We start from the raw sequence: 144,179 nt of genomic DNA on the forward strand, positions 1-144,179 counted from the left end.
GGAAAATAAAGGCATAAAAGATTGCTTACATTCTCATATTTTGAGGAATCCTGACACTTGCGCTAGAAATAATTCGATTCCTCCTCATCTTTGTTCTCTTAGTTCAGCAGTATATCAATATACCTCTTTAACTTTATTTTCATTATAGAGTAGGCATTTCAGGAACTAATTATACCATTAGGAAATATAACTACCTTGGGCCTCCCTGGTGGCCTAGTGGTTAAGTCTCAGCGCTATTACCACTATGGCCTGGGTTCAATCCCCAGCCAGGGAGCTAATCCACATGGCACAGCAGACCTCTCCTGTCTCACCCACTGCTCCCCCTAGCAGTGTATTTCAGTCAATCTGCCTGTTCCGCTCCCCACTCTGGCGATTCTCTCACTCCACCTCTCACCCCTGCACCTGTGCCCTACACCACAGTTCTATGCAAAAATTAAAAAAAAAAAAAAAGAAATATATATAACTACCTTATCCTTTGTAGCAGTAGCCATAATAAATCAGCAAATATCTACTAAACTCTAGGCATATATTCAACACTCGTATTGTTATAATCAATTACAAAAAAGTTTAGTCTACAAAAAAAGTCTAGTTTCCTGCCCCCAAAGAGCTCACTATCTTAGGAAATTGTATTAGCCTTTCTTTATTCATGCAAGAACATTTCTGGCTCTGTGCTAATAAGCATGGTATATAAAAAGACACCATAATATTATGATAAAGGCCAGATATGCTCCCTAGCCTTCAAAAAACCTGTAATCTATAAATTTGAAACTATTAGAAAATAATTTTTAAAAAATAATAAAATGATTATTTAGTGCACAATTAATGTGACATGCCCTGTTCCTCTCCTTACTCAATTGCCTATGCCTGTGTCAACATAAGCTTCAAAAAAATGTACTCAATATAACTTAAGAAATTTCAAAAGGTTTTTTTTAAATAGCAAATTCATTATTTTAAATGTATGAGTTTGTATAATGTATTTCTCTTGCTATCTTAAATTACACAAGCTTAGTTAAAACACAAATTTATTATCTTATAGTCTGTTGGTCAGAAGTCTAAAGTGGATTTCACTAGGCCAAAAAGGTGTCGGCAGGCCTCTGTTCCTGCTGCAGGCTTCAGGAAGAGTCCATTTCCTTCTGTTTCCCAGCTTCTAGAGACCACCTACATTCCTTGGCTTGTGACTCTTCCCCTATTTCAAAGCCAGCAGCATGAGATGGAGTCTTTCATGCTGCTACCTCTCTGGTTCTCTCTTCTGACAACTCTTCTGAGACTGGTGATTTACAATGGGCCCTCCTAGATAATCAAAAAACCTCCCTATATTAAGGTCACCTGGTTAGCAGCCTCAATTCCATCTGCAATCTTTTTTTTTTTTTTAAGTGATTGTGTGTGGATGAGTGTGTGTGTTTTATTTTTTTACTTTTTATTTTTTAATTTTTTTAAGATATATTTATTTATTTATAAAAGCACTGGGTACAGTCAGAAGCACAGGAGAGTGAGAGAATTCACCAGAGCCAGAGCGGGAAGCAGAACAGGCAGAAGGACTGAAGTACACTGCTGAGGGGAGCAGCAGGCACGGCAGGAGAGGTCTGTGTGCCATGTGGGACCCTTGCCTGTGGCCAGGGATCGAACCAGCGCTGCAGAGGCTGTGGGCAGCTTCACAGTCCAGCGCTCAACCACTGCGCCACTGGGGAGGCCCTCCATCTGCAATCTTAATTCCCTCTTGCCATGTATCAAAATAGTCACATCTTTGGGACTTATTGTTGGGGGATGGGGACACATTATTCTCCCTCTGACATATCTTAATATTTATAATTTTATAAAGTAGAATACTAATTTCTACACTTAAAAGTTCTATTTCTACATTTTGATAGAAAAATTAATAAATCCTTGGGATTACTTGAAAGCCCCTACAATAAATGAATATTTATAACTTGTATCCAAACAGATAATACTGTAATAGATACTAACTTATTAAGAAAAAGTACAATAATCACATTTGTGTATTCTGACTGGTTATTGATGTTTCTTTGTCTTCATCAACAATACAAATTTTGTTATCAGGCAGAGTAGAAACAGTCATCATAGCTTCATTTATTTCTGCATATTTCTGCATGCTTGTTGGCTGTCTTTCTTCTAACTTTTCTTCTTCCTTAGAGGAACCAGAAGCCTCTTCTCTTTTTTCTTTCTCTTTGGATGTAGCAAGTTTTTCCAGTGATTCAATGACTTCATTTTTCAACTCATCTTCAGATTCTTCAAAATTTCTGAAATAATAAATAGTAAATATGATATGCTTTATTCATATATTCCAGGGAGCATATCTGTCCTTTATCTATTATGATATCTTTTTATACACCATGCTTATTAACACAGAGCCAGAAATGTTCTTGAATGAATAAAGAAATGCTAATACAACTTCTTCATTAAAATAGTGAGGTCTTTGGGGCAGAAAACTAGACTTCATCTTTTGTTAATTGATTATAAAATCTCAGTGTTGAATATATGCCTGGAGCTTGTACTTTTTGCATATCATATTTACTTTATTACTTTATGATAACAGAAGAATACATATGAAAATTAGTTTCCACTCTCATTCTCCACCCCGCACTGGGTAATATGAAAGTTGCACATTCACCCAGGTAATAAATTATTTATTATATCAGTCTGGTTTTCCTAAGGATGATAAATAATGAATGTCGGCAGAATCAGTATTCTCATTAGTTTGACTTGTGTTCAACAACCTTTATTATATATATTAATACCCATCTACTCATGTTTAAAAGAAGAGGAAAAGAGAAGGAAAAAGAACAGAGAATGAAACAATAAAACAGAAGGAAAAAGAAAAGTGAATAGGTGCATTTCTGTATGACAGCCACAGCTCTAGAGTGTAAAGTTTACACATACCACACTTCATCTAATACTAATACATCTAACATTTTATGGTAAACATTATAATCCTCAATATATAAAGCTGAAGCTCGGAGAGATTTAAAAAACATGTCCAAGGTTTCAGTGCTACCAATTTAGGAATTGAAATTATGTCTAAGACTGCAACATCAATATTTGTAGAAGGGAAGAAGTCAGGAGACCAAGACAACCATCTCAAGTATTACTATTATTTAAGTGGCAAGTAAAAGAGACTGAGGATAACTGGTAAGAGCACAGAAATTTTGGGCCTCCCCTGGTGGCTCAGCGGTTGAGTGCAGGGCTGCGAAGCTCACAGCCTCTGCAGCGCAGGTTCGATCCCCAACCACCGGCGAGGGTCCCACATGGCGGGACAGACCTCTCCTGCCGCACCCACTGCTCTCCTCAGCAGTGTATTTCTTCATCAGTCTGCCTGTTCTGTTCCCCGCTCTGGCTCTGGTGAATTCTCTCACCCTCCCATGCTTCTGACTGTACCCAGTGCTTGTATAAATAAATAAATAAATCTTTAAAAAAAAAAAAAAAAAAAAAGAGCACAGAAATTTTTCCTCATGAAAACCAAGGGGGCAGAGAATTCCAGAAAGAGGAAGCAATCAATTAAGATCAGGACTGAGAAATGACAATCACATTTGGAAATTTCATGGTAATAGATGCCCTTTGCAAAAATATTTCAGAGTACTGTACAGCAGGAGCTATCACAGTGGATCAAGAAAGCAATGGAGGTAACAAAGTGGTGACAATAAGGAGTTTACAGCTCCGAGGGGAGCCTGGCTCTGAAAGGAACTGACGCAATGGTTTTTTGTTATTTACAAGATCGCAAAGGGGCCTCCCTGGTGGAGCAAGAGGTTAAGATACAACCTATGAAGCTGTCTGCAGCCACTGCAGCACGAGTTCACTCCCTGGCCAGGGAGGTGACCCACATGGCGCAGCAGACCTCTCCTGTCTCGCTTGCTGCTCCCCTCATCAGTGTATTTCAGTCAGTCTGCCTATTCTGTTGCCAACTCTGTCTCTGGTGAATCCTCTCACCCCCACCACTTCCCATCTCTAGCCTGTACTCCAGTTCTTGTATGCATAAATAAAAAAAAATCCTTTAAAAAAAAAAAAGATGGCAAAGATTTGGGAATATTTATATGCTGAGAGACAGTAAGCAGTAAGGAATCACTTAAAAATATAAAAGGAGGGCCTCCCTGGTGGTGCAGCGGTTGAGCACTGGGTTGCCAGGCTGCCCGCAGCCTCTGCAGCGCCGGTTTGATCCCCCCCCCCCTCCACTGCTCCCCGGCCACCAGAGGAGGGTCCCACATGGCGCGCAGACCTCTCCTGCCTCCCGCTGCTCCCCTCAGCAGTGTACTTCGGTCCTTCTGCCTGTTCTGCTCCCCGCTCTGGCTCTGGTGAATTCTCTCACCCTCCCGCGCTCCTGACTGTACCCAGTGCTTGTATAAATGAATAAATAAATCTTTAAAAATACATATATCTATATAAAAGGAAGAATAATTGATAGGAACAAAATCACTGAAAAGAGACTGGGATTTAGAGCACCTCTGCAAGGAGAGAGGCCAGTCTTCCTGTGAGAATGAAGAGACAGGATTGCCGGGATGGGCTGGGGACAAGCACTCGGATATAAAGATGTTAGAGAACTAAGCACTTACAAACCACATACTCTCTTTTTGAAGTAGGAAGCACGATCAATGAGAGTGGGTGAATGGGGACGAGCTCACAAGAAAGGGTTTGGAAAGAAGCTGAGGTGGCAGAGGATTGCTGAATATTGCAGAGACCCTACTAAATTAAAGGTCATAAATTTGAGGTTAACCAACAATGACAGCTCCCATTTGTTAAGCCACCGTCACAAAGGTACGAGTTTACAAAACATCTTCCCTTGTCCTCACTTCTCTATCATTTAAAAAATGATGTGTCTTGGTATGAATTTTGTTTCATTGCTCAATTATTGTTTTATTTCCCAAATATCATGGTTCATGGCTCTTAGTAATAACAAAGTGTTTACCGTGATAACTGCATTGAATACTTCTTTTCTACTGGTCTCTTCTCCTAGAACTCCTTCTAGATATGTGATGAACCCTCATGCCTTTTAGCGCCTCTTTCACATTTCCATCCTTTTTTCCTAAGATCTATGTTCCAGCTATTCATTCTTTCATTAGTTGTAATCTAGTCTATTTTTTAAACTATCAAGCAAATTTTAATTTCTATTAGTTTTTTTTAACTTCCATAAGTTCTATTTGGTTAATTATCAAATCTTCCTATTACCTTTTGATACATTTTTTTTTCATGTTTTGATGTTTTATTTTATTTTATTTTTTTTTATACAGGCATGTTTTATTTATTTATTTGTTTGTTTGTTTGTTTGTTTTTGTTTATACATGCACTGGGTACAGTCAGAAGCGCGGGAGGGTGAGAGAATTCACCAGAGCCAGAGCGGGAAGCAGAGCAGGCAGAAGGACTGAAGTACACTGCTGAGGGGAGCAGCGGGCGGCAGGAGAGGTCTGCGCGCCATGTGGGACCCTCCTCCGGTGGCCGGGGAGCAGCCAGGGATCGAACCGGAGCCGCAGAGGCCGCGGGCGGCTTCGCAACCCAGCGCTCAACCGCTGTGCCACCGGGGAGGCCCTTGATGTTTTATTTTAATTAAATAGTGTTAAGCATATAGTAGTCATTATAATGTAATTATTCAGTATAGGAATATAGTTATATATCTTAAGTTCTTTATGGTTTAATTCAGCTATTTGTTATGTATTCTATCTCTTTTAATGGATTCTATTTTTATTTTTAATTGTGAGGTCTTCTTCAGCATCACTTTAGTGAGAAATTCAATATAGTGTGAATTGAGGTAATATCTCACGAGAGTATTTTATTTACTCATACAGAAATTCCAAAAATTATCATCTCTTACATTAATTTTAATATTCATTTCTCAACACACATGTTTCCAGACCAAGCAACTGTTGAAAATGCAAACTCCAAACCCAAGACAAAGCCCATGGTTATAAATTTCTCAGGAAGAGGTTTTTTTTTTTTTCCCCAGAGATTGGGCCAAGACAGGCAAATCACATTAGTGGGATTTTTTTTTCATTTCTAGACCTCCCTTGCACTGAGGTGTAACTCTTCAAAGTTTCCAGCTGACAAGAATGGAAGGGAATCTAATAAAGAAAAATTAAAGACATATTCAATATGTAGAAGATACACAGAGAAAAGAAAGGGAAGAAAGAAAAAAAAATTAAATTCATTGCAGAACAAAAGGAGCCCACAACTAGAATTCTAAAACACAAGAATAAATCTAATGGTAAGAAAGATGAATAACAAAAAAAAAATTCTTTAAGGTAGGACTACAAACTAACTCCAGAGGAAATTATTTTTAGGGAGGATTTTGATACTATATTAAAGTAACTGCTCAAAAAAAAAAAGTATATTCATGTGAGAAATAAAGCATCTTACCTGAATTGCAGAGTTTTTTTATATGATAAATAAACCATTTGTGTCTCCAATATCAACAAATATAGCAATAAATTAAAGAGATGAAATTTCTGAAATGAGTTTAGAAAAATTTTAAAGAAGTCTTTAAAAAAATAATAATAATAATAATTGATTAAAAAAAGTATAACATCCATTTTTAAATATTTTTAAGTTATGGAAAATAATTATACAATAATAAAACATGAACATATAACATTCTTATATTAAGAAAAAACCATTATAAATCCTAGAGATGAAGTATATACTCATTCAAATTAAAAATTTAATAGATGATGCCCAAATAGGATTGGAAAACAGTATTTAAGATTTCCTCTACAAGCATAAAGAGAAGAATAAAAAGCATGAAGGAATACAGACAAATTGAGAAGCTCCAAAATATTTCTAATTGGAGAACCAAAGTAAAGGAATAAAAGCAGCAAAATAATAGGTTAAAACTTTCCAGAGCTAAAGAAATTCATGGGTTCTCAGAATAAGGTGAACCAAGCAAGATAAAAGGCAAATCTAGACCGAGACCTATCACAGTGAAACAGAGTATGAAGATAAAAAGGAAAGTATGAAAGTACTGAGTGGAAATAACCATAGAAATGCTGTCTCCAAAAGAAAACCCATTAGATCATAGCAGATTTCTCATCAACGATACCAGAGATCAAAAGAAAAATCACTGTCATCCTAAAATTGTATGTCCACCTAAATTATTGCTAAGTATTGCAGGCAAAATTTAAACTATCGGAGATATGTAAAACAAAGAATTTACCACCCAGTGATATAGCTCAAAGAATTACTAAAGGATATGTATCAATAAGAAGAAAATGAGACCAGAGGGAAAGTATGAACAAGAAAATACCATGGCAAGTTCAGAAAACAATAAACTACATTAGCCAACACTTTTCACTTTGAAAAGGTTTAATATTAACTTCCTCTCAAGTTCACTCAGCGTTTGGGTTCGTGGTACCCACGCGGGTTCAACATGCATATCGAGAAGTGTTATTTCTGTTCGGGGCCCATCTACCCCGGCCATGGCATGATGTTCGACCACAACGACTGCAAGGTATTCAGATTCTGTAAATTCAAGTGTCATAAAAACTTTAAAAAGAAGCGCAATCCTAGAAAAGTTAGGTGGACGAAAGCATTCCGGAAAGCAGCTGGTAAAGAGCTTACAGTGGATAATTCATTTGAATTTGAAAAACGTAGAAATGAACCTGTCAAATACCAGCGAGAGCTGTGGAATAAAACTATTGATGCAATGAAGAGAGTTGAAGAGATCAAACAGAAACGCCAAGCTAAATTTATAATGAACAGGTTAAAGAAAAATAAAGAACTACAGAAAGTTCAGGACATCAAAGAAGTCAAGCAAAACATCCATCTTATCCGAGCCCCTCTTGCAGGTAAAGGAAAGCAGCTGGAAGAAAAAATGGTGCAGAAATTACAAGAAGATGTGGACATGGAAGATGCTTCTTAAAAACCTTACTGAAGCATTTTTCAAAAGTGCATTTGAAAACCTCCTTTGGAGACTTAGAATTTCTAAATTATTGATTTATTTTTTATGGTCACTCAACTGAAAGGTGATTAAAAATACATCTACATTGCTATCTGGAAAACATCAGTTATGAATTCTATACTCATCTCACTGTTAATCCTTCTCTGATAAATATTCTCATGTAATTATGAAAATTCAGTTTGAGATTACAGAAGTGAATTGTGGGTGGACATGCCATTTGTATAACAGCACTAGCAGCATTTGTGTAATAATTGATGACAGAAATTTCATGGCTAGTGATGTGCAAAAATAAAATTTTCTTGGCAGTTAAAAAAAAAAAGGTTTAATATTAGATAAAATAATTTCATGTCTAATACTTAGAATGTTGCAAACTTATGAAAATGATTGTATGAGGGGTGTTGGGGGATAGTAGGGACAAAGGAAAACAATGCTGGTTTGTAGTTCAAGCTGGAGGATAGATACAGGAGGGTTCCTTGCTCTATTCTGCTTTTACTCTGAGTAAAGCTTTCCATAATAAAAAAAGGGTTGTAAGTAAAATTGTAACTCTAGATAACAAAATCAGGGTGGATGGATTTTAGTGGTTACTTAAACTATGCTTGCCATATTTGGGAGGAAAAAGGAACACTGAACTTGTTGGATCAATTTTTAGGTAGTTCATAAAACCTATTAAAAGAATAGAAATATAATGTGTATCTTCAAAAGTAGTATAGAGAAAAAAGAATAGAAAAGTTTTTCAAACTAACAAAAGACTGGAAAAGGTGAAAAAGGAAATGAAACATGATGATAAACAGAAAACACAGTATCAAGCCTGAACACAGGAAAGCCCAAATATGAAAATAATAATAATAATTAATATTATTAAACTAAAAGACATTATCACATGACAAGGAGCACTTCAACCAGTTACATCAGATATATATTGTAAGAAACCACACAGAAATGATGAAATTAAAAGAAAAAATCAAAAATACTAAAAAATAAAATTAAAACTTGAAATAGCAATATTGTTATCAGATAAAATAGAATTTAAGGCAGATAGCATTAATAGGGGCAAAAAGTGACAACACAAAATGTAAAAACAGGGAAAACCTAACCAAACTGATACAATGATCATAAATTGGACCATGTCTTCTGCATATTTAAAATCTCTTGGAAAAGAGATAGACCAAGATCCCTGATAAATATAGAAGCAAAAATCCTCAGCAAAATCTTAGCAAACCGAATTCGATAACACAAAAATATATAAAATTTAAAAAATAATAAATAAAAATGAAAAAGAGTATCCTACATCATGACCAAGAGGAGTGTATTCTAGGGACACAAGGATGGTTCAACATCTGAAATTCAAGCTCTGTAATTCATCACATCAACAAAAAGATAAAAATCATATAACCATATAAATAGATACAGAAAAGCATTTAATAAGATTCAACAAACATTTGTAATAAAAACCCTCAAAAAAATGGGAATAGATGGAACATACCTCAACATAATAAGGGCCATTTACAAAATTGCACAGACAACATCATACTCAATGGTGAAAGACTGAAAGCATTTCCTCTAAGATATGGTACAAGACTAGGATGTTCACTATATAGGATTATGTTGGAAGTCTTAGATAGAGCATTCAGGCAAGAGGAAGATATAAAAGAAGTTCAAGCTGTACGGTGTAAGTTCAAGTTCAAGCTGTAAGTTCAAGTTCTATGTACGGTGCATCATTCAGACATCTGGATATGACTGACTTACGTGTCATCGTCGTCGTCGTCATCATCCGATGATCTTGGTTCTAATTGTTCCTCATCCGCCTCAGTGCCAGAAGCCATTTCCATCATCCTCTCATCTTCTTTAGGAAGCCATTTTTTAACAGTTCCCACTATTAAGAAATTGACAGAGAAAAATTAAAGCACCTCTGTCTAGATACCTGAGGAGGGACATATACCAAAATCTTATAGTGCAGCAAACACAATGCTAAAAATTGATAAAAATAAATAAATTCATGAGACAATCGAGGGATTCTGAATTACTTTTTGAGTCACTGATGTCTGTTATTTTTTATGTGGTAAAAACATGTAACAAACTTACCTTTTTAACAATTTTTAGGTGGACAGGATAGTATTAACTACATGCACACTAGATTTCTAAAACTTTTTTCCTGTTGTATGACTGAAACTCTACCCCCATTGAACAATTCCCCTTTACTCTTCCCATCTGCTCCTGGAAACCACCATTCTACTTTCTGGTTTTGGGTCTGACTGCTTTAGATATTCATATCTAAATTTGTGGACTTGGGCCTCCCTGGTGGCACAAGAGGTTAAGCACAGCACTGTGAAGCTATCCACAGCCTCTCCAGCATGAGTTTGATCCCCTGGCCTGCCAAGGAGCTACCCACATGGTGCAGCAGACCTCTCCTGTCTCGCCTGCTGCTCCCCTCAGCAGTGTGTTTCGTCAGTCTGCCTGTTCTGTTCCCCACCCTGTCTCTGGTGAATCCTCTCACTGCCCCACACCTCTGGCCTGTATCCCAGTTCTTGTATACATAAATAAATCTGTTTAAAAATAAGAAATTATTTTAACAAGGAGGCTTAGAAAGAGGTGTTTTCCTCCAAAGGTAGAATGAAAAGCCAAGGGTGGCTTTCTTTTTGAAAACTGTTACATGATGGTTGGTATATACACCTACACACAGAAATTTCACCACACTGTAATGAAATATTTACCCATTTCTAACCACTATGTTTCATCCTAAACCATATTATTTCCTAAAATGCATTATAAATAAACCAGTAAGAGTGACATCTCTCATATATGACGTGGTTTGGCTAACTAAAAGCAACTTTAGTGCTCCATGTGGTGTGGGAATCTGATTGTTTTTGCTTTCCCCTTTTTTTTTAAGATTTATTTTTTATTTATACAAGAGCTGGGATACAGGCCAGGCGCGCGAGAGGGTGAAAGGATTCACCAGAGACAGAGCAGGGAACAGAACAGGCAGACTAACCAAAATACACTGCTGAGGGGAGCAGCAGGCGAGACAGGAGAGGTCTGCTGCACCATGTGGGATTCTTGGCAGCTGGCCAGGATCAAACCCATGCTGCAGAGGCTGCGGACAGCTTCACAGTGGGCGCTCAACCAGGGAGGCCCTGCTTTCCCATTTTAAGAAGAAAATATTCGGAGGCTCTTATTTTTGTTTAACAGGATAGGAGAAAAAAATGAATGGCTAACTATAGAAATGTAAATCAGCTGTTACTGGGATGTGCAACTATGATGTTACCAAGGCAACCATGTGACCTGAAAACATATATAAGAAAAATGGGGGTTATCTTCCCACCAAGGATTCCCTTGGAGTAGTTAAACCATCACAAAATCACTGACCCGAATTAATTATACTCAGGAAACAAAAAAACACTTGTCCTCATTTAGAGTGTAGCTTCTACTAGTAAGTTTCATTAAAAAGAATTTTATAAAGTCTTGCTATGTAAAACTTTTAAAATCAGGACAAATTAAACATGTACTTGATAAAGCCTCAATTTTTAATGGAATTTAGAGCTGGAAACATCAATGCAATTTATCACCAAGGAGTTAGAGATTTAAGCTAAAGACTAATGAAGGATGTATAAATGCTAATGTATAATAAGTGTCCTTCAAAAGCCTTTATAAATTATGTCTGTAATACCTGTAGTCAAATTATTAAAATTTATAGATGTAGTAGGTCTTTATGAAGTCTCTATACAGGTGTGAGAATTATTTTTAAGTCTAATTTCCCTATCCAACTTGATACTACACAAATATTAGCAATCACAGCCCCTGTACAAAGTAACAGAAAAAAATGTGCTATGGCCACATGCTTATTCACAGGCTGTAGCCACTTCGTAAGTTTCAGACCTCTGCCAAGCACAGTGATCAAGACCTAAGCTTATAGCCTAGTGAGGAACAATATAAATCAAGAAATTAAAGTGAAATTTATCTTTATGGTTAGAAAATTATAGTATCTTTGTATGATATTAAGCAGGGAAGCCACAGTAGAGGAATACAAAGGAAACACACCAAGATGTTTGCTCAGTCATCTAAAATAGTGGCTCCCTAACAGTGGTACACAGGCATTAAGTGGTTTGAGATCCAGGTTTTTCATAACCTTCACAAAAATTCACAATAAACACACTACTGCATCCTTTTTATCACTGGAATTTAACTGATAAATATAAAAATGAAACTTTTTCATTTCACAAATGAACAATTTTATTTAACAAATATCTCTCTGGTAGTTTAGAGGGAAAGTAGGGGCAGAAGAATAACTGCCAGTAAACCATAGTGACAGAGAGTGAAATCGTATTACCAAAATAAGTTGATCTTATTTTGGTATAAGGAGGGAGGCAAGCATTCTAAGCCAGAGGAGGAGACAAGCCAGCCTCTGTGGTGTTGGGATGGACCAGGTTGGGAGGGGCATCTGACCTTTAAGGTGCTTAAAGGCAGCCAAGAGTCTGCATTTTATCCTGAAGGTAAGGGGGGAATCTTTTGCAGAATTTTAAGATGAGAAGAGAATCAATTCATTCTAGGAGGATTATCAGGCAAGGAGTTGTAGGGAGGAGCTGAAGAAGAAAAGATGACCAGGGTTAGGGTGTCAGGGTTGCTGCAGGGAGGGGAAAGAGGCAGTGAAGCCAACAACAGTTAGAGACTGAAAGAGCTGAGAGAGGCTGGAGTGGGAGGAGAAAGCAGTGCCCACAGCAAAAGAAAGTATCTGCACTTTGTTTTGAATGCCATCTTTAGCGGCAAGTTCTATTTCTTTCTCACTTGTTAAATAAACTGCACAGACATGCTTAATGTGAAACTGTCCAGGTGAAAATATAGTAAGCTTATGAAGTAATTAATTTAACATAATATGTCAAAAGAAGATTTTCTATGAATCCAAGAATCACAGGTACAAATGCAAGAAAAGACAGGACCACCAGTCTCCACCTTGGTGTCGTGAAAGGTGGATGCCATCCCTCCTATGTGGCCTGGGTCCTAGCCCTTGGCTTCCAGGTCAAACCAGACTTCCCCAACCTTCTCCTGCAGCCTCCAGCCCCATTCTTAGAGACAGTGCTTTTAGTCCAGAATAGAAGAAAAGGGAGCAGACAGTTCCACTGCAGCTTGTGGTCTGAAGGTACCAGAAAGAGAGCCTCAAAGGCAATTTTCCCTCCCTGCACTCCATGCTCCCTCCTACTTCCTTGTCTCCTTGTGCTCACTCTCTCTTTCTTTCCCAACCCCCTTAAGTTTTAAACAATAGTCTGTCCAGTGTCCAGTAATAATACCAAGGACTTCACATATTCAAGAACGACTTCTAGATTTTAGTCAAACTCGTTTCTCCATCTCCAACACAAGCCTGTATGTCGGAAAGTCCTTCCCACCTGAAATGTTCTTTCTTCTTGTATCAACAAAATCTTGTACATTCTTTAAGACTCACCTTCACAATATTTCACAAAGACTGTGAAGTCTGGGCTTCCATAACTGGCAGACCTGGTCTTACCCAGGAACCACTCTAGCATACTCCTTTAGCGTTATATATAGATTCGTATTGTTCTTTAATTTTGTAAGCATTTTTTCAGCCTCTATTAATAACTAGATTGTATCTATGTCTCTTTGTACCCTCAACCTCTCATTGCTGCAACATTAGGTCCCTACCCTCACACCTGTCCAGGTAACCTGCCTGCTATGGTGGCTGTTCTTGTAGCAGTTCACACCTGTGTACCTGATCCATCGATCACATAACAATAACAAAATAGCCACTGTGAAATGAATTCCTTCAAATGTAAAACACGATGCTTGTTTTCCATTCCACTAAAGTAAGCACAATCTTACTAAACATTAATCTCGCTTTAAAAATGGAGACAAAAAAAGAAAACTATATTATGATGTATTTTTTGTCCATAAGATAGTGATTTGAGTCTAATGAACGGCTCTCAGAAGTAAACTGACTGTCCAATAGAACTAAGCAATACTAGTTCATTATCTACAAAGCCACTAGTGTTACTTCACTTTTCATCAGCTGTCAAGTGGCCACATTAATGGAAATTACGCGCCCCCTTCTCTGAAGTTGAAATCTTGTTAATGGCATTTTGGAATAGACTACATTTCCAATGTTCTCTCAAGGCCAAAGATACTGTTATCCCATTTCTGCATTTACAAATCTTAGACAAAATTCCCTGGGGGCGGGGGGTGGTAATTTTTTTAAAAATAAACTACATACCAAATTCTCCTTGGTTGGCAGAAAATGAACTAGTTGTTAGATGTGCTGCAGCCAAAACACTCATTAAGGTTTCTGGTGCTTCATGCCGCCACTGTTTCCTATTTTCTGGAACGCCTCCGATCACTATCACTTGGCCATCTGAAAAGGAGAGTGTTACCAAAAAGAAAAGCCTACTTCATTTGGGATTTTATAAAATCACAGAATGTTAGAACTTTGGAAGTAACCTAATCACTTAATTTATTAGTCAGGAAATACATATACAACGTTTATTGAGTTTCCATGTAATTAATGGGCAGGAGAGTCATTTTTTTGCTTTATAAAGCAAAACTAATTGTTTTTGATATGTTAAAATTTCTGTTCTGTTTGATAATTTAAGATTAGGCTTCTCCTCTTATTCTATTATTGGCTTAGAATGGATTAAACTTCATTACTTTTGCAAGTCCTTCCTTGTGTATTTGGTAACCTCAGTATTTTATAATTGTATAAATACAATTCACACACTTATAATTACTAGATTTGAGATATACTTACATATTTCAATTTAAAACACAGTATAAATGTTAGCTATCCCCTAGTCCCATGTTATCAAGAGGAGCACAGGAATTAAGTAATAAAAATCTTCACCACTAGGCCTCCCCTGGTGGCGCAGTGGTTGAGCGCTGGGCTGCGAAGCTGTCTGCAGCCTCTGCAGCGCCGGTTCAATCCCCAGCCACCGGCGAGGGTCCCACATGGAGCACAGACCCCTCCTGCTGCGCCCGCTGTTCCCCTCAGCAGTGTACTTCATCGGTATGCCTGTCCTGTTCCCCACTCTGGCTATGGTGAATTCTCTCAACCTCCCGAGCTTCTGACTGTACCCAGTGCTTGTATAAATAAATAAAAAATAATAAAATAAATAAAGCAAAGAAATTTAAAAACAAAAATCTTCACCACTTCTAACACTCAGTGGTCGCTGTGAATCTCTTCTAAGAGGAGAAGCTATGCCTGAAGCTCAAATGTAAACAAAGGAATTTAGTTTGAAAATATCACATCCTAACCATTCCTAATATTTAAATAGCGCACTGGTTTACGAAGTAATTTTATATGCATTTTGCGCTGTTAGCACTCTAAATCTTGTGGGATAGCTGTTATTTTATTTATGTATACAAGAACTGGGGTATAGGACACAGGTGTGGGAGGTGAGAGGATTCACCAGAGACAGAGTGGGGAGAAGAACAGGAGGATTTACTGAAATACACTGCTGAGAGGTGCAGCAGGCAAGACAGGAGAGGTCTGCTGTGCCTTGTGGGTTAGCTCCCTGGCGGGGATCAAACTCCTGCTGCAGTGGTGATAGCACTGAGACTTAGCCCCTAGGACACCAGGGAGGCCCGGGATAACTGTTATTTTAATTTCAATTTTATTGGGGAAAAAAATCCTTCAAGAAATTTCAGGAAGTTAGTGTGCTAGCATGGGAAGGCAAATCAAGTTGACTGCCCTTCCTTGGACCCTTTGCCCTCACTTAGAGGAAAGAAGGATTCTGGATCTTTCCTCCTGTGCTTTCCCATAGCTGGGGTGCTCAGTTTTCTGGGATAATTAGTGGGCCTTCTCTGGAGGTAGGGGAGAAATGAAAACAATGCCTGATATTTGATAGCAAGTCCCTAGAGAGAGTCCTGAAAAGTGATACAACACAGCTGCATTGACGGCCCTTGCTGAGGACCGTTTTGATGCGGACTCACCCTCAGGCTTGGTGGTGCAGGTGGAAGTGACTTCAGACTCTGCCATCATCCGCAGCAGAGTCTGAGGAGCTCTGGCTTCCCACTGTCTTCTGTTTTCTGCAGCTGCAGCCTCCTGAATGAACAATTCTGTAAGAAAATAACGTAAGAAAAATAACTTAAGTGTGACTAGCTACACTAAACAGTTTCTTAGGAAACTTCACAGGCAGTCCATCACTGGCCCATTCACAACCAGAGAAGTCACCACCCTCATACTAACATAGATTGCACCACAGGGAGGTGAAGGGAAAGAAAAAATGAAGAGAATAGCATTTATTAAACATCTAATATGGTCAAGTACTTTCTATATCAAATTTAACCTTAGTTCTCGTAATAATCCTGTGTGGTTGTTCCTCAAAGGAAATTGAGATTCAGGGCATTTTTAGCCCATTGTGGAAGGTCACACAACCAGAAAGCGGAAGCACCAGGTGGGACTCAAGCCAAGTCTGTCTCCAAAGCCCACGCATATCCTATCACACCGCATCGCTGAGAGATGACAGAGCCCTAACCTAGTGGCAGAGGGAATGAAGGGGGAGGAAGTCTCTAGAGACATCCCAGAACAGAAACCACCTTGGGCAGGAACTGTCAGCCTGGTGATGTGTTGCCCAAATAAAGCATCACGTGGGAGGAGGTACTCGCAGGTTGGATTGTACATGTGCTAAGTTTGAAATGCTTTGGGTCTTGGCCATGTTGCTTTATAGAAGATAATGAGAAAACAGCTGGGTGTGGAGCTTGTGGCTGCAAGAAGCTGAAGCCGAGGGAGCTGGTGAAACTGCTCAAGGAGACAGTGTTGAGAAAGCAAGGAGGCTGGGTGCCAGGGAGTGCTGGCATCATGGCATGGGCACAGGGGGAGAGCAGAGAACTGGGTCCCCACCCAGCTCTGGGAGGCAGGGGGCACATGACAGTGGAGTATCAGGAGACGAGAGAGGATAGAGCATGAAACAATCTTGAACGACCTGCCTCATCTACAGATTTCAAGGGACACATACCTGCTTCTGGGCGACAGAGTTTTTCAAATGCTTTGTCTGTATAATCTTCATGGTCCTTAATACGTTTAGATTCCTTAAACTTCTTGCCATCCTCAAAGGTCAAAGTTTCATTTAGCATATCCACTGCCTAAGGCAATTCCACAATGTTTCATGAGAAAACGCCGTATTTTGAAAATAAATATTAAAAACAATGCAGTGTGTTCCCAGTAATGACTTTTACCAAGATACATGGTATATATTCAACATATATTAAATAAATTAATAGAGTTTAAAAACTAGAACTATGTTCAAACATGTTCTAAACTATGTTCAAGATAGAAACTATGTTCAAGATAGAAACAGTTTTCATTTCTTCTCCTTGCTCATCATAATGGCAATTTAATTTTATTCAGACTTCCCGTCTTCAGTATTATTGTACTTGAGTTCCATTCTGCAGAACTCTCAAGGTAATGTCATCCATAGCCTGTTTGAAGTATACAGCCTTCCTAAGTGGGCCCCTGAAACTGCTCCTAATGTCCCTTAAGCCATACTAAAAAAGATCACTCTGCTTCAAGCAAATCAAAGCACAGAATAATAAAGGATAACTACTCTGGTAGATAATTTTTTGATTCTATTCTTTTATTCTAGGAGGCCAGCTTCACTGATGCCCTATGGACACCCTGCTCCTCAGGGGTCGACACAGAAATGGGTCACCAAATTTGCTCCTTTCTAATGCAGCTCCAGGGGCTATTATCACTTTTCCCCATTTAATGAAGGAAGTCTTTATGCAGTAAGATGCTAGCAAAATCTGAAAGACAGGCAGAGCACAGGATTTGGGGGGGCAGTAAAAATACTCTGTATAGTACTGTAAAGATGGACACACATCATTATGCATTTGTCTAAACCGATAAAATGTACATCAGGAGTGAACTCTAAAGTACACTATGAGCCTGGCTGATATTGAGGTGTCAAATGTAGCAAATGTCCCACTCTGGTGGGGAGTGTTGATGGTGGAGAGGTTATCATGGTGGAGAGGTTATCACCTGTAGGAGCATGGCATATATGAGAAATCTCCATACTTTCCACTCAATCTCGGTATGAACCTAAAGCTGCTATCAAACATGCAGTCTATTAAAAAACACAACTAGTCATTCACCACACACATCAAAAGGATTGGAAAGAAATGATAACATTAAATTATTTTAAATTAATAAAGAATATAAAAGAAATTGAGTATTAGCTCTGATATAGAATATATACACATATATATACGTATATATACACACTCATACTTAGCTTTTGGTACTTTTAAAGGTAAACTCAGAGAAAGTGAAATGGAGACACAAATAGGCTCATTTTTGGTATTTGTTAGCAGGTCTGGAAAAAAGTGGGTAGAGAAAAGATGCCGAATTCAGTGATAAAATGAAGCTTGAGTGGACAGTGCTAGTGTGTTCACTGCTGTGTCAATGAGAGCCCAACTGCCTGAGATTTATGAAAGGCCAGTGCAAAGTTATAAATAAATAAAACCTAAAATTATAAAATATGCATAGTTTTAGGGAAACTGCTCCATTTTCTTAAATATGTATATTGGTTGCTGACTATTATGGTCTCCTATTTTAATTTGGCTATGGTAAAAAGTTATATTATGAGAAAAATAGTTCCTCATATAAAATAGTTTCTTATAAAAAAAAGTAAATCTGATTGGAATAGTCTATCTAAGGGACTAATTTCAAGTAAAAAACATAGAGTGGGAGCATTAAAAGTATTTTGGGAACACTCAGTTGAACACCAGAGATCCTTTTAAAATGTTTGAAGAAAACTCTCCTTAGCCCCTGTGCAAAAATTTCATGAAACAAGCTATTAAGACACTCATTTTTCTCATGCCACGTAATGGAAATATATACTTAATGGCATACCTTTTCCTCTTGGATGGTGTTTTCATCAGAAATGCAGTTGTCTAAATTAATTTCAAACTTTACCCCTCTCTTGAAGAAATCAAGAAAAAAGTCTTAGTTTAGCAATCCAATTAATTTACAACCCCCTATTTGACATTACAGATACTGAAAGTCACCAGTTTAACATTAACAAAATAAGGCAATTCCATAAAATAGTAGGGAGGAAAGTCCTATAGGTAACCCAGATTGTAAGGTGGGGACTACCAGCCAAGCTTTTAATATGAAACCAAAAGACAAAAATGTTTATTACCTTAGCTTTATATTTCTGTTCTGGAATTACACTTTCCTTTATGTTCTGAAGTCTAATCTGTTTCAAGTCTCTTTCAATATCCTGAAAGTTTAGAGAAAAATGAAAATCTATCATCTAATATTGATCAATCAGACTGTTATATTTTAACAACCCCTGGATCAAATAATGTTTGACTTCTGGATTGAATGCATGATTACTTTGAGAATAAAAATGTGCCTTTGTAAAGGATAGCCAACGATAATTCACTGAAATCTTGGGCACAGTGTCCATTAACTTAAAATAGTAATACATTTAACACTGAGATCACAATGGGTAAAAGTTTATAATGTAACAGCACTTATCACTCAATATAACCTAATCTAATTCAAGAATGTGATTCTGACTACAGGATCATTCCCTTAAAGAATGAGGAACACAGAAAAAGTGCACAGCTCTTGAGAACATAAAGGAAGGCGTGGACTTTAAAAATTGATGGGCAATTGAGGAAGAAAAGGCTGTAAATGCAGATGACATGTGTGGAAGGAATTGTGAAGAGGTGAACTTCAGTGCTGAGCTTACTCAGGTGTCAGTCCTGGGCCCCCTGTCTCCACTTCCTCAATAGAAGGTGGTCTCAGTCATCGCTACAGATTTAAATGCCATCTTCATGCAATGACTCTTAACCATGTACCTTCAGGCTTGCTCTCTCCCCCTCTGCGGTGAGACACAATATATATTCAACTGCCTACTTGGCATCATCTTCACTTTAATATTCATTCCACAAACTCATATTGAGCAGCCACTGATGGCCAGATGCTGTCCTACAAGTGTACTCACACTGTGATTGTGACCAAAAGGTCCCTGCTGACATGGAACTTCTATTTACTTCTATTTACAATACCTTCCACACATGTCATCTGCATTTAGGTAACAACAGAGTTGAACGAATGACATAATTTCAGAAAGTGCTAAGTGCTATGAAAGAAATAAAATAGGACAATAGCATGGAAAATGATAGAAGTTGAGAGTAATACAGATTTATTTGGCATTTGACTTAAGCCCTGCAATGATGTGGACCTTGGCAGAGCCAGTTGGGAAAAGAGTGTTCCACACAGTGGCTGCAGCAGGAGGAAGGCCCAAAAGCAGGTAAGTAATCGCTCAGATTTTCTTTAACTCAACATGTCCAACGTGGAACTCTGAATTGTTCCTCCTCTGAATTTTGCTCCCCACTCTTCTCCCATCCTCTATACCACATCTAAGTAAATGGCATTTTCATCCCTCTCAAGCCAGAAATTTAGGAGTCTCCTTAATAGACGCAGCTATAGATAGAGGATTCCCTCATATCCAAAGTAGAGTATTCCTATTTGGTATGATTTGGTAAGTGGTTTGGGGTCTGGGAATGCTCAAAAATGATTCCGTAGAAATAATTATGAGACAGGAAGGGTCCCAGGACAAGAACAGGACAGGATTCAGGGAAAAGAATTTTGCTGTTCCATGGGTTGGTAAACAAGAGATTAAAAAACCTTATGACTCCAGGTCCAGACACCTGCTGCATCAATTTCCTTGGCTCATTGTTGCTTTTTACCATTTCTGAGCTACCATTCTAGAGCTTATCAAGTTGGCAGCTATGGGAAGAAAAGGGTGCTACAAATCCGAAGAAAAGAGACACAGACCTTGAGACCAGACTGGTTCACACTGGAGCTGCTGGGGGCACCCAGCCCCCACAGATGGTCATCGTAGAGATGGTTACCAGCCCTGCACAACCCCCACGCTGCTGCTGCTGGGGCCCACCGCTAGCAACAATAAGTGGACTTTAGCCAAGTCTACTCTCCTTGCCTTCTCAGCCAAGAACATTTAATTCCTTTGTTCTCAAACCCCATTCCTAAAACCTATGTAGATCCCAAGCCCCGGTAACTCACAGAGCCACTCATGCTGAGAAAGGTCTCCCCAGAACTCTCTGTCTTGCTCTTTTGCTGATGTCACCCTCACTCTTTGCCTCACCTATGCCTGTGGAGACCTCTTTTCAGCCTGGACCAGAAGGTCTCAAGAGCTCTTTCCTCAGTTTGGGAGAAGGACCCTTAGTTCCATTCCTCTGACTCCTGGCAGGTGGGCCGTGGACAGCGGCTGGTTCACTCCCAGCTTATCTGCCTGTGTTGTCAGTGGGATCAGATTGAGTGCCCCTGGGCCTGCTCCCAGGGCAGGGGACAATAACAATGTTCCCAAACCCCAAAAATAACCTACCAAATCATACTATAGGAGCACTCTACTTTCAAGTAGCAGAAGAAACCTATATGGAGATAGAGGAAGAGATAGACATCAATATTGTGTGGAGATGTGTGTGTGTGTGTGTGTGTGTGTGTGTATATATATATATATACACACACAATTTCCTTGGCTCATTGTTTCTTTTTACCATTTCTGAGCTGCCTTTCCACAGCTTATCAAGTTGGCAGCTACAGGAAGAAAAGGGTGCTATACACCAGACAAGAAGAGGCACAGACCTGAGACCAGACGGGTCTGGTCACACACACATATATTTTTGTAATGCTTTCTTCTCTCCACCATCTTATATTAGGTCACTATCATCTCCCCCTTAGAATTAATTACTGCCTCTTCTGTAGTACCACAATCTCTGGATGTTCTTCACATATGGCACATGTCAGTTTGAATCATTATTAGTTCTTTGCCCTGCAACCTTGGGAAGGGTGTTTTTCTTTCTTGCAATATTATGAACTCTGAAACAAGATTGTGACTTATGTCTCACTTATATTTGTGAGGCTAGTTGTGTACTCTGGTTGTTACAATTGTAGAAGAAGTGTCATATTGCTTTTTTGTTCTTAAAATGACATGCACATCAAAGACATCTTTACAGACACATCACCCAAAGCAGTGATAGTGAAGGCAAAGATAAACAGCTGGGACTACATCAAATTAAAGAGCTTCTGCACAGCAAAAGAGACAATAACAAAAACAAAGAGAAACCCCACCAACTGGGAGAACATTTTTGCACACAACACTAATGATAAAGGACTGATCACAAAAATCTACAAGAGCTGATGAGACTCAACAAAAACAAAGAAAATAATCCATTCAAAAAATAGGCAGAAGAGCTAAAAAGAAACTTCTCTGACGAGGAAATGCAAATGGCCAACAGGCATATGAAAAAATGTTCAACATCACTTGTAATCAGGGAAATGCAAATCAAAACTATAATGAGATACCATCTTACAGCAGTGAGAATGGCACATATTTAAAAAACTAGCAACAACAAATGTTGCTGAGGTTGTGGAGAAAAAGGAACTCTTCTGCACTGCTGGTGGGAGTGCAAACTGGTCCAACCACTATGCAGAGCTGTGTGGAGATTTCTTGACCTACTAAACATAGAGCTTCCATATGACCAGCAATTCCACTCCTAGGTATTTACCCAAAGGACAGAAACAGTAATTCCAAAGGGCACCTGCATGCCTATGTTTATAGCAGCACTATTTACAATAGCTAAGATATGGAAACAACCCAAATGCCCAAAAATAGATGACTGGATCAAGAAGATGTGGTACATATACACCATGGAATATTACTCAGCAATCAAAAAAGATAAACACATGCAGTTTGCAGCAACATGGAAGGAGCTAGAAGGGATCATGCTCAGTGAAATAAGTCAGAAAGAAAAAGAAAAATACCGGATGGTCTTACTCATAGCAGGAATTTAGAAAACCTAAATGAGAGACCAGGAAAAAGACTAATCAATGCAAAGTAATAATCAAAATCAACAAGCAACTATAAACCAGAGACACACTGGGGGGTGGGAAGATTAGGGAGTGGCGAGGAGAGGAAGAACTAGAGTCAAAATAAGGGGGGTTGCAATTGTATGGGTAATATAACCAAAATGAAAATGCATACATTGTACAAAGATGAAAAATGATGTAAGAATTATATAAAATAAAATATTAAAAAAAAACAATTATCTTAAACTCCCAAGCCTCATCCTTCCCACTGGGTAGAAAATTCAACCTCCATCCACTGTGGAACTCCAGCATCAAATCCTGTGAAAGTCCTGGGGGATTTCACAAAGCAAATCATTCAGGGAGCCCTTTCAGCCTTAGCTTAGCCTGTGTTCCTCTCACCTGTCCTTAGGGAGTCCCTCTTGACACCTTGAAAATAAAGTTGACAGACATTCCGGAAGAAACAAACAAACAAACAAAAATAGTTCTTGAGAACCATTTGATTCAGTTCCCTACTCTCATCAAATATATAAGGCTGAGATGAAAGAGAAGTTTACTGTCAGATTTCTGAGCAATGTGTCTGAGACTTTGACTCAAACACCATCTGGAAAGCTGAACTTTCATACACTAATGTGAGCAGTTCTCAAACTTAGCAGCACACTAAATCACCTGGGCAGCTTCTGAAAACAGGATGCCTGGACACCCCCACACACACACATTTGGGGAAGATCCCAAAATACTTGAGGTTTTTTTCTTTACATTTCCTACATGACTGCACTGCACAGTGAGGAGTAAGTATCACCAGAGCATCTAACCATCACCTGCACAGGTGTGTCTTCCTCAGGTGCCTCTTGGTGGATGGGCAGGTTACTCTTCTTCACCAAGTAGGTTCTATGACTTACTTTTGAGTCCTCCTTTAAGACAAATTATACACAGTCAACAAGTTTGATTCTGTGTCAGTTCTGAAGGTTATTTTATGAACCTCATCCAGGGCTTGAACGGGATCTAGCAAAGAATGCATTCCCTCCTGTTGGCTTAGGGGAGATCATGGGAGCGACTGGAAGAGTCTTTTTTTGACCCCTTCTCATATGGCTGACTTGCTGTTCCCAGGGCTTTTCCACAGTCTCCCAGGAAATGGCTACTCTCCATCTTTCCTAGGCACAGGCTTCCCACCTTAAAAATAAGGCTGATGAGGGCACAAGCTCCTCACCACTAACCAGGCCCTCTGTGCTGGGGAAAACCATCCTCATCCTGCCCTCCTGGTGCCCAATCCTCTGTGTGAACCTATGCCTGGCGCTGCCTCTCTAAATTCCACTCATCTTCTCAAACACGGTTTATGATCCACCTCTTCTCTCCTTCCATAAACACGCTTCTTCTGCTCATCCTGCTCATCTTTATTCCTCTGCATCTCCAGAGCTTGACCTTATTCAGTCTTATTCGATCACTACTACATGTGTGTGTGTGTGTCTTATTTTTCCAGCTCTTTATGGACAGCAGCACATATGTGAGAAAGAATGGAGCTTTTTTGAATCAGGTATTTATTTAGCCTGCCTCATAATATCTAAATGACTTTGGATGAGTTACTTAACAGCTGTTAGGAAGACTACATGGGGTAAAATATGTGAAAACTCTAGTTCAGATACTGGTCCTTACCACTGAATTATGCCATATGTTCATTTCTCCTGTATTAACTCATCTATTTGCTCATCTCTATTGCTCAGGGCAGGGGGAGAGAGAGAAGGACCCATTTTGGAGTGTGGATGGTTCTACTCAATGAGTGTGTCACTCCAGTGTATCTGAAGTGAGAGGCCAGCTATGCCCTGGGCCAGTGTCATTGTCCACAAGCCTCTCATAGGAGGCACATTCCAGGCCTCTGGAGAAATTTCTTGTATTTAAATATCTATGTGTTTTTCACACAACATGGTCTCCAAATAACAGCTATTTCATCTGGATCTTCACTGATGAATCAGGGAGCTGAGAGATGGAAGAATGTGTGTCCAACATGGCACCTTTAATAGATTTTTAAGAATCATCTCGACTCAAAGTTTGCCTTATAGATTTTTGAAACTAACCCCTGTATTTAAGACTATTTCATTATAGCTGAATTCAATAAATGCTAGTCTTTCCTCCTATCTTATGGGTATGAACTTGCTCTTTCTACATCTAATTCAGTTCTGGTGCAAAGTAGCTGCTCACATGACTGAAACAAGGAAGACAATCAGCCATTCCTGGGAATCTCAGATAACTTTATTATCTTGAGTGGTCTCAGGTCAACCCAAATAATAAAGCTTCAATTCGATCTAACAACTTTTCTATCAAAAAAAGTTCATCAGATAAAATTTAATTTTTCCTATGAGATCAATGTTATTAATATCTGCTCAGCTTAGTTATCTCTAAAGCAATAAGACAATGTTTCCTTTAGAAGAATGAATTTATTTACCTCCAGTTCATTCCCCATCCTCTTTCGGATTTCCTTTATATCTTTGTGATACTGCTGGCGGATTTCCTCTAACTGCTTCCAATATTCCTAGAAAGCAATCCCAACACAAGCATTTTTAATTTTTTGGTGAACTGAACAAAATAATGTCTTCATTGCCTATGATTTTTAAAATATGTGATAAACAGCAGGAATCAAAAAACATATTGCTCCTGAGGTTGACAATCTGCCTTATATTTTGGCTGTGATCATTCATCCCTGAGAGGGATATGGTAGCTTATGGTGACCACACTTACATATAAAACCCCAAATGTGTTTATGAATTGATAGAGTCCCCTTTTTATATATAGTCCTGTAATTGATGGAATTTTGACCCTTCAAAAAACATATGTTGGAGTCCTAACCTCTAGTATCTTCGAATGTGAACTTATTTGGAGATAATGATATTGCAGATGCAATTAGTTGGAGTATAAAAGTCCCTAATCCAGTATGATGGGTGTCCCTTTAAGAAGACAGCTGTGTGAAGAGAGAGAGATAGGGAGAAGGCCATGGCAGAGAATGCAGCCAGACAGCTGCCAGCCCAGGAATGCCATTTTGCCTACAAAGCTAGAAAGAGGCAGGGAAGGGATTCCCCTACAGGTTTCAGAAAGAGCACAGCCCTGTTAACACTTTGATTTTGGACTTACAGCTGCCAGAACTGTGAAACAAGAAATTTCTGTTGTTTTAAACCACCTAGTTTGTTGTAACTTGCTAAGGCAGCCCCAGGGAATGACTACAACTTTCAAAAATGTTAATGATGGACCTTATCAACCCAAGATAAAAGCCTATGAGCTACATTGCATTCTCTAAGAGGGTAAGATACATGGCTCTGTATCCCCTGGAAGTGCCAACATGAGTATGTCCATCAAGTATTTGTGCAACCAAGGTCTCAGGCACAAAGTAGAAAATAAATGTCACACTATATTATGGTACAAAAGACAACAGAGGTACAGTGACAGCCATGGACTGATGTTGTTAACCTGTTCCTTCCTTTCATTTCTCCTGAGCTGCAGCTCCTGGAATCTAGGCTCGTCTTTATTACTTCTCCGGTTGTGACATGGCTCAGCAGAAGATGGACGAAGACCCTATTATTTGAATAAGATAATTTATAAAGCATACTTGCATTTTGGAAACATCTCACTTGACCTTGTCTTTTTCCTTTATTTTTTTATTATTTTAAATTTTTTTATTTTAATTTTTGGGATTACATGTTTGCTCTTCCATATGAATAACTTCCACTCACCCTCCACCAAACCACCAGTGTTCATAGAATTTTTCATGTCAACAAGAATTATATCACCAATCAAACTCCGTATTTTTGTAATGAGTCATAGTTTTCTTAATTTAAGTATTAAAAGAGAAAGAGAATTACTAAAACTAATTGTGTTTATCCCAAGCAATCAATATACTATCATGAAAGATACTAGATTCATTTTCTGAACTGGTAAATTATAATTGCGAAATTAAAGGTCTAGAGGCCTCCCTGGTGGTGCAGGTGGTTGAGCGCAGCACTGTGAGGCTGTCTGCAGCCTCTGCAGTGCCGGTTCGATCCCTGCCAGCCGCAGAGCAACCCACATGGCGCGCCAGACCTCTCCTGTCTTGCCCGCTACTCCCCTCAGCAATGTATTTCAGTCATTCTGCTTGTTCTGTTCCCCACTCTGTCTCTGGTGAATCCTCTCACCCTCCTGCACCTCTGGCCTGTACCCTGGTTCTTGCATAAATAAAATAAAAATAAATCTTTTAAAAAAAGAAATTAAAGTTCTATAAAGGTTTGGCAACCCCTGAAGTATAAGATTAGGTAGGGAAATAGAACTGGAGCTTTTGAGTAGTTCAAAATATGACACAAATGGGATACACACCTAATCTCCCTCAGCCAAAAAAGTTTTCCTACCCCCATTCAAAAATTTCAACTCTGTACTTAAAGGTAAGTATAACTTTCATTTCTAATCAAGTGTAATAATCTCTTTTTTTAAAAAAAAATGTGTAGAATTCTAATAAAATAGAATCAAAGAACTGCAAGGACCTCGAAACTCACCTACTGCAAAACCGTCATTTATCAAAATGAAATTGAGGCTTAGAAAGTTTGCAAGGTCTGCTTAAGGCCACACAGTGAATGACAGTAGCCCCATACTTCCCAGACTCTGATTCAAGCCTATTCCCATTATTCTCTTTTAGCTTAAAAATTGGGGAAATGCAAGGGCCTCCCTGGTGGTCTAGGGGTTAAGTCTCAGCACTATCACCACTATGACCTGAGTTTGAGCCCCTGCCAGGGAGCTAACCTACTGCCAAGGAGCTAACCTACAGCAGACCTCTCCCATCCACTGCTCCCCTTAGAGTGTATTTCAGTAAATCCACCTGTTCTGCTTCCCACTCCACCTCTGGTAAATTCTTCAATGCCCCACACCGCTGGCCTACACCCCAGTTCTATGCAAAATAAGTAAGTGTTTAAAAAATGGGGAAATGTGCAGGGCAGTTTTGATCTTCCATGAAGGATAACCTTAGCTGTACAGATCCATGAGTATTGGTGAACAGAGAGACAATTAGAAAATTCCTGATTGTCTCCCATCTTTGGTATTTTACTTACCAGCTGTTTTTCCACTTTCAACTTATATTGCTGAGCTTCAAATTTCCTATGAAGATATTCAGCAGGCCTTAAGAAATAAAAATATTCAGCCTGAGTAGAAATTTTAAGTAGTCTGAGGCACTGGTTTCGCAAGTAAATTTTCAGCTTAGTATACGTGGCTTGAAGTTGTAAATCTGAGTAGTTCAGAGTTACACAATGTGTACCGTGGAAAAGAAAATCTTTAGGATCGAGAAGAAAAGGAGACAAAGAGAACAGTAATGACAGGAAATACAGGAGACTATAAAACAGGAAAATATTCTGATCCAAGATTTTCTAGGTTATGTTGAAGGGAGAAAACAAGCCCACGCCAGGATCTTCTCATACTTTGGTGGGTACCTAATCCACAGCTTCGTCATCCCAAGACTGGAGGGTGCTTGTCTGTCTCCTGCATCACACACTGAGCAACTTGAGCTGATGACCCATCCCTTCACCTCTACTCCTTATGCTGCTCCAAATGTTTAGTGAATCAAGAGCTGAGGACTTAACTGTCTCTCATAATGTTTAAGGCATTTCTCCAGCATAATTCTGGTCAAAGTATTTTCAGGTTTATAGATATGTTCCACATAGTTATCTTTTTTGCAGCATTTCCTACAAAGAATTTCTGTAATTTCTGATGGCTAAATAATAGCAACCACATTTTACATCACAGCATGTACAGTGATAAAGTTCTGTGGAATCACAGTACCTTCTAGGGCTCCAGAGACAAAACTATCACTTCAGAAGTTACTCCTACAAGAGCAACAAGATGAGTAGACCCCAGTTTTTGAAGAGTCAAGTTGATAAGTCAGTCGTTTAGAAATATGATGAAATGACAAACTAGTTATAGTCTCTGGGCCTTCCTTCCTCATCTATAAAACAGGCACAATACCTCACAGAGGTTGATGTGAGGATTAGATCAGATTAGGTCTGTGATTACAGACTTACTATTGATTAGTACTAATATGAAAAACCTCTTTGGAAAATGATACATATATAACTATTTTCATCACTCCCACAGAATGGAATGTACTAGAAGAATGAAAAATATTAAAAATTGATGAGTTTGAATCTGTGTCCACAATTACATGGTTGCATAAATTAGAAGAAAAACTACATCAGACCTGAAATAGAAAGGGGTCAAGGGAACCATGAATCAAGTAATTACAATAAAGATTTTGGAAGTTCTTCTTGGATTATTGTTCTGTTGTATTATTGTTGAAAGGATTTCAGAATGAATGAAGACATAGAAAGACATTTTCAGAAAAACAAAGTTGAAGTTAGAGGATGACATTACCATTGACATGGTGATGGGGTGTGACTCTCTTCCTGATTATAATTCTCCTCAGATCCAGCATCTTTTTGAGGAACAAAGCAGTGCCTTGGTGCTTGGGCTCTCTGCCTCAATAGGTCAAGTTGAGCATAATAATAATCATAATGTCCACACACTGCAGCAAGTTTGGGTCTTTCCACCATTTTTATCTGGAGGATTCAAAAAAAGAGAGGAGGTTTTTAAAATTCATATGCTAGAGTTTATTTGGATATTGGAACACACAAAATGGAGGCCTCCCAAAACACTCATCCCATACCACAGATATGAGTCGGCTTGCACTTACCAGAGATGCCTCATTGTCAAGGAAACCTAGAAAACACCAATCCTAATCCTCCACCTCAGATTTGATCAGTTTACCTTAGCCTAGAAAATAGGAGCTGCTGTCCTTTTAAGAGACTCCCTGATCATTATCCCGTTTCCAAGTGGCTTCTTCGTATATCCTATAAAACTTGCCCTTGCCCCAAATCCCTCGAGAACAGTGTTGCACTGCTTGGGAGACACTGGCCTCCCCCAATGCATGGATTGACATCAAGCTTACTACTAATTTGTTTTAGTTTTGTCATTTGACATATAATACAAATCTCTCATTGACAGCTTGATAATGACCTTATCTAAGATAGAGTATTAAAGGCATATTATTGGTTTTGCTCCAGATTTGATTTTGAGTAAAATCATCTTAGAAACAGCAAATCCTAGAGCAGAAAAGAGTTTAGAAGCCTAGGGTGTGTAGTATTTTACTGATTATGAATAACGTGTTTTTCATGCCAGTGTATCAAAAATACTGACTAGTGATCGTGCCTGGCCATCTCAACCTGAAAGACTCTCAGTATTATTGTTTTTGTAATTTTCATGAACTTAATTTACACCTTAAAGGAGAATTCACACCTTTATAGGAGAATAAATGCTGTGCAACTCACAAATTTGGGAATTTGCAACATGTTTATATTCTAATAAATTGAATACAAAATGGCATCAAGCTTGAAAAAAAATAAAAGATTATGAGCCAGTTAAGAGTTATTCTTCTGGAGTAAAATCAGACAGATTGCCATCCCAAGGTACACATACACCCAACCAGAACACAATTAGAGGAGAACCAGAAACAACTGTTTATTTTAGAGCTGAGTAAAGACCACTGAGTTAGAAGGCGAGAATGGCCAAATTAACATAGGAAAGCCAGTCAAAATTCTGCAGAATTTAAAAAGTAATCCTGCAGAATTTAACTATAATTCTGCAAAATAGTCCTGCAGAATTTAACTCTAATCCTGACAACTCTGCCATCATAACAGTTGATAGATAACAAAAGGGGGAAAGATCAAGTCATTGGAAAGACCTCAAAGTTGAAATATGAATAATCAAACAAAAGGTTAAAATGGAAATTTCCTCACTGTAGAGAAGTAACATGCTATATTCTTTGTCCTTTTTAATGCTACCAGGGTCAAAATATATGTAATTGTAGCGATTTGGCCATTTTTAACTTACAAAAATGGCATTTTTAATACAGATCTATTTAAATATTAAAGTGACTCTATGAAATTTGGTTGGTTAGTCTAAACATAAAATATATAATTGTGTTTTTAAATATTTTAAAGTGTGAAAACTAAGTTTTTCTTAGTTTCATAATTTTACTTTAAACTATCCAAACATTAGAAGGGACTACTAATTACTTGTTGAAAACAGAGAGTAGTTTCAGAAGGAAACAAATAGCTTCTTTCAGATTTTATTTTTTTTTTTATAAATTTTATTGTTATATTCCCCATACAATTGCAGCCCCCCCATTCTGACCCCAATCCCTCCCCTCCCGCCCCCGCCCCCCTAAAAGTGTCTCTGGTTCATAGTTTTTTGTTGATTTTGATTTTCACTTTCTTATATTCATTTTCCTGGTCCCTTATTTAAGTTTTCTAGATTCCTGCTATGAGTGAGACCATCCGGTATTTTTCTTTTTCTTTTTGGCTTATTTCGCTGAGCATGATCCCTTCCAGCGCCATCCATGTTGCTGCAAATTGCATGTGTTTATCTTTTTTGAATGCTGAGTAATATTCCATGGTATATATGTACCACATCTTCTTGATCCAGTCATCTATTTTTGGGCATTTGGGTTGTTTCCAAAGCTTAGCTATTGTAAACAGTGCTGCTATAAACATAGGGGTGCAGGTGTTCTTTGGAATTGATGTTTCTGTGTCCTTTGGGTAAATACCTAGGAGTGGAATTGCTGGATCATATGGAAGCTCTATGTTTAGTAGGTCCAGAAATCTCCACACAGCTTTCCACAGTGGTTGGACCAGTTTGCACTCCCACCAACAGTGCAGAAGAGTTCCTTTTTCTCCACACCCTCGCCAACATTTGTTGTTGCTAGTTTTTTTAATATGTGCCATTCTCACTGGTGTAAGATGGTATCTCATGGTAGTTTTGATTTGCATTTCCCTGATGACAAGTGATGTTGAACATTTTTTCATATGCCTGTTGGCCATTTGCATTTCCTCTTCAGAGAAGTTTCTTTTTAGCTCTTCTGCCCATTTTTTGACTGGATTATTTTCTTTGTTGTTGTTGAGTCTCATCAGCTCTTTGCAGATTTTTGTGATCAGTCCTTTATCATTAGTGTTGGGTGCAAAAATGTTCTCCCAGTCGGTGGGGTTTCTCTTTGTTTTTGTTATTGTCTCTTTTGCTGTGCAAAAGCTCTTTAATTTGATGTAGTCCCAGCTGTTTATCTTTGCCTTCACTATCACTGCTTTGGGTGATGTGTCTGTAAAGATGTCTTTGATGTGCAAATCACGTAGTGTTTTGCCTATATTTCCTTCTATATATTTTATGGTTTCAGGTCTTATGTCTAGTTCTTTAATCCATTTTGAGTTGATTTTTGTGTATGGTGTGAGGTAGTGGTCAAGCTTCATTCTTTTGCATGTAGCGACCCAGTTTTCCCAGCACCATTTATTGAACAAACTTTCTTTGCTCCAATGCATATTCTTTGCTCCTTTGTCAAAGATTAGTTGACCATAAATCTGTGGGTTTATTTCTGGATTTTCTATTCGATTCCATTGGTCTGTATGTCTGTTCTTGTTCCAATACCATGCAGTTTTGATGATTATGGCTTTGTAGTATAGTTTGAAGTCTGGGAGTGTGATGCCTCCATTCCCTTCTTTTTTTTTCAGGAGAGCTTTGGCTATTCAGGGTTTTTTGTGATTCCATATGAATTTCATCAATAATTATTCTATTTCTTTGAAGAATGACATTGAAATTTTGATTGGAATAGCATTGAATCTGTATATTGCTTTTGGAAGGATGGCCATTATAATAATGTTTATTCTTCCAATCCATGAGCAGGGGATGTCTCTCCATTTCTTTGTGTCTTCTTCTATTTCTTTTAACAGTGTTTTATAGTTTTCTTTGTATAGGTCCTTTACCTCTTTTGTTAGATTTATTCCCAAATATTTGATTTTTTTTGTTTCAATAACAAAAGGGATGGTCTTTTTGATTTCTTCTTCTTCAGATTTATTGTTTGTGTATAGGAAGGCTACTGACTTTTGCGTGTTGATTTTGTATCCTGCCACTTTACTGAACTGATTGATGAGTTGAATTAGCTTTTCTGTGGAGTTTTTGGGGTTCTCTATGTATAATATCATATCGTCTGCAAATAGTGATAGTTTGACTTCTTCTTTTCCTATTTGGATTCCTTGGATGTCTTTCTCTTGTCTTATTGCCCTGGCTAGGACTTCCAGTATTATATTGAAAAGCAGTGGTGAGAGTGGACATCCTTGTCTTGTTCCAGATCTTAATGGAATTGCTTTCAGCTTTTCACCATTGAGAATGATACTGGCTGTTGGCTTGTCATAGATGGCCTTTATGATGTTGAGGTATGTTCCTTGTATCCCAAGAATTTCAAGGGCTTTTATCATGAATGGGTGTTGCACTTTGTCGAAAGCTTTCTCAGCATCTATTGATATTATCATATGGTTTTTATATTTCTTTTTGTTGATGTGTTGGATAACGTTGATTGATTTTCGGATGTTAAACCATCCTTGTGTCCCTGGAATGAATCCTACTTGGTCGTGGTGAATTATCTTATGGATACATTGTTGGATTCTGATAGCTAAAATTTTATTGAGGATTTTTGCATCAGTGTTCATTAAGGAGATTGGCCTGTAGTTTTCCTTTTTTGTGTTGTCCTTGTTCGGTTTTGGTATTAGTGTAATGTTGGCTTCATAAAACGTGTTTGGTATTGTCCCATCCTTCTCAATTTTTTGGAAGAGTTTGTGAAGGATAGGCACTAATTCGTCTCTGAATGTTTGGTAGAATTCATTTGTAAATCCATCAGGTCCTGGGCTTTTGTTTTTGGGGAGGTTTTTGATTACCATTTCAATTTCGCTAATTGTAATTGGTCTGTTTAGGTGTTCTATTTCTTCTTTATCTAGCTTTGGGTGATTGTAGAGTTGTAGGAATTTGTCCATCTCCTCTAGATTGTTAAACTTGTTTCCATATAACTGTTCATAGTAGTTACTGATTATTCTTTTGATTTCTGCTGTGTCCGTTGTGATTTCTCCTCTTTCATTGATGATCCTGTTTATTTGTGCTTTCTCCCTTTTTTCCTTTGTGAGCCTGGCTAGGGGTTTGTCTATTTTATTGATTTTTTTCAAAGAACCAGCTCTTGGTTTCATTGATCTTTTGGATTGTTTTTTTAGTTTCAATTTCATTTATTTCTCCCTTGGTTTTTATTATTTCTTTTCTTCTACTGGTTTTGGGGTTTTTTTGTTGTTCTTTTTCTAGATCTTTGAGCTTCGAGATTAGGTTGTTTCTTTGCGTTCTTTCTTGTTTCTTGATGTGAGCTTCTATTGCTATATATTTTCCTCTTATTACTGCTTTTGCTGCATCCCATACATTTAGGATATTGGTGTCCTCCTTGTCGTTCAATTCAAAAAATTTTTTAATTTCTTCTTTGATCTCCTCATTAGTTCAATGGTCTTCCAGTAGTGTGGTTTTTAATCTCCATGAGGTAGGAAAGTTCCTTGCCTTCTTTTTATGGTTTATTTCTAGTTTGATGCCTTCATGGTCAGAAAAGATGGTTGATATGATTTCAATCTTGGTGTATCTGTTGATGTTTGTCTTGTGCCCCAGTATGTGATCGATCCTGGAGAATGATCCGTGTGTGCTTGAGAAAAATGTGTACTCTGTTTTTTTGGGGTTTAGTGTTCTATAGATGTCTGTTAAGCCCAATTGCTCTAGGTCCTTATTTAGAGCTTTGGTTTCTTTACTTATTTTTTGTCTTGTTGATCTATCCATTGTTGATAGTGGTGTGGTGAAGTCTCCCACTACGTATGTGTTTTCTCTGATGTCTGTTTTCAGAGAGGACAACAGTTGTCTGATATATTTTGGTGCTCCTTCGTTTGGTGAGTATATGTTAATGAGTGTTATTTCTTCTTGAAGTATTGTCCCCTTGATCATAATGTAGTGACCATTGGGGTCTCTTTTTATCTTTTTGAGTTTGAAATCTGTTTTATCTGATATAAGTATAGCTGTTCCTGCTTTCTTTTTTGGTCCATTTGCTTGTAGGATTGTTTTCCATCCTTTAACTTTGAGCCTATTTTTATCTTCTGTAGCTAAATGTGTTTCCTGGAGACAGCAAAAGGTTGGGTTTTGTTTCTTAATCCAGCCTGCAACTCTGTGTCTTTTTATTGAAGAGTTTAGTCCATTTACATTTAGAGTTAATATTGATATGTTAACATCTGTATTTGCCATTGTGTTTGTCTTTCCTTTGATTTTATTTATTTATTCTTTTAATAACTTTTTTTTTTTTTTGGCCTTCTTTCATTGTTATTCGTCCCTCTGAGGTTCTGGCTTTAGGACTCCTTGTAGTATTTTTTGGAGTGGGGGTTTACTTGCAATGAAATTCCGGAGTTTCTGTTTGTCTGGGAAGGTCCATATTCTTTCTTCAAAGAGGAAGGAGAGCTTTGCGGGATAGAGTATTCTTGGTTGGCATCTGTTTTCTTGGAGTCTGTTGACTATGTCCCTCCACTCTCTCCTTGCCCGTAGTGTTTCTTCGAAGAAGTCTGATATCAGCCTGATTGGTTTTCCTTTGAATGTTATCTGTTTCTTCCCTCTTGCCAGCTTCATTATTTTTTCCTTGTCCTGGATTCTTGGGAGCTTTACTATTATGTGTCTTGCTGTATTTTTCCTTTCGTCGTGGAAGTTTGGTGTTCTTCTTGCTTCTTGTATATCAATTTTCAGCTCCTTCTTCACATTTGGGAAGTTCTCTTCAATTATCTCTTTGAATATTTTCTCTGTTCCTACATCTCTCTCCTCTCCTTCTGGTATTCCTATAACTCTTATATTTCCTTTCCTCATGGAGTCAGATAGTTCCCGAAGTCTTTCCTCGTTCTTTTTCCTTCGTACTTCTCTTTCCTTTTCTGTTTTGGTTCTTTTTATTTCTGTGTCTTCAAGATTACTTATTCGTTCTTCCATTTCATCTATTCTGCTTTCATTGCTTTTCCCAGAATTCTTTAGTTCTTCCATTAATTCTTTGATCTCCTGCATTTCTTTTACTTCCCTCTTTAGGGACTCAATTTCTTTCCTCTGACCATTGTTTTCCCTCTCTAGGGACTCAATTGCATTCTTCTGATCGTTGATTATTTTTCCCTTATCATTGTTTTCCTTTATGACTTCTGTCAGTTTTTTAATCACGGCAATTTTAAATTCTCTTTCTGGAAGGCTCAGAAATTCTTCCAAGTTATTGTCGTTGCAATCTGGGGGCTGGTTTTCTTTTTGTGGTGTGCTTTTTCTCTGGAGAGTTGCTAGGTTGCATGTGGTTCTTCTCCTCCCTACTGTCTGTTTTCTAATTTGCCGTATGCGTTGGGACACTGTGTTGTTGGGACTGGCCGGCATCTTGGGTGGGCTTCTCTGCTCCCCTCTGGTTCCTCCAGGAGTCATCTGTCAGTTTCAAGCAGTCTTTACTGGAGAAAGGTTCCTGTTCTAAAATGCCAATGTGGGGACACACTCCCCTGTGCGCCTGGTCTGCCCCGGCGGTGGGTTCCTGCTCCCCCTCTGGGCTTGGACTGCAGGCCAGAGGGGGTCTGGTGTGGGCGAACTTCCCCCCGCTCACCTCTGGCTCCTGAGGAAGCCTTCTGCAGGTAGTCTTTACTGAAGAAATGTCCCTGTTCTAAAATGCTGATGTGGGACACACTCCCTGCGCGTCTGGTCTCAGGCACACTCTTCTGCGCACCTGGTCTGCCCCGGCTGTGGGTGCTCGCTCTCCCTGTGGGCTCAGACTACTTGTTCGGAAGGGGCCCGGTGTGGGCTAACTCCCCAGCTGGCCACTAGCTCCTTCAGGAGCCTGTGCTGGCTTCAAGTCGCTAGGTGGCACCAGAGATCTCTCCTAGAGCCCTTGGGGAGCTGATTTTCCACCCCGTGGGACAGGGAGCAGAGCGGGGATGGTAGGGTACACCTCAACGGCTTTGGGGTGCTGTGTCTGCCTTGTGCCCCACCGTCGTGGGGAACACGCCTCTAATTTCGTGCCCCGGGTCTCAGTTCCAAAGCCCTCAGTTCCAGGACGCGGGCTGTAGCCCAGATCAGTGGCGCGGGAATGGCGCCTTTTGAATCCCGCTCCCCTGCCTGGGCACCTTGTTCCTGCTCACTCAGGGAGGGCCTCCTTGGTTTCCCCGCAAGCCTAGGTCGCAGGCGCGGGGACCTGGGCAGCTGCGATCCGATCTGGATCAGCGTGCCGCTTTCCGCGCAAGCTTACCAGGCGGCCGGGGCTGTGTGCTGGTGCTGGTCTCCTCCTGGGGGGCGGGGCTCTCTTTAATGGCGCCTGGAGCTCACCTCCGCGGCGGATCCTGCAGGGTTCTCCACAGCTCCCGTTCACGGGGTGTGGTGGCTGAAATAGTTCCTTTCCACTCACAGTCCCACTTGCTGCGTCCGTTTTTCTTGTTGGCCGTTTTGGTTTGTTGTTTCCCTCCTCTCTGCCGGTCGGAGAGTGCTGACTTTGTGGGCGGGGGAGGGGAGCAGGGTTCTGCGCTTCCCTCCCTTCTGGTCCTCTTTTATGGCAACTTTCTTCTTTGGGCAGTTTGCTGGAGTCGTCCGTTTATCTTCCGTGTCCCAGTTCTCACTGGGACCTGCCGCTTTTCCTCCCTATTAACTTTTTTTAATGGGAGATCTTACTCGCAGCGTCTCCTCGCCGCCATGTTGCTCCGCAAGGTCTTGTTTATTTCTTTCAGATTTTAAAATCCCAAATGGTAATGAGAACATTAGAGGTGGTTCCTATGAAAATGTTACTGAGACAGGGGGGCTTCCCTGTTGGCTCAAGGGGTTAAGATGCAACCTGTGAAGCTATTCGCAGCCACTGCAGCACGAGTTCGATCCCTGGGCAAGGAGTTACCCACATGGCACAGCAGATCTCTCCTGTCTCACCCGCTGCTCCCCTCAGCAGTGCATTTCAGTACATCTGCCTGTTCTGCTCCCCACTCTGTCTCTGGTGAATCCTCTCACCTCCCATACATCTGGCCTGTACCCCAGTTCTTGTATGAATAAATAAATAAATCTTTTTAAAAAAGAAAATGTTGCCGAGACATCTCCCTAAAAGGGGAAGGGTAACATGTTTCCCAACCCCACTGAATGAGGGGAGAGGCCTGGTGAAGCTATTTAACAGGGAAGGCAGGTGGGCTCATAAAAGAGGGGAGGGCTCTTGTTACTATGCCTTAGTAGTGCTGAAAGGAGAGATGGAAGTAGACACATGGAGGAGAAACATGTAGAGACACTTGAAAGAGCCATTCTCTTGGTTTGTTCTCTGATTTTGCTCCTTTCACCCCAGCCTTGACAGGACCCTTGTGCCTCCTTCCTCTGGGTCCCCACCAGAAGGTGTCATGGACTAGTGGCAAGGTTTTGGGTCTCAGCAGTTCTGCTTCAGAACCACCTTGTTTGGCTAGTTATTTACCCGTGAGGGGATGTATAATTTCATATGTCTTATTAGGAAGAATATACTTTATTCTCTTCTCTCTCTATGCACACTAATTCTACCTAAAATCTTTCACACTAAAATTGTCCTTTGCCTTTGTGCGCATGTATGGCCAGATCCTTTTAGAACTTGCAAGCTCGGGGGTCCCAGAGTGACCCTTGGTCATGCTGTAACAAGAGAGCTAATTTAAAAAAAGACAACCCATTCAAAAAATGGGACAAAATTCCTAAATAGTACTTTCTAAAGAAGACATTCAGATGGCCTACAGGCACATTAAAAAATATTCAACATCTGGGCCTCCCTGGTGGCACAGCGGGTTGAGCGCAGCGCTGTGAGGCTGTCCGCAGACTCTGCGTCTCCAGTTCGATTCCTGGCCAGCCAGGGAGATTCCCACATGGTTCAGCAGACCTCTCCTATCTCACCCGCTGCTCCCCTCAGCAGTGTATTTCGGTCCTTCTGCCTATTCTGCTCCCTGATCTGTATCTGGTGGATTCTCTCACCCTCCCACACCTCTGGCCTGAACCCCAGGCTTGCATAAATAAATCAATCTTTAAAAAAAAACTATTTAGAAAAAAAAGTTCAACATAATGTATTACAAGGAAAATGAAGCAAAACCACAATGAGATATCACCTCACCCCTGTGAGAATGGCCAATATAAAAAAGACTAGAAACAACAAATGCTGTGAAGAATGTGAAGAACAAAGTCATCCACTGTTGGTGGAAATGCAATCTGGTGCATTCTTTATGGAAAATGGTGTGCAGACACCTTTAAAAAAATGACAATGGACATCCCAGTGATCTAGCACTACCTCTACATCTATCCAAAGAATATGAAAACACTAATAGAAAAGGATTTATGAACTCCTGCATTCATAGCAGCACTTCCACAACTGCCAAGTCATGAAACCAACTTAAGAATTGAACAACGGATGACTAGATTAAGAAATTGTGGAATATATATTCAATGGAATACTACTGAGCTACTTAAAAAGATGAAATATTACCTTATGGGACAAAATTAATGGACTTGGAGGTGATTATGCTAATGATATAAATCAGAGACTGAAAGACAGTTATTGATGGTTTCACTCATCTGTGAAATATGAATAACCGAAAGACATACACTGGCAAAGCAGAGCAAAAACAGTTATTAGACTCTGTGAAAAATATACTGGTTACCAGAGTAACTGGGGGGAGGAGGAAAGGAAATAGAGGAAGGATGGGGTAGTGCATTGGCATAGGAGGTTTGGTGGAGGGTGAGTGAAGCATGTGCACTTATGTAGAAGTAAAAATGTAACCCCAAAGTTATACAGAGATGAAAAGGACTAATTTTTAAGAAATACAATTCTTCCATTAAAAAAATCCATGCTATTATATATATTATCAGAGCATTTTACTTGCATGAACTAAAAGATTTAGCACTCTGCTAAAATGGATTCAAATAACTCAGCAGAAAGATTTTTCTAGGAAAAAAATCAATGATTATATAATAAAAATTTCCCACGTTTTCTGCTACTATGCTATAAAGTTCTCCTATATAGAAAAATCTTCTTCAGCTAAAGAAATTGGAAGAATTTGATTATAAAACTAAAACTCTGGCATAACATACTTGCAAGAAAATACAGCACTGCTTTTAAAAATATAATGAGAAGTTGTCCAACAAAATACCACTTTAATGCTCATTACAGAATGATTTTAAGTACAAAATGAGTGGATTCCAGAGTCATGAGCTTATAGCCATGAACATGTGAGCGCAGGTCTGTGGAAGACACTAGCAGCTTATAAACAAGAGGGAGGGTTTCATCCAACTTACAAATACGGGTTTCTGAGCGCCAGTGGGTGGTCTCCATTCCTTTCTATGTAATATATCCTTCCTTTGAACTGGTACAGATATCCTTGATCTTGGTAGGCACTTTCCCTGGAATCTCACCTTCTGTTTATTAGAATCTTATTTAACCAAAATAAAACAATGTAAGTTTTAAGAAATTTCCACAACTTTACACTGCAAAATTACGCATTTTCTTTGAATGGAGACAACCTTTTACTGCAAAGTTCCTTTGTATATGTCTAGTAATACATAACACTACTTTAAAATAATTTTAGTAATTAGCATTAATTTCAACAGAAACAACATAATTAGGGAAATTAAATGTAATAATCAGGGCTTGAGTAATCAGGCCACACCATTCACATCACATTATTGCTTGAAATGTATGAGTGGGTCTTCTAAGATGTTTGTTTTTGTCACCATCAAAATTTGTTTTTGTTTTCCAATCTTTCCTATGTTTGAAATGTGGATGGTGCACTTTCTCTCATCCTTTATTTTTATCTATTTTATCTATTTTCTAAACACACCCAACCTAGAATAATATACAATAATGCCAAATCAAATTAAACATGGCAAAAAGGCTCATTTATTTTCCTTTTGTAACTTTCCTTAATTTTAATTCTCTATCACAGTGGATAATATTTCTCTAGCACTGATTTCTTGGAGAGATTTTCTACTCTTCCTCATCCTTTATGTTCAGACATTTGGTTATAACTAAATTCTGCTCTTACATTCACAACATCCACTGAATTAGTAATTTTCTCTTTAATCCCTCTCTCTCTCTCTCTTTCACACACACACACACACACACACATACACACAGAGAGAGAGAGAGAGAGAGAGAGAGAGAGAGAGAGCACTTCATCAGCTGATTCCTGACACTAAAGTTGCTTCTCTAGCATCACCATACTATTTGTCATTACCATACAGTAAATATCATCATCACCTTTCTTGCTTTGGAGGTAACATAGTAATGGTTCTCAAATTGTAAAAAAAAATTAGGTCCAAAATTCTAACTTTGGTTCCAATAGGTCTCTAGAGAAGAATTTTAAATTGCCAGTTCATTTTCTCTATTTCAAAAAAATAAGACTCATCTCATCAACCCATGTCTATAAACCTTCTTTTCTCACAATCCCTCCTCTACACAAAAGTTAATTTTGTATTCTACCTCTTCAAGCATCTGTTTAATTGGTAAACCCACTGTTTCGTGGTTTTCCTGATAATAGGAAGAAAAAGAAGAATCCTCCAGGTCAAATATGAGCTCCATAGACAGCATCTCAGGCATGCCCACTAGATTTTTTTTTATAATGCTCATATTTTTTAACACCCATATTCAAACCTCTTTGGTGCAATTTCTTCCCTAAAGTCATTAGCCACATGTAACTCACTATATGAGCACATGATATAAGTGGTTTTGGAATGATGAACTCATTCTTTTTTTTAAAAAAAAAAAGATTTATTTATTTATACAAGCACTGGGTACAGTCAGAAGTGCGGGAGGGTGAGATAATTCACCAGAGCCAGAGGGGAGAGCAGAGCAGGCAGACTGATGAGGTACACTGCTGAGGGAAGCAGCGGGCAGCAGGAGAGGTCTGCGTGCCATGTGGGACCCTCCTCCGGTGGCCTGGGAGCAGCCGGGGATTGAACCGGCCCTGCAGAGGCTGCGGGCAGCTTCGCAACCCAGCGCTCAACCACTACGCCACCGGGGAGGCCCATGTACTCATTCTTACCTGGAACCACCTTCCTAGCATGTCGAGAAGCTGATGGTCTTGCTCCCCTTAGGAGGGTATGATTGAATTCTTCCTGAATGACCTAAAACCAAACATGTGTCAAGGACTTACTAATCAAAATCTGTCAAAATCCAAACAAGATTTGCCCCAAAACTCACCTCAGGAGTCAAATACTTGGCAATAAGTTTCTCTAAAAAGGGCCTTTTCAAAATGGAATTAATAGATGGACGATCTCTGGGGGATACTTTAAAAAGCTGAGATATCAAGGACCGAAGGTCATGGGAGAACCTTGGAGATATTGGGGCAAAATGGGCTTGACAAATCTTTAGAACTAGCTGGTGTAAGTTGTCACCTGCAAACTGAAAGGACAAGGAATAATGATATTAGGTCAGAGGAAAAGTCAATTTAAAGTAAGAGCAAGAAGCAAATGATGTTTTCAACTTCAGTTAGCAGTACTATGTCCACCCTAACTTGTTTTCATCAACTAAAATTTCATAAATAGCTATTGTAGGCAGCTTCTCACCCAGATACCAGGTTATTAAAACAAGTTTTTTGTTTTAATTGTTTCTTATTATCAAATAATATTTAATTATTATAAGACATAGAAAGTTATAAACAGACAGGAAAAATACATATAATTTCATCACCCAGAGAGATATTTCCTTCTAGTCTTTTTCAAAATAATGTTTAAAGAGTTGTAGACATAATGATGTGAAATCCAATGCCTTGATTTTTTAATTAACATAAAAACATTTCTTTAAAAATTCTTTATATCTCAGGAAATTTTCCATGGTGTGAAATCATCAGTTATTTACATATAATAGTAATGTTCAGCAGGAGAGTGTGGCAGTAGAGATACAGGTTTTAGTTAGAAAATTACTAGTTGAGTGACATTTGATGATGATGACGATGACAACGATGATGATAATGATGATGATCTAACAGCTGTGTAGACACAGCTAAGATGCTATCCTTGGAAAGCCCTGCTACAATATTGGTCTTTTGCTGACATCTGGGAACTTAAATTTCAGGGGTGATCCCACCAGTTGCCAAATTCCCAGGGTGGCTCAGTGTGCTTAAATTGTGAGAACAATATAGTCTCTGCTTCCCAGGAGTCTGGGGGTTTTCTACATGCTAGTAGTGGGTGCCTACCTCACCAACCCTAGTTGAAGCCCTGGGCACTGGGTCTTTAATAAGCCTCCCTAGCAGGTAACACTTCACATGGACTGTCACAACTTTTTGCTTAAGGAATCGGTACATTCTGTGGGATGACACAGATGGAGGCTTTGGGAAGCTCTTGCCTGACTTCCAATAGATTTCCACACACTTTTTTCTTTGCTAATTATATACATTTACAATTTATTTTGAAGGAAAATATGCTATGCATACTTTCTCCAACTTGGAGTTTTTATTTTATATAAGCACGAACACATTTTTGTGTCAGTATATACAATTCTATTATTATCCTAATAGCTTGCCCATATAATTTTTAACAATCTAATAAAACCAACAGTAACCATTGTCTCTCAGGAGTTAATTTCATCTATATATTTCCAATAAGTCAAGATCAATCTGACGTTGAACGTACTTACAGGATGCTTGAGTGTGCAGAGCTCATATAAGACACAGCCAAGAGACCAAATATCCCTGAGGAAGATAAGGGTTTACATGCCAAGAAAATCTCCATAATTCTCAATAAAAGCCTTTATCCTTACAGCACCTTATATTTGTGTAGATTTACAACTTTATATAGGTTGACCTCTGTTTTCAGATATTTTATCAGATACAAATCAAAAACATTTTCAGATACATTATCAATTCTTACTAAGATTGCAGGTAAATGCAACTTGTAGTTTGTCAGAATCCTAGCAGAGAAAAAGTATGCTGACTTTGCCACAATCTGACAACTCAATATTTACTTCAGCTTCATGTGCTCAAAGCAAACTGGAATGTGCATGGAACTTTTTGAGCAATTTGGAGGAAGGAGGCAAGACAAAAGCAGTTTTGATTTGATTCAAAAGGTAAAATTTGGTTGATTTTAAAATGTATATTCTACTCAAGGCTCTTGACAGAACTAAAGTTACATTAAGTGATGAGCACTGTATTTGGTATTCAACAAACACCTGAGAATGGTGCTTATCATCTAGACCTGGAGACTAGCTTGCTCTTTAGTACTTAATAGTCATATGTGATTGGCTTAATAAGGAGTTATCTTACAGAACAAAAAAGCATAATCACATACAAAATAACAAAGAAAATACAATGAGAGGTCAAGGAGATAAGAAGATGGTCAAAGAAGAACCAAGTTTGGGGCTTTCCCTGGTGGTGCAGCGGTTGAGCGTTGGGCTGCGAAGCTGCCCACAGACTCTGCAGCTCCGGTTCGGTCCCCGGCCACCGGCGAGGGTCCCACATGGCGCAACAGACCTCTCCTGCCGCGCCCGCTGCTCCCCTCAGCAGTGTATTTCGGTCAGTCTGCCTGTTCTGTTCCCCGCTCTGGCTCTGGTGAATTCTCTTACCCTCCCGCACTTCTGACTGTACCCAGTGCTTGTATAAATAAATAAATAAATCTTTAAAAAAAAAAAAAAAAAGAACCAAGTTTGGTGAGGTAAATGCCGCCACTATTTAGCAACACTTCTACTGAGGATGAAGAAACTTCTAAGTGGTTTCTAAAGTTTTTAGAAACTTACTGACTGTGATCCCATCAGAATCTGTCCTTACTATCATTTCTCTTCATGGAAACTCCTCTTCAACCCCAGATAGCCCACTGCAGCCAGTGTGGTAAGGCCACACGCCTACAGTGCTCCCCAGGAATGAAACCACTAGTGGCCAAGTGGGGAGCATTTGCACATCGTGACCCCCTCTGTGTGGTAAACTAGAGACCTGGTTGAGTTTCTTGTCTAAAGGGGGCAACAGCTACCCAACTGATAATTTCAATTATCAGAAGTACCAAATCAGCATATTTAAATGTTGTCTCTAATTCTTACAAAGCAGTACAAGGAAACTAGGCAAAGCTGCTGACCTAGGTTCTCAGCCTACTGCAGCTCTACTCTATTGGCCCAGCCATCCCTCCTTCACCCAGTGCTACACTGCCACTTTCCTGTTCATCCTAAAGTCAAATACTCTCTGGGAGCTAAGGAATATCTCAAAAAAAAAAAATACTGTTTTTTCATTATGCAGAGAAATATTTACTATTATTTTTATAAATCTCTACCACTAGGCTTTGCCTTTTCTTGTCATGCAGTTAAATATCCCTTCTGAGTTTTCCTTAACACATGGACAATCAATTCCCGAAAGGAACTCAGTTTTACTGCTAGACCAACTGTTTCAACTGGCCCCCACTTTTGAAAATGAAATGCTTTTCTCCTTCTTAAATGTGTTCACCAAATTAACAAATAAGTGGTGCCTTCTCCAAGGTCTCAACTAAGAGGCACAAGCCAAGAGTTAAGACAGCCAGATGGTCTTGTGAAGAAGTAGCATCAAAAACGACAACCAAAAAAAAAAACACTGTTGCATCTGAATAAATAGGAACTTCAAAGACAGACATTAAGGTTTATGGCACTGCTAAAACTCACAGTCCCCAAAAAAGGATAGGGTAAATTTTAACAACCCTCTTTGTTTTTCTTAGTGCATAAGCAACATTAGATAGAGACATTAACTGGATTTTCCTTGCAAGAATCCTTACAAACTATATGTAATCCTCACTGAGAGATTCAGAATTGGGGCAGTTTTCCCAGAGGCATCTGGAGGTTCAAGTACTTATCTTAATTGTTTAATAAACTCACTTTTATTTGCCTCAATTTTTTTAAGTCAACACATTTATTTAAGTCACAATTTATTTAAGTCAACACATAGAAGTAAAACACATAGAAGTAAAAACTACCTCATTTTTGGTGAAGGACCTATATAAAGAAAATTATCAAACACTGTTAAAAGAAATAGAAGACACAAAGAAATGGAAAGACATCCCCTGCTCATGGATTGGAAGAATTAACATTATTAAAATGGCCATCCTGCCAAAACCAATGTACAGATTCAATGCTATTCCAATAAAAATCTCAATGACATTCTTCAAAGAAACAGAACAAATACTGATGAAATTCATATGGAACTACAAAAAAACACAAATAACCAAAGCCCTACTGATGAAAACAAAGGAGAAAGGAGGTATCACACTTCCTAACTTCAAACTATACTACAAAGCCATAATAATTAAAAGTTTGGTATTGGAACAAAAACAGACAACAGACCAATGAAACTGAATAGAGAGCCCAGAAATAAAGCCACACTTATACAGACAACTAATCTTTGACAAAGGAGCAAAGAATATGCAATGGAACATGGACAGTTTGTTTAATAAATGGTGCTAGGAAAATTGGACCACCACATGCCAAAAAATGAAACTAGACCACTACCTCTCACCGTGCACAAAAATCAACTCAAAATGGATAAAAGAACTGGACATAAGACCTGAAATCATAAAATACATAAAAGAAAATATAGGTAAAACACTATAAGACATACAGCTCAGTAATATATTTAAAGACTCATCACCCAAAGCAAAAAAAGTCAAGGAAAAGATAAATACCTGGGATTATATCAAACTGAAAAGCTTCTGTATACTATTAGCCAAAACAGAGAGACACCCCACTGACTGGGAAAAAATTTTTGCACTCCATACAACTGATAAGGGACTGATCACAAAGATATACAAAGAAGTCACAGGACTCAACAACAACAAAGTAAACAATCCAATGGTCTTGTGATGAAGTTGCATCAAAAACAACAACCAAAAAAACCTGTTGCATCTAAACAAATAGGAACTTCAAAGACAGACATTAAGGTTTATGGCACTGCTAAAACTCACAGTCCCCAAAAAAGGATAGGGTAAATTTTAACAACCCTCTTTGTTTTTCTCAGTGCATATACAACATCAGATAGAGACGAGAAATGGGCAGAAGAACTTAAAAAACATTTCTCCAAAGAGGAAATACAAACAGCCAACAGGCATATGAAAAAATGTTCAACATCCCTTATATTCAGGGAAATGCAAATCAAAACCACATTGAGATACCGCCTTACACCAGTAAGAATGGCATATACACAATGGGGTGTTCCTCGGCTATCAAAGAGGATAAACTCATGCAGTTTGCAGCAGCATGGATGTAGCTGGAGGGGATCGTGCTCAGCAAAGTAGGCCAGAAGGAGACAGAAAGATATTGGATGGAATCACTCATAGCAGGAATTTAGAAAATCTAAATAAGGGACCAGGAAAAATACTAATTATAATAAAGTAAAAATCAAAATGAACAAGCAACTGTAAACCAGAGACATACTGCGGGGGGGGGGGGGGCGCAGTTTGGGAAGGGGAGAAGGGAGTAGGATCAAAACAAGGTGGGTGGGAATTGTATGGGGACTATAACCAAGATGAAAATGCATATTTTGAACTATGCATACATAGTGCAAAAATGAAAAGTAATGTAAAAAAATATATAAAATAAAATAAATAAAATTTAAAAAAAGAATGGCACATATCAAAAAAACTAGCAACAACAAGTGTTGGTGAGGATGTGGTGAAAAAGGAACTCTCCTACATTGCTGGTGGGAGTGCAAACTGGTCCAACCACTTTGGAAAGCTGTCTGGAGGTTCCTCAGTCTACTAAAAATGGAGCTACCATATGACCCGGCAATTCCACTGCTAGGGATCTACCCAAAGGACACAAAAACATTGTTTCAAAAGAACACCTGTACACCTGTGTTTACTGCAGCACTATTTACAATAGGTAAAACCTGGAAACAATCCAAATGCCCAAAAATAGATGACTGGATCAAGAAGATGTGGCATATATACACAATGCAATATTATTCAGCAATCAAAAAAGATAAACTCATGCCATTCACAGCAAAGTGGATGGAGCTAGAAGAAATTATGCTCAGTGAAATAAGCCAGAAGGAAAAAGAAAAATATTGGATGGTTTCACTTATAGCAGGAATACAAATAAGAAATCAGTGTAAAAAATAGTAACAGTACAAAACACAACAAAGCAAAAACAGACAATTATAAATCAGAGACATCCTGCAGGGGAGGAAGAGGGAGAGTAATCAGAGGGAGGGAGGGAGGAGCACAGGGGACTGAGGTGATGGTGCACGGGTGCATTGGTGAAGGAAACTCTATGGGGACCACACCTGAGGGGGTGGGGGGAAGCAAATACTGTTTAAAAATGAACAATGATGTAAAAAATTTAAAAAAATTACTTATTAAAAAACAAACAGTGAAAGCAAAAAAAAAAAAAAAACCTACCTCATTTTCACTTCCTATCACTGTGTATATTACTATTACTCTGAGAACCAGAATCTGGCGTCACATACACAAAAATTAGTTGGTTTTAAAGCAACATGATGCCTTAATGATTATCTGGCCAACACTCTCATTGTTACAGATGCAGGGGCTGGGCCCACAGAGGTCATCTGGCCTGGTCCAAGTGATAACTGAGCCAAGAGTAGGGTTTGTTGAAAGATAAACTGAAGCATATTTAAAAATGTTTAAAGTTTATATGAGCAAAAATAGATTTGAATCGTGATGTCAAACCAGAAACGGTTAAATGTTCTCTGTCACCAGAAGCATAGGAAAACGAACAGAGGAGGTGCAGAAGCAAGATAGGAAATTATCTGATCAGCTTAAGTTCAAAGCCCGGTTGGCAGTTTGCGATTGGTTGTCCTTAAATGTTTTTTATTTCTTAATCTTCGAGGCATTTGCAGGCTTGGATTTTGGTTTGGGCCACCTCCATATTAGTCTTACTCAGCCTAATGGCTTCTTGTTTAATGAAATTAACAAGCTCCTAGCTCCTAATCTAGTGCTCAGTCACCAGACCAGACTGCCTCCTACCTCACTCACCCATAACATTTTTCTGCAAAGGACGAAACAGTGCTTACAGATAGGAAAGTCATACATAAGATGGACATCATAGCACTGCAATATTTAGTGTATTCTTTCAATGACATATCTTTAAATGAGGAGAAATGTCTTTCTTCTAAATAAGTTCAAAACTTCAGGGAACAATAAAGTGGTCAGAGACAGTCATTGGGATGCCTATGTCACACATGAAGAAAATGGAATTATGAGAGTGCCATAAGAAGAAGAAAATTCTTCAGATTTTACTGAGAATTTCAAACTTATAGTAACTCACGTTTTATTGTTGTAGGGTTTATTTTGACAGATCTCTGGGGACAGGTAGTAAGGTGTGCCGACACAAGTTCTAGCAAGTTCCATAGAACTAGGGAATGATATTAAATAATTAAATGACATGGTTAATTATTGGAGTAAGTAAAGGCTTAAAACACGGCCATGCTAGGTATTAAATATAGCTAACATAATTTGAGGCAAGCATATACAAAAATAAAGTAAAACAGACTGTATATTAATAATAAAGCAATAAAACTATTTTCCAAACTTACAACTCATCTCAAAATCTTCACATAAAAACTTTTTTCTTATGATTTAAAGACTCCACAGAGGTACAACTGATACATTATAAAACTTTCATATTTAAAAAGAGTTCCCTCTTTCCACTTATCAAAGTAATATGATCTCAAGATTTAAAATTAGGAAAATATGAAAGTGAATAAAGGAAAATTACCCATCGTCTTACTACCTGAAAAACTACTGCTTAAAATTCTAATATATTTATCTTTTTTCCAAGCTTACTTTTCACATAGGTAAGATCATAGTGCCTTTGAAATTCAGAATTCCTTTTTTTAAGTTCTTTATTGGTGCCTCTTCTAATCTTACTTTTTTATTTATACATATATATGTATATATATGTTACATCATTATTCATTTGTGTACAGTTTGCTTTCAGAATTCCGTTTTTTTAATTTATTATTTTTTCATTTTTTTCAATTTAATATAACATATTTTCTCATATTACCAAGAAGTTCTCAAAATCGTAGCTATTAGTGGCTATCTATATAATATTCGGGTACATATCTGTGCCAAATTTTATTAAATTTAACCATTTCCTAAATCACTAGACATTTAAATTATTCCAAATTTCAAATTATAAAATCTCTTGATAATTATTACCACCAAATTGTCCTCTAAAACAGTTGGCGCCAATATATTCAAGAGTGAGTTTACCCACTTCACTAAATTCCCACTTGTTCATGCATATTACATTCACACCTCACGATGTTATCACCATCATTCATCATGCTAAGATTTAGCTTGGGAATTTGAGTCTCAAAGTACCATCTGAATAATTTGATGCATTTATACAAAGTTATCTAAAATTATTTGGAGACCAAGCTTTTAATATTTTCTTAATTCACAATACCCAAAAATACATTTTTTGACAGTCATTTATAGAAAGAAAAATGACATTTAAAAGTACTTACTTGTTTAGGACTCTTGCTATACCAAAGTCCCCAAGCTTTGCAACCATTCCATTCTTGCTAAGAAATATGTTCTATAAATGGAGAAAACACTGTATTGTTGGAGACAGTTAAAGAAAGCAAAAGAACAGTTCTGTCTTGATCTTCTCTCTGAATTGTTACCTGTGCTTTTATATCCCTGTGTAAGATCTTCCTGTCATGAATATGTTTTAGTCCTAGAGAAATCTGTACAAACCAACTCAGAATCTGTGGAGGGAACAAAAAACAAAATTAGTGAGCAGTCTGCAAACACTGAAATGTTTTCATGACAACATACAGAGAGAGAGAAATAATACATATATTTTGTGTGTGTGTGTTTTCATAGGAATGAGCTCATAGATATATGATCTTATATAATATTCTTTTGACAGAAAAATGAGGGGGCAGAAAGGCAATAGAGGTGTGTTGGCATCAAAGGAAACTCCACTTACAAGAAAAATACAAACAAAAGCGAGGGAGAGGAAAAGGCAATTCATTATTTTCTTTTTTCTTATTCAATACTAGGTTGCAAACTGTATCAGGATAGGAGAGTAGTAGTCTTGTTTCCTGACAACCCTGGTGCCCCTGGGTTTCCTATTCAGGGGAAGGGGGTAGCAAAGCCAGGGAGAGAAAGAAAAAGCAGAGAATCTATGACTTTTTAAATTTTTTCATGGAATATTAATATATATTCATATAACATAAAAGATATTTAAAGTTTAATTTATTTCTTAGTTATGATTTTATTTTATCTTAACTGGCCTAAGACTCTTTATAACATGAGCACTATGTCTACAGAGTTTTATTAAAAGTAGTCTAAAATTTCACTGACTTTTTGTTTTTTCTTTTGTTTTTTTAAAGTTAATGTGTTTTAGACTTTTTTTTTTTAAAGATTTATTTATTTATTTATACAAGCACTGGGTACAGTCAGAAGTGCAGGAGGGTGAGAGAATTCACCAGAGCCAGAGCAGAGAATAGAACAGGCAGACTGATGAAATACACTGCTGAGGGGAGCAGCGGGCGGCAGAAGAGGTCTTCCACCCATGTGGGACCCTCACCCAGTGGCCAGGGATTGAACAGGCGCTGCAGAGGCTGCAGGTGGCTTCGCAGCCCAGCGCTCAACTGCTTCGCCACAGGGTAGGCCCTCACTGACTTTTTGGACACCAAGTTATACAGAAAGAGGAAAACAAAAGGGGAAAAGCTGCATTTTAATATACTAAAATTCAGTTATAATTTTAGTTCTTTCCCAACAAATGGAAAAGTAATTCAAAATTTTGTCGAGGAAAGTATTTCTATTAAATATGGCAAAATAACACCCAGATAGGAAGAAAAGAGGGTATCTATTAAGTATGGAGTTTAATATATAATGGAAATGAAACACAGAAAGCGCATTAATTAAATTTACAGAGGCTAGAGATAATCTTCATTCATTCATACATTCAAAAGCATACATACATTTAAAATATTCAGTTTTTTAAAAATATCCAGTTTTTTATGAGGAAATTATATGGGCATGAATACTCTTAAATGTAAAAATAGGGCTGCCCTGGTGGCCTATGGGTTAAGTCTCAACCCTATCACCATAACGGCCTGAGTTCTGTGCCACATATGGCACAGCAGACCTCTCCTGTCTTGCCCGCTGCTTCCTTCAGCAGTGTATTTCAGTAAATGTGCCTGTGATAAGGGCTAGGGAGGGGGAGAACATCAAGTGAGACACTAAGCTGGCATGGTAGGAAAACTGCACACACATATTGTTTTTGGCCTGTCTGCTCTGAGTTAATTTTCCAGCCAAGGACACGTCTGGAGACGTGCAGGGAGCCAGCGCTGTCTGAAGACCAGCCTCACCACAGTGGGACAAGCCTGAGACCAGTTGTCCAGGAGGGCGATTAGGAGCTCTGGGCACTGGACATCACTATCTCCTGGCAGTAGTGAAGGACTGCTTACTGCTGAACTCTCTTTGTTCAGCTCACGATAAAAAGGCAGCTGGAGGGGGGCCTCCCCTGGTGGCGCAGCGGTTGAGCGCTGGGCTGCGAGGCTGCCCGCAGCCTCTGCAGTGCCAGTACATTCCCTGGCCACCAGGCAAGGGTCCCACAAAGAAAAAAAAAAAAAAAAAAGGCAGCTGGAAATGAAATGTTAAGGTATTTTCTTTAGGTTGTTAACTCCCCGTCTTCCAGATTGCTGCCTGTCTGATTAAAATGCACTTTAAAGATTCAACGCCTGTCTCTACTTTATTGGCACTCGGTGGTGACAGGTGGCCCAAACTCTGACCTTCCAGTTACACTTGCTCTGCTCCCCACTCTGTCTCTGGTGAATCATCTCAGCCCCCACACCTATGGCTTACACCCCAGTTCTTCTATGTAAAAATAAATAAATAAAATCTTTTCCAAAAAATGTGAAAATAGCACAAAGAAACCAAAGGCAGCCTTGGGGTGAGCCTTTCCCAGCAAGCAGCCAGGCCCTGATTGTGAGTCCTCTCTACACATGCACCCCCATCTCCTTCATGAATACAATCCCCAAGAGGATCCTAACAGCGGCTCAGCATATAGAAGAAATATGTTTTTGTGCAAAAAGAAAATGGGAATTGAGGCCATTATTCTTCACCTTTTTTCTCCTCTCTCTTAATAAGCAATGAAACCGAAAAGCTATTGCTAAGAAGAGCTTCCATCCTCCACAGCAAAGTGGATAGCTATTTTAAAATAGAGTGCCAAATTGTAAAAGGAAGAAGAGAGCTACAAATATGTCATGTTTAAAATGGCTAAGGAACATCCACATTCAGATGTTTTTTAGTCATGAATATTGATCTCAGAGGCTTTCCATATGAAATGGTGCAAAAATCAGATATTGTCTTTTCTCAAACAAACTTCACTATTTCTCAAAAAGAAATTCAACTTAATTTCAATTGCAAGTATGTTCTGGAGTAAGGACAGATCCACTATTTTATGGTTTGAATTTCTCTACCAGAAAGCAGGCTTCATCAAATATGGTCTGCTACTTATAGAATTATAAATTTTACTCTCCCCACTGAAATTACAAGGAAAATTAGAAGTGCTTTTACCTGGTCTTCACCAAATAGCACTCCTCGTTGTCTACTGATCCTCTTCATAAGGTCCCCTCCATCACAGTACTCCATCACAATAAACAGCCTGTTGTTCTCTGTAAGGAAAAGCATCATTCAGTCCTGGAAGGGTTTCAGATAATCATTTGCCTTTCAATCTCCAGAGAGTGGAGAATATAATTAAAAAATGCAGCATCTAATAATTAAAAATTGTGGCTGTGGAGTCAAGATGGACTGGGTTCCAATCCCATCTCATCACATACATTTCTTAGCTCTGTGACTCTAGGTAAGTTATTTTAATTTCTCTCTACCTCATTAACCTCATATACAAAATGGAGATAGTAATATAGAAACTCCCACTAGTATTGTTGTAAAGATTAAATGAGTTCATTCATGTCAAATACTTTAGAACAAAGACTGTACATGAGCTTGATAAATGTTAATTATTGTTAATAATACATTCTTTTAAAATATTAGAAATGTGCCATAAAGCAGCAACAACAAATCTTCCCCACCACCCCAGGAAGAATTAATACACCATTCTTGAATTTGACTATAAACTTTTATTTATGTGGCCCTTATTCAACTATGTTGTTGAGTACAATAGATGTTCTTCTAATTGACCTCACACTGACCTACTCACAAGATTCCTTACATTGTCCATTTAAGGTTACCACTGAGGGTTACTAGATTCTTAATGAGGTCACAGTGTACATTCCCAAATATGTTTATGGCAATTATACTTGTTATTAAAATTATTAAAGTGAAAATGTATGAGTGGAAAAAGAAGAGGGGTTATTTCTAAAAAAACTATGTTAAATGCTTGGAGAGACTCTGTAAAGTGAGTAGCTTAATAAAAATGTCTGTGACCTAAGTGTTGGATGAAACAAGTGAAAAATAATTGGAAAAGTTTTGAAAGGATTGTACCACAGAATAAATTCTTACTCCCTCTAAAAAAGAGAAATTGGAAATTATAAATTAGGGGCATAGTCTAAGTAGGAAAAACCATTCAACACTCCAATCAGTGAACTCATACTCTAAGATAAGGCCTTGGATTCATATCAAACACTTGCAAGTGATTATGCATTTATAGATTAATGTTTTATGATTTCTCAATTCACTAGGTTTTTTTCCTTAATCCACCAACTACTAATTGGGATCTTGTTAGAAAAAGGGCTCTAAGACTTCCCTGGTGGCACAAGGGGTTAAGCCTCAGCACTATGAAGCTATCCACAGCCACTGCAGCACGAGTTCGATTCCCGGCCAGGGAGGTAACCCACATGGCGCCGTTCCCTCAGCAGTGTATTTCAGTCAATACGCCTGTTCTGTTCCCCGCTCTGTCTCTGGTGAATCCTTTCATCGCCCCACACCTCTGGCCTTTACACCAGTTCTTGTATGCATAAATAAATAAATCTTTAAAAAAAAAAAAGAAAAAGGGCTTTACTAACTCATTTATTTTTTTTAAATAATAAATTTTATTTTTATATTCCCCATACAATTGCAACCCCCCCATTCTGACCCCAATCCCTCCCCTCCTGCCCCCCACTAACTCATTTATTTTTCCTACTAGTTTATGAAGACAGAGTCCTGAAGACAGAGTCCACACTTTGTTCTTTTGTGTTAGCTGTTGAGTGGTTTCATAAAAACATTAAGGAAAACAAAACTGCATGAAACCAGGCTTATTATAAGCAAGTGTTAGTTCTTCTAGTATTTTCCCCAGTAGTTACGGAATATTCACTAAATATAAATGTAAATGGCAGAATCTCTTGCCAAATATCTATCATTTGCTACCTTTTTCTTTCAAGTAGCTTAACCCAACTTTAAAGTGGTATCAACAACCTGAGAGCATCTGCCCTGGGTTGCTCCTAATTTGCAATGGAGTGGTTCCTCTTTCACATAATACTTCCAATTTTCCACCTTCTTAAAGGAGACAAAACCACCTATTCATCCACAAACATTTATTAAAGACAAGTTAAGGAATGCTGTAGTAGCAATAAATAACAAATAAACTATTAAGGAGTTGACAGTCTAGTGAGAACTGCTATAGTAAGAGTCTATACACTCCAGGGCAAAGAGAACAAGAGACAGTGAATGAGAGTCAGACTGGAGAATTCAAGGTTAAAGATGTATCCTGACATACCCTAATTATCTAGAGATGAATTCTGTTCAGAAATGTATTACGGGTAGAAGAATTAGGATATTTCTTTCAGCGCAGCCATTGAAGAGGCTGTTCCACAATGAAGGGATGGCAATGTCAGAACTATGGGAAAATCAAAATAAGGAAACTTGGGGGAAAGGGTTCTGTCTCTATGCACAATAATTTATTAAAAATCTTTCACACTAAGAGTATGCTTCCTTTGCCTTTGTGTATGCAGATGGCAGAATCCCTTTAGAGCATGCTCCCCTTAACAGTTTTGGGTCCTTGGGTACCCCTCAGTTGTATATAAATGAGAACAGAGGTGAAAAAGACCACTTTAGGATTAGGGAGTATACTCTGTGTTTAGTCTTAAAAGCATGTATAATATTTGAGAATGCAGAAAGGAGGTAAAGATATCCTAAAAAGGAACTGCAAGCATGCCAGAGGGCAGTAGTTTCTGGAATTACAAAGCTTATGGGTCACTGACCCTTAAAAAATCTTGAGGGGCACTAACATTAGGGCTACAACCTAAATTTCATTTGTAAAATATCCAATGTTTAAAAGACAACTACTATAATTAATTCATTCTAAATAGCACTTCTGAAAATTCAGGATTGTGTTGTACAGACTTTGGCATCTTCCCATCTGTTGCTATAAACCCAGAAATCTTGATATTATTACTGCCTAAATAAATTTTATAATACTTGAATTAAATTTGCTCACTTTTTCTTCTTATTTATGCCCAAAAGTAATAAAAAATAACATTGTTAATTAAATCTAAAATAACTCAGCACATATAAAATAAAATGAAAAGGAAGCATTGTATCATGGTCTAATTGAAAATATTTTTCTTTTAAACTAGCACATAATGATGTATCTTATGACTAATGGCATGCAGATTTGAAGAAATGAGGTATTACCCAATATTACCATCATTCCATAAAAATAAAGACATTTTTATGCCAAAAATAGAAAAGGGATAGGGAATCAACACAACAAATGAAGATACTTCCTGATATCACCCTTTGTTTATTGTACTCTGTCCACACTGACTTCTATCAGGATTCTGTGACAGATCTGAGATTCTACCTACATCCAAACCTGTGCCTACTTCACGGCTGCTAGCAGAAGCCTGTGCCTACTTCATGAGACTTCCCGGACAAAGACAAAGGACTTTACTCTCTTTGCAAAAGTAGTAGACAGAGCTACATGCTTCTGCTGGTTCTCTGTGTCCCTCAAAGCCTAGATGGACATTTGCATAGGCAATGGCTTATCTTACAGGAGAGGAAAACTAAAATTGGGGAGTCAACCACTTTTATAATGAACAGTAAACAAGCCTGGTTTCTTGTCTTCAAGGAGATGTTACCACATCCTTCAAAGTTGTTCACTGCAAACACAATCCGGAGAAACAGCCTGGGTAGCTAGCAGCCAGGCTCTTGCCTCATGACATATCCAGCAAAAATATGCAGGATGCTCAGGGCTTATGGAGTTTTGCCTTTCCTAATGGTCTCCATTAACACATTAGGCCTGCTCTTGCCTCATGCCATAGCAGCAGGTATTCTTGCCTAGAATGCTCTCGTCCAGATACTAGCAACATTCTTCAAATCTTAGGTCAAATATTACCTTCACATGACCACCCTATTTAAAATTGCTCCCTCTACTCCTGCCTCACTGTATTTTATTTTCCCCATAGCACTTATCACATTCTAACATGCTATATAATGTACTTATTACTTATGCTTGCATTTATCATGTGTCCATCCCACCCTTTCCCCTAGAATGTAAAATTCACAGTTGTAGCAGGCAGATTCTGGGACTAGTGCGCACACCTTGTATAACTAACTCCTTTCCCCTGAGTATAGAACCCAGATACGACGGGATGTTATTTCCATGATTATGTTGTATGACATAGCAAAGGGGATTTTGCTGACACGATTAAGGTTACTAATCAGCTGACTCTGAATTTATAGAAAAGGAGATTATCCAAGAGGGTCTGACTAATCACATGAACCACTGAAATCTGGGCCTAGAGGTCAAAGACAGAGAAATGATAGATTTCAAGTGAGAAACAGAATTGAAGGAGCCTTATGGCATAGAAGGGAATTTGACTTCTAGAAGCAGAGAACTACCCCCAGTTAGCAACCAGCAAGAAAGCAGAAACCTGAGTCCTACAAGTGCAGCTAAATTAATTCTGCCAACACCCTGAATAAGCATGGAAGAGAACTGTGAGCACAGATGAGACATCAGGCCAGCTGATGCCTTGATCTGAGCAGATAATGCAGCTAAGTCAAGGCTACACATTTGACCTAGGAAGCTGGGAAAAGATAAAAAGATGTTGGTTTAAGCAACTGAACTTGAGGTCATCTGCTAAATGATGACCTCAGGAAAAAAACAAATACAACAGCATAGGGATCTTTGCCTATTTTGTTCACTGAGAGAGCCCCAAGACCTAGAACATGTCTAGCATTGGATAAACACTGATGGAAGGAATTTAAGTTCAATTATTTTAGCTGTAAGAAAATCTCACTAGTAAACTAGAGCACTTTAGCTCTTTGGTTTGGACATAAGTTGTTTGTATTTAAACAAAGGTTTTATCTGTACTGCCAGGTGCTACAAGGTCCTGAGGCTCTCAGGTAAGCTTGGTGTTTCAAGTCCCAACAATCTGTGAATTCAAAGCCATAACAATGACCCTAATTTTCCTAAACAAGGGTGTTTTACTTAAAACAAAATGCCACCCTAAGAAAGTTTACAATATAAATAATTTACTGCAAGTTATTTATAACAGTGTTCAGCATAAAGTGTTGTCAAATATCCATTTTCATTCTAATCAAGTAGTCTAATTCACACACTCATTCAGCCAATATGTGTTGAATACCGAATATGTGCTAGATGCTGATGATCAAGTGGTGAGCAAAAGAATTCATTAAGTTTACTATCTTAGGGGAGATAATAGTAAACCAATTGATAACTGTCCGTATAAATAGACATACACACACCAGTACAAAAGTACTGTGTTAAAGCAGTAAGGGCAGCTATAGTTTGAATTGTGATCTTACAAAAAGCCTGAGGATGAGTAGGACGTAACCAAACAGAGAGAGTCACAAAATAACACAAAAAAATTAAGAAAAGAAAGATCGCCTTATGGCATTGTTAGAAATCAATGTCCACGAATGTAACACACTAGTCAGTGCTTCTACTTAAAAGTTGTCCAATACTGTAAACATCTTGAAAAAGTTCTGGGAACCCCACCCCTCAGCCTGGCAGGCAGGAGACAAATCCTTCTCTCTGCTTAGGCTTATAAATAAGCAATGGCTTCCTGCTTGGTTCTGGGAAGCAAACAAACATGCTACCTGAGGGTAAACCAGCCTCTCTCTCTCTCGACCTTCTCTATTGTGTCAGGTAAAGATTTACATTTCGGGTATCCAGAAATCAGGGAAGTAATTAAGAGCTGGCATTTCCCGCCTCTACCCATTAATGTATCTTTAGGTCATTAACTTGAGAAATTAAAGATCTAATTCTCAATTAGAATTGAAAACCAGAAGCCCACTGCACTGGTAGGCAGTTAGAGCAAGGAGGGGTGATGCCTAAAGAAAATTAACGGCCAACATCCCCAGGACCCCAGAAACATTTGCCAGAGAAAATAAAGCCTGGAGAGAACCAAGAAACACCCAGAAGGGAGAAGGCAGCCTTCCACCCCAACCTACAGGCAAGCTGAAAAAGGATAAATTCCAAGGGATCAGAGTGAGAGAGGGAGGAGCACAGGGGACTGAGGTGATGGTGCACAGGTGCACTGGTGATGGAAACTCTATGGGGACTACACCTGGGGAGGGGGAGGAGAAAGCAAACATCTTTTAAAAATGAATATTGATGTAAAAAATATATAAATTTAAATAAATAAATAAAATATTTTTAAAAACAGGATAAATTCCAAGGAAGGCAAGAAACAGCAAAGGAGAAAGGCCCCCACGCCGACCTGTTGCCAGGGCTGATCAAACTATACTCCAGAAAAGGACAGAGTGAGCAGCCCCTTGCATCTCAATTTACCCAGGACACCCCCACCTTTCCTTGCAGTTGTTCTTCCATGGACTCTGCCTGTCCAGATCTCTTCCCAGTGTATTGACTCTAAATAAACATTGCTATGTTTGCTTAGAAATGGCTTTGAATTCTTTCATGGCCATAGCAAGGACCCAGCTACTCCAAGACTCAGACATCTAGGAATCCCAAAATCCAGAAAAAACACACCCTTCCCCTCAAGAATAATTACCTTTTTTTATGTCAATAAATCACTGTCCCTATCTATATAAATGAAACCCAAACCTTTGATTGTTGGAAAAGTTCTCAGCTTCCTGGGTTTGAATTCTCACTTTGATTATCTAATAAACTCTTGGACTAACCATTATTGAGAGTTTTATTTCAGTCAACAATACAATGCACTTCTCTGCCCACGTGTATTGCTCAGTTCCCAGAAAGATCAGACCTCAGAAGAGTCCTGAGAGCCCTTTTAAATCCCCTAGCTAGTCTGTTCTGTTCCCCACTCTGTCTCTGGTAAATCCTCTCACCCCTTACACCTCTGGCCTGTACCCCAGTTCCTGTATGCATAAATAAATAAATCTTTTTAAATAAATAAATAAACCCCCTAGCTAAAGAGGGCCCCTTAAAGAGAACTACTCAGCAGCTATTTTAACTTGGAGAGCCAGTGCCCTGCAGTGTGTAAGTTCATTTAATAGTGGCTGTTTATTTATTTACTAATTTTTACTGCTGCTGCCCTGCACCCCACCCAGTGGTGCTTAGAGATAGCTAGGTAGTAACACTTGTGCTCCATTAGCTGCTTATGATCCCATGAATTCAGGCACCCCCAGTGCTAGTTGCTGGGTTGGGGGGATGTCACATAGTGAACTGTGGGCATATGCTGGAGTCCCTTCCTATCTGAAAGTAGAGTATTCCTATCAGAAGGAATATGTGAAAATAGCATAAAATGAAGAAGCAGTGATCATTCATTTACATGGAAAAATTTTTGTGTGTTCCCAGACCCAAAAAATCACCTGTCAAAGCATACCAAATAATACATAATACTCCAATAACACTAATGCAGAGTAAAAGCAGGGATGACATGATACACACACAGCCTGGAAGCAGTGCCTGGGGATGGAGGCTGAGTGGTGCCCCTCTGCTGCTTTGGGGCAAGCGCTTGTCTGTACTAGGGCTGCTGCAAAACAGACACTGGATACTATTTTCACTTTTTGTCAGAAAAATGAAAATCCTCTTTAGATTTCTTTCAGTTAGTTAAAACAGGTACTAATGGAAGTATGTTGTAAAAACAAAATGGAATAGCTGAACCTTTTGTAAAGCAGGGGATACCTCTACAGCCCTGTCACAGCCGGATAAACACCTGCCATCTTGTGTAGATGTCTATTGTCTGTCTCTTCCCACTGGAAGGAGAGCACCACAAGGGCAGGAGTTTCTGCCCGTTTTGCTATATTCCTGGCACCCAAAAGAGTGCCAGGCATATACTAAGCACTTGATAAATAATTGCTAAATAACCAACACTCCTTTTATTTCATTTTTGTTCTTTTTCCTTTGGAGTAGATTGTCGAGGGAGGCAGAACAGATGTATTCAGGACCCAGCCAGGGTCCTGGCCAGTTTGATCCCTGGCCAGGGAGCTACCCACAAACAGGAAGGGGATATTTTCCTTCCGGTTTCCTCCATTTCAGCCATTAGCCAGGCCCTGCTGGCAGCTGTGCGCTGCCTCTCTGTAAGAGGATTACACAGTCCAGCCCTTGCCATGGCACCTGCAGGAACCCTCACAGGTAGAGTACAGCTCCCCTTCAACACCTGGTTGTCAAGAGTTGGCCACATGGCTGCTTTGAAAATGGACAGGAGCACAGGGAGAAAGTGCAAAACTCGGCCCGAGCTGGTGCAGGGGCAGTGTCTTGCACTTCTCTCTCACTCACAGGACAGCGGGGTCCTCTTTGGGCTGCTCCTTTCAGCCTGCATGGAATGTGAGACATGAATGTATGTTATTAGAGGCCACTGAATTGGGGAGGGTTTTACTGAAGTAAAGTCAGTACACCAATCATGACCTACTTGAGGCAGTGAGAATAAAGGAGAGTCAGGAAAACTTAGAAAAGCTGTCTACAAAATTCACAAAAGAAAAAAATAAAGAAGATGTCCCAATTTATAATAATTTAAGTAAATGAGAAAATGAGTACTTTTATAAAATTAATTTATACAATTTTCAGGAACACATCTTTTATAAATGTCTACATGCTATGTTTATTAAAATGTTTTAAGAATAATAGAAAGTCAAACCTTGGAATGAACTGAAGAAGGTTACAATGTTGGGATGCTTCATCTTTGCCAGAAGAATGACTTCTTTCCTTGAAGCTTCTTTTTCCTGGATGGGCATCTAAATTACATTAAGAGACAGAATAATCAGCAAAGATAATTTCCTTCTAGGAACATGCTTTCTGCTCACTCACCTAAAATTCTCCAGGATCTCAATGACTTTCAATGTCACTTCTAAAACTGATCTTTCAACAGCAGAAAACAAAATTGTCCTATATCTGGTCAATGACTTGTCAATGACAATCATAATCAAGAAAAAAATATTTTTCAGTGAAGTTCTGCTGTGTTTAAAGTTCAAATGTGATGGCACCATGCTTTAATTATCAAGACATCTGTAGGAAAGTTATTTTACTATTTATCTCTCAAATAGAAAAAGAGTGCTTATTAAAATGCAATGTTCAAGCAGCAATCACTGCTAAGAAAGAAAGAAATCTTAAAAAATGAAATTTATTTTACTAACTAGTGCAGCACACAGTAGGTAATAAAGGTTTGCTTAGAAAGATGAGAAATTTCTACTTTGGGGGGATAGAATTGTGGTAGCTAGCTTTCAAGATTGTCCTCAACGATTTACATTTTAATTCTTAACTCACAGAAAGTGTGAGATAATGAACATTTATTGCTTAAGTCCCTAAGTCTGACACCGCAATGGATTATTAACACAGATACCACTTGATATCCAGCTGTCAGATGAAATGTAGAGCTCTAGGGAAGATATCAGACCTGGAGAGGGTTTTATTAGTGATCTGCTAGGACCTTCCTGGTGGTGCAAGGGTTAAGTCTTAGTGCTATCAAGCTATCACCAGCCAATGTGGAATGAGTACATTCCCCATCCAGGGAGCTAACCCACCTGGCACAGCAGACCTTTCCTGTCTCACCCACTGCTACCCTCAGCAGTGTATTTCAGTGGCTCTGTCTGATCTGCTCCCCATTTTGTCTCTGGTGAATCCTCTCCCTGCCCCAGGCACCCCTGACTTAGACCCCAGTTCTTGTGTGCACAAATAAATAAAAAAAATCTTTAAAAAAAAATGAAAGTAGAAGAAAAAATTCGGTAAATAATATATAAAATGGAATACTCAAGTTGTACAGTATGAATGTACTTAATGTCACTAAATTATATGTATTAAAATAGTTTAACTTTCATGTTTAATATACTTTATCACAATAAAAAATTATTGTTTTATTTATTTATAAATAAAGATTCACCAGAGACAAAGTGAGGAGCAGAACAGGCAGATCTACTAAAATACACTGCTGTGTGTGGCTGGGGATCTAACTCAGGCCACACTGAGTGGCCTCATTTACTCTCATTTATAAATAAATACTTTAGCAGGCCACAACCAAGCAGATAAGCCTTAGGATTAATTTTAGCATACAATGGGTATTGTTATTATCACATATTTTGAAATGAACACATCACTAGGAGGTTAACATAAACACTGACGAAGGGGAATTTAGCAAAAAATGATTCATTTTTAAATAAATATATTTAGCTATTTTTCAAAAATCATTAGACTAACAGTAATATATGGTTTTTCTCCATTCACTCAATGCAGTCAATAAAAATTTTTCAGTACCTATTACTTACCTGGTATTATTCCTCATGCTGAGGGAGACACAATAAACAAGTGAAGAAATACATGAGCAAAGTTATTTCAGCTCTTAAGAAAGCTCTTAAGAAAATAAACAGTGTGGTATGATAACAAGTGTAGAGTCTCTAAAGTTATTAAAAATACATCTACTGGGCCTCCCTGGTGGTGTGAGGGGTTAACACACAACCTATGAAGCTGTCCGCGGCCACTGCAACACGAGTTTGATCCCCGGCCAGGGAGTTACCCACGTGGTGCAGCAGACCTCTCCTGACCCGCCCGCTGCTCCCCTCAGTATTTCTGTCAGTCTGCCTGTTCTGTTCCCCACTCTGCTCTGGTGAATCCTCTCACCCCCTCCATACCTCTGGCCTGTACCCCAGTTCTTGTATGCATAAATAAACCAATCTTTAAAAAAAATACATATATGATCCAACAATTCCACTCCTAAGAATGCAAGAACACTAATTTGAAGGGACATATCCATCTATTCCATTTTAAGAATGAACAAGATTTTGAACTTCTTGACTTTACCTTCGCAAAGTTGATCTCTTTTATGACACAGTGCTTGCCATCTGACTTCCCTTTGGCCAAGTATGCTTTCCCAAAGGCACCTTCCCCGATGGCCTTAACCACATCATACTTATCCATAGTCTCCAATGAACAGAGGCTCCTGGGATTAGAGCAATGGCATTTTATTAAACACTTTTCATAAAGACTAACAAATACAGAAAATTGATCACTAAAATGTAAAATAACTCACCTTGCTTAAACTTTCTCTCCGATCATGTCAAGATAGCGTCAAACTAACTTTACTGTGGCCACAACCAAAGTGACACACAGATAAGCTTTGGGTTGTAGCTGAACTTTGAAATACTGTAGTGTTGTGATCATTGGCAAGTCCTTAACCTTGCAAAACCATATTTTCCTAAATTCTAAATGTAAATAACAATACCTTTTGGGCCTCCCTAGTGGTGCAAGGGGTTAAGACGCAGCCTGTGAAGCTGTGCAGCGCGAGTTCGATCCCTGGCTGGCCAGAGAACAACCCACATGGCGCAGCAGACCTCTCCTGACTTGCCCGCTGCTTCCCTCAGCAGTGCACTTCGGTAGATCTGACTGTTTCGTCCCCCACTCTTTCTCTGGTGAATCCTCTCGTCCCCCACACCTCTGACCTGTACCCCAGCTCTTGTATACATACATAAATAAATCTTTTAAAAAAATACCTGTTGCTGCACGTTTGTTCTGGAAATAAAAGATATAATACACCCACTCTTGGCACCTCTATGAAGACCATAGCTGGTCCAACCTTTATAGCCTAACCTTTCTCAGTGGGGACGTGCTGCCCCCTAGGGGACACTTTGTAAATTCATTGAGTGTGTGTGTGTGTGTGTGTGTGTGTGTGTCCCAAAAGTGTGGTGGGACAAAGTTCAAAGTTCATTTGTAAAACGAACTCCCCCTCTCCCTACCCCCCCCCCAACACCACCACCAAAGTACAGGCAAAAAGGCTTTTAGAGGTGTTTGGGGTCTGGGATACTAAGGTTCTGCGATTTGATAGTCCCCCACAAGAAAGTATAGTCTCGTCCTGCAACCCTACAACTTTAGAAAGTCTCAGCATACAATGTGTGCTGGGAAAATCCTTTCATAATTTTCTGCGGTTAGGATGGGGTTTTTACATCTCAATGTAACCTATTTTTGCACAATTTTAACCAACAGTGAATTTCGGATGGATGCAACTACATGTAAATCAAGTCTTAAGCACTGTGTATTGTTTGGAACTTTCAGCATTTGTCTGCTTGTCTGTCTTTTTGTTTCTTTCTAAAGTCACGCCAGCACTAGCCAAACTGCTCTCTGTAGTTCAGACCTAATACTTCGGCATGGTCATGGTCTGGTGTCCACACCTGGCTACTTCACTACTTCTCTTAGTGTTAGTACCAAGCATTTCCAGATTGAAATATAGATTTTATTATAGATTGCTATCTTTGACCATCCCTTTTATGCAACAAGTAGGACACCAAACTGAGTGAGCAGACTGGTCAGGTTCTCGATATTTTACTCTAAGGGTTGGCGGTGGAGGCCAAGACTGGGGGGGATGGAGGTGCGAACCAGTTCCACCGCCGGAGAGGTTGCACTGGGGACTGTTTTGAGCGAAGTGGATGCACCAGCCTAGGAACTGAGGGACCGCGACCCTCCCGCCCAAGGGCACCAGAGGTGTGAAATTTAGGGGTGATTCCTTCTTCCTTAGGGACATTCCAGGAGGCTGCCGGCGGGTGGGCAGAGCCAGGGCCCTCCCGGGGAGCTGGGCGCGCGGCGCGTAGCCATGGAGAAAGACGCGGCCCGGGAGAGCCGGCGCCGCTGCTTCCAGCGTCTGCACCGAAGGGGGCTCAATTCCATTTCTTGCGGCTCCCGAAACACTGGGGGGGCAGCTCAGGGTAAGGACTATAGGTGACAGGCCTGCAGCGTACCTGCTCCGTCGGCTTCTCTGGACGCGAGTAGAGTCTGCAGGATCCGGGTCCCCGCAGCCGCCGCGCCCCTGGGCGGCCGGGGCGGAGCCGCGCGGGAAAAGGCGCACCCGACGTAAGGGCTCGAACAACTGGAGGACCAGTCCCCAGTTGGGACAATCCACCCCAAAGGGGTGGGAGGCTAGAGTTTTGGAGACCTGGTCGTGTCACCTCCGGTTGCCTTAGGTCGGAACTCCGGTGCGTGAGTGTCAATAAGCACACCTGGTACGGTGTACCAGATGCTTTGCAGACATTATCTCTGCTCTTTACAACAACTAGCAAAGTAGTAGTCTCTCCGTTTCACAAATGAACTGAAACAGGAAGAGTGTTTCTTGTGCAAGCTCCCAAATGTGAGGAGATGGAGACTGAAGGGAGTCCTCATTTGTTGGTCATGGCTGGCGGCCTCCATTGGGAGGTCCAATTACACAACCGGGGCTGCCCAGCAATCCTCATTCCCGACTGCACATCGGGTTGCTGTCTAAAGCGTTTCATTAAGTTTCTAAGTAGTTGAAAGGATGTACTCTCCAGCAATTATAAATATTGGCACAAGTAAAACATAGCCAATGGAATCTAAATACCACTATCATCTACTTGAAATCCGCTATCATCCATTTAAAAAAAAATAAAAAGTGAGCTCTTAAGAATCAGAAAGTTTGCGTCAATCCTTTCTCTCCTTGAATGCCTATTTCTGTATGTTTTTCATTCTTCAACCTTTTATTGGTCATCTTATCATACAAATGGAAATTATATATTCTGATTGTTAAACTATGATTATTAGTACAGCATTGACCAAAATAAAATATATCATGGCATTGATAAATATTTGTTAAATATAAAATGTAAAATTGTATTGGAAATTCACTTCTTGAAGATATGGAGTTTCTCACCCTCTTGTCAAAGTTCAGTTAGTAGCCATAGAATGTTAGCTTTTTCCTAGAACAATCAACTTTTCTCCTTTTCTTTCTTTTTTCAAAGCAGTAAATGCTGGGCCTTCCCGGTGGCGCAGCGGTTGAGCGCTGGGTTGCGAGGCTGCCCGTGGCCTCTGGGCGCCGGTTCGATCCCCGGCTGCTCCCCGGCCACCGGAGGAGGGTCCCGCATGGCGCGCAGACCTCTCCTGCCGCCCGCTGCTCCCCTCAGCAGTGTCCTTCGGTCCTTCTGCCTGCTCTGCTCCCCGCTCTGGCTCTGGTGAGTTCTCTCACCCTCCCGTGCTTCTGACTGTACCCAGTGCTTGTATAAACAAAAAACAAACAAATAAAATTAAAAAAAAAAAAAAAAGCAGTAAATGCTGACAAACCTCATTCGTAAATACAAGTTGGAAGTTGTGTTGTGAGTCTTTCAGTTCTTACCTATTTGTATGTTCTGAATCTTACAGTAATCTATCACTAAAACTGGTTTCTAAACATCCATCAGAGTCTTTTTGTTACAGGGCAACCCCAATGTGAAATGGGTTGCCCTGAGTGTGGGTCCTCACCTATGCGCTTAAAAGGGGACTTATAATGAGACTCAAATGCAGGCAAACACAAAACAGTTAATAAAGGGTTTATTTACAAACAGGGGAAATGAAGGAAAAAATCACTCAGGGAGAACAAGAGAGATAAATTGGTGAATGCGTCCTACCAGTTCCACTGAGCTGAGACCCCAATAGCACTGAAAGCCGGAGAAAAACCAAGGACTGCCAAGGCCCACAGTCTGGTAATATACCAAGCCTGGCTACCTAACTCCACCCTCAGTTCCCAGCAATCCTTCCTTCGCTGGTGATGACATTATGGTGAGACACAGGGCAAGTTAGGGTAATTAGGCACTTTTAGAGACACTGCAGGAGGGGACCTCAGAGAATTGAGGAAGGCTTCAGAGATAAGGGCAGCAAGAGGAATGTAACTAATTCCACCTGGGAAAACAAACATCCCAGGACCAAGGACAACATTGTTAACCCTGGCTTTGGTTTCCTTCGGGTGAAAAAGGGAGGCAGAGATTGGGGAAATGGAGAGTGGTTTAATTCACGGACAAATTAGAAGGACAGCTGTTTAACTTCAATGCAGAGATGCTCATCCAGAGGATTGGGCCGTAAAGATAAAGATGCAACAAATGGGGAAAGACAAACCTGTTAGATGGGTCATGTGAAGATCCCCCACTCAGTAAGCAAATTAAATCAAACAGCCAAGAACTAACCAATCACAAAGAGACTGGGGGAGCTTTAGAATAATGAGGGAAAGAAGGTATATATTCCCTGAGACACGACTCCACTTTGGCTTCCTTGCCTCTCCCAGGCCTGGTTTCATGGCCTGGGAATCCCACTTTATTTCTGCTCTTTTTCTCCTCAATAAACTTTTTCTTTCTCTAAACAAACCTGCCTCTTCTTGCTTGCTTGCCTGAGCATCTGCGAAGTTCCTGCTGCGGCTTCGTGAGACACCAGCCCATGGTGGTCTAGTGGCTGGGGCTCAGCGCTGCCCCTGCAGCCTGGGATCTGTTCCTGGTTGGGAGACTAGGCCTGACAATTCCGGTATCACAAAGATTTAAGATAATTAAGAATTAGATTTAAGATGATTGAAAGACTCACAACACAACTTCAGTATCTGTGGAGACTGTGTATCTGGAAATATCCTTAAAACGCCCCCTGCCTATCTTAACTTCTGAAAAGTCTTCAAGAAAGTTTTAGGGGAAAATGGGAGCTGACCTAAGCAGTTTTAGGAATGTGTTTTGACTGGAAACTGTAAGGCTAAAGACAATGGGGACAATATAAAAACTCTCGCCGGTGCACTTCTTTCTCATGAGGATACGGGTTAATTTGGAAACTGTTTACATGTACATTGAGATTAAGCAGATAAGTATGGTAGATGGAGCGAGTCTCAGAGAAGCTACAGAAAAGTGCGGGGAGGGGGACACATAGAATTGACCCTGAGGGCCTCCCTTGATGGCACAGCAGTTGAGTGCTGGGCTGCGAAGCTCTGCAGCGCCGGTTCCATCCCAGGCCACCAGCAAAGGTCCCACATAGCGCGCAGACCTCTCCTGCCGCCTGCTGCTCCCCTCACCAGTGTATTTCATCATTCTGCCTGTTCTGTTCCCCGCTCTGGCTCTGGTGAATTCTCTCACCCTCCCGCGCTTCTGACTGTACCCAATACTTGCATAAATGAATAAATAAATCTTTAAAAAATAATAATAATAAAGAATTGACCCTGGTACAAGATTAGAGCTCAGACATCAGTAGGAAGCCATGCTTATGCAGTTCCACATGCATACTGATGGAGAGGTACAGAAGTGACTGTGGATGTGTGCATAGGTAGGAAATTATTTCTGAGCTGTCAGATCAGAGGGCCTAGAAGCAGTGATACTCCAATAGCTGCAAGCACATCCAACATTCAGATCCTGGTTTCTAAACTAATGAAAGCAACGAGGGCTCCTTGGCGAAATGGCTGATTCTGGGGCTGGAACATAAAAGGTACATGATCAAGGGCTGCTGCCTCTGCTGCATGGGGTCTCACAGAGGCCAGGTGATGCTCCAGAATGTGAGACAAACCAATTTGGGACCAGTCTGGATCCAGCTCTATTCAACATTGCTACCAGTTATTTGATAATGAAAGAACCCAACAGGGGAAGGACAGCCATTCCAGGAAAATGCTGGCATTGTGAAGTGTTCTAGTTTTCCATTCCAGAAAACTAAACACTGCATCACAGCACAGGACCCTCAGCCCACAAGGGATAGCTGTATCATCAGCATCGTTGTGAGCCAGCTCAAGGCCGGTGAAGATTCCCTTGTGGGGTTTTTCCATATCTTCCTATCGTTAAGCGTGCTTGGTGCTTGGTTTTACACCAGTGACATGTTCAGGCTTGCCCTGCACAACTTATGTTGACCTCCCAGCCAGGCACCCTGCTGTTTCTTCCTTTCCTCAAGTTCCAGTACTACTCACACTTCTCCAGATGCTCCAAATATCACACACAAATGAGCAGAACTGCAGTTGAGAGTGGGCACAGTGCAGGGTGTAAGTGGGAGTAGGGGCTATGCATGATTTGGTCACTGGTAGTTGCCTCTGACAGATGTTTGTGTTGTAGCAGTGCATGCCTTGGAAAGATTTAAGTATTGTAAAAGGTTCTCTTTCTTTGAAATCTACTGGCAAGTGGCTGTAGTAAATAAAGAATAAAGGAAAAAGCAGCTGCCTCATGGTCCAGATTTTTTTTTTTTTGCATAGAAGAACTGGGGTGTAGGCCAGAAGTGGAGGGTGGGGGGGGTGGAAGAGGTGAGAGAATTCACCAGAGTGTGAGGAGTAAAATAGGCAGATTTACTGAAATACACTGCTAAGAGGAGCAGCGGGGGACACAGGAGAGGTCAGCTGTGCCATATGTGGGTTAGCTCCCTGACCAGGATCGAACTCAGGCCGTAGCAGGGATAGTGCTGAGATTTAACACCTAACTCCCATGAGGGAGGCCCCTCACAGTCCAGATATTGAGGTATTCAGATGTTTAAATAGGCCCGAACCATTTTCTTGTACCAGACGGTAAGGAGGTGCCCACAGATAGAAGGATGTCAGTGGGACAAAGAAACCAACCCAAAACCACCCCCAATGGCCAAAGCTAGAACTGAAGCAACAGGTTACTTGGCATTGAATTATACCCCCCACTAGGAAGTAGGTTGAACTCACTGACACTTGGAGTGAACAGAGCAAGGGACTGGATAATCAGAACCTGGCAAGGCACTGCTTTAACATAGCGAACAAGGTTAACAACAGCAGTAATAAATCATGATGAGATTGCATACACCCTGATCGGAAGTGACGGGAAGGTGCTTCTCTGTGGCATCCTTCTTCAAAACCCTTAAGCTCAGTCTCATCATGAGAAAACATCAGACAAACTCAAAATGAGGGACATTCTACAAAACACCTAAGCAGTACTCTTCAAAACTGTCAAGGTCCTGAAAACTCAGAAAAGATAAAGAGACTCTCAGTGACTACAGAAGACAAAGGATGACTAAGCGGGGAGGGTGAGAGTCTCTGCTGCAATTATATCTTAAGATTTAAAAAATTTAAAATACTTTAAAAAATTTAAATATTTCATATTTCAACAGATTCTTAGTTATGATTCTACTGTATTTTCACAACTATGTCCTCTATTCTTCACAGGAGTATTATTCCCTAAACAGGGGTAGGCTTGTACTGTTCCACACTTGGGATCCCCTAGTAGAAGCCTGTTTCTTCTTTAGCAAACTATTCTCACCTCACTAAAGTATCATAATATTGAATTACATGTGTCATGGTGATCCATAATTGTTAGGATCCCTCTACCCCCATTAGTTCCACAACACTCTAATTTCTGACACTTCGTACATTGACCCTGGGGCTTATTTCCTTCTGCCAGTTTCTGACAAGATCAGCACCCTCGCCATGGCCGATAATCCAACCTGGGTTCTTTTATGCATCCTGTGAGGGGTTGTATTTAAGAACAGCTGGTAGCTAGTGAAGACCACTGATCACTGATTACCCAGAAATGGGTCTTTTTAAAAATCTGTACACATCATTATGTTGTAATTAAGTATATTTAGATCTTCAAACCTTTAGGAAATGTTAAAGGAGTCATAGTAATCAACACAAATCATAACACAAATGACAGTATTATGCGCTGCTCTAATGGTTTATGATTAGCATCCTTGTGAGGCAGATATTATTGTCCTCATTTTATAGTTGAAGAGACTTGGGCTCAAAGAGATTAAGTAATTTCCCACAATCACACAAACAGTAAGTGGTAGCATCCAGTTTTTCTATCTGACTGCAAAACCCACAACTCATACCCACTAACCCATACCTTCTTTTGAGGTCAAAAACTCACAGGAACTCTAGATTTTTCAGCCTCATGATAATCAGGAACAATTTTAAATATGCAAAGATTCCCCCTCTTCATTCTGTTCCCAAAAGAAAATACACATCCCTTGGGCTGATTACTATCCAAATATTAATTCCTCATTTTTTGCAGTGTGACTAAGGAACATTTCTGTGGGCATTATCCATCAGACACTTCTTGCCAGCCAGTTCGCTCTTTTAGTTCTGACACCCAATCTGAGTTGTCATCTTCTTCCTCAAAGTCCCTGAGAAAAAACAATTTGGATAGTTAGCATTCATATTAGGATAGTAAGCCCCAATACTGATGGGTTCTAGCCATAATATTTACAATTTAAAAAAGACAATTCAATAGAAAAAAAATCTGTTAGCTCTTCCAAAAGATCACATCATTCACTGTTTCTATAACTCTTTCAATGTGTGATCTAGTATTTTAAAAAAATAATAAATCCAAGATGAATGATTTTAAATATAGGGCTTATCAGGAATTCTGCAATAATACTTTAGCACATTAACCATTCCACATGAAAGATCAAGACATAAATACTCATTTATGATATAAAGTAATATAACCAGTTTCTACTAAACTTGACATCACTAAAGTATTTAAATCACACACACAACTAAAATTTTCTAGGTATATCACAACATACGTGTCCTCCTCATCCAATCTAGGTTCGAGTCTCTCTGGATCCAAAATGACAGACTCATGACCTCCGTCAACACTGTCTGATGCTTCTGTGTCTTCAGACAAAGGGCCTTTCAAGAAGCCTTCTGAGCCTTCAGAGAAATATTAACAGAAATTATGTCATTTTAAACAGTATTCACTTATTCCGTGAACTAAAATCCTTCAAAAGTATGCTGATGAACTGAGGACAATGGTCATGTTCTAGATTTCTTGTGAAGGACCTCCTCCACGATACCTAACATGAGTTCCTGCATAATACAGGCCCAGTAAGCATCAGTGTGCATATTAAATTTTAAGATAGCCCTTTCTTCAAAAGAATACAGAAAAGTATTATCAAAACTCTTAAACATAAGAATCTATATTAAAGCATTAAGTTATTTTTTTGATAGTTGGATTACTATTAATTTCCTTTGAGCTTCCTCCTTCCCCACGTTTTCCCAGTGGAAGGGACTATGGTTAGGAAATTTTTTCAAAAAGCATATTCATGCAAGGGAGGTGGGGGGCCTCCCTGGTGGTGCAGGCAGTTGAGCGCAGTGTTATGAAGCTGTCCGCAGCCTCTGCAGCGCGGTTTGATCCGGGCCAGCCAGCGAGGGTCCCATATGGCGCGGCAGACCTCTCCTGTTTCGTCCGCTGCTCCCCTCAGCAGTGCCTTTCGGTCAGTCTATGTGTTCTGTTCCCTGCTCTGTCTCTGGTGAATCCTCTCACCCTCCCACACATCTGGCCTGTACCCCGGTTCTTGCAAAACTAAATAAATCTTTAAAAAAAAAACACACACAGGCAAGATTTGCCATACCTTTACATGCCCTACTTGGTATATTTGACTTCAAATCTTAGTCTAGCAAAGTGGCTTTAGTAACTGAATTATCAAAATTGTACACACTCTTATCTTAATGTAGTTGTTTGTTCTAAATACTTAAGAAGAGTATCATAGGGGGCCTCCTTGGTGTCGGAGGGGTTAAAAACACAGTGTTATCAAGCTATCAGCAGCCTCTGTGGCACGAGTTCAATGCCTGGCCAGCCAAGGAGCTTCCCACACGGTGCAGCAGACCTCTCCTGTCTTGCCTACTGCTCCCCTCAGCAGTGTATTTCAGTAGATCTGCCTGTTCTGCCCCCCACTCTGTCTCTGGTGAATCTGCTCACCCACCCCCGCACCTCTGGCCTACACCCCAGTTTTTGTATGCATCAATAAATAAATCTTTTTTAAAAAGAGTATCATAAAAGTCATTTTGTACAATTTTACAGAAGTGAGAATGTCCACAGAAATTAAAAAAAAATCAAATCTTAATTGTTCATCTATTTTGACTTCCATTCAATATAGCAAAAGGAATGTTAAAGTCCCTCAAAGTTTACTATGATGAAGTCTGGACTATAAATTCACTAAAGCAATGGCATACAGCATGGTGAAAATAGACAGCCTCTCAAAGAAAACAGTCATGTGATTATTAAAGCACACAAAGAAATGAACAGATGGAAGTTACTAATTTAACATGATTGGCTAGAAAAGATTCAAGAAAATCTAAAAATGTAATGTTACAAATGATTTTATAACTTGAAAATTACAGGACTTCTGGGATGGAGAGTAGGGAGATTTATTTCATGGGGATAGAGTTTCTGGTTTAGAAGATGGGACAGAAGGCTGCAAAAAGATACGAATGTACTTAATGATTCTAAACTATAACCTAAAAATGGCTAAACTGATAAATTATATGTTATGTATATTTTATCTCAATTTCTTAAAAGTCAAAGGGTGTCCATGGTTAAGTAATAGACACAAATCACCTGGTCTATATATTGTGTATGTTTCAAATGCCAAGCTGAGATCAGCATTCTTAAGGATGTTCAACAAGGTTTCAGGAGTCTCTCTGAGCCACTGCTTACGGGTGTTATTTTCACCGTATTTTATCACAGAACCACCTAGTTGTGAAAAGATAAAAATTAGTGCTAATTAAAAAAGATTTTCAGCAAATATCCAAATCATTTCAGGCAAAGTTAATTCTATTTTACCTTCTACTAAAATATCTCACTCTCTTGCACAAGGACTGTTCTGGTGTGGGATTCCAAAAATCCTTCAAGGAATGACATTTAAAGAAATCTCTAGTCCATGAGACACTAGTAGAAAATGTTCTAGAATAAAATGATAGTGTTCAATACGACTACTAACCTTTGTCGTCCCCTGCTGTTAAACTGGAGCTAAGTATGGGTGCATTTTCCAAAGCTGAAAGAGCTGTATGGGATACATTTTTTCCCCATTGTCGTCTGAGAGGACTTGGTGAGCTGGCTTTCCTTGAATGGACTGATTTCTTATCTGGTTTTAAAATGTAAAATAGGATTGTTGAACATATTCTCTTGTTTGTTCATCTATAACTACACACATTCTGAGAATAATATGGAAGTATTTCTATTCTTTTTCAAATTCAGATCTAACAATAATGTTCCTTCAAGTCTAAGTAGCAAAGGAAATGGAAAAAATACAAATGAAGGTAAAACTAACAATTGGAGGGATTTTTTTAAAAATACTATGTATTTACTTACATATTATACCACCATAACAAGAATGAAACACCAAGAGGACTCACATACACTTTGTAGGCCATGCCTTTTATGGTGCAGAGCACCAAAATCACTATTTTTTTCCTAAAGGCACTTACTAATAAGTACTATTCTCTCTTTTTTATGAGTAAACAATGTATTTCTGTAACAGTCAATAAATTATTAGACAAGCAAACAAAATCTGCTTGTCCACCTACTTATGACACCTAAGACTTAGTAAGGTAGAAATTGACACCTCTCCCATCTTCCCCAACCCCCTAATACAATGATTAGAATTTGAACAACTCACCTTTCTTTTCTCTGTTTATTCTCTTCAATGCGCTTTCAGCCAAATTCTTATTAATGCTTTCTAAATCACTGTGGCTACACTTTCTACCTTGTTCTTCCTCTTGCTTTAAAAGATTTGAAATACAGATTAAAAATGCTGGAATGATTACAAAAAAAAGGTAAAAAAAAGAGTGTAAAGGCAGTTAACTTCATTTTAAATAGAATGATTAAAAGACATTAGTAACTACAAAAATGTATACATACGTATAGATTAGCAGTCATGGATATGTATGTGCATATTTAAAACAATAATATACATATGTATATTAATATTCATATAAACATTCACAAATATAAACACTGCAGTTATGAAGAGGCTATACAAAAATAACAGAGATATTTGAGCTCTATAGAGAGAAAATAAATAATGAAAAATTTCAACATAGTTTGAAATCCTGGGATTTTCATGCTAGAAATATCAAAATGAGATATTTTATAAAGTTGCTATTTATGATTAAAATATTTCCACTTAATTCAGTAATTTTCCAAATTATCTAAATTCGATTTCATGAAGTGTAGCAACACACTGTTCTTTACTAACTCTGCATCTATTTTGAGAAGGAATATATTACACAAGCTCCTAGACAGTCTCCAGCATAAAGGTTCTCAATCTGTTGAATGAACGAAGAGTGGGCTGTGGCTGGCACCTGCTGTCTAATTTCTACTGGCGGTTCTCAAATTTCTCTCCCTTTACATTTAGGGACCATAATTTCAAAGAATCCTCCCACAAACAAAGGCAACAGAATCTTGGAGGGATAGTGATGTTGAGTAGATCATTAAAACCCCTCAGCATCTCCCCCACTGAGAGTCACTGCTCTGAGACAGCAGCTCTGACACCTCCCAGCTCAGGACCCAGGCTCTGCCTCCAAACCCTGGAACTTTGCTGGCCTGGCCAGGACTCTCTTCCTACCTCAACTCTTCTGTTACCTGACTTGCTTTTTTTAAATTATTATTTATTTATTTATTTATACAAGCACTGGGTACAGTCAGAAGCGCAGGAGGGTGAGAGAATTCACCAGAGCCAGAGCAGGGAGCAGAACAGGCAGACTAATGAAGTACACTGCTGAGGGGAGCAGTGGGCACGGAAGGAGAGGTCTGCACACCATGTGGGACCCTCACCAGGGGCCAGGATTAAACTGGCGCTGCAGAGACTGTGGGCAGCTTCGCAGCCCAGTGCTCAACCGCTGCACCACCAGGGAGGCCCTGACTTGCTTTTTGATTCTTTCTCCATTCTGTTTATACATTACCCTCTTCATTCTACATAAACACATTGATGTGTCCACTACAGGTGGTATAACAATTACAGTGGTGGCTGCCTGGGACCAGAGTCAGGATCGCCTGCACAGGCCACGAGGAAACTTTTAGGAGACTGGAAATTCTACATCTTGATTGTGGCAGTAGTTATATGGCTGTATGAAATTACCAAAATTCAACAAACTGTACACTAAAAATGGGTACATTTTATTAGACGTGAATTATGCCTCAAGAGAGTTGGGAAAAAATAGACATAAGCATGCGAAGAAAGCAAAGTACACAGGCAGGAGATATTCCACTTGTGGCAACATAACGGTAGGGAGTTGCTACTCACAACCTGAAGTTCATTCTAAAATATAAAAGTTTAATTATTAGTACTCCCCATAAATAGAATATATTGTTAGTACATCTCACCAGGACTCCATCTTTGAGTTAAAACGATTAAAATACCGAAGAGTGCCTCCCTGGTGGCATGGCGCAGCGGATTGAGAACAGCGTTGTGATGCTGGACAGAATCTGCAGTGCGGGTTCGATTCTCAGCTGGCCAGGGAGATACCCACATGGCGCGGCAGACCTCTCCTCACTCGCCCACTGCTCCCCTCAGCAGTGCTTTCAGTCCGTCCTCCTGTTCTGCTCCCTGCTCTGTCTCTGGTGAATCCTCTCACCCTCCCATGCCTCTGACCTATACCGTAGCTCTTATATAAATAAAAATAAATCTTAAAAAAATATTGAAGAAAAAAATCAATAAGGCATGATTTACTGAGGTGGGTGTGACAACGCTGGGAAGTGGGTTGGCTGCTCCTAGTCCTGATTCTCTTGCTGCTTTAGTGTGAGAGAGCTCCCAGCACACCAGGCGAAGCAAGGTGAATGGGACTTTGAATGCCAGGCTGAAAAATGTTGACTTGATTCATGGGATAATACGGAGTTACTGAATGTTTTTAAACAGAAAAATGTTAAGATCAAAATAGCTATTTAAATATGATTTAGACAGAAACAAGAAATCTGTAACATGGATGAACCTTGAAAATATTATGGCATGTGAAAGAAGTTAATCACAAAAGAACAAATATTGTATGATTCTAATTATATGATATACCTAGAATAGGCAAATTCATAGAGAGAGAAGGCAGAAGAGAGACATCAGAGGTTGGGTGAGAGAGGAATGTGGAGTCAGTTTAGTGGTTCCAGTTACTGCTTGTGGAGCTGGTTACACAAAACCATGCATGATTCAATTCGATGCTTAAGGATGGTAAATTTTGTTAAGCATATAGAACAATTTTATAAAAAAGCCAGGCTAAAACAAGATTTTCATGACTGCAGGGCACAGGTCTCTCAGATCTGTGTTGAAACCATCTGTCATCAATAATTAAAAATGAAAAAGCAAACAAAATAAATGGTGATCTAAAGCAGCTCAGCTAGCAGCGGAGGACAACAGCAGCGCCAATTATGACACAGTCAAAGAAGGAAAACTAGCGAAATGGTGGGACCTGGTCAGTCTTCCAAATATCTCACAGCACCTAATGGTACCAGGCACCTGGGAGGTGGCCACTACATGAATATAATTTTAAAGCACTTACCATTCTGCTGCCTTCATTTTCCAAAACTATGCTGATTCTGCTGGGGTCTGCTTCAAAGGAAAAGGGAAGGTAAAAGATAATGCATGTAAAGGCCCACTTTTCTAAGCTCCTAATGTGATATACAAAAAGCTTGAGAGACAAATGAAGTTTTTAAAGTCAAAGAACCAAAGCATTAGCCTGAATAGTAGTATCAAGCTTTAGTTGCCTCAAAATACACCTCAGCTACTCAAAGACACAATTTCTGCTATTTTATTCCTAATATTAACATCTCAAAGTTAATACACCTCTATTCACTGATGTACTTGGAGGAAAGCTACCCTGCATATTTGAAGGTCAGCATCACCTTCTGCACAAGTGAGCTCCAAGAGTCAGGAGCACTGCTTTTCCTGCCAGTCGCAGCAGGTGGAAGAGGTATCCCTTATAAGTGAGCTGTTTATTCCCTCCCAAGTCAGCAGGGAAAACTGGCCAACAGTCAGAGGGGAACTCTGCTCCTTTGGTCAGGATGGCTCCTGCCTGATTCTCCTCTGGCAGAGTCCTGCCTTCTGCCATCCTTATTCATTCCACATTTAAAAAACTGCTACGGGACATCGAGGATGAAGACACTGGGACTCAACAGAGAGCAAATGAGGCAAGATGTCTGCCCTTTCATAGCTGTCCTTGCTCTGGCCTCGTTGTGTGCAGACACACTGTGAAGATGACGGCGCTTCTCCAGTTCACTCCTCTCTTTGTAGAAATTGTAAAACTACATTTTTCTAGACTATCTTCAAATTTCTCTTAGAAGGTTTTGATTGCTGTTGCTCAGCATTCTAAAATGAATTTCCTACTACTCTGGGATAGCAACCAAAGCTACAGAATAGTACCTACAGTTAAATTAATGCTAAAACAAATGGAACTGGTTATTGCTTAAGATATGGGAAAAAATTTGAATTATAAGACAAATGGGTTTATACATCATTAGAAGCATTTATATTCTTACAAAAAGAACATTAGAATTTAACTTTAAGAAGACAGTACAAGTTTCTAAATGTCTCCTTTGTAGTATATAGCACTAAGACAGTAAGCAGGGCCTCCCCGGTGGCGCGGCGGTTGAGCGCTGGGTTGCGAAGCTGCCCGCGGCCTCTGGAGAGCTGGTTCGATCCCCGGCTGCTCCCCGGCCACCGGAGGAGGGTCCCACGTGGCGCACGGACCTCTCCTGCCGCCCGCTGCTCCCCTCAGCAGTGTACTTCGGTCCTTCTGCCTGCTCTGCTCCCCGCTCTGGCTCTGGTGAATTCTCTCACCCTCCCGCGCTTCTGACTGTACCCAGTGCTTGTGTAAATAAAGAAAAAATAAATAAATAATCTTAAAAAAAAAAAGACAGTAAGCACCAACTAAGGGCAGCTTAGCAACACATCCCAATAGTGGATGATCTATGGTTCTTAGCTCTTTTCTCTTATTCTGGTTACATCTACTATCTTTTTCCGATCTCTTCAAAAGGAAGATCTGGTGACAAATGAAAAGAACAAAAATAGTTAAAAAAAAAAAAACAAACAACTAAGAAGTGACAACCTCCACAGAGACAATAAGTTACTTTTGAAATGTGCTCAGGATAGATTATAAATGTATGAAAATTGTGTGTAGTTATTATGTGGACAATTCCCAACTTTTGAAGACTGTTTTTAAACATTTGTTTACAAGATGTTTCTTCAGAAACATGAGAATATAATTTCCTATAAGAATAACATTGTATTTTCATGGTCAGATTCCTAAGCCAGTCCACAGGTGTCTTCTCCCTAATCCATGACAAACCAGAATAAATATGGTATTGACAATGATACAGATAACAACCTTTATGTCACTAAAATCTCCAAATGAGGATTTTTTTATTCCTGGCAAACTAAATGTATACGACTCAGAATACAATTACATATGAAGTAAGAAAATGAAAATTTTAATTTGAGGAGTGTCTCTGAAAATCATCCCTAATAATTTGAAAAATATTTTTCCTTTTTCTGTTATACCACATTGTAAAGTAATTAACCAAAGAAGCTCCCCCCAATTCTTACCCTTCTTACTTGGTGTACTATGCTTAGATTTTTTTGTTTCTTCTAATATCTGCTCTCCATATTCTGTGATGATCTGAAAATATTAAGTAGAGAATTTAAAGACATGAAATGCACTTTTCCTTAGACACTGCCATAATGTTGTTTAATGATCAACATTCTTCCCCACAATGATATTTAAAGTCGTAAAGTAAAAATGCCATTTTAAAAAATATTCATGTGAAAAATAAATAAATAAATAAATAAATAAATAAATAAATCTGTGTCGTTTAGACAGACTTTTATATGTGTCTAGAAAAGATCTGGAAGGCTATGCAAGCTCCACCTGTGATTATACTTGGGGAACAGCACTGTACAAAGAAGAAGAGGAGGAAAAGAAAGTTTTAACTTTTATAAAATATACTTTTCATTATTTGAATTTTTACAAGCATGCATAATATGTGATTGTATTTAAAAGACAACAAACCAGGGCCTCCCCGGTGGCGCAGCGGTTGAGCGCTGGGTTGCGAAGCTGCCGGCGACCTCTGCGGCGCAGCGGTTCGATCCCCAGCTGCTCCCCGGCCACCGGAGGAGGGTCCCACATGGCGTGCAGACCTCTCCTGCCGCCCACTGCTCCCCTCAGCAGTGTACTTCGGTCCTTCTGCCTGCTCTGCTCCCCGCTCTGGCTCTGGTGAAAATTCTCTCACCCTCCCGCGCTTCTGACTGTACCCAGTGCATGTATAAACAAAACAAACAAACAAATAAATAAATAAATAAAAACATGCCTCTATAAATTAAAAAAAAAAAATAAAAATAAAAAAAAAATAAATAAATAAAAGACAACAAACCAGCCCTCCCCTGGTGGCACAGCGGTTGAGCGCTGGGCTGCAAAGCTGCCCACAGCTTCTGCAGCACCGGTTCGATCCCCAGCCTCTGGCGAGGGTCCCACATGGCGCGCAGACCTCTCCTGCTGCGCCTGCTGCTCCCCTCAGCAGTGTATTTCGTCAGTCTGCCTGTTCTGTTCCCTGCTCTGGCTCTGGTGAATTCTCTCACCCTCCCACGCTTCTGACTGTACCCAGTGCTAGTATAAATAAATAAATAAATCTTAAAAAAAAAAAAAAATTCTGCTTAAAAAAAAAAAAAGCTATCAAACCATTTAACTATTACTTGAAAACTGTTCAACCCAAACATCATACCTCAGGGGATAAGCACTTTTGGATAAGCCGAGCTAACGTGCCTCTGGAGAGAAGAGTTGTAGCCGAAGGGCGCTGGGAAGGATTCTTTTTAAACATCTGCTTGATCAGATACTGAAGCTCGTAGGAATAATGAGAAGGCAGCGGGCGCATGGACCCCTGACAGATTTTGAGGATAAGACTTTTCCAACTATTTGCCTGAAACTAAAAAGTAAAATTTATTGTTAAACATAGAGCTTCCATATGATCCAGCAATTCCACTCCTAGGTATTTACCCAAAGGACACAGAAACATCAATTCCAAAGAGCACCTGCACCCCTATATTTATAGCAGCACTGTTTACAATAGCTAAGCTTTGGAAACAACCCAAATGCCCAAAAATAGATGACTGGATCAAGAAGATGTGTTACATATACACCATGGATTATTACTCAGCATTCAAAAAAGATAAACACATGCAATTTGTAGCAACATGGATGGCGCTGGAAGGGATCATGCTCAGCGAAATAAGCCAGAAAGAAAAAGAAAAATACCGGATGGTCTCACTCATAGCAGGAATCTAGAAAACTTAAATAAGGGACCAGGAAAAAGAATAACTATAAGAAAGTAAAAATCAAAATCAACAAACAACTATGAACCAGACACACTCTATGGGGGGTGGGTGGTGGGGAGGGGAGGGATTGGGGTCAAAATAAGGGGGTCGCAATTGTATGGGGAAATATAAAAATAAAAAAAATTTATATAAAAAAGCAAATATGAAGAACGAATGTGTAAATAATACTGGCTAAAATAAAGTCATATGAATATTTTAATTTTATAAATATATCTTCTGCCTGCTCATTTTCCTTCCTGGAAGTATCCTTCAGATATTTTTCTAAAATTTCATAAGGGCGGGGGGCAAGGTAATCATCACTAGTGAAAAACTTCTGCATCTAGAGAGTCTGATCTACCATCAGTGCTTTGGGTACTTTATTAGTCACAGGCTGGTTTTGCAGATACACATTTTAATATATTTTAAAAATCAAAGTAACACATACATCTGGCTTTAAGAAGTCAAATAATATTAAAAGGCTCTAAAGTATAACTTTCATTTCTTCACTCCTCCAAGAAATCTCCAGGCCTGTTGCCCAGCAATGCACTTGAGATCTTCCCAATATTAAACTTCTGCTTTTTACTATCATGTCATCGAAGTATTTGATGACTATTAAAGCTATTAAAATTTGACAAGTTATAGAGTGGGATATAAAATGACATACCAGAATAACATTAAAACATGTTCATTGTTTTTTAAAAGATTTCTTTATTTATGCATACAAGAACTGGGGTATAAGCCAGAGGTGGGGTGGGGGGGTGAGAGGATTCACTAGAGACAGCAGGGAGCACACCAGGCAGATCTACTGAAATACACTGCTGAGGGGAGCAGCTGGCAAGACAGGAGAGTTCTGCTGTGCCATGTGGGTTAGCTCCCTGGCCGATGGGGATCGAAGTCATGCTGCAGTGGCAGGCAATAACTTGATAGTGCTGTGCCTTTAACCCCTTTGCCACCAGGAAAGCCCAAAACATTTTCATTGTTCAATGAAAACAATGGAATTAACATTAGACGCCAGCCTTGGTGTTACTTGTGTAAGAACATGTTGGCATTCTGCCTTGGAAGCATATTACCTGTTAGTGTTAGTGTATTAGCTATTAGTGATGATATGAAAAAGGAAAAGTCAACAAAGGCAATAGTCAGGTAATGAAAAATAAGATTGAAATTGCTTTGCCTCAGACTTTTTAACCATTATACTGAGTTCCTGCACATCCTAAACATTTGAGAATTACTTTTGCCTTCAAGCAGATCAAAGATCGTGTGGCAAATGTTCAGGGCTCTATACTTCTTAATATTCTCAAGAGGACAAATAAGATCATGTTTAAAATTAGTTTATGAAAAAGATCAAATCAGGAAACTAAAGGATAAAATCATAAGTAAGATATTGGGATTTTAAAAATAATTTTATTTGTATACAATGGTATCCATTTGGGCTGCATAGTACAATCACATGTTTCAAAAACATGAATTCCCAGGACACCCTCAAATATTTTAATTCAATTAGTTTGGCATGGACCTAGACATCAGCATTTTGTTAAGTTTCCCAAGTTGCTCAAAATTATTCAGCTGGTATTATAAGTCATTTACAGTCAAGGAAGATGAGTTCTTATTTACAGTGCATATTTTCAGGTTGAGTTATTTTTCCCTAGAGGTGGCAAAGGATTTTCCCTAATCAATCATTCTCACAAGCTTTACATACTCTCAACCACATTTGTAAAAATACTTACTGCATTCAAAGAACAGAATTTGCCTCTATGCAAAGCTAATACCTAATAGGGATTCAGGGCTATGACTGTTATTTCTGTGTAATAAACAATGGTGAACAAGCGGGGCAAGTTATTTAACCATTAACCTCTTATTGGTTAAATTATTTCTTAAAATATCTTGAAAAATATATAATACAATAGGGCAAAGTCTATTTTTTCATATTTCAGTTAGAGGAGAAACTCACATGACAAGCAAAAAGCTAAGTATAAAAATGGTGCAACCACTCTGAAACACAGCTTGGGCTTCTTCAATGTGATGTCACCTCACCCCTGTGAGAATGGCTTATATCAAAAGACTGGAGACAACAAAAGTTGGTGGGGATGTAGAGAGAAAAGAACACTCATCCACTGTTTTAACATGCAACACTGGTGGGAATGTCATTTGGTGCAGCCTCTAAGAAAAATGCTGTAAAGATTGCTTAAAAAAAAAAATCCAATATGATCCAGCAATGGCACTGCTAGATATTTACCAGAGAATATGAAAACACTAATGTGAAAAGATTTATGTTCTCCTCTACTCATAGCAGCATTATCCCAATAAAATCATGGCACCAACCTAAATGCCCACTGACAAGTCAACTGGGGTAAAGAAGCTGTAGAATGCACATTCAATGGAATACTATTAAGCTATTTAAGAAGATGAAACAGTGCCTTTTAAGACAAAATGGATGGATTCTGAGGTGATTATGACTGGATGGTTTCACTCATTTGCAGAATATAAATAACCAAAGGAAAACCGGCAACACAACAAAATAATTCTTAGACTCTGAAAAATACATTGATTGCCAGAGGGGAAGGGTGTGGAGAGGAGGGGGCAGGGGACCGATGGGACAGGGCATTGGCACCAGAGCTTTGGTGGAGGGTGAGAGAAGTATGTGCACACAGGGAGGTGGAAAGTTGTACTCCAAATTACAGTTACATAAACAATTGCCAAATGAATAAAATTTGAGAAAAAAATTAGAGAAGTTTAAAAAAGTGAGGTGTTTCTCACAAAACAAAACATAAAATTACCATATCTTAGGTATAAGACTTGAAAACAGGAATTCTCACAGATACTTGTTCACCATGTTTATAATGTCATTATGCACAACAGCCAAAAGGTGGAAACAATCTAAATGTTCATCAACAGATGAGTGGGTAAAGAAGACATGGTATAAACTATAAAATGGGATATTATTCAGTCATAATAAGGGATGAAATCCTGACACACATTATAACATGGATTAACCTTGAAAATGTTTTGCTATGTCAAAAAAGTCAGACACAAAAGAAAATTTATTGTATAATTCCACATATATGAAATATGTAGAATGTGCAAATTCACAGGGAAAGAAAGTGGATTAGAGGTTACTGAGACTCAGAGTGAGGGAAGTGGCAAATTAGTGTTCAATGGGCACAGGGTTTCTGTTTAGGATGATGGAAAAGTTTTGCAAATAAGAGAGTGGTGATGGTTATACAATGCGATAAAATAATTAACACCACTGAACTATATACTTAAAAACGATTAAAATGGAAAGATGTATGCTATATATACATATATATTTTACAAAAATAAAAATAATTAAGGATAGCAAAAAAAAAAGAAGGTAACGAAGACAGAGAGAGAGAGAAAAAGGAAGGAAGGAAGGCAAATATAGAACTACAAAAACAAAATAATGGAAGTTTCTTATTAGTATATGTTACAAAAGTGGCTTAAGGCAAAGATGATAAACATAAAAACACATGAATACTTTCATAATGAATTCATTCTAGGGAAGCAAACTGATGATTAGAATTTAGCATATGATTTAGGATGTAGCCAACTATGAGGAGAAGTGGTCTCTTTCATTTTGCTCACCATACTTACTGGATGCTTAAGGGTACAGAGTTCATACAGAATGCATCCCAAGGACCAGATGTCACTGGAACCATAAAGAAGTAATGCAATGACAAATGGGTTATGAATTATCATATGAAAATAGATGTCTTTTCTAATACAAAAAAAAATTAATCTTTAATAATAGAGATCACAAGTAATTCCTAGTTATTGAAATATATGGTAACTTTGGCCTAACACTTAGAGGCATACTAACAAAGGTTTACAATAAAACTGCCTGCTCCCCAATCCCTAGTCCTCCAAACCAGGGAGATTCAGCTATCACTTCAATAGTGTCTGGGTGTAACACGAACCATCTATGAACTCAGGGGATCGTGGTTAAGACTGAGGAGGTTACCCAGTGCAGCAAGCACTGAGGAAAAATCATCACACCTCCTGGTGGAGACCTCTCCACTTCAGGCACAATCTGTGCCTCTGCTGGATAGCTTTTAGAGATAGTGTTCTTCCTTAGCATAAAGCAAAACCTGTTCCTGGAACTCTCCACTCCCTGTGTTAGCACTACATTCCAAAACAAAGAGGACAAGACTACTCATTCTTCCACCAAAGAGCTCTTCAAAAATCCTAAGAGTTCTACAGTTTGCCTTCTACACCTACCCTTCTTCATACTAAGCATCTCCAGTTTCCTCAATGATTCTCATCACCTGCTTGTCACCCTCCAGACTTTTGCGACAGGATATACTTTTTATTTTAACTAATGGTTTTGGCAACTGTTTCCCCCAACTTTTTTTTTTAATTTGAACCCTACAGATAAGTTGAAAATGCCCATACTTGCTATGTTTGCATGCTGTTTACCTCTGTATATACACATGTATATTTGTAAGAACCTCTTGATAAAAAGATAACAGACATCAAACACTTCAGCCCCGAACACATCATCCAGTAGTATTGTCCAGTATCTTCTCCAAACTCAAATATCCCTAGTCGTCCCCAATTCGGTCAATTTACTCTTAAAGAAACCTGTTTAGTCTGGATTAGACCCTTTACAGAAAGCATCTTGGCAGAAGGTAACAAGAACCCTTGATTGTTTCTGCCCCTAGGCATCCTCTCCAAGAATGTGTTACAAAATAATGACACATTTATGTACAAAAGGTGTATTAATCACAGAACTGTTTATGCTACTGAAAACTGGAGACATATCATAAGGCCAACATCAGTGGAGTGCTAAATATATTTTGGTGGAATAGGTGAAATATTATGCAACCATTAACAATATTTATGAAGAGTTTAAGTATGTGATGAAGTGAATAAGATATAAAGTGAAAAAAGCAGAATATGTAAACTAGGTTTAGGGGGGAAAGTGAATACATGGGAAAAATAACAAAATGTTACTAGTCTCTATGATTAAGTGGGTAATTGCCATTTCCTTTCTTGTATATCTCTGCATTTTTAATCCTCCCCTTCCCACCCACTCCATCAACAGGTACATATTACTTATATTTGGAAAAAAAATATGTTTTAAATCATAAAATTTCCATCTATCAGCCAAGTGCTTATTTTCTAATCCTATAAACATTAGCTCAATAACATAATCCAGTGGTCCCCAAGTTTTGAGGCACATTGGAATCACTTGACAATATTACTGAATTATCAGTGACCCTGATAATTCCTGATACTGATTACCCAGCCCCAGACACTCTGATTTAACTGTATGGCTACAACATGGGCTTTAGGATTTTAAAAGCAGGAGCAGAAAAGTTTGAGAACCAGCAATACAATTTCTGATTACTCATTTAACTGTTCCTGGAAATGACTAGCCTTTCACCATATTTTACATGTAGCTCTACTTGGCTCTGATTAAAACAATTAGAAAACTATGACCTCCACCTAGAAGCCTAGGAATTTAGATTCTACACTGCTTCCAAATATATTTTTTAAAAACCAAGGTTAATTACCAAACAGTCACCCTGGCCAAATAAGTACATCACTTACCTTTTATTGTTGTAAGGCAAGTTTTCCCAAATTTCTGGGGGCACATAATAAGGTGTTCCCACATATGTACAAGCAAACGCCATGGGACTAAAACCATAAAAAGGTAGAGAATGAATATAGGGCATTCCAGAACAAAGATGTTTGGATTACTGTTACTGCTGTCAAACAGACACATACCTGGAAAGAAGACGAGCAGATCCAAAATCTCCCAGTTTTATTTTTCCATTTTGGGTGAGGAAGACATTCTGTATTAAAAAAAGAATTCACATTAAGTCTCCATCATTCAAAAAGAACACAGAGGTCTCCAGAGAAGCTGTCTTTTGAAGCCAAATGATGATGGAGATTAAGGTTAGAAATGCTAACAGCTAAGTCTCAAGGTGAACACAAAAAGACAAGATACCCTCTTGACAGCTACACATTCCCCTGCCTGCTTGGGAATTCAGGATGACTACTTAGAAATCTACCAAGCAGGCCCTCCCTGGTGGCACAAGAGGTTGACACTACAGAGAGGGGAAAAAGGAATAGGATAAAAACAAGGGTGGTGGGAATTGTATGGGGACTATAACCAAGATGAAAATGAATACATTGTGCAAAAATGAAAAATGATGTAAAAAATATATAAAATAAAGAAAAAGAGGTTAAGACGCAGCCTATGAGGGTGTCCACAGCCTCTGCAGCGTGAGTTCAAGCCCCTGCTGACCAGGGAGCAACCGACATGGTGCAGCAGACCTCTCCTGACTTGCCCGCTGCTCCCCTTAGCAGTGTACTTCGGTTGATACACCTGTTCTGTTCCCCACTCTGTCTCTGGTGAATCCTCTCACCCTCCACAGCTCTGGACTGTACCCCAGTTCTTGTATGCATAAATAAATAAATCTTTTTAAAAAAATAAAAGAAATCTACCAAGCAATCTTCAGATTGTATCAGCAGACCCTGATGGCCAGACTGGAAACCTGTGTGAGCCCCAAGTCTCAACCATTATCCATCTGATAACAGGGAGTTAGGGGGTCATTGAGAAAGCTTGGAACATGTTAGCATATACTATTAAAGGGATTTAATGACCTTTTTCTCAGGTACCTTATTTGCCTAATTAAATTAATATGTCAATAAATATCTCTAAACTAAATAAAAATGTCCCAAACAGAAATACAATAACAGAAAGAAAAAAAAAAAAAGACTGAAAGAGATTGCTTTGTTTTGTTTGGCCTAAAAATGTATTCCACTTACCTTGGACTTGATATCTCTGTGTAACACACGTTTCTTGTGAATGTGATTTATTCCAAGACACATTTGAGTAAACCAATTAAGTACCTATAAGGAAAAAGCACACAAATCTTCAGGAATGCCATAACTGATTCATGGCAACTTAAAATTCTAAAGCATTGGCTCTACACACCTTAGTTTATCTGGTTTTTATGTCAGTACAGAACTCCTACAAATAACATAGTTCAACTAAGTGTTCAGTGTTCCCCAGAGAAACTCAAAAAAGCTTTGAATCCAACATATGCTCTTATGTATGATCCAAATAGCAAATTATTTTTAATAAAACTACTATATTTTTCTTTTAGTCAATCAAATAAGCCGCAGCACTATGAAGCTATTGGTAGCCACTGTAGCACGAGTTCAATCCTAACTCACATGGCGCAGCAGACCTCTCCTATCTCGCCTGCTGTTCTCCTCAGCAGTGTATTTCAGTCAATTCCCATGCTCTGCTCCCCACTCTGTCTCTGGTGAATCCTCTCACCCCCTGCACCTCTGGCCTGTACTCCAGTTCTTATATGCATAAATAAACAAAATCTTTTTTAAAAAAAGAAATGAATATGCTACAACATTTTTTTAGGATAAACATTATATCAAATCTTCATTTACTTTTTCAGAGTATTCATATGTTAACATTTAAGACATTGGTGGCATAGTGGTGAGCATATGTTAACATAAAAACATTTCACTATATTGTTAACAATCTTTTGAAGCCAACATTTTCTGCTTATAAATCCCCAGTTAATAGTACTCAGAATTTCCAGGTAACAAGAGAACCTATGGTTAAATGTCAAACAGACTTTTTTTTTGCTACAAAGATTCAAAGTTGAAACCAAGGTTAACCTCCTTCTATGGAACCCAAATTTTTAAGAACAAAACTTCTAAATGAAAAATATTTATATAGTACATTTTCACAACATCTTACACCCTAAGTCAAATCAAGCCTCATACAAGTGGCTTATTTAAATGTTTTCCTTGGTTAACTCATTCCAATAATATTTAGCACATAATCTTCCATTAACAAGACAGTAAGTCCTAAATGTAAGGGAATATGGTAAACTTAGGTTTTCTAAAGAAACAGAAAAGCAAGTTTCATTCTTCTAAAGATGTATTGCTAAATACAAAATAGACCCATCTGCCTTCCAACATTTCAATACAACAAATATCAAGATTTTTAATATCTAGGATAAAATATGATGAATAATTCCTTCTATACATGAACATTTTATTCCTTAATATTTCATTTAGTTCATCTATTTTACTTCCTAAAAACATCTCAGGTAGCAACATCCTGATGATATCAAGCAGTAGCACTGACAGAGCAATGAGTCATTTCTGACTAGCATATTAGTAAATAATAAACCCCAACATTTTTAATTTAACTTATACAAATGTCATAAGAAAAGCTACTACTAAATCCTGTGGGAGGGCCTCCCCTGGTGGCGCAGGCGGTTGAGCGCTGCACTGTGAAGCTGTCTGCAGCCTCTGCAGCACTGGTTCAATCCCAGCCTGCCGGCGAGGGTCCCACATGGCGTGGCAGACCTCTCCTGTCTCGCCCACTGCTCCCCTCTGCAATGAATTTCATCAGTCTGCCTGTTCTGTTTCCCGCTCTGTTTCTGGTGAATTCTCTCACCTTCCTGCGCATCTGGCCTGTACCCCGGTTCTTGTATAAATAAATAAATAAATAAATAAATCTTTTTAAAAGTAAATAAATAAATCTTGAGGGAAACTAAGTTGGTCTCTTACCATATCTTCAGGAAACAACTTTCCTTTCTGATGTTTAATCTTTTGCATCAGATCTCCTCCATCACAATATTCCATCACAATATACAAATGCCCTTCAGCTAGAACAAATGTAAAGCTCTTTAGCAAAGTTATAGAGGTCATGAGTCAAATTCAGAAATGCACTTATTTGGGGGAATTCATATTTACCTTCAAATGATTCTTTAAAGGCAACAATATTGGGGTGTTTCATTTTGGCTAAAAGAACCGCCTCCTTCCTGGAATTCTGTATATCAGTGGAAGACTAGAAAAAGATTTTAAAAAGAAAATATAACAAATGAGAGATCAAACTAAAAAGCTTCTGCACGGTGAAAAAATGATCATTATAACAAAAAGACAACCTACCAAATGGGAGAAAATATCTACACATCATATATCTGACAAGGGGCTAATGTCAAAGATCTACAATGAACTCATACAACTCAACAAAAAGAAAACAAAGAATCCAATCAAAAAATGAGCTGAAGAGCTAAATAAACACTTCTCCAAAGAAGACATTCAGATGACCAATTAGGACATGAAAACGTGCTCATCATCACCTCTCACCAGGGAAATGCAAATCAAAACTACAATGAGATAGCATCTCACACCAGTGAGAATGGCCCATATCAAAATGTCCACAAACAAGTGTTGGCAAGATGTGGAGAAATGGGAACCCTCTTACACTGTTGGGGGGAATGTGGACTGTTCCAGTCTCCTATGGAAAACAGCATGGAGGTTTCTCAAAATATTAAAAATAGATCTACCATATCATCCAGCAATTCTACTCCTAGATATCTACCCCAAGAATGCAAAAACACTAATAGAAATTGATGTACACGTTCCTACATTCATTGCAGCACCATTTACAATAGCCAAGTTATGGAAACAACCTAAGTACCCAAGTACAGAGGAATGGATTAAGACGATGTGATGGATATACGCAATAATAATAAAAGATGAACTCTTGCCATTTGCAACAACATGGATGGAACAGGAGGGGATAATGCTAAGTGAAATAAGTCAGAAAGAGAAAGACAAATATCAGAATGTCTCACTTATATATGGACTGTAGAGAAACAAAAAAAAAAGGGGGGGGTGAGTCCAAATAAATATAAAACAAACCCTAGAAATCTGACTGTAAAACTGAAGCTCCAGAAGCGGAAGAGGTAGAGGGACAGCACATTGACTATGGGTGTCTTGGTAGTGGGTGTGGTGTGGTAGCATATTCTGGAAAGGTATCCCACGGGATACTATATTTCTGAAGAATATAGTGTTGCAAACCAATATTATCTTAACAAAATAATAAAATATGCATAAATACACATCTTCTAAAATAGATAAACTTTAGCTCTTTGGTATTGGCCACAGAAGCAAGATGACAAAGGGAGCACCATTGTAGGGTAAATGATTTTCAGGCTTTTCTGCCCTCCTGCCATTAGGATTGCTGCCTGATATGGGCACCTATATTTGTTACATTGTAATAAGTTATGTTGTTTACCTCTGTGGGTCATAGCAGCAGTATTGATATATACTCCCCAAGAGACCCAGAGGCAGGAGAGGGGCAGGAGAGAGACGGGAGAAAGGAGAGAGAAGCCCAGACACGAAACACTACCAGCACTTTTCTAATGAGACACCTAAAAACTGTATACCACAGATTCAGGCATGGATTCTAGGAAGGAACACAACTAAACCCAAGAGGGCAGCTGTTGCAGCATCCTGTTCATCTTAAGGATTTCAACAATTAGTCACGCAATAAATGTCTGGTTTAAAAAAAATACAGATAACTTTACAATAATACAGTATAGTTTTATGATACTCCAATACTAGATGTATTTTAGGTAGGCCTTTGCTCTTCATTGTATTTTTTAATGATTTTTCATTATCATTGCACCTGAGTTGCTTTTGATAGAGACCCCTATATCCTTAGGTATATGAAATTAGAGACGATTACAAATTTTTCTCATTGAGATAAAACAAACAACAATTGCCACCTAAACACTGATTATTTTTCTCCCTTTTCAATATCCTAAGAGCCACATAAGATAGATCATGACCTTGTAAAGCAATGAAAAAGCCCCTTACATCTTTTACACCAAGCAGCAACTCTTTGTTAAAGCTCAAGAGCTTACTCTCTTATACACATTGCACACTCTGTGCACTTTCACATGAGCATTAGCTTAGCAGTGAGTGACCTTGGGAAGCCTGATCTCCTTCATGGCAAACATCTGACGACTGCTCTCCTGCTGAACCAATAGGGCTCTGCCGAAGGAGCCCTCCCCAATCACTATCAGGACTGTGTAGTCATCCATGCTGGGGCATCCACACAGCCCAGCTCCACTCATGAAGTCACCACGGGCTCTCCCAAACTCTATTAAAAACAGAAATATTTGAAAATTAATTTTTAAAAGGCAGAATTAATCAAAGTAGCTGTAATCGTCATAAAACAGAACATCAGCAACTTATTCGTTTATTCATCCAATAGGTAGATACTGAGCAAATGCTGAACAAATATCTCATTCTCCCTGCCCTCACCAACACCCAGTGTAGACTGCATCTCAGATCTCTACAAGTCTTGCCAAAAGAACCTTGCTAGCATATAGTAGAAATATCCAAGGGAGTTAGAAAATTATATTTAAGCTGAAGCCTATAAGATGAACAGAAGTTGGTGCAGCAAAGAGAAGGAATAGAATGACCCAGGAAGATTCACATATTTAAAAGCAAAAGAGATTTGTGTTCAGTTCAAGAAATTGAAAGTGAATTTTAACAGGCTGGTAAAGCGGAGCCTTATCTGAAGGCCATTGTAAGCCAAGTTTAGGTTGCTGGATTTAGGTTAATGATGGCTATCTCCGAAAGATTTACACAAAAGAGCAATGTAATCATATCTGCATATTAAAGAAATCTGCCTGTGATTGAGCTGGATGGGGAATGGGCAAGAGAGCCAGAGAGAAGACTCCGAGAGTAGAAAAGGCCGAACGGATGGGATGGAAAAGAATGGTACCAATGAAGAAAATGGGAAGGAAGTATGTATCAGCAAGATTTTTGGTTATAATATTTATGGGGGACAAATAAGAAGGGGGCAAGGTAAACTCCCAGTTTTCTGGTGGAAACTAGGTGAATGGTGATAGCAGTCCAAGAAGACAGGTTTTTTGTTTGATTTTTCTGGAGAGAGGAGAGTGGCAGAGGTAGAAAATGCAGGAAGAAAGCCTACCTCATGGCACAGTGGTTAAAGCCTCAACACTGTCAGGTTATTGCCCGCCACTACAGCACAAGTTCGAACTCCGGTCAGGGAGATACCCACATGGCGCAGCAGATCTCTCCTGTCTCACCTGCTGCTCCCTTCAGCAGTGTATTTCAGTAGATCCACCTGTTCTGCTCTCTGCTCTGTCTCTGGTGAATCCTCTCACCCCCTGCACCTCTGGCCTACACCCCAGATCTTATATGCATAAATAAAATAAAAAGAAATCTTAAAAAAAAAAAAGAAATGTACGAAGAAAAGGAAGACAAGTTTCTTTTGGGACATTTTGAGTTGAAGGTGTCTGGGACTTCTGTATTTCCAGGATGAAGTGGTTAGATGGATTGCTTAATACATAAGAAAGTTGAATATAAATTTTCTAAAACTTTGCCTGATGTACAGGAGGCCTGCAATAAATAGCAGCTTTTTCCATTATAGTAATAATTTGATAACTGGAAAGCTTACTTGGTGTTATTTTTTGTTTTGTTTTGTCTTGTTTAATCATACCACATAGAATTACAAGGCACAAATGGCAGGTAAAGCAAAAATCACAAACCCAAACCAGCAATACTGCCATCCATCATACGTACTTGTATTATAGAATTACTTACTTGTATCATAGAATTAGCAGGAGACCCTAGAAATAATTTCCCCATATAGCCAAATCAGACGCACTGATTTGAAAAATAATTCAAGAATATTAGGTCTTTCTGTATATTTAGGGAGCCGGAAGAAAAGTTATTTGTCACTAAATCACTGCTAGTATTATATGATTTCACAAGGATGCCATTTTTCTTTTTTCATATTTTATTCTTTCTTTTCCTTTTGGAGTCCTCACTTTATGTAATGGACAAGCAACCACTGACTTTTCTCCCCTGAAAACCACTTTTGGTCCTTTCTGTTCACATTTCCCGCTGTTATTTAAAATTACACCTATAAGATCATTAAAATACACTCTGAATGTGGTAAAAGTGTCCCTTTACACGTCTATGCCAACCCAAACTAAGGAAGTGACATGCAAATACCCAGAAGTGGGATTACAGGTGAGACACAGGCTAAGTTTGGAATATGCGCTCGGGATGTCCATACTACAGGGGAGACCACTCCACCAGATCACCGGGCTCAGCCTTGGAAGCCCCAACCTGCGCTCACCTGCGAAGCACAAGTTCGATCCCCGGGCAGGGAGATACCCACATGGCGCAGCAGACCTCTCCTGTCTCACCTGCTGCTCCCTTCAGCAGTGTATTTCAGTAGATCCACCTGTTCTGCTCTCCACTCTGTCTCTGGTGAATCCTCTCACCCCCTGCACCTCTGGCCTACACCCCAGATCTTGTATGGAACACCGCGGCAGCGGGGGGGCTGCCCGCGCAAGGCGAGCCGTCCAGGCCCTGGGTGAAGCTGGGGCCCGGAGCCCCGAGCGCCAGAAGCACGTCTTCCCCTCGCCCCACCCAGGGCAGGCACTGCCTGCCCCAACGCCGCACGCCGCGATCACCCGCTGCACCCCTTCCTGCAGAGGCGGCGGGCCGCTGGGACTCCGCTCTCCGTCTCCCGGGCGATCACAGTCCGCTCGCACCCCGGGTCCTGGCGCGCTTCCGCCGGGCGGGGCCGCGAGTCGTCTCTAGGTTTCGTGCTCAGGAAGCCGCCTGGGTCTGGCGGGCGGCGCTGTTCTCGGAGTCGCCGGGCCTAGCAAGGGCGCGTTGTGAAACTGTACTACGCTGGTCTTAAACAAAGCCTTGGAGGGAGTGTGTCCCCCAGTAACATGAGTTCTGTCCCCAGATTCCCAGATTATAAATTTCACAGCGCAGCACTCAGTTTACTGTGTGACCTTGGGCGTGGGGGCGGGGGTGGGAGGGAGACGCAAAACAACATTTGTAACGTGTACAAAATGTTAGATTACTTGGCAAAGGCACTGGGGATTAGGATTAGGACCCCAACATAGCTTTTATGGTGGGAGGGGGAGGAGGGGGACACAATTCAACCCAAAACAATCTGCGAACATAGACTTGATGAGGATGGGATGGAGAACAGATGTGCCCTGCCCTTTTTCCTCGGCAGTTATTGCCAGCTGTGAGAGCTAGGGGAGCTTTTGAGCTGAGTAATGATTGAAAATAATAAAATATTATTATAGATAACATACACAAGTTACTAGGAGCTAGCACTGTTTTGATTAAGTTAATATATGTAAATACATGTAAAGACTCCATAATTGTTAGTTATGAATTCACTTAATCTTCAAAACAACCCTAAAGATAGATACCATTATTATGTAAGAGAAGAGCTCTTAACTTGCCTCAGGTCCCAAATTTCCTACTCATAATTAGAACCCAGTTGGTGTGGCTCCAGGATATGGCTCTTAACCACTGCATTGCAGTGTTGGGTGTCATTTAACAAGTTAAAACTAAGTCCCCACCCCTTGCCCAGCAGGAAGGTTTAGGAGGCTTGAATAGATAAAAGGGAATTGATAAGGTTGCTATGGAAACCAGGTCATAAGACAGATCACTTTGACCAAGAATGTGGAAGGAGGGCCAGGATACATTCTGTGTTAAGGTCAAGGCCCAAGACCAGCCATCCCAGCACTAACCACCCAAATCATCTCCCCAGTCATGAAAAGTCCTCGATACAGGTTAAAAAAGGAGCCTCAAGTCCTTCTTGCTGTGCAGACCTCTCCCATCTGGCCTGCTGCTTCTCTTAGCAGTGTATTTCAATAAATCTGTCTGTTCTAGTCTCCACTGTTTCACAGTCCTCTGGCCTATACCCTATTCTTTTCCACAACATGCAGTAATGCCAAAGAGATGGTGCAGTGGTAAATAGTGTCAAAGACGACCACGTTATAAAGTCTGAAGGGGCTCCACTGCATTTAGCAACGGAAGTCATGGGTAATTTTGAAGAGAGTTGTTTCAATGCTATGATGAGGGAAAAGCTAAATTGCTGTAATTGAGTTGGGTGGTCAGCAGAATCATGAAATGTAGGATACTTTCAAGAAAGTCATGTGAGAAAGAAATAAGCCTATGGTTGAAGCCCAAAGAATTGGTGGTCCAATCCTTTGCTTTCAGCGGATCTATGAATGAGTCCCCTTTGGTAGCTCTGGAGTGTCCCTGGACATAGCTCTTCATTTTGACTTGGAAGCAACAGGATTACCTTTCTTTTCCAAAGCATGTTTATCAATACAGCCCTTGGAAACTGGTCTGGGGAGTGGGGAGAAGGGGAAGAAAAATTCAGCTATAAAGGGAAGGAGAAAAAGTGAAAATTGAAAGTTCCATGCCAGGGGTTTCCCTCTCCCCAACCTATAAAAACCTGCCTTCCCCTGATAATGGTGGTGACTTCACTGACCCTCACCTTGGGTCTGTGAATCTCGCCTGGGGGGGGCAATAAATTTTCCCCTGCATGTGAGAAAATTGGCCTGGCTCTTCTTTTCTTTACTACGCGGAACCTTTCAATAATGAAGGGTAGAAGGGAGCACAAGATTATGAAAATATCTTATCCGTGAGGAAATTATAGTTATCTGTTGAGGGATAATAAAGCAATGAAAAGAAAGTAAGATGAAAATACTGAGGCAGGGAGACAAGGAAAGTCTCACTGAGACTGAAAGAATGGTTTTGGGGTCCAGAAAGAGGGTTAGTCTTGGACTAGAGGGAAGGCACATGGTCTTTTATTTGTTTGATTCTTCTGGTGCTGGGAGTGTGGCAGGAGACAGATGTGCTTCTGAGACCCAAGGAGATAAGGAGGTATATGGATGTTAGAGAAGGAAAGGGACTCTTCAGAATCTGAATTCTCTCTATGAAACAGAAAATGAAGGTGTACATGTGTTGGGGCAAAAATCTTGAAGCAGAAAGTTTATTTTTTTAATCAAAATGTACATGTATTAGTAATATGCAGTAAAATTCTGAGGAGTGAAGTTCTGATTATTGTTGTCAGAATATGAGAAGAAACAAATGTTGCTACAGAATGAAGCCAATAGTTGTATAATCATCTCTACACATCTCTCTGACATTATTGCCCTGGAGTGGTTTATAGTGAGACTCAGGAGCCACAGTAGTGAGGAGTCTGGCTTTATCCAAAATTGAGATTAAGCAGAGAAGCAAGACTGACGAACACTGGGATGAGAAAGTTAGGGTGCTAAGGTAAGGGTGTTGAAGTGACCCACCTTGGTATCTATACTGATACCCTGTGAAAGAAGTGAAGTTGGCTGGGCTTCCTCTGGTGGTGCAGGCAGTTGAGCGCAGCACTGTGAAGCTGTCCGCAGCCTCTGCAGCGCCGGTTTGATCCGTGCTGGCCAGCGAGGGTCCCACATGGCGCAGCAGACCTCTCCTGTCTCGCCCGCTGCTCCCCTCAGCAGTGTATTTCGTCAGTCTGCCTGTTCTGTTCCCCACTCTGTCTCTGGTGAATCCTCTCACCCTCCCACACATCTGGGTTGTACCCCAGTTCTTGTATAAATAAATAAATAAATCTTTAAAAAATAATTTTTAAAAAATTTAAAAAAGAAGTGAAGTTGGTATTGACACCAGCTAACATGTAGTCGCTACGTGTGTGGCTGTTGAGCAATGGAATAGTGACTAGTGTGAATCAAAATGTGCTGTCAGTATAAAGTACACACTAAGACTTCCTTCTCCTTAAAAAATAATTTTGTATATTATAATTATATGCTGAACAGATATTTGAAATAGATTGAGTTAAATAAAATATATTATGAAAAGGAATTGTACCTGTTTCTTTTTACCTTTAAACCATAGCTACTAGAATATTTTAAATTCCACTGGTAGCTTGCACTATATTACTGTTTCTAATTCTGGTGTAGACAGTCATGATGGGGGAAAGGGAGCATTTGAATAAAGTTCAAGAACTTGTATAGAGGTAGCAAAGGATAGGGGAAGCTGGTAGAAGAGCAGTTGTGAAGAGGAGAGCATAAAATCAAAATCTCAGGGGAGGAGCAGTTCTTGGCAACGCCAAAGTCCACACAGTGCCTGGGAATCAGCTGCTGAAGTTGAATGCAAAGTTTGTTGGAGTGAGAAGGGAGGGTAGTGACCAAGAAGCCATAACAAGGCATTAACTAGGAGAGTCTGTGATCCGGTGCAGGGTTTCTCAGCCTCAGCATGGTTGATAGTTTGGTCTGGATAATACTTAGTTTGAGAGGGGAGTGGTGGGTTGTGGAGTCTTCCTGTGCTTTGCAGGTTCTTTATTGCTATCTCTGACCTCTACCCACTAGGTATCAGCAGTCTCCCTTGTCCCCAGTCTTGAAAATCAAAACTGTCTCCAGACGTTAAAAATGTCCCTGAGATGGAGTGAGGAGAGATGGTACACAATTGTTGCTGTTTGTGAACCAATCTAGTTGAAGACTCAAAATCTCCAAAAAATAATGAGGGAGAGCTATAGTCTTTAGGTGATAATAACATGGTAGGCAGTTGCAGAAATTACCTCTCAGAACTGCAGTGTGTGTGTGAACCTGGTGCAGAAAGAAGGTAGGAACTGATTGCAGAGCCAAGTTTCTGTCCTGATAAGATATTGTAGATACAACAAATATTTTCAAATATTAAACTGGACCTCCCTGGTGGCACAGGGTTTAAGTCTCAGCACTATGAAACTATCCACAACCACTGCAGCATGAGTTTGATCCCCAATCAGGGAGCTAACCCACATGGCGCAGCAGATCTCTCCTGTCTCTCCTGCTGCTCCCCTTAGCAGTGTATTTCAGTAGATCTGCCTGTTCTGCTCCCCACTCTGTCTCTAGTAAATCCTCTCATCCCCCACATCTCTGGTTTGCACCTCACCTCTTGTATGCATAAATAAATAAAATAAATCTTAAAAAAAAAACCCAAAATATTAAACTGATGTGATGCTCAATGATCTTTGACTCTCAAAGTTAATTTTCCTGAAGTGCTATTAGTTGTTTCAAATTACAGGAATTGTTGATAGAGAAAAAAAAGATTGGTATAATTTAATAGTCCTTCAGTTTTTGAGTAAGTTAAGCCTTGTAGAGATCCACTAGAAACCATGTGTACAGACATCAGGGATGTGCTGAGGGCAGTTTCAAGCGGGCATGAAACTGCTCTGGCATATGAAACAGATAAAAAGGAGGAAAATAAGTCTTAACTGAGAATCTGTCCATTTAGCATCATCTGGGGCAACAGATGGAGACACCCAAGAAAATTAGGCCAGGAGTCCTGCTCTTTGTTCAAACAAGCAGGGGCGGATTGGGAAATATGCCACCAGTGTTTCCATCAGTATGTGAGGACACAGCGTCACTAAGTCTGACTAAGTCAGTTTCCATGAAATGGTCACCCAAGATAACTATTTTTGGAAAAAAAAAAAAAAAATCAACCTTAATTCAGCCTTTTTTTTTTTTTTTTTTAAATGTCCTTCACCGCTCTCCTGTTGAAATTATTGGAGTGTTTTCATTTTTTAAAACTTTTTTCTAAAAATATGGAATGTTTCATAATCTTCTGTGTCATTCTTATGCAGGGGCCATGCTAATCTTTTTTTTTTTTCTAATTTTTTATATGTGCTGCCAAAGGCTCATATTTTATAATTTACAATTATATAGACTTCCCTGTATTTTTTTTTTAATTTTCTTATGGTCTAGTTGACAATTTTTTCAATCTTACATTTACCTTTAGGAATATTTTCAGGTAAGTTCATGTGTGGTAAGCTGAATCTTTGCCGGTCTAAATTTTTGTTTTGTCCTCAAACTTGAATGACAGTTGGTCATAGAAATCTTGCTTCACAGTTCCTTTTCTTACAGAATTTTGAAGCTCTGAAGTGCAGAAACTGGTCTGGCCCTTGAATGTCTTGCCCTTTTACCCAAATAGGTGAAACTAGGTCCACAGCTACTATCTGCTGTGAACGTCTGTGCTTCACCAGCTTTTCCATCAGTATAAAAAGATTCATTTAGTGTCTGCTCAAGATTCATTTAGTGTTGCGAGCCAGCCGCAGCAGTCTGGGTGTCAGGGGTTCCTGAAGGATGGGAAGGCGTCGGCGCAATAGTAGAGAAAAATGGTAAGGGAAGAGGGAATGAGGAGACTCAGACACTTGATCAGGGTGCTGACATCATCCTACTGAAGGTCTCAGCAGTCCTTTATTTATACTAAGCAAATCGTGAGTACACAAGCATAAGGTAGGAAGATAACAATTATCACATGTCCCTTTTCAGGAGCCGCCAAGGGTCTGTTTGCCTTCCGGCAGAGGTGTAACATTTATTATTTTTTGTCTTAAAGAAGGCACAGTTGCTAAACAAATGTTTTAAAAATAGTTATTTACTTTAAACAATTTAACAGTTATTGTATTACTGGCAAAAAGTGTATGTGTCTACAATTAACATTTCTAAGTTTGCCATGGTGAACGATTAACTATGGGCTGAGGGAAACAAAGGGCAGGAAGTTACCTGGGGGAATGGAGACAAAGGAATTTTTTCTAACTAACCTACAAAGCTTAGACCAACATATAACTAATTGATTAAAGTAAAAAACAGAAGGCTTTTATTTAGAAATCATTATTTATATTGTTTTAGCTCGACCAGTCATAAAATTGCTGTTGACTTATTCTTGAATGCACACTCTAACAGCTACCATACCAGTTGTCACCTCCAGGGGAATCAGCCCTAAACAAACAGGGAGAATTTAGCAGGAGTTAGCTATGGCGCCTCCTGGCTCATCAGGAATGTTCTTACACTTGGAGCATGGATCACGTCTGCCACCCAACTGCTATCTTTAAAGTAATAGAATTTCCTTCTACAATTAGCTCTTGCCTCAAAAGACCACATCTCCATATTAAAGACTTGGCCAAGGGATGTTTACAGCCTTTTGTTCCCAGAAGTTTTTTTACTTGTTAATGTAAGGCCAAATGTTGACTGCCTTTTGGCAGAGAAAGACTAATTTTATAAAAAATGTAATAATTGTATTATGCAGTGCCATTTGCCATCAAATTGGTTATTGAGTAATTGATCAGTATTTGCAGTTTTACTTTTAAATGCGTATTTTTAGCAATGGTAGAAACTAGCCATAAACAAATGAGGAGAATCTTGGAGTCAGCTAACGAGATTCCTGATTTTTCAGAAATCTGCCCCAAGCCCGGACTTTTGTCAGACGACATGAGTAGCATGGCTCCCAATAATTTAGTGTCTTGCTTAAGAAAACCCTCTCTAAACTTGCCACTTGCCACAACATGGATGGGTTGAAGGGATTACACTAAGCAAAATAAGTCAGAAGGAGAAAGACAAGTACCAGGAGATATCACCCATATGTGTAACATAGAGGAACAAAACAAAGGTCTGAAAAAACTAACAAAAAAACCCACCCTTGGATTCAGACTACACAACTGAGGTTACCCAGAAGGGTAGGAGCAAAGGCAGAGAGGATCCAAAATGGATTCGGTGGAGGGTTATACTTTGGTGGTGGATGTGCAGCGTTTACATTTGAAGAGGTGTAAGCCTGTGCTCCTCAACATAAAGTTATGTAAATTAGTTACTTCAATTAAACTAAGTTTTAAAGAACCTCAAATATAAAATCCTCTCCCTGTTCTAAGGATAAACATTTTATACTTCCTGCTAATATACTTACTTAAATTTATTCCAACCACAATTTATTTTTGCAAGTGGTGTAGATTGAAATTTCTTGTTCCCTAAGTGGATTGCTGAGTCACAGCCATTCTTTTCTCTATAATTTTGAAATGTAACACTTAACATTTACAAATATGGCTTTAATGTAGTATTCATTTATGTCAACCAAAAGTTCCTTGTGAGCTTGTGAATTAGAAATAAAAGATGCAGGACCATACATGAATTATGGTGCCATCTACAACTAAAAAAGCAAAACTAAACTCACAAAACACATGTCTGTGAATGTGTATATGTGATTATATCTGTGCTAAATTTACAGAGATCATTGAAGATTACCATAATAGTATTAGTTACTAAGAGGGATAGTGAGCTTGTGAGAGGGCTTATATTTGTTATTTTTTTTTAAATATTTTATTTTTATAGAAGAACTGGGGTGTAGGCCAGAGGTGGAGGGGGGCGGTGAGTAGGTTCACCAGAGACAAAGTGGGGAGTAGAGCAGGCAGATTTACTGAACACTGCTAAGGGGAGCAGCTGGCAAGACAGGAGATACCTGCCATGCTTGCTCCATGACCAGGGATTGAGCTCACGCCTCCATGGTGACATTGGTGATAGCACTGAGACGCAATCCATAGGTGACCAGGGAGGCCCCTTCTATTTGTATTTAAAAAAATACATTAGGATATACAACTGAGGTATCTCTAAAAGCCCCCAGGCACTGGAGTCTCTCTGCTTTTCTTTGGATATTGACTAGTGACTTTTGCTCTCCAATACTCATAATCCGGTGCCTCATATATATATATATTTCAGGTCTGCTACATAGAAAAGAATAATTCTTAGTTGTGACTTCAGGTATCTCTGGAAAGGATAGTCAAGCTTCAACCAGGGGATCGTGCAGGTAACTTGGTACAAATAACCGGAGGGAACCCCATTTTACCATTCAGAAAGATGAGGTTCAACATAGCCTTTAAAGGAAGGTAAGGGCCTCCCTGGTGGCAGCAGGCAGTTGAGCGCCGCACTGTGAAGCTGTCCGCAGCCTCTGCAGCACCGGGCTCCATACGGGCCAGCGTGAGAGAATCCCACATGGCGAAGTAGACCTCTCCTGTCTCGCCCACTGCTTCCCTCAGCAGTGTATTTTGTCAGTCTGCCTGTTCTGTTCCCCACTGTCTCTGGTAAATCCTCTCTCCCTCCCACGCATCTGGCCTGTACCCTAGCTCTTGTATAACTAAATCAATCTTAAAAAATAAAAATAAAAAAAAAAGGAAGGTTAAGAACTGAGATCTTGAATGTAGGTTTGTTAGACTTCAAAGTTCACACACCTTATCACACCTTTGGAGATCACTTAGCTTGGAAAAAACTTAGGTAAGATACAATAGCTGTTCCTAGGCATCTGAAAAGATGATAGCTGTGAAGCATATGAAAAGTTAGACCTATGGTTGTAAACGTAAGCACTAGAACTATTTAGATTTTCCTTAAGTTGAGAAGAGAGGAAAAATATGCTATGAAAACTTGTCCAAACATAGAACAGTTTCTCTCTTGGTTATTTCAAGCCATTATGTTATACGGCCAAGTGAACCAGATAATGTGAATTGTATAAAGCTGACAGTATAGGCAAGCTTGAAGTTCATTTCAAAATGGCACATTTGGGGCCATTCATATAAATATGAAGGGAAAAAAGCATTAAGGGAAATTTTTAGGTAATTTCTCAAAAGGAAATATATACCATTAAGCATACATTTAAGTGTTGAAACCTCAAGTCAAATCACACCATATTTCAAAGGCAAGTTTCAAACTTATTAACTTTGATTAAACTGCATTTCCTATTTGTTGAAATGAATGTCACTGGAATATTGTTATGTAGATATTTTAATTTATTGTATACATATTAGACACACAACTAAAGAAAAAAATCCTTACAATATGAGAAGACAATAAATAGATGATAGGTACTGTTATACAAAAGGAATAAATGAGTATGACTGTAATTTTTCAACCACATTCATATTACAGTTTTAAAACATATCTTTTACACTGGTCAATTATTTATTTGAAGCTAGAGTTGAAGGAGAATGTATGACAGTTAAGTATTAGTTCAGGAACTTAGTCGACAATTTGGTTGTTAGTATTTATGTATGGGGAGAAGAAAACTGTTTACTGTATGTAACTATGTTTCAGGGTTAATGATTTGAATAGAAATTTTTTATTATGAAGAAGAAAGCAAGTTTAAATATTAGTTATTTTAGAAATACTACCTAAATTTCAATCATATTAAATATATCCTTCTCTAATTCCATTTTAATAATCTATAAACTGTCAGAATGTTAAACCATGAAGTAACAGAAGTTAAAATTTTAACTAAAATTTTAGATAGTCAAGTTATAAAGGAAACTAAAGAAATTCAGATTTAACATTTCAAATATCCACTAAGTTTGGCACCTTTCCCTTCTTACCACTAAGTATATTCTGTTTGAAATGGAGTATTTAGTTAACAGTACTTGGTAACCTTCGCTACAAACCAAGAGAGAAGCCAAGAGACCACAGATGCAGACTCATTAGCGTTGATGGAAAATGACAGCGAAGAACCCCAGGCAGGCTTGAGGGGTACAACAGTCAGTAGTCTGGGTAACAAGAGTCTGGTGAAAAAGCAAGCTGAATCTTCTGTCTTAATAATCAAAGAAAGTCACTCTACACATTATAATGGCTGACTCTCAAAGTGATCAACAATTAAGGAATGGCCAAAAACAAACAAAATCTGCATTCTGTTTAAAGGCAGGGATATGTATCATAAATTTTAAAAACATTTCCATGCAAAAATATTTTATCTAGAATATCTCATTCCTGAGAATGCATGCTGTACTTATATTTGATGACTTACAATTTTGGTGTAACTTGGGACTATTAAAAGTGAAAAGGGGGCTATGGTACGGGAGGACAGAACTGGTCATTTAGAGGTGAACTTAAAGTGGTATAAACACATGTTGACTCCCAATGATGCACACCTAAAACATACTTAGACTGCAGTGTTACTTCTTTTACCAAAATAAGTAAAAGAACCAAGCTAATACTGCAATGAAACATACATGTATTCAAGGAATACAGTAACTAGCTGACAAAATTTACCTATCTTAGGCAAAAACTTATTCCGTTGAGATAGACAAGGTAGGTTAGCATCGAGACACATGAGACAACTGCTATAAGACGAATGTTAAAAAAGTGCTTCCTGCTATGAATATTAGGAACTTGGCTATGTCCCGACCTAAGAGATATATAAAACCACAAAAATCAACCAGACAAAACACCCCAGGCAAAATAAAAACCCCATTCTTATCATAGTTTTATTTCTCTTCTATAGTTTCGGTCTCCAAGTACATCTGGCACAGTGCTGCATTAGGGCGGCAAACAAAAGCATCCGTTTCATTTCCCAATTCTGTTAACTGTTCCAGTGAAGACACACAAGGATAATGGTCTTTCAACATATCGGGCAATTCAGAAGTCTTCTCCTGAAGACGCCGAGAACGTCTAACTGGTGTTAGAAACTTCAGCTCTTTAACTGTAGAATTTGTTTCATCAAACTGCATCTTCTTTTTTAAGCTAAAAGCAGAAAAACAAATTTATTTTCAGAGTTACATAACAGGCTAACATTTTGACTTTGTATTTTTATGCTATTTATCACACTGTATAACTTCTATTTTACAACCACTATAATATGATTGTCTTAGAGAGAGAGCACTATAAGCTCCTTAAAGTAAGGAACTTATTCTTTTCTCTGTTTGTTGTTAAATTTTGTACACAACGAATACTTGAAAATCTATAGAACTGGGTAGCTGCTCTCTTCCAAAACATTGTTATCAACTAAACACAACAAGAGACTAAACAAAAATGATATAATTTTTTTTCTTTTTCAAAATGATTACAGTTAGGGAAAAGCAAATACAGTATTTAAAAGGTGAAATGAGCCAATGACATATTTGAAATCTATTAACATGGTAGTTTTCATCTGAATCTCTCTCTCAGTTTTTTAGAACCCTAAGAGTTACTCACATTTATGAACTTTAAGCATAAAAAGAAAAGTGCAGCACACTGCTTTTTAAAAGTTTACCTTTGCAAGTATGGTGTAGTAGACACATTATATTTAATTAAGCAACTCATCCTGGTTTCTGTATTAGGAGTTTTAGTATCACTGATCAGATCTTTTGTTTTGTCATCATGTGATTTTTCACAATCTTGAAATACCAAATTTTTATGATGTTTATTTTCAATTTCCGGTTTTCCTGAATCTAGACTAACACTTGTATCTTCAATGCTGACTTCTTGAATTTGTTCCTTGATTGCACAAGTTTCCTCAATCTTTTCCCCTATAGAAACATATTTATAGATTAAGCTTTTGGTCACATTTAAAGAATAAAATAAAAAAAAAAACATTAAAGTCATTCATTATTGGCCAAATTTTCAAAATAAAAGAACAAAACTGCATCTCCTACCCAGTAAATTTCCCAAACAAAAACTGCTACCAATTATTTAACAAGTATTTACTCTCTACTACACATCAGGGATTATAGTTACAAATACAAAAGTCCTTTAAGGGCATACTCCATGCAAGAGACATACTTGAAAGTAATTATAAAATGAGAAAGGTTCTGTAATTGAGGTAAGAACAAAGGTTATAAGACACTGTCCTTGTCATGGAGTTTATAGTTTAAAAGACAAGAGAAACAATGCCAGAAGCAATCTAGTACACCAGGTAGTGCAAAGGAATTGTGGGAGAGAAGAGGAAAGACTAGTATACCACAACCAAAAGGCAGAGAAAGGTTTAAGAATAACCCAATCCTTCATTAAATATAGCCAGTAAGGTCAGATTGCAGACATCTGTATGCTTCCCCAAGGTATATTAACAGTAAGCACAAACTGAAATATTCTTTGTTGAACTACACATACAGCCAAAGAAGCAAGAGCCCCTCACACATAGATAAGTCATAAACTAATTAATCCCATTAAATATTGTCTTTTTTCTTTTTTTTTGATATCACATGTAACTAAAACTGATATGTAACACAATTTAGAATATTAGTACATCGCTTCTCGGCCTTTTGGCTAAGATCAAGTGTAGAATATTAGTACAATTTTTTATTTTACTTCAAGTTAACTCATGATCTAGATCTCTACATTCTAAACTTATGTTGTGTACTGAGAATAAGAATACTTGTAACTAGCCTGGAAAGTAATTTAGCAGTATATATCAACAGTCTAAAAAAGTTCCGACACAAGCATAACTAGAAACTGCTCTAACAAAACTAGAAATTGCTCTAACCAAGGGAACAATTTAGTTTACATTTTTATGTAGTCATTTCTTTTCTTCCCAGCTAATGAACATTAACAATGGCTAAATATGTGCCAGAGAGTGATGTTTATATACATTATTTCATTCAGTAATTTCAATAATCTTGAGGAAAAGAATAACATTATCTACAGATAAGGATGGAGTTATATTTCTTGCAAAATGTCCAAGCATTTGACACAACCTAATATCTGAATCTAGAAAGCAATTATATTTTATATATATATATCTCACAGCAAATGAACCTACTTCATCTCTACCTACTATCCCTGGCAAAAGAGAATTCCTGAATGGGCATGGAACAGATGACACCATTTAGTAGGTGAAAGTCTTTAGAGATCATCTAATCAAACGACCTTTTTTTCCCCTCCCATTTTTCCCCTCCTTCCCCAAAGCCACCTTATTTTTAAGACAGGAAATTATAAGTCCACAGAGGTAAGTTAACTCACTTAGTAACACTCAATGACAAATCTGGGTTTGGAAACTGATCTCCTAATTAAAAATTCTTTAGATTACATAAAACTACTGACTATCAGAGGTAGGGCAACAGCAGTATGTGGAAAGAACAAAATAAAAATTTTAAAAGTCTGAAAGATAAAAGAAAAATAACTGAGCAAAGACATATAATAAAATCACAATTCAAGTGAAGGAAACAAAAGAAACTTACCAAATTTAACTTTTTCTTGGCTCTTCGTTGTTAGAATGTCTACAATTGTATGCCGCATCTCTTCAATAGGCTTAATTTTTTTTAATGAAGAAAGCAGACCAGGTAAGTTTTATGTTCTCAAACATTAACTAGGCTGTCCAAGTTGAAAATACTAAAACAGTGAAATATGAAAACCAAAATTTCCTATTTTAAAATCAGGCAGTGGTTCTTAGGCCATGCTTCTCAGAACACCTAGGGTGTTCAAGTTGAAAAACTACTCTTTTCCAATTTATAGAATAAAAATGAACTTAAGGGATAAAATTTTGATTTTAAATTTCTCCCCCATAAATTTTTAAGTTTTGGGTAATGATTACCGCTTACCTGATATGCACTAAATAAATGAACAAGCATCAAAACAATGTTATTAATATTTATTAAAGAAATTAGAGCCTGTTAAATAAGTTTACGTTTGATGTTTATATTGTTTTCTCCTTTTCTCTTATATTCAAGTTTATGATATTTTTGTTTCACATGCATCCATTAACAGTGTAGACTGATCAGCCTAATGTTTATCACAGATTTAAGAGTTCACTAAGTGTTCATTGTATGCAAGATATTATAAACATTTCCTATTTTCCATGATCTACAGTGACTACTAATGCAATATATTCAAGGAATTATATAAAAGGGAAAGAAAGCTCTGGCTCATAGTCTTAATTCAGAATTCAGTCCTGACCTACTCATTGAACTTGGTTTCATTTTGGGGGGACTAATTTTGATTTTTGTTTTCTAGTTTCTGCTCTGGTGTCACATCTTTCTCCTTACACTATTGCATTCTATGTGAAGCCTTGCATCCAGTTATGATTCCTAACTATACTGCCATAAACTGTCTTACGTAAAGTTTCCTCTGGTTCAGTGTAGTAGGACCTAATATTCTGTTCCATGTGGAAGTCTGTGAAATTAGTATCCTTCAGCAAAGTGTTTTATACCTAACAGTTTTATATCTAGCTGCTGAATATTTGATTTTTTTCCTTTTCTTTTTTTTTTTTTTAAGGGGAGAGCGCGAACACAATCCCCCACTACCACAAATTATGCAGTCGAGTTTCCCACATTTGGGGAAATCGTAGTGGTCAGCACATCCGGAGTGCAGTGCATAAGCCTCGCCCTGGGAAAACCACCTTTGTGATCATGGTATCTCCCCTGCCGGGTAAGTATTGAATATTTGATTTTTGATTCAAGTGAAGAGTCAAACAACATTTATTGGCTTTGCTGAGACTAAAGTGAATATATACTTCTTAAAGAAAATCTTAAAAACAATTTGTAAAAACTCTGTAAATAATCTCTAAATGTGTTCTTGCAAAACTTTATAAAAGGGAAATATACTTTAGGAACACTTACCCATAAATATAAAATAACAACTAAGCTAAAAAACGTCAAGATACAATTTTTACTATACCAGGGACTTTTGTTGCAACAGACTAGGAAGAGGTGAGAGGACTTCACTACAGTGCTAACAATGTTAGAAAAACTAATTCTTGGCATTTCTATGCATGAATAGGAAAAACAAATAGCATATAAATGTGAGTACATTAAGGCTCACTCCTAAAGTGAAAGTTATTTCACAAAGTCATCAGAACTTGCTAACAAGTTAACTTAATTCCATTTGCTCTGTATTCAACAAATTTTAATATTAAAAATTCAGTTTCCTGGAATTCTTAACCAGGAAATGCACACAATGGCAAGTGTACTAAAATAGTTTCATTAAGTGTATATTTCATCTTATGTCCATATGCTTATATCCGATTACCCGTAGTACACGAACAATTTTAGAATGCTGAGAAACAGCTTTTATAATCCAACACTTAGTCTTTAAATGATCATTACAATCACATACATGGCCACAATTCTATCAAGTTAAACTGTCAATGTGTTCCAAGATAATTCTGAATCATTTACACTTAAAACATTTAATAAAAAATTCCATGAGTCTTCATCTCACCTGAGCTCCTGCCAGAATGGCCTTCTCATAGATTGCAATAACATTTTCAATAGGACTTGTGATTGGTTCAATACGTGCAAGACATATCCAATACTTAACAAGTTTCTTGGCATCTGGAATATTTTTAATGAGGTCGTTCAGTATGACCAGTATTTCTTCTTTTGGGCATCCCTAAAATAGCAAGAAATAAAGTGAGTGATACCTTTCAGCCTATAAACTATATTAATAAATAAGCTTACTATAATCAAGATCAATGATAAGACTGGATAGAAAACTATTCATAAAAATATATTCACTATTATCCATTATTCTGCATGGCTAGCAAGAAGTGAATCAATCGGGAGTATAAGAGAGCAAAAAATGAAATTGTAGATGAGATATGACTCAAACATGACTAGTACTCTATTTGGTCTCAAAGTTTACCTTCTTATATTTTGTGGAAATAATCCACTTGTTAACATTTTATTTAGAATTTTTATACCTACCAAATGTTTTTATGAGAACTGCTTGCAGGTTATTTATTTTGTCTTTGTCAGGTTTTGACACAAGGGATCTGTTAAGTAAGAGCTACATATAGTTAAACAGTAAGGAAGGAAAATTCTATAATATCAACAAAAACCTCAGCAAAGCAAAAATAAGACTAGCATCAAGAGTTTCCCGAACTGCAATTTTTACTGGTTTTCAGAACAAAAAGAGGTTTATGAAGACTACAGCAGGGTTTGAAATCAAATCTATTTATTTAAATCTGAGATGCTAGTGGGTGACCAAAGCAAAATTAAAGAGCAATCAGGGAATAAAGAAAAATTCTGGAGTTGATTATTATACTCCATAGGATTTTGGTCCAAATTCAAGAACATGATTACATCAGTTTACATTAATGGGGTTCTGTCTGCAAATATTTTAGTTTTTTAATTTAATCTGTGATAACTACTACTTACTAATTTGTGTTGTTAGTCTTCAGTAAAATAAGTATAAGTGACAAAAATTATAAATATACTGAAAGAATGTAAACAGAAGTTTCATAGGTAAAAAATCCCACTCTCCTGCCACTGTATATTGATATCTGAGAGGAATACACTATTTACATCTGGAGTAAAAATTTCTAATTAAGCTTTTTTTTTTAAATTTATTTATTTATTTATACAAGCACTGGGTATAGTCAGAAGCGCAGGAGGGTGAGAGAATTCACCAGAGCCAGAGCAGGGAACGGAACAGGCAGACCAATGAGGTACACTGAAGAGGGGAGCAGCGGGTGGCAGGAGAGGTCTGCGTACCATGTGGGACCCTTGCCCAGCGGCCGGGGATCGAACCAGTGCTGCAGAGGCTGCGTGCAGCTTCGCAACCCAGCACTCAACCGCTGCGCAACCCAGTACTCAACCGCTGCACCACAAGGGGAGGCCCTTCTAATTAAGCCTTTGATATAGTTATATAAACTCAATGAAAATGCAATCCATTAAAGGTTAGAGGAATAATCTCACAATTAACATTAAATCAACATAATACCACCAATTGCTGGTTAAAAAGATTGACAGTATACTTTAATAAAATGTTTATGAAGGTAATTTGTAAACTATAAAATGCCATATAAATATAAAATAAAGATACCTCATTAATCAGGTTCAGGCATTCAGAAAATGTCTTGTTTACTTTTCCAGTAAATAATCTTTGTTCATCTTCCTCAGCCATGGTAGTCCAAAAGGATCCAACTGGTTTTTCATTTTGTGCTTCAGGCTCAGGCTGCGTAACTACTGAGGTTGGAGGCCTTTTTAGCATTCTTCCTTTGCCAGCCTTCCACTCATTCAGACGAGCTCTACAGTTAGAAGCAGTACATAAGCATTACTGTGACACTGATGATACACTGTCAAATATAAGTTAAAAAGTATTTCAGGTCTTTTAAGAGTAGTTCCATGTCAGTGGTACACGCATAGATCATAAGTTTAAAAAAAAATAGAATATATCAATATTATATGCTCAAAAACCCCAAGAATGTAGTTTTAAACAGAAAGGCTTAAAAATATTTCCCTATTTCATTAAGTATTTTAACTTAGATTATACAAAATAACCAAATGAAACATAAGCACAATGACTAAAGTCATACTATTATTGTCAGCACATGCTGGAGAATCCATATACAAAAAAATTCTAATACATTCTAAGAAATTATAAATCAAATTTACAAATTAAAAATCTGTAGATTTTTGGTGGCGATGGCAATATAGCATATATAAATGTTGAACTATAATGCTATAATGTAAGTCTGTATATAGTTATAAACCAGTTACATCAAAAAAAATTTAAGCTAATAAAATTCCATGTACTTACTTTCTCTCTTCTGCAGTTTCTTTGGGCCGAGTTGGTCTACTGTCAACAGTTGCTTTTGCTATAGTATGTCTGCGCTGATCAATGGTTTTTGAATTTTCTATCAGTTTGGTTTTAGAAGATGAAGCAGGCCAGACTACAGTTTCAGATGTCACACTTTTTGACAGTGCTTTATTTCTCTTTATATCCTGAGAAGAACTGACTTTGAAACTAGATACAACTGTATTTAATTGTGGTAATTCTTTGTCATGAGGCCCTTTCCGAACTGTGACATTGGCAGAGGTTCTACTGATGCTCTGTTTCATGATGCCTTGTTTCGTGGTGTCTTGCTTGTCCTGGTGACTTCTAATAGGAGGTCGCACAAGTTGTTTGTTCTGAGATGTAGAGCTCACAAATTTAGTTGTAGTGGTCATGTTTGAAGGTCGATCACTTCTCACTATTACACTGCTAGTGTTTACAGGCAGAGGCTTTGTAACTTTAGTGACAGTAGCTGAAAGTTTCCTTGTTGTAGAACTCTCATCTTTGATTTGTAGAGGTTTTCTAAATGAATTAACCTTAGACTGAACAATCTGGCCACGATAAGATCCAAGAACAGGTTTCTTGGGCATGGTAGCATCTTGCTTTGGTTTTTCTGTAGGTGTTTGTTTCTTTTTACTATTGTTTTTAAGGTGAAATGCTTGGCTTAACGTCATTGGTTGACTTTGGGGGTCATCTTTAATTGACAACTGCAGAGCTTGATTATTATCCTCCAAAGTATGTGAATCAATCGATATATTTGAATTGGTTAATTCACTAGAAGATTTTAAAGGCATACAATTTTTTTCCACCCTTATATTATGTTTGCTCCCTGTAGGTCTACCAGCGTTTTCTTTATCAGCCTAAAAGAATTATTTAAGACAAATCACTACTTCAGAACTCAATTTATTTTTTTAAAGATTTATTTATTTATGCATACAAGAGCTGGGGTACAGGCTAGAGATAAAGAGGGGGTAAGAGGATCCACCAGAGACAGAGTGGGGGAACAGAACAGGCAGACTAACCAAAATACACTGCTGAGGGGAGGAGCGGGCAAGACAGGACAAGTCTGCCTTGCCATGTGGGTTTCTCCCTGGCTGGCCCAGGGATAGAACTTGTGCTGCAGAGACTGCAAGTCACTTCATAGTGCAGTGCTTAACCCCTTGTGCCACCAGGGGGTCCTGAGAACTCTTTTTTTTTTTTTCAGGAAGAGTTTAGGAAAGGGAAAAGAGGAAAAGGAAAAGTTTATGGGGGCTATGTCCATAGCTTACCATTTTGGTATGAAGTTTCAGAACTTTTGTTTGTTCTTGAACCTGGGTCTCAGATGTCATCACTCTCTGGTCTTTCCTAATTAAAAATAACAAATTAACCCTGTACCAAGGAGGTTTCCTTTCTTGGAGGAGGGATGGAAGGATGTTAACAATTAACCGAATTCTTTAATTTAAATCGAGGCAGCAACTGAACTGAGACTTATATTGTGATTTAATAATATGAACAAGATGGCAAGAAAGTTAAAACTATTTCCTTCAATCTTAACATGCTACCCATAAATATTTTAAAAACAATTAAGAATCTATTCTAAATCATTTTTTCTAGTCAAACAAATCTTTAAAAAAATAAACAAACCAAAACCTTTTTAAAGTAACACTTCGCTCAGTTTTAAGTATAGGAACAAGTATTTAACTTTAAAAATTTTTAAACTAGCTCTCTCAAAAGAATCCTAAATTTACCACACATACACTCACAGCTTAATGTACTAAGAATATGAACTGGACAACCAAGACCGCATGGAAGGACAACCGTAACTGCGTGGAACTAGGAAAGGGCTGCCCCCACAGCCAGAGGTGAGCTGAAAAGCCCCCAAAAGCCAGGCCCATCTGGCCACTGCCAGTCGGAGCCCAGAGGGGAATCCAGCCACCGCCAGGGCAGACCTCAGGCACAGGGACTTCTGACTCGCCATTTTACAATAGGGATTTTTGCCACCAGAACCCACCAAGACTGTGTGGAATTGGGAAAGGGTTGCCCCCACAACCAGAGGTGAGCTGAAGGTCCCCACAAGCCAGGCCCTGCCTGGCAGGGAGTCAGAGCCCAGAGAGGGATCCAGCAATTTGGAGACTAGTGGGTGATCCAGCCACCCAACCTCCAGGGCAGTCTGTGGGACCTCAAGACACACCTTTGGAATTAAACAAATACAGAAAGAGGAGATATTCTGTGACCGCGACCATTAACATATTCATAGTACCACTGCCATACTGGACTTCTGGCATAACAGTATTTGACTAGATTGGACCACCAGTTTCCTACATCCCAGAAAGAGTATACCAAAAAGATGCCAGCCAGTACCAGCAACACAGTGTCCCAACGCATAGGACAAATTAGAAAACAAGCAGCAGGGAGAAGAAAAACTACAAGCAACCAAGCAAGTCCTCAGGGAAAAAACACACCACAAAAAGAAAAATCAACCACCAGAATGCAACAACAGTGACTTGGAAGAACTTCTGAGCCTTCCAGAAAGAGAATTTAAAATTGCCATGATTAAAAAACTGACAGAAGTCATAAAGGAAAACAATAATAAGGGAAAAATAATCAACAATCAGAAGAATGAAATTGAGTCCCTAAGAGGGAAGTGAAAGAAATGCAGGACATCAAAGGATTAATGGAGGAGCTAAAGAACTCTGTGAAAAACAGTGAAAGCAGAATAGATGAAATGGAAGAATGAATAAGCACTCTCGAAGACACAGAAATAAAAAGAACCAAAACCAAAAAGGAAAGAGAAGTACAAATGAAAAAGAATGAAGAAAGACTTCGGGAACTATCTGACTCCATGAGGAAAGGAAATATGAGTTATAGGAATCCTGGAAGGAGAGGCAAGAGATATAGAACAGAGAAAATATTTAAGGAAATAACTGAAGAGAACTTCCCAAACATGAAGAAGGAACTGAAAATAAACATACAAAAAGCAAGAAGAAAACCAAACTTCCATGATGAAAGGAAATATACAGCAAGACACATAATAGTAAAGCTCCCAAGAATCCAAGACAAGGAAAAAATAATGAAGCTGACAAGAGGGAAGAAACAGATAACATAAAGGAAAACCAATCAGGCTGACATCAAGCTTCTCCAAAGAAACACTACGGGTAAGGAGAGAGTGGAGGGACATAGTCAACAGCCTCCAAGAAAACAGATGCCAACCAAGAATACTCTATCCCGCAAAGCTTCCTTCCTCTATGAAGAAAGAGTAAGGACCTTCCCAGACAAACAGAAACTCTGGAATTTCTGTATGACTAAACCCCCATTCCAAAAAATACTACAAGGAGTCCTAAAGCCAGAACCAACAGAGGGATGAATAAGAATGAAACAAAACAAAAAAAGAAAAAGAAAAATCTAGGGCCTCCCCTGGTGGCACAGCGGTTGAGCGCTGGGCTGCAAGGCTGCCCGCAGCCTCTGCAGCACCGGTTCATTCCCCGGCCGCCGGCGTGGGTCCCACAAAATAAATAAATAAAACCAGAGAAAAGACAGACAAAATGGCAAATATAGATGCTAACATATCAATATTAACTCTAAATGTAAATGGATTAAATTCTTCAATAAAAAGACACAGAATTGCAGGCTGGATCAAGAAACAAGACCCAGGGCCTCCCCGGTGGCGCAGCGGTAGAGCGCTGGGTTGCGAAGCTGCCCGCGGCCTCTGCGGCGCCGGTTCGATCCCCGGCTGCTCCCCGGCTGCTCCCCGGCCACCGGAGGAGGGTCCCACATGGCGCGCAGACCTCTCCTGCCGCCCGCTGCTCCCCTCAGCAGTGTACTTCAGTCCTTCTGCCTGCTCTGCTCCCCTCTCTGGCTCTGGTGAATTCTCTCGCCCTCCCGATCTTCTGACTGTACCCAGTACATGTATAAACAAAACAAACAAACAAATAAAATAAAAACATGCCTCTATAAAAAAAAAAAAAATTAAAAAAAAAAAAAAAAAAGAAACAAGACCCAACCTTTTGCTGTCTCCAGGAAACTCACTTAACTACAAAAGATAAAAATAGACTGAAAGTAAAATGATGGAAAACAATCCTACAAGCAAATGGACCAAAAAAGAAGGCACGAACAACTATACTTACATCAGATAAAACAGACTTCAAACTCAAAAGGTAAAAAGAGACTCAGACGGTCACTACATTATGATCAAGGGGACAATACTTCAAGAAGAAATAACACTCTTAACATATACTCACCAAATGAAGCACCACCAAAATATATCAGACAACTATTATCATCTGAAAAAAGACATCAGAGAAAACACATATGTAGTGGGAGACTTCAACACACCACTATCAACAACGGATAGATCAATGAGACAAAAAAATAAGTAACGACTTTAAAGCTCTAAATAAGGATCTAGACCTCATGGACTTAACAGACATATAGAACACTAAACCCAAAAAAACCTGAGTACATATTTTTCTCAAGCGCACATAGATCATTCTCCAGGATCGATCACATACTGGGACACAAGACAAAAATCAAAAGATATACCAAGACTGAAATCATACCAACCATCTTCTCTGACCTTGAAGGCATCAAACTAGAAATATATCGTAATAAGAAGGCAAGGAACCCTCCCTGCTCATGGAGATTGAAACCCACACTACCGGAAGACCACTGGAGTAATGAGATCAAAGAAGAAATTAAAAAATACTTTGAGTTGAATGACAAAGAGGACACCAATTTCCTAAATGTATGGGACGCAGCAAAAGCAGTAATAAGAGGAAAATATATAGCAATATAGGCTCACATCAAGAAATAAGAACTCAAAGAAACAACCTAATCTCACATCTCAAAGAAGTAGAAAAAGAACAACAAAAACCTGAAACCAGTAGAAGGAAATAATAAAAATCAAAGCAGAAATAAATGAAATAGAAACTAAAAAAAAAAAAATCCAAAAGATCAACAAAACCAAAAGTTGGTTCTTCGAAAAAATAAACAAACCCCTAGCCAAGTTCACAAAGGAAAAACAGGAAAAAGCACAAATAAATAGGATCACAAATGAAAGAGGAGAAATCATAACAGACACAGCAGAAATCAAAAGAATAATCAGAAACTACTATGAACAGTTATATGCAAAAAAGCTCAATAATCTAGAACAGAAGGACAAATTCCTACAACTTTACAATCACCCAAAGCTAGATAAAGAAGAAATAGAGGGCCTCCCTGGTGGCGCAGCAGTTGAGCGCTGGGTTGCGAAGCTGCCCACAGCCTCTGCAGTGTCGGTTCAATCCCCGGCTGCTCCCCGGTCACAGGAGGAGGGTCCCACATGGCGCGCAGACCTCTTCTGCTACTCATTGCTCCCGTCAGCAGTGTACTTTGGTCCTTCTGCCTTGCTCTGCTCCCGCTCTGGCTCTGGTGAATTCTCTCACCCTCCCGCGCTTCTGACTGTACCCAGTGCTTGTATAAATAAATAAATAAAAATCTTAAAAAAAAAAAAGGAAATAGAACACCTAAACAGACCAATTACAAGCAGTGAAATTGAAATGATCATCAAAACCCTTCCCCAAACCAAAAGCCCAGGACCAGATGGATTTACAAATGAATTCTACCAAACATTCAGAAACGAATTAGTGCTTCATAAACTATTTCAAAAAACTGAGAAGGAAAGAATATACCAAACACGTTCTATGAAGCCAACATTACACTAATACCAAAACTGAACAAGGACAACTCAAAAAAAGAAAACTACAGGCCAATCTCTCTAATGAAGACTGATGCAAAAATCCTCAATAAAATTTTAGCTATCAGAATCCAACCATGTATCCATAAGATAATTCACCACGACCAAGAAGGATTTATTCCGGGGACAAAAGGATGGTTCAACATCCGAAAATCAATCAATGTAATCCAACACATCAACAAAAATAAATAGAAAAACCATATGATAATATCAATAGATGCTGAGAAAGCGTTCAACAAAGTACAACACCCATTTATGATAAAGGCCCTTGAAATTCTCGGGATACAAGGAACAAACTTCAACATCCTAAAGGCCATATATGACAAGCCCATAGCCAATATCATTCTCAATGGTGAAAAGTTGAAAGCATTTCCATTAAGGTCTGGAACAAGACAAGGATGTCCACTCTCACCACTGCTTTTCAATATAATACTGGAAGGCCTAGCCAGAGCAATAAGACAAGAGAAAGACATACAAGGAATCCAAATAGGGAAGCAAGAAGTCAAACTATCACTATTTGCAGATGATATGATAATATACATAGAGAACCCCAAAAACTCCACAGAAAAACTAATCAAACTAATCAACCAGCTTAGTAAAGTAGCAGGATACAAAATCAACACACAAAAATCAGTAGCCTTCCTATACACAAACAATAAATCTGAAGAAGAAATCAAGAAAACCATCCCTTTTATTATTGAAACAAAAAAAAATCAAAAACTCGGAAAGAAAACTATATAAAGAAAACTATAAAATACTGCTAAAAGAAATAGATGAAGACACAAAGAAATGGACAGACATCCCCTGCTCATGGATTGGAAGAATAAACATTATCAAAATGGCCATCCTACCAAAAACAATTTACAGATTCAATGCTATTCCAATAAAAATTTCAATGACATTCTTCAAAGAAATAGAACAAATATTGAATATTGATGAAATTCATATGGAGCCACCAAAAACCCCAAATTGGCCAAAGCTCTCTTAGAGAAAAAAAAAAAAAAGGGAATGGAGGCATCACACTCCCACACTTCAAACTATACTACAAAGCCATAATAATCAAAACTGCCTGGTATTGGAACAAGAACAGACACACAGACCAATGGAATTGAATAGAAAATCCAGAAATAAACCCAGATTTATGGTCAACTAATCGTTGACAAAGAAGAAAAGAATATGCACTGGAACAAAGAAATTTTGTTCAATAAATGGTGCTGGTAAAACTGGGTTGCTACATGCAAAAGAATGAAGTTTGACTACCACCTCACACCAAGCACAAAAACGAACTCAAAATGGATTAAAAAACTAGACATAAGACCTGAAACCATAAAATATATAAAAGGAAATATAGGCAAAACACTACATGACATACGCCTCAGTAATATCTTTAAAGACTCATCACCCAAAGCAGTGATAGGGAAGGCAAAGATAAATAGATGGGACTACATCAAATTAAAGAGCTTCTGCATAGCAAAAGAGATAGTAACCAAAACAAACAGACACCCCATTGATTGGGAGAAAATTTTTGCACACAACACTAATGATAAAGGACTGATCACAAAAATCTACAAAGAGCTTTAGAGTCTCAATGAAAACAAAGTAAATAATTCAGTCAAAATGCAAATGGCCAGCAGGCATATGAAAAAATATTCAGCATCACTGTAATCAGGGAAATGCAAATCAAAAGTACAATTAGATACCATCTTACACCAGTGAGAATGGCACATATTAAAAAAACTAGCAACAACAAATGTTGGTGAGGATGAAATGTTGGCAGAGAAATGTTGGCGAAGAAAAAGGAACTCTCCTGCACTGCAGGTGGGAGGGCAAACTGGTCCAACCACTGTGGAAAGTGTGTGGAGATTCCTCAACCTGCTAAAGATGGAGCTTCCATATGATCCAGCAATTCCACTCCTAGGTATTTACCCAAAGGACACAGAATTAATTAATTAATTAATTAATTAATTAATTCCAAAGGGCACCTGCATTCCTATGTTTACAGCAGCACTATTTACAGCAGCTAAGCTATGGAAACAACCCAAATGCCCAAAAATAGATGACTGGATCGGGCCTCCCAGGTGGCACAGCGGTTGAGCGCTGGGTTGCGAAGCTGCCCGCGGCCTCTGCGGCGCCGGTTCGATCCCCGGCTGCTCCCCGGCCACAGGAGGAGGGTCCCACATGGTGCGCAGACCTCTCCTGCCGCCCGCTGCTCCCCTCAGCAGTATACTTCAGTCCTTCTGCCTGCTCTACTCCCTGCTCTGGCTCTGGTGAATTCTCTCACCCTCCCGTGCTTCTGACTGTACCCAGTGCATGTATAAACAAAACAAACAAACAAATAAATAAAACATGCCTCTATAAATAAAAAAAAAAATAAAAAAAAATAGATGACTGGATCAAGAAGACATAGTACATATACACAATGGAATATTACTCAGCAATCAAAAAAGATAAACTCATGCAATTTGCATTAACATGGATGGAGCTGGAAGGGATCATGCTCAGCAAAATAAGCCAGAAACCTAAATAAGGGACCAGGAAAAAGACTAATTATAATAGGGTAAAAATCAAAATCAACAAGCAACTACAAACCAGACACACACACACACACACACACACACACACACACACACGGGGGGGGGTTTGTTGGAGGGATTAGGGTCAAAATAAGGAGGGTGGTGGGAATTGTATGGGGACTATAACCAAGATGAAAATGCATACATTGTGCAAAAGTGAAAACTGATGTAAAAAGTATATAAAATAAAGAATATGAACTTTAGTTTCTAGATAGCAATGCATTTAGAATACATGTCCAAAGAAAGTACTTCCTCTAGTATTTGACCTAAATGCTTTTACATTACAGATATAGATGGGTTACTACAGGATGTGAGGCTTTCTTAACCAGTAAACAGATTGATTTTCGCATACTATGATGAGATGAAAAGTTGACATGCCTGATCCTATGATAGGTTCCAAGTTCAGAGATGTTAGGGGAAAAAAATTTACATTTCAGAGATAACAAAATTTTGGTTACATTGCCTTTCATATATATTTGCTCATATGATGAGAAGGGGCACTTTGCCCTAGCTTACACTATGCATTTTGAATGATGAAAGAGGGCCCACTAAACAAGGTACCTTGATAGTTATCTTCTGAGTATATGTGCTTTCTCTTCCTCCCAGGTATTGCCAGTAGCTCAGAGCATAGCAGTCTCCCCAGTTTAAGCTCCTATATTTACTACCTGGGTGGTAGATACTCCTCACAGGATTCCCTGGCCTGTATGGTGTGGGTTGAGGCAATCAAAATGCAGTTTGCTCCCAAGAGGATATCTTAACTTATCAGGCACTCTATTGGGCCTACAGTATACTGTGATGTTATCTCACTGACAAAATTAAAAGCAATCTTAATAAGAATTAGCTTATCTTTCCTCCACCAAATACTACTAGCCTAATGGCCTCTATTTTCATGCATTCTGCCTTCTCTCCTGTCTCATGAAAGCTGGCATTATGCTGACTGGGAGTCAAACTCTCTGAAAGGTCCATGCAGGAAGCCAGAATGCAGGAGCCAACCAGGAAGCCCACCTGGGGGGCAGGAATGCGGATACCTGCCTGGAGGACTCAGACAATGAGCCTCCCCCCTCCCACTAAGAGTCTCATCTCAGACAAAGAACCTCTACCTGCCCTACAAACTTTTCCCGCCGTAGGAGCCCAACTACCCACCTGACCTCTCCTCACCCTATAAAACCCTGCTTCCCCCTGACAATGTGCGCGGCTTCACTGACCCCCACCTTGGGTGCGTGAGGTCCGCCCGGGGCGCAATAAACTTTCCCTCCCTTTGAGAAATGTAGCCTGGCTCTCCTTGTCTTTACCGCGCCGAACCTTTCACTCTCTATTTGTAGTCTCCCTTTTTCCTACTCAGGGAGGTTGTTCCTATGATTATGTGCTCATCCTCCTGTATTATGATGTTATGCAATATATACTATATATTAATAGATATTTATACATACATTAGGCAGACTAATAGAGTATACACTATATGTAATACTACAATATATACCAACATAAATTATACACTATAATATAAACCATAATATAGTATAGTATAACTCTCCCTCTAGCCCGTGATTAAAGGACAACTCTGATACATTTTCACAGAATTGAAATGAAATAAATTTAACCCCACCTGGATAATAGCTGATTGTCCTGTTTGTACGCAAAAAAAGTTTTTCTTTTTAACAGCTGTTCCTTGAGTTTTTGTCTTCTTTGCTCTAAATAACAAAAGGGCAACAAGCCAAACATTAGTTAAAACGTATCAAATAAACATTGCTTAAAGATTTTACTTCGAAAAAACAAACTACTTGACATATCTTGCATATGAAAAAAATTACCATGAAAGGTACCCACAACCACTCAGCATAAGAAACACACTCATCACCTGCAAATGAAAAAGGGGATAATACCGTCTTCAGGCGGCCACTGAACATCAAACTTCAAGAAACTAGAGTAAACGGTACAGAGGAGACACTAGACTCCAAGTTCTCTCTCATGTACCAGAACTGGATTGAGAATTTTTTTCCTTTAGCTTTTCCATGTGAAGGACAAAGAAACCGCAATCTTCCTTCTGAAGACCTAGCCAGCTCTCGATGTCCGTGAAGTCGAAGTGTAACAGGGTGGTCCCCAGGAAAGGGGGAGGTTCCCTGCCCCACCCAAGGGAGGGTGGAGCTGAGCAGGAAGAGGAGAAGCTGGAGAAGAGACTGAGGAAGGAAGCAGGATGGAGCCAGGAGACCTGGAGGAGGTGCATGGAGCCTAGAGACACGTGAAGAAACTGCGCTTGTCTTTTGGTCGTGGACTGGGTGACACAGATGTGGGTGAAACCCGTGGGGAGGTGACAATGGCAGCTTTTATCTTAATGTTGATTTTGCTCTTTTCCTTCCGGGCTTGTCCGGTTGTTTGTGACCCTTTTCTGTGGGTCCCCACTGGAAGATGCTTTAGACTTTTAGCAGGCTTTGGGGCCTTGTTCTGGGCCGATCCCATATGGATGGAGTTTTACCCACGAGGGGACGGGTAACTTTGGGTGCTTCATTTAGAAACTAGACTCTTTGCCTTTCCTGTATTGTTTCCTAGTTTTATTAAAGTTCCTTCCCCTTAAAGTCTACTATGTTTTCTGTTGATGCGGCGGATGGCAGAACCCATTTAAAATAGGCAGGTTTGCGGGGTTTGGGCTGCCCCTCTCCCTGTCCTATAACAGATGGCGCGACGATCGGGGCATCAGCACCACCCGCGCCCGCCGAACCCGCCGCCGACGCCCGCGGGGAACGTTCTGCGCAGGCGCAGTGGGCTCCCGGCAGGGAGGGGCCCCGCCCCCCGCGCAGCCCCGCAAACGCCGCTCGCCGAACGGACTCCGCCCGTGGGCCCGTCCACGCCGCCAGGGGCCACGCCCGGCCAGCCGCGACCGGAGGCGAGGCGCTCCTCCACACACCCACGCAGAGCGGGTACCACTCGGCTCGCCAAGGCCGCGGCCGCGGGCGCCGGGCCGCCGTTTGGGGCGCCCCCGCGCGGGCGGGGCGGCAGCTGGCCCCGCAGCCCCGGCTCCGACCGCCGAGCCCGGGCTCTCCGCACGCGCGGCCGTCCTCAGGCCCACGACCGCCCGCTGGCCCGCGGCCCTCACCTCTGAAGGCAGACGCGCCCCGCTGACTCGGGGGCAGCTGCAGGTCCCGGGGCACGGTCGGGGCGCTCATCACGCGCGGGGTCGGAAGCAGCGTCTCGGCACTCGGGGAGCCCGGGCCGCCGCGCTCTGACGCGGGGCGGGGACACGGCTTTAGACGGCGCGGCGGCCGCCGCCGCCCATTGGTGCACGGCGTGAATTGAACGGGCCAATGGGCGTGGAGGGGCGGGGCCTCGGCTGCGGTTACCGGGCCGGGCTTGAATGCCCGGGCTCGGTGGGAGCCGAGTCTGATTTTTTAAACCTAAACAAGGCTCTGCGTCCTGCACTTGCAGTGGGAGGAGGTGCCGGCCGGCTAAATCCCTGCTCTGCAATAACGGAAGGGACTAGTCGTTAGACGCTACAGTCCATTGAGGAAGGCAAAAAGGAAAAGTGTTTGGCTGCACTTCTTTTTATTTTTTTTTAAGATTTATTTTATTATTTTTATGCATACAAGAGCTGGGGTGCAGGCCAGAGGTGGGGGGCGGTTGAGAGAATTCACCAGAGACAGAGTGGGGAGCAGAACAGGCAGATCGACTCAAATGCACTGCTGAGGGGAGCAGCAGGCAAGTGAGGAGGGGTCTGTTGCGCCGTGTGGGTAGCTCCCTGACACTGGGAACTCCAAATCCCATCACCACCAAAGGGAAGGTGGCTGGGACCTGAGGGTGGGGTTAAGCAGCCAGGTTTGGTATAAAGCCAGACGTGTGGGCTTTGGAGAGGACCCCCCATTTTGACTCCCTGCCAGCTAGCAGCGTTAGGCCAGCTCTGAGAGTGCCTTTGGGTTTCCAGGTCGGTGGATCGGGTAGGATGCATTGAAGACTTTATTTCCCTATTTTCTCCCTGAGTTGTACATTTCCTTAATTCCCTTTCCCTTGTAAATAAAACCTTTTATTAACCTTTTTGTGTGTGCCCGTAGTGGAGTATTAATACGTCCCTTTTAAGCGCGCGGGTGAGGACCCACAGCCAGGCAACCCGTTTTATATCGGGGGTTGCCCCATAACAACGTGAGGGACTCCGAAGTTATTTGTCCACATTGCCCAGCTGGCAAAGGGGAAGTGAAGTGAGGGTATACTTTTCTTTGTACTACCCAATTATCAGATGTAAAAAAAGGGACATGAGGATGAGAAAAGGTTACAATTAGAATAAATTTGCCTATAATTTTATGATAAAATACCTCTTGTTGTAACCATCTCATGTGTCTGTATAAGGGTGCTGCCATAATCTTTCAGTTCTAATTTGAAAATAATCGCCTTCATTAAATTCCCCAGACCCCAATCCACAAGATAAAAAGAAATAAATCAGAGCTGCAAGGTTTAGGGGGTGGGAATGGGGTTGATGGAGGGAGTGCTGAAGGCTGCGCCTGTCTGGTTTTAAGCACTTGGTTCATTGTGTTTCTCCACTTAGCTCACTACAGTAAGGCTGGACTGGATGCTTCAGTCAGGTTTTAAGTAGGTCACAAATGAGACAGTGAGATTTCTATCTTCCCTGCCTAGGCTGACAGCCTTCACAGCTGGCATTCACCGGTGGTGAGTTTGTTTACAGGACAGGGAGAGGGGCACCCCAGAACCCCCAAACCTGCCCATTCTACATAGGTTATGCCATCCACTGTATCAAGATAAAACATACTCTAGTGCATAAGACCTTTAATGGAAAGGAACTTTAATACAATTAGTGTGCAACAAAGGAATGACAAAGAATAAAGTTTTCAAATCAAACACTCAGAAGTTACCCATCCCTTGTGGGTAAATGCACAGCCAAACAGGGCTAGCCCAAAGCAGGGCTGCTGAGGCCTGGAAGCCTGGCGCAGGTCTAAGGCACCTCCTGGTGGGGACCCATAGGAAAGGGGCAAAACAGGCCCAGCACCTCTGGGACAGAAGGAGCAAAATCAAAATCAAGATAAAAGCTGCCATTGTTAACCTGCCCACGGGTCTCTCACCCACATCTGCTTGAACCAGTCCAAGGCTGAGAAGCAAGAGCAATTTCTTCAAATGTTTCTCTGCTCCATGTGCCTCCTTCAGATCTCCTTTTTGTTCTCCATCCTTCCTCCTTCCTCCTTCCAGTCTCCTCTCCAGCTTCTCCTCTTCCCTGCTCAGCTCTGTCCTTTCTTGGGTGGGGCAGGGGAACTGGAACCTCCACCTTTCCTGGGGACCAACCTGTTACAAGTTTTTCCTATTTTTTTCTTCAGGAAGAATCTTATAGTAATATCTTGCTAATGAGAAAGTTAGTTTAGAGTATTCTGTAGATTTTTTCTGTGGATTTTTTTTCTTGATTTTCCCATTTTTAGTGTATGGTTAAGGCCAACCCTGGCAGAACCAGGACCTCACTATCCCTAAGACATCATTGCTGTCTATACTCCCATTACTATCAGTTATTTGCTAAAGTTTCATAAGGCAGGTTAAGTAATCAGGGATTCCCATTAAGAGATGAAGAAAAGTTTAACAAACTAGAACAATTAAAAAGTAATTCACAAATCTCCCAAGTATTATACTAACTTAAAGAAGTCAGCTGCAAAGGGTCACCATATGGTATTTCATTTATATGAAGTATTCAAATAAACAAGTCCATAGATATATAACACAGATTGGTGATAACACAGATTGGTGATTGCCAGGACAGGAGAAATGGGGGAGAGACCATTTCATAACTTTGCAGTGGTGGAAATGTTTTGAAGCTAGCTAGAGGTGGTGGTTCTACAAAGTTGTGAATGTATTGGTGTCACTGATCTGTTCTCTTTAAAATGGTTAATTTTAGGGCCTCCCCTGGTGGCTCAGCAGTTGAGCACTGGGCTGCAAAGCTGCCCGCAGCCTCTGCAGCACCGGTTCCATCCACGGCCACCGGCGAGGGTCCCACATGGCGCGCAGACCTCTCCTCTCTCGTCCGCTGCTCCCCTCAGCAGTGTACTTCGTCAGTCTGCCTGTTCTCCCCGCTCTGGCTCTGGTGAATTTTCTCACCCTCCTGCGCTTCTGACTGTACCCAGTACTTGTATAAATAAATCTTTAAAAAAAATAAAATGGTTAATTTTATGTTCTGTTAATTTCAGCCCACTATTTTAAAGTGGGCGTGGTAAAAAAAATGCCTAAGAATACCATGGAGATCTCAACAGGCTGGGATTGTGAGTAAAAAGACCTGCAAAACTGCTAGGTTTGCCACCATGACAATTCTTTCTAATCTCCACTCACTCACTCCAAAAAAATGGTATCTTTCTCAAGACATGTTTAAGATTATTATTGTCTCACAATTGCTGGAGGGAAGAGAGACTCTTCTAAAAGATCCAAAGAAAAGACCTCCCTCCAGAACATGTTTTTGCCAAAACACAAGCATGAAACTGCAGCCACCTGGTATATTAATAATCGAAATCAATTGTTCCTTCTTGGTCAGGTGAAGCAGGAAATCACCTGTGAGAAAACATGGGCTAACTCAAGGGACAGAGGATGATAAGGACAGGATGAGGGCACAGAGTCTAGGGAGGCTCAAGAAAGGAAATGGTCCACAGTGTTGGGAGTTGAAGAGATCTACTAGGACAGCGACCTACTAGAGACCATTGGATTCAGAAGCTGGGAGCTTCTGGCAAAGATGTTCTGTGGAAAAGGATAAACTATTGCTGAGTGAAATTGAAGAATAACTACCATAAACGAAGGGATGTAATATGCTTATGGATCAGAAGAAGCTATATTGTTAGAATGCCGATTCTCTCAGTCTCATCCCAGTCAAAATTGTGTAAATGACCAAACTGGATCTTTTGCTCTCACCCAGAAAGCCAAACTGAGCCACAAGAATGGCTTTGCACAATGGAGTTTATTATAAGAAGTGGCCTCCAAGGGAGTCAGCAATTGGGTTAGCACCCTAATGAAGCAAGGTCCATATGGCAGGGGTGCTATGACTATGTATGGAGGGAAGAAATGTGAGAAGGTAAGGGACACAAAGGGAGTGAGGGACTTGACAGGCTCAGAACCAGGGAAGGGTAGGCATCATGAGTTACAGTGTTTATCCTTCCCAGTACAGTGTTACTCTGGGCTAACAGTCCTTAAAGGCCGGCTGGCAGAGGCTTGTCCCTATGTACTGTTACCTCCAAAGGGGTACAGAAAATTCTATTGGAGAAGTAATACAATTAGTTCACAAAGTTCCAGGGAATGAAATCTTTAGCTCTTCAAAAGACACTTCAGAAAACTAAGAGGGATGCTAGAATAGAGGATATTTGCAAAACATTTGACAAAAGACTTTCCTCCAGAATATATGAGAACTCTCATGACACATTTTTAAAATGTGCAACAACAACAAATTGGACTTCCTAGAGACGATATTAGCAAAAGAAAATAAGCACAAGCAAAGATGCCAAACTGTTAAGTATCAGGGGAATTAAAATCACAATAGAATACCACTCAATGTGCAGTAAATGGCTAATATTTGAAGACAGATAATACCAAGGTTTAGTGGGGAATTAGAACTCTCATACAGTGCTGGTAACAATGCTAAATGGTATGGTTACCTAAGAATACAGTCTCTGTTTCTTATAAAGTTACACATACACTTTGCATATGATCTAGCCTTATTTTTCTAGGCATTTACTCAAGAGAAATAAATAAATATATACTCACAGATATTATAGCAGCTTTATTGCTAATAACCCTAGGCAGAAAACAAAGGGAAACACCATCAAATGATGAATGAATTGACAAATTGTGACATAGCCATAACAATGGACAACTACTGAGCAATAAAAAGGAACAAAATACTGATAAATGCAACAACATGGATGAGGCTTAAAAACATGGCAACATTTAAAAGGCCAGATACACAAAGGACTACACACCTAATGATTCCATTAATGTGAAATTCTAGAAAAGGCAAGACTATATTGATAGAAAGTAGATAGTGGTTCTTAGAAGCCAGGAGATGGTGCAGGGGAGGGGGGTGTAAGGAGGAAATTGAATGTAAAGGAATCCAAGGAAACTTTGGGGTGATGAAAATATTCTATATATAATGACTGTGGTTATATGATTGTAGTCAAAAGTCATCAAATTGCACATTTAAAAACTGGTAAGTTTTACTGTACACAAATTATACTAAGTAAATAAAAGGACCTAATAGAAGGAAAGGAAGTAAGGAAAAAGGAAATTGCTATTCTTTGCTTAACTGAGTTTTTGGACAAGGGCAACTTTCTTTGTTGTCTGGAAAACTTTTAAGTGGTAAAATAATTATTTGTTCATTCAAGGTTTAAAGGAATTCACCTGGGCAACTGTTTGGTCCTGCAGTGTTTTGTTTGTTTTTGTTTTTGTTTGTTTTTTGGTATCTATATATACTTTCTTAATTTTTGGTTATAAAAATTCCTTTTGGGGATGAATTTGTTTTTTTTTTTAAAGATTTATTTATTTATTTGTACAAGCACTGGGTACAGACAGAAGCACAGGAGGGTGAGAGAATTCACCAGAGCCAGAGCAGAGAACAGAACAGGCAGACTGACGAAGTACACTGCTGAGGGGAGCAGCAGGCGGCAGGAGAGGTCTGTGCGCCATGTGGGACCCTCGCCCGGCAGCCAGGGATGGAACCGGTGCTGCAGAGGCTGCGGGTAGCTTCGCAACCCAGCGCTCAACCGCTGCGCCACCTGGGAGACCCATTGGAGATTAATTTGAATTCCTATTTCTCCAAACACCTAACTAGTGGCTCCTTTTCAGTCCTCTTATTCTCCTGAATTGTGTTCATTTAAATTAACATTCTAAACTAAATTAGCATTTCTGTGCTTTTAAGTGAAGGCTGTCTAACACACCATGTTAGCCCTTCTTCCAGATAATTATTTTCTTTTGATTAAAAGATATTGAGAAGTAATATGTGTAACAGGAGATTGAGTAAATAAATTATGGTATATGCATGTACTAGAACAGTTATACTACCATATAAAATGTTCCCAGAAAAAATATAAATATTGGCAAGTTGTTAAAAAAATAATGAAATAAAAGGAATTGAAAAATAGCTTGAACCATAAATGAAAAAAAGAAACAAGAATAAAAGAGCTGACAAGGAGCAAAAAATAAAAGCGATACTGTCTAATGCAGCTAGGGGATACCTGGCCTGGGAAAAGACCAATTTGCTAGTGGTACTGCATGCTGATTAAATAGGTCCCCAACATGTAACAGGTTCTCTAAAATGTGTTCAAACTCTTTAAGACAGTAGTTCTATTTGGGGAAGACACTGTTAGAGCAGGGAGGGGTGCCTAAGATAATTGACTGTTGACCGTGGTGGGAAGAACGAAAGAAATTCAGGACATAGGCAACACCTGGAGGGGGTGCTGATAAAACATCTCTGTGCACCTGAATGGTAAAGATGAGAATGACTTTAAAATCACCCTTGAGGGGCCTCCCCTGGTGGCGCAGTGGTTGAGTGCTGGGCTGCCCACAGCCTCTGCAGTGCTGGTTCAATCCCTGGCAGCCGGCGAGGGTCCCACATGGCGCACAGACCTCCTGCTGCGCCTGCTGCTCCCCTCAACAGTGTATTTCATAGGTCTGCCTGTTCTGTTCCCCGCTCTGGCTCTGGTGAATTCTCTAACCCTCCCGTGCTTCTGACTGTACCCAGTGCTTGTATGAATGAATAAATAAATCCTTTTAAAAAAAATCAGCCTTGAGGACCTCTGCCCCTAATTAGTATTGCGGTTTTGCATCCCTGCCGAAGATGACAGCCATGTGGTTCTGCCAATGGCCAAATAAGGACGAAAACTCCCCCTCCCACTGGAAGGACAGAAGCACGAGCCTGACTGGACAACTGACTGGACAACCTTGGGGAGTGTGAAACTTGTATATTTGTCAACCCCATGAGAATATGAACCCCCACTATGCTGAGCACAGGCCACCTCATGAATGAACAATGCCCAAATAGTTTTGTTTTGCCTGAAAGTGGTTTGAATTCTTTTGTTATCATAGTCAAGAACCAAGGACCTCTCAGTTCAGTAATAACACTTTAAGAAAATAATTCTAAAGGGGAAAAAATTAGTTGTAGTACAAATATAGATGCTCCATTTATAATGCAAAAATATATTAAAAATATATAAAAATTAAAGGGCAGAAGCTTAGCAGATGGGACTGGTGCCAATGACTGGTATAGGGAATCATCACACAGGAAAATTATGGGAGTGCTACTGAAACATTGTTTAAATTCCTGAGGTCTGTGTAATATTGGAGATAATATTGAAATGTTGGAGCCATTTAAATCAAACTAATTTATTTTTTTCCCCTTCAGATAAGATAGCAGTAGGGATACCTTATTGTACACTTACATTCAGCCACAGCTGAGGACAGAAATCGTCCAGAACGTCAGGTCCAGAACCAAAAGGGTCTGGGTACTAACAAGGTGGGTTTCTCAAAGGTGCTCAGGCAATCAGATACCAGTGGATATTTTCGCTTCACTGAGACAAGTTCTAGACATTGGTGCAGTGCAAGAGCGTGTAGCTGCATCCCTGGCCCCTGGCTTTCCTTATTTCTGTTCCCTGTGGCTTTCATTGGTGCTATCAGCTTACTTGGACCGCTGCGGTCTCTCTTCTTTTGGCTTCAGCCAGAACATTTGCTTCTTCCTCCACTTGGCTCTCAGGCGAGGATGCATCTAAGAAGATAGAGATAAGACTGAAAGATCAAATAAAAATTATCTTAAGGGGGAAGAAAAGAGTGGCACAAGGTAGTCTTTATATATAAATAATAGTTGTGTAAAATCATTTCGGGTCTTAAATATTCATTTTGAAAAAAAAGTACTTACAACCTTTAATGAACATAGCAATAGGCTGGACACTGACCAGAAAACGGCTTTCCAGATGGTGCAGTGGGTTGAGTGCAGCGCTGTGAAGCTGTCCGCAGCCTGTTCAGAACAGGTTCGATTCCTAGTCGGCCAGGAAGCTACCCACATGGTGCAGCAGACATTTCCTGTCTCGCCCACTGCTCCCCTCAGCAGTGTATTTCAGTCCGTGTGCCTGTTCTGTTCCCTGCTCTGTCCCTGGTGAGACAGAGCGCCTCTGACCTGTACCCCAGTTCTTGTATAAAAAATAAATAAATCTTTAAAAAAAAAACAAAAACCAAGAATATGGGCCTCCCCGTTGGCGCAGCAGTTGAGCGCTGGGTTGCGAAGCTGCCCGCAGACTCTGCAGCGCCGGTTCGATCCCCGGCTGCTCCCCGGCCACCGGAGGAGGGTCCCACACGGAGCGCAGACCTCTCCTGCCGCCCGCTGCTCCCCTCAGCAGTGTACTTCGGTCCTTCTGCCTGCTCTGCTCCCTGCTCTGGCTCTGGTGAATTCTCTCACCCTCCCGCGCTTCTGACTGTACCCAGTGCTTGTATGTATGTATGTATCAATCAATCAATCAATCAATAAATAAATCTTTAAAAAAAAAACAAGAATAATGCACAATAAGGGAGCGCAAGCTGAGGTCCGGTTTCCCTCAAAGTCCCTTACGAAGCTCGGGGTTTTTGCGGGCGCTGGGCCGAGGATGGGCTGGACGTCCCGGCCAGGTCAGTAGACGAGCCGGCCACTTGGGGGCGCTCCAAACACGTCTCCCCTCCTCGGGCGCGCTCGGGGCGGTGCGCCTCCGCGAGGGCGCGGGGGTCAGGCGGCTCCCGCTCCACGCTCCTTCTCTGCCGGCTTCTCTCCCGCCCGCCGCCAGGGGTCGCCGCAGGCCGCTCGGCTCGCGGCCGGGGAGCGGCGGCGGAGGCCGGCCAGGCAGCGGCCATGGACCGGTTCGTGTGGACCAGCGGCCTCCTGGAGATCAACGAGACCCTGGTGATCCAGCAGCGCGGGGTGCGCATCTACGACGGCGAGGAGAAGGTAGGGCGGCCGCCGGGCCCTGGCGGCCTCCGCGGCGACGCGCGGCGCGGCCCGGCCTGCTCTCCACCGCCCGGCGCTCGGTCAGACCGGCCTCCTCCGGGCCTCCCGGCCCCGCGCCTCCCCGGCCGGCTGCGCGCCCGCGCCCCGCGTCGGCGCCCATTTGGGACCGTCCCCGCGCGCCCGGACGCGGGCGGCCCCCGCCGCCCCGCGGAGATGCCCCTCGGGGGCACAGCCTGTGCGGGCGGGGAGCAGCGCCTGGGGCGCGCTCGGGGGGGGCGGGGACGACCCCCTCGCACCCCTCATTGCCCTGATCCCCCGCAATGACCCCCGCGGCCCGTCCGCCCAGTCGGAGGCGCCGCGGTTCGCGTCCACCCCGAGCCGGGGGAACCTTGCGGAGCGGGAGGGAGTCCAGCCCCGGACGGGGCGGTGAGGGCTGCCCTGCAAGGGTTTCGGGAATGAGGTGTCGGCGTCTCCTCGGGACGCCTTCGCGGCTGTTTGTTATGTTTCGTTTTTGTGATGACTTTAGACAGGAGTTTTGAGCGCAAGTTTCGTCAAGTACTAGGCCTTGCCGTGTAATCCAAGCATTTGCAAATCAAGAGAAGCGTGAACTGTGTTTAAGCTTTCAGTGCAGACTCTGGTGAAAGTGCACACGCCCATTCTGGAGGAAATGCATGAACTGGAATTAGGAAAAAAGAAAAGTAAAACCATTTATTCACCAGCATTTTGAGTGTCCAGTTTTCACTCTCTCTCCTTGTTTTTTTTTTTTTTTTTTAATGGAACTTCCTTCTCTGTTTTGCATACGCCCCTGGGTGCACAACTTTTCCTGGTCTGTGCTCACAGAAGCTTCGGTGTCTTCCTTCCTCTTGGGTACTGGGCGGGGCCGTGGGCTGGGTTACGAGGCTATCTAGAGACAAAGCCGGCTCGGCACGGTCCTGAGATCTTCATCTCCCTTAAGGCATGATTCGCGAGTCAAGGTCTTTTTCTTAAATAATTTGTTCACACTCACCTTTACTCCTCAGCGCTTTTGTTAATTTGATCTCAAATTGGGTTTGCGTCTTTTGGTTGGAGTGACAAGTTAACTTTTTTTAACCAAGTTACACCTGTGGATCTGATGACTTTGACATTCCATTTTCAGAACTGAGTGCTGACAAAGATAAATTTGATCTTCAGAGATTCCCTCCAGGAAGTCATGCCTTTGCAGTTCACCACACTCTGTATAGTCCTGTGTAGTTCCAAAATGCAATCAGGAACACGTAATGCAAATGATATATGTGAAACAATAAAAAGTCAAAGCTGTTAATGCCTATAAATGAAAAACTAGTGTTTAACCGGTAAATTCTAATTTTTCCCTTGATTTTTTTCTTTTTGCCTTAGCAGACACGTAGATGTATATGTGTTAGTTTAAAGGAAAAAAAAGTCATAGGAAAAACTTAAGTTGACATCCTTTGATCTAGTCAAGAATTCTTAATTGATCTAACAAATGGGATTGGGAGAGGGTGCAGGTGTCTTAAAATGGGAGTAGAGACCTAAGATAAACCTGTTCACCACCGTGGTCCCTGTGCTGGATCTACTCAGTCACTTGCTGAGCTGTCCTTCCATGGTAGAAGGCCAGCCTGATTCCTGGGAGAAAGTTCTATGTCTTCGCTTCCTCCATCTGCTGGAAGGCTTCCAGACCTTATGAGCTGTAGCCTCTAGGAAGCTGCCCATCAGCCTTAAGATCTAATCAAATCAGACTCCCTTCAAAATCTTTCACTGTCTCTCTCCGTCTAAGCACTGTAGTCCAGGTTGCTTGCACTTCATAGCTGTGCATCTGAATACATTTCCCTAGCCAGCGTGCACATGGCTGTCTAGACCACTAGTTGGTCTCTCTGAGTGCCTTCCTCATCCTTGAATTTTCTGTCTAATCATTGTAGGTGTGAAATACTTTTTTTTTTCTTCATCCAGAGTACACGGTAGGGTACACCATACATGATTTAGGGAAATAGATGTATGTTACCACACCACCCCCACTATCAAAGTACCTGTAGTCCTTTACCTTAGGTCACTTCCCCCTTTATTTTCACCCCACCCCCTTCCCTCTCCTGCAGCTTTAATTTTGCAGTAATATTTCTAGGATTTGTTTTGGTTTAGTTTTGTCACCTCTTTTATTTTTACATTTATTGAACTTGAATAATTAAAATAACTACTGTGTGCTTGCAGCTATACATATGATCTCATTTAATCCTCTCAGTAGGCTTATAAAGTGAGATTTTGCTAACACTCAAAGAGAAAGTGACTGGCTAAGATGCAGTGTTGGTGATCAGGAAAGACAAGCGTTAAATCTCTATTGATCAGACTCCCAAAGCCTGTGCTTTGTTCAGTGTACTGTGCTGCTTTAAAGCACCGCCATCCCCAGTGCCAAGTTTCTTTGCATGGTGTTGAATAGAGCTGATCCTGTCAAAGGAGAGGACTGAGCCCCTCAGTTAATAGTTGAGTCAAAACTGCTACCTGTCCAAGGTCACATAAATAGTAACTGGTAGAGCTAGAATTCCAAACTAGTCAATTCTGCTATTCCCACTGCCCAGGTGCCTCTTGTGAATATAGGTGCTTGCTTATTTATACAGGCAGTTTTCATGGCCTCATTCCATGGGCCCACTATAACTGGATAATGTGTTATTTTCATAAGCAGTGGAGACAGGTCATTTGTTTCTATTCACAGAAGCTTCTATAGCTCCAGCTAATTAAAAAACTAACAAACAATGTAGGCTTCCTAGTGTATAAAGTAAGTAGTAAGTTGGCAGCATAAAGGAGGAGATTTAAAAAATGCTTATTTTCTTTCAGCTAGCCATTTCACTTTTAGGAATTTACCCTTAGGAAAATACAGAGGCAAAAAATTATATCAAATGAAGATGCTCATCTTAGTATTGTTATACATATATTACTGTGTATAGAGAAAAACTGGAAGGAGTCTGAATGTCCAGCATAGGGATAGGTTAATTAAATTAAGAATGCCCTAATCAGCAGGAGAAAGTGCTAATGAGAGGTTACGCGAAAAATGCAAGTTATAAAACTGTATGTTATCATGGTCTCATTATACATCTAAAACCACCATATTTATAGGTAAACAAATATATGCACACATTTGTAGTGTGTGTATAGAAATCCATGTACACACACCCTCTGACATAAGTGATTTTTTTTTTACCTTTTTCTCTGTTTTCTGTATTTTCAACAGTATATCACTTTCATAACTGAAAAATGTTAAATTTAAAAAATGGTAAGAGTTTCAGTAAATGTCTAAGTCAGATCAACTTAGAGTAGTTCAAATTATGCCAACTCTGAGTGGTGGAAGCAAACCAGTCTTAACTTGTCTGTTAGGTTTAGCTCATAATCCCTTGGAATCCCTAGAGGGAACTATTACACAATTTCTTCACTTAGAGCAAACATTTTACATTTGCACCTTGATAGTTGACATAGCAATGGAACATACTCTGGTTTCAGCAATAAATTCACATTCTTATGCTTGGATTTCAGTAAAAATAAAGAGCAAAGTTTCTTATATGGAATTACTATGCTTTGATATATATCATATACTCTCAGGTTGATAAAATATTTTGGAAAAGAAATCTTATTCATTGGCAAGAGGGAGACTTTTAAAATATCTTAAATTCAATTATTTGGTTTTGCATACACAAGATTAACGAAAACATTTGAAGCCAGACTTTACATGTTTTACTTCAGATTCAGAGGAAAACAGATACTTATAAAGTCTGTTTTGGGAACTGGCTTTTTTTTTTTTGGTGATTACATTATAATTGAAAAAAACACATTCATATTTTGAGTGACACAATTCCATGACAAAAATTCAAAAACCACAAAGAGTAAGTTAAAAGTCACCCTCATGTTTGTCTTCATCACCCAGTTCCTGGAGAACTATATATATGTCATATATAGGTATTTGTATAAAAATATAAATATCTAATATACTCTGCATACAAGGTTTTGAATCTTGCTGTTTTTATTTATTCTATGTAGAGAATATTACATTTCATCATTCTAAATGCAGGTTTCCCCACACATTTTTAACAATTCTGTTATCAGGATATTTCTTAAATTTTATTATATTTTTTTTTTTAGCGCTGCGCTCAACCTGCTGCACCGCAGGGGAGGCCCCCAGGAACTTAAGTTTTTATAATCAGAGTCAGAAACCAGCAACATTTAATAGTAGTACTTAATAGTAAATTTAGTTTTGCCTGTAATGTCAATACCAGAGAAGATGTGGTCTATATCTTTCTCTGAGGATTATTTCTTAAATTTTATCAAATACATTAAAGACGTAAAGAATTTCCTCATTCTTTTTAATGACTATACTATTCATTGTGTTGATGTACATTTTTCCATTGCTGGACATTTAAATTTTTTCCCATCTTTTGCTTCTAACAAACATCATTTAATACAAAATTAACTTAGTCATATATTAACAACCCTGTGTATGAATTTATTCATGGGATAAATTCTTATAAATGTAGATATTGGGTCAAAGAATACATGTGTTTATGTTTTTGGTAGTTATTTAAAAATTGACCTCCACAGAAGTTGTCCCTTCAACAATGTGTATGAATGCTTATTTCCCCAACACTTCACCAGCTTAATGTTACCAAACTTTGGAAGGGAGATCTCTAATCTCATGGATGAAAAGAGGTATTTTGTATTTCTTAATATGCCCTTTTTTAATATCCGTGAGGTTGAGCATCTATTAATATGTTTAAGAGTCATTTGTAATTTCTTTTCTGTGAACTTGCTGTAGTTTTTGTCCCTTTCTTAAATGGGTTACAGGCTTTTCCCCCCATTGATTTATAAGAGGACTTACAAAGTATATAACAGCTTCTGTTTAATTTGTGATAAGCCTAATTGTAAGTATTTATGTATATGATTACCTTACTGTTGTATAATTTATGAGGAAGAACATCTGGACCACATTGAATGTTAATGATATCTTATGATCTTGTATTTCTTTTAGATCAAATTTGATGCAGGGACCCTTCTTCTTAGTACACACCGACTAATTTGGAGAGATCAGAAAAATCATGTAAGATACCATTTTTTCTATCTGTTCTAGGTATTAAATCACTGACAAAACTATGAATAGATGTAATAAATTTTCCTCCTCAGAAAGTCAGCACTGTGTCCACATTATCTCTCTGAATGGAGTTAAAGTATTGCCCTTCATTTACCTCCAATAGAGTCTGTAGTTGCTGAGTCAAGAATCATGGCGACTCCTGTTTTTTAAACACCACTCATATCTTATTCCAGAATCCTTCCATGTGCAACAGGGGAGTAATTCTCCCATCACTTGTTAGATGTCCTTAAAAAAGACCCATACATCCTCAAAACCACTTCTCACCCCATTGTTTTTGAGAATCAGGAGGCCAGATCTGCCATGAAGTGCTTGCTCTTACTGTGTATTGAGAATTGCCTCCAAGTCACTCCACTAGAAGAGAAACCCTCCTTTTTTTAGTACTAGAAAGAGAGAGCATGTCATGTGTATAGAGCTAATATCTTTATTTCCAACAGCTTTCACTTGAAAGTATGTAAATTTCAGTGTTACCAGTAAGAAATGCTATGTCTTCATTATTTTCCTAATTCCACATCCATGAAATTTCAATAACGTGTAAGCTTTATACTGAGCTGTGACCTTTTGAAAGACCATTAACCATTGCTAAATCTATAACTTTTTTTTGTCCCCCAAGAGCAATTTTTGCCCTGCTAGTGACAGTATGCCCCTGTTGATAATGCATGCCTTAGGACTATGTTGCTTGATTCTTTTAAAAGGAATATATACTCAGGAAAGAAACATTTTAGGAAGAATGGGTATTCTTAAATATATGTTTACAAATTAATTAATCTTAATATAATTTTCAAAATATCATATAAGGAGGTTAATTTAGAAATCCTTAGACCTTTTACATGTCAGTCATTTGTAGTAATTTATAAATTAAATGTACTAAAAAAAGGAAGTTACATCAGTATTTTCTGTTGAAAGCTGTGGATGGGTGGGTGGGTAAAGTAGAAAATGTTATAAAGAAGAAAAATCACCTGCATTATATACTCCTTAAAATGGTTTTAATTTATCTGGTTTGTATTTTGTTTTTCATACAATATTACATGTAAAAAGTGTTCATATAAGTACTATATTTTTTAAAAAGATGTACTTACTATGAAAATGAAGGTAGTTCTAACTGCTTTTGAATCACTTATGTTCTTCCATGCAGCAAAATGCCACCACTGTATTGTTTGTATTCTATTTTTCCTTAAGTGTATTTTTTAAAATATATTTATTTATATATATATTTTACATAGTTGTTCATTTTGTACAATGTTTTATTTCACCTTAAGTGTATTTATTTATTTATTTATCCAAGATTTTAAAAAAAGATTTATTTATTTATGCATACAAGAGCTGGGGTGTAGGCCAGAGGAGCAGGGGCGGGGGGTTTGAGAGGACCCACTAGAGACAGAGTGGGGAGCAGACAGGCAGATTGACTGAAACACACTGCTGAGTGGAGTAGCGGGTAACACAGGAGAGGTCTGCTGGGCCCTGTGGGTTAGCTCCCTGGCTGGGGGCTGCAGATAGCTTCATAGTGCTGAGACTTAACTCCTTGTGCCACCAGGGAGGCCCTTAAGTGTATTTAAAGAACAAAATAACGATTATTTTTAAGTACCTCCAAGATATATGATACTCCATAAAATACCATAAAAAAAAGATTCCTAATGAGTGTTAGGAATTTTCTATTGAATTTTTTATTGATTTCCTCTTAGGAATACTGCATGGCCATTCCTCTTTCCCAGATTGTGTTCATTGAAGAACAGGCAGCTGGAATTGGGAAAAGGTAAGGTCTACATATTATAGTCTTTATCGACAAAAAAGGTATACAGCCAAACTATTATAGTTAACTTATTGATATATTAAAATGGCAAGATTACTTATGTGGGGCTTTATAAATAATAGTTATTGGTCAGGAGTCCCCCGTAGAGGGTGTGTTTCCCTACTTTTAAGCGTGAATCAAGTACTAAGGTTAGCTGTAAATCCCTGGGTCAGAAGAACTAGATATGGACCAAAACGCACTGTATATATTTCCACAGACATTTGCTTTTATATGCCTGTGTTTCTATCATTCACGACTTAAAATCAGAAATGGCCCATTTGAGAAAAATGACTTTGCTTTTTTAGTTATCATTAGGTTTCTCAACTTTGACTTTTAAGATTGACTTGACATAAGAAAAACGAATACTAATAAGGCATAAATTTCTAGAGTAGGTTATTTTTCTAAATCCCCTTTCCCCTTTTCATGTTTCTGTATCTTAGTTCTAGAAAGTAAAACTTTTAAGAATGTTCCAGATCATTTGAATTTTCCTCTGCTGTGCACTAAGGAAATTTAAATCCTATAATAAAAATATTTTAAAAACTTATCTTCAGGGGCCTCCCTGGTGGCACAAGGGGTTAAGTCTCTGCACTATCAAGCTATCAACAGCTACTGCAGCACAGAGTTCAATCCTGGCCAGGGAGCTGACCCACATGGTGCAGCAGACCTCTCCTGTCTCACTTGCTGCTCCCCTCAGCAGTGTATTTCAGTGGATCTGACTGTTCTGCTCCCCACTCTGTTTCTGGTGAATCCTCTCATCTCCTGCCTGCCCCTCCCTCTCGCCCCTCCCCCCCACCGCCCCCCACATCTTTGGTCTGCTCCCCAACTCTTCTATACATTAGTAAACAAAATAAACCTTAGGGAAAAAAAAAACAAAAAACTTACCTTCACAATAGTGAAGCATCTCCAGGTGAGGAAGAGTTTGATAATATGCCAGATTAACTCTTCTCAGATATTCTTTTTAGTTCCCAGGTCCTCCTCCCAAACAGTGACCATATCTCATTGATTCAAAGATGTAGATAATGCCTTTTAACATCTCTTAACTCAGAATGCTTCCTTGACCTAGTGGACTTGAAACTTGATGAAATATAGTAATTGAGAACCCACAAAATGAATATATGAAAAAATTGATCTTTTGTGCTTACTTTGGGACTTTTAAACTCCACCTGTGTCATAATCTTTCAGCTTTTCATTGGTTTTCCATTGACAGAATCTGATAGAAGGGTTTAGTATTTTTAGTTTTATAGATTTTTTGCTCAGTGACCCTATCCTTATTTTTTGTATTTATTTATTTATTTTTGTGTGTGTAGAAGAAATGGGGTTTAGGCCAGAGGTTTAGTGGGTGAGAGGATTCACCAGAGAGACAGAGTGGGGATTTACTGAAATACACTGCTAAAGAGAGCAAAAGGGGAGATGGGAGGCGCCTGCTGTGCCATATATGGGTTAGCTTCTGGCCTTATTGAACTCAGACCTTAGTGGTGATAGCACTGAGACTTAACCCCTAGGCCACCAGGGAGGCCCAATTCTGTCCTTAAAGTCACAGTTTTGTGCTGTATTTGACAGTTCATTTCAAACATTCTCTTTGCACGGTTTATTTGCTCATCTCACTTAAAGGTTTTCACTAAGAGGAATAAAATAGAGTCCCTGTGAGGCTGCCCCCAGTTCATTAATCAAGCTCTCCTTACACTGAGTAGGCTCCACACATGATTTTTCAATTTTACAATAATTTTTAGTGAGACATATGGGCCTAAAAAAAGTAAAATTGAGTTAATAGGTGAATTTGTAGTACTATTATAAAGAAAAAGCTAAGCTAGTTACCTGAGATATCTGATCATGAGTTTTTTAGCTTTACTACTCTAAAAAAGATTGTTTACTGAGCAAGTTGTGGGAAAAAGAGAGGGAGAGAAGACTTTAAAATTGAGCAAAAATATAACAGTATTTTTAATAGCCCAGAAGATAACAGTAGTTATAAAGATACAGCAGTTTGTGTTCTTAGACCATTTTGAGAATTGTTTTTGCTGTTGGTTATCTTTTTAGTACATGTTTTTGATTGAGTGGCATTTTCCAAAATGACACTGTAGAATATTAGTTTTGGATGGAGTTTTAATAAAATGTCACTGTAGGGTAAAGAAAATATCAGGCTTTTCTGCCCTTCCGCCATCAGGATAGATGATGGATCCTTGTCCTGAATGCATGCCTGATGGCGGGCACCTGGAATAGGGTGTGGGCATAGGTAGATGGGATTCAGCTGAGCTAAGACTGCTTTTAAGGGCGGCGTCACGGGGACACCAGCAGCAGCAGTAGAAGCCGAAGCAGAAGCTGAAAGAGAAGCCGAGAAGCTGCAGAACTATCGCTAGAGAGCCCAGATAGAGTGAAGACTTGCTGGGGGCTGGGAGGCCTGCCCCCCAGCCAGGACCCCTGCCTGCCATATGCCTGGTGAACCCTAATAAAAAACCTGCAAAACTACTGAGGACTCTGACTCCTCCTTTACCCGGTCTGCATGGGATCAGAAGACCTGCACTGTGTCCTCTCCTGTCTTTACAGTCACCTGACCAGTTTTACACAGATCAATTTTCACATTTTGTTTTTCAATGAGTGAGTTAGTATGCTTTGGCAGAAATTGTAAGCATCCTGCTAGCATCAGGGGATGACACTAGATATGGGAAATGCTAATCATAAACCTAAATCATAAGTCCCAAATTTTGTGATTTCCTTTGCATTATTTCCTAAAGCTACATTTTAATTTAATCTATAAAGCTAGTAACTTGAACTTTTGGTTTATACATTGTAAGTTTTAAATAGAGGCATTTTTGAAAAGCTCATTAACACAAACTTTAAAAGGATTTCTTTTAGGATGTTCTTTATTCCTACATGAATTTTTAAAGTGACTGAAATATATTAAATGTTATGAAAATAAGGTCAGTAATTTTTTCAAAGGTAGTCAAATATATTATGACATTTACTTTTTTTAGTGCCAAAATAGTGGTTCATCTTCACCCAGCTCCTGCTAACAAAGAACCTGGTCCATTCCAGAGTAGTAAGAACTCCTACATCAAACTCTCTTTCAAAGAACATGGCCAGATTGAGGTAAATATCTACATGAACAAAATTGGACTAGAAATGTGTGTTTGTATGTATTTTTTGTTGTTGTTTGTTAATCTGATGGAAGGCAATAGAGTACAAAATAGCAGATTCCATGCTATTTTTGTAATAACATTTTTACAATACAGTAAGTCTTAACTAGTGGAGAATGTGAAGTTAAGGGTTTCAGTGGAGTTGGAAAGCAGGAGGGTGTGGTCACAAGGAAACAGCACAGACTAGAAATAGGCTAAGTCATGCCCTCAGGCTACTAGGAAAGGGTTCATTGTTTAGTTTGGTTCAAGGAACAGAATATAATGTGTAAAATGTTAAACTACCTTAGTATCTGGAAGCTGATCAACCTATATGAAGTAGTCTAGCTTGATTAACTCCAAACACATCTAATCACTAAAGTAATTTTTCCATAGTATAATTGTTTATGTATTTTATGAATAGGTTGCTGTGTAAGGATTCTTAAGACATATACAAGTGTATGTTTCTCAATCAATATCATAAATTTTTTATGTTCTTTCTTCTATAGCTTTCCATCCAGCATGCCTCTCATAGTAGGCATTTACAAAACACAAGTGACTAACTGAAGTCATTCTCACTGTACTTGAAAATGTAGTCGATATTTTGTCAATGTAGGCTGTTTTGACCCTAATTTCTGGCTTCAGGTTTAACTACACGAGTTATTCTCTGCTTCCTTTATGGGGATAATGGTTGTATATTTTTCTTGGCGCTGTGTCTGTTTTCCTATAGATTGAAAACAATCCACATGGACGGGATTGTTTAAAGTAAGTCTATTTATTTCATTGTCACTCATCTTTGTTGAGAATAGCTCACTTTATATAGAAGGTCAGTTCCTTCTTCTTTTTTTTTTTCTTTCTTTGTCCTTTCTGAACCTGATCCAAGAAAATAACTTCCTTTGGTTTCCTTTGATGTCTTTGCGAATTCTAGGCCTGTTGCAAATGACTGAACAGATCTTTCTGCTAAAGCAATGTTAAGTAATGAGTGGTACAAGGATGCACAGCCTGACTCATTTAAAGTATGTATCTATGTAACAGTTTTACAGGCGCTTGTCAGAGGAAATGACACAGAGAAGATGGGAGAATATACCGGTTTCCCAGTCATTACAACCAAATAGAGGACCCCAGGTATTTCTTAAACTGCTTCTTAATCAAGTATTTTCAGCTTTGTACTTGCATCTACATTATGGAAAGATATTTCTGGGATGACAGAACTCTCCAGAAACTAAATAATGATATGAGGAGAAAGATTTATTTTCACAAAAACTAATTTAATGCTCTGTAGACAGAAACTTTAGTAAAAAGAAATGACTGCTCTCCAGAGTACTTCTTGGGTAGCAGAAGCTAGACTCCATTTGCTGCATTCTGTCTTCATAATCAGTGTGGTAGTTGAGAGGACACACCACCCTACAGTGTTTAAAATCCATATTAATCACTAATCTGGAGGACACCCAAATGCGTAAAAGTAGCTTGTACAGCAACTGTCAAGTACCAAAATTTTGATAGATTTTTTTCTGCATCTTTGAGACTATATTAAATATCTGAAGCATATGTGATAGCTTGTCAAAGTACAAAAATAAATAAGAAATTTCTATCTAATATACAGAGTAGACCA

At 39.4% G+C, this 144,179-nt stretch overlaps 5 protein-coding genes across 7 annotated transcripts in view; 2 read left to right on the plus strand and 3 right to left on the minus strand.

The window, feature by feature from the left end:
* Window positions 1-1,987: 1,987 nt before the first annotated feature.
* NEK5 (NIMA related kinase 5) lies at window positions 1,988-63,804 on the minus strand (the record flags this gene model as incomplete). Its single annotated transcript, XM_084234873.1, has 22 exons — window positions 1,988-2,258; window positions 9,641-9,767; window positions 14,109-14,246; window positions 15,821-15,946; window positions 16,846-16,972; window positions 18,741-18,809; window positions 19,030-19,110; window positions 23,549-23,641; window positions 25,168-25,254; window positions 26,184-26,288; window positions 27,788-27,854; window positions 29,100-29,284; window positions 39,885-40,018; window positions 41,630-41,711; window positions 41,788-41,988; window positions 43,222-43,276; window positions 48,814-48,900; window positions 50,021-50,091; window positions 50,180-50,263; window positions 53,088-53,185; window positions 61,535-61,631; window positions 63,688-63,804. The coding sequence occupies 22 exons, from the start codon at window positions 63,802-63,804 to the stop codon at window positions 1,988-1,990; spliced, it is 2,502 nt and encodes an 833-aa protein (XP_084090999.1).
* Window positions 7,355-7,855, plus strand: LOC311171986 (putative ribosome biogenesis protein RLP24; the record flags this gene model as incomplete). Its single annotated transcript, XM_084235067.1, has 1 exon — window positions 7,355-7,855. The coding sequence occupies exon 1, from the start codon at window positions 7,364-7,366 to the stop codon at window positions 7,853-7,855; it is 492 nt and encodes a 163-aa protein (XP_084091193.1). The 5' UTR covers window positions 7,355-7,363.
* A 7,752-nt stretch (window positions 63,805-71,556) lies between the features above and the next one.
* Window positions 71,557-92,603, minus strand: NEK3 (NIMA related kinase 3; the record flags this gene model as incomplete). 2 transcript variants are annotated; one of them, XM_084234619.1, is made up of 15 exons in its annotated part: window positions 71,557-71,721; window positions 72,127-72,253; window positions 73,941-74,075; window positions 74,323-74,466; window positions 75,001-75,103; window positions 77,870-77,919; window positions 79,912-79,984; window positions 81,084-81,284; window positions 85,282-85,336; window positions 87,241-87,327; window positions 87,418-87,485; window positions 88,465-88,548; window positions 90,244-90,341; window positions 90,430-90,523; window positions 92,454-92,603. In XM_084234619.1, 15 exons carry the CDS (start codon window positions 92,601-92,603, stop codon window positions 71,637-71,639), a joined length of 1,554 nt encoding a protein of 517 aa, XP_084090745.1. In that variant the 3' UTR covers window positions 71,557-71,636. The 2 variants fall into 2 exon arrangements, with proteins under 2 accessions (XP_084090745.1, XP_084090746.1); XM_084234620.1 differs by lacking the exon at window positions 77,870-77,919 and having other exon boundaries at window positions 75,001-75,135; window positions 79,921-79,984.
* A 12,735-nt stretch (window positions 92,604-105,338) lies between these two features.
* CKAP2 (cytoskeleton associated protein 2) lies at window positions 105,339-123,799 on the minus strand (the record flags this gene model as incomplete). Its single annotated transcript, XM_084234349.1, has 9 exons — window positions 105,339-105,629; window positions 106,138-106,393; window positions 108,041-108,110; window positions 110,019-110,189; window positions 111,624-111,828; window positions 112,341-113,215; window positions 113,624-113,699; window positions 122,245-122,329; window positions 123,730-123,799. 9 exons carry the CDS (start codon window positions 123,797-123,799, stop codon window positions 105,374-105,376), a joined length of 2,064 nt encoding a protein of 687 aa, XP_084090475.1. The 3' UTR covers window positions 105,339-105,373.
* An 8,660-nt stretch (window positions 123,800-132,459) lies between these two features.
* Window positions 132,460-144,179, plus strand: part of VPS36 (vacuolar protein sorting 36 homolog) — a gene marked incomplete at both ends in the record, with an annotated part of 25,563 nt that continues 13,843 nt past the window's right edge. Inside the window, 5 exons of one of the 2 annotated variants that reach the window (XM_084234350.1) lie at window positions 132,460-132,555; window positions 137,555-137,623; window positions 139,354-139,424; window positions 142,430-142,544; window positions 143,603-143,692. In XM_084234350.1, the coding sequence (XP_084090476.1) occupies window positions 132,460-132,555; window positions 137,555-137,623; window positions 139,354-139,424; window positions 142,430-142,544; window positions 143,603-143,692 (441 nt within the window). The remainder of the gene's footprint in view (window positions 132,556-137,554; window positions 137,624-139,353; window positions 139,425-142,429; window positions 142,545-143,602; window positions 143,693-144,179) is intronic. The other variant, XM_084234351.1, reaches the window with a different exon arrangement.

The sequence above is a fragment of the Talpa europaea genome (assembly GCF_964194135.1).
Source record: "Talpa europaea genome assembly, chromosome: 6".
In the NCBI taxonomy this organism is placed as follows: Eukaryota; Metazoa; Chordata; class Mammalia; order Eulipotyphla; family Talpidae; genus Talpa; species Talpa europaea.